General features: G+C 41.0%; 1 protein-coding gene across 3 annotated transcripts; it reads right to left on the bottom strand.

Annotated features, from left to right (window-relative positions):
• Positions 1-80657: 80657 nt before the first annotated feature.
• Positions 80658-142382, bottom strand: CCSER2 (coiled-coil serine rich protein 2). 3 transcript variants are annotated; one of them, XM_063133105.1, is made up of 11 exons: positions 142314-142382; positions 129480-130946; positions 127215-127420; positions 119733-119823; positions 117410-117569; positions 115766-115955; positions 112739-112822; positions 109292-109378; positions 107511-107609; positions 102170-102254; positions 85975-86154 (listed from the first exon to the last, which is right to left on the bottom strand). In XM_063133105.1, the coding sequence occupies exons 2-11, from the start codon at positions 130894-130896 to the stop codon at positions 86060-86062; spliced, it is 2514 nt and encodes an 837-aa protein (XP_062989175.1). In that variant the 5' UTR covers positions 130897-130946; positions 142314-142382; the 3' UTR covers positions 85975-86059. The 3 variants fall into 3 exon arrangements, with proteins under 3 accessions (XP_062989172.1, XP_062989173.1, XP_062989175.1); XM_063133102.1 differs by lacking the exon at positions 102170-102254 and having other exon boundaries at positions 80658-86154; XM_063133103.1 differs by lacking the exon at positions 102170-102254 and having other exon boundaries at positions 80658-86154; positions 127215-127417.
• Between the last annotated feature and the right edge of the window lie 1797 nt (positions 142383-144179).

The following is a 144179-nucleotide window of genomic DNA, read 5'->3' as shown; positions in this document are numbered from 1 at the left end:
CACACCCAAATTTGCCCACCCACCTCTTTTTTTATGGGGGATCCATAGCAAATGGCAGTCATTTTGAATCAGAAATCAATGCCATACTTTTTACTGAAGGTGCAGCATGGAATCCAGCAGTGTTAACTTCAGACAGAAAACCCCTAACAAAAGATGTCTATGTAGGAAACCTCTTGGAAAAACTGACATGGAGGGCATAACTATTCCTAATGGTTCTATGGTGTAGGACAGATGGCAAGTTAAGTCTGGGCTTGTCCTAGACTAGAGATCTTCAACTGGTCCCAGCCCTACCTCAGGCTCCCAACCTGCAGCATGGGACCCACTTTTCCAATTTCACCATGGCCCAACATGGTGGCAACAGCTTTGCCGTGACCCATCAGGACTGATCTTGCAACCCACTTTTGGGTTGTGTCCCACCCGTTGAAGACCTCTGTCCTTCTCTCTCAAGGATGAAACAAAAAGCAACAAATAGTATCTACATGTAACCCTGCCCCTTAAAAATGGAGTCAGTTTGGCCCATTCAAATACAGACTTACAGATGATTATATGTAGCTCTTATAACTCAACATGTTATGTTTCTAAGCCTCAATGACAGGCTGTGATAAATTCTTAATTAGGTGGTGTTGGCTGCTCCATGATGGATAATAAGCAGGTATAGTGTCCAAGTGTTCTTCAGGTAGATGTAAATGCTGGAGAAATCACACTTTCCTAGACAGGATAATTAGAGACAGTGGGTTTTTCTTCCCACCAACGCACATTTGCAACCAGCCCAATGAAATCACACAAAACTTTCTCCTTCTTTTTGAGGTTGTTCTCAAAACAATCTCTGAATATTTTAGTGGTTCTGTCTGTCAATGGGAGCTACTGACAAAAAAACAGATGATTAAAAAAAATGTTTTCACTTTTACATCCTTATCTCTGACGCCATTTAAGATGACCCAAGCAATGATTTGCACACAAGGGGTTAGGGAGGGATACAGATGTAATGCAGACTGGTGGAGGCTGGTGGCTCTGATTCCGGTGGGGCAGTGAATCCACATCAGTAAATCAATTCTGGGCTTCAGTCAGAACCATCCACTACCTTAAAGGAGCTATCAAAGGTGCTGAAGCTATTTTGGAAATCGGGTTCCACACTTTGGAGAGCTCCTTTAGAGTTCTGGGTGGTTCTGAGTGAAACCCAGAATAGGTTTCCATCACACATACACACACACACACACACACACACACACACACACACATATCAAAATTGTCCTTGTCAATTTCATCCTGCCCTTCTGAGCTTTCCTTGCTAGAGAACAGCTTCCCCCCCCCTTTTTTTAAAAGTTTGGTTTACCTACTCCCAAAATAAGCTGACCCACTCCAAAAGATCCTTCTCCTGCATCTGCTGGCTGTTTTTGGCTTCCCATGAAGTTCAATCATGGGAGAGTCAGAGAAGACAAAACTGCTTCTTCACACAGCGCATAGTTGCTGGAGGAGTAGGAGGACTGTGTGATATATATGCTGCTGCTGACAGGTATGTAAGAGGAGTTGATGAGAGAGAGATTTGGAATTGAGATAGGAAGGGTCTGTGTGTTTTGTTGTTTTGGTGGATTTATGTGTAGGAAGGAGAATAGTGTTAGTTTAGAAGGGGTAGAGTAGGCAGGAGTACTTATAAAGTTACATTTGAAACGTTGAAGTGAAATTACCATTTGAAACAGTTACGCATTGTACTTTGAAACCGTTACACTTGTGAACTGAAAGAAACCATTAAGCTTTTGAACCTGCAGTAATGTCTTGTTAATGAATTACATTCATTTCCACCTGGTGTGGTCATTGGAGTACCTGGGGAATGGTATAGGTTGATCTATGGTGGCAGCGGAAGGGAGAAGTTTGGGGCGAGGGTGCAGATCTGTATAGCTGTGGGGCCTAAGCAGAAGTAGGCGCTCCACAGGGACAGCTTTAGCATCCCAAATCCTTGACAAAGGCATCTAAGCTGGGTCCTTTGGGTTCCAGAAAGAATAAGAGTGATCCAGAGGACTCCCAGTGCACAGTAGCCCTTTTGGAGTATTTCCCCCCCATGATTGTAATTGCCTGAAGCTGCCAAAAAACAAAAAAAACAAGAACAAACATGTCACCAGAAAAGAGGACGAAGGAGAACAGAGTTTAAATTTCCACATGCTAATTTATAAGTGTAGTTGCACATTTAGAAATAATAATAATAATAATAATAATAATAATAATTGTTTAAATAGAATTACAGCACATGTCACCATAGTGTGGAAGAGTGTGATCAGGTGACCTGCCTGCTGTCCAGGTGCTGTTGATGGGCAACGTCAAGGCCCAGCTCTGCCTTCTTTTTCTTTAAACTGGACACCTTCAAATAGGGAACAGTTCCCTGGCCACCCTTCAAACAGAGGACTGTCTTCTGCTAAAGACTACACATGGCCACCCTCACCAAAGTCTCAGGAAAAAAATCTTCCCTAGTTCTCCTGAGCTCCTCTTTTAAAAACTGGAAATGTCAAGGATTGAACCTGGGAGTTTCCGCATGTACAGCATGTTCTCTATGAGCAGTCTCTATGAAAAGGAAATTAGGCCAAAAGTAGCGCAGGGCGACTCACTGAGCTTCCTGGCTGTGCAGAAATTTGAAATCAGGCCTCCTTGGTTCAAGTCCAATACTCTATCCATTAGGCCAGTGGTCTTCAATTGGTGAGTCAGGAGCCAAATGTGGGTCATGAGATCAATCCAGTTGGGTTGGGGTAAAGCTGTTGCTGCTATGTTGAGTAACTGTGAAATTGTGAAATAGGTCCTACATTGCAGGTTGGGAGTCCAAAGTGGGTTGCAGGTCTGGATCAGTTGAAGACCATTGCACAAGGCCACACAAGGCTAGCAATCCAAAGCATACTTTCCAGGAGGGAGTACCATTGGATGCAATGGGATTTACTTCTGGGTAAATTTGCATGGAATTATGCTGTTGTGTATGCTTGACTGCTACCCAACAGTTGTCCATCCCTGCCAAAAATAAATAAATAAATAACAATAATATCAGTCTCCAGTGCTTTATACCTGCAAGGGATCCTGTGCCCTGGAATTATAAATGGATTCTGTGCCCTGGAATTTCTCGCCACTTGAGGATCTCGGCCACTTGAAACAGTGTTATAAACAATGGGTAACAAAACAAATAAAAGGGAAGTGAGAAAGCAGAGGATGTAAGCACAAACCACAAGCAGAATTAAATAATTCTTCAGATCTGCCATGATCGGCTCTTTGAAATTCGGATGCCATCCCCAAAAGTCACCATTTCCATTCAAAGCACTCTCCCAGATAACTAATAACTCTCACCGATGCAGATATTTAAATGATTTAAATGTTTGTGGAAATGATCTTATGAAAGCAGGAGAAGATATAATCCCTACTCGTGCATCGCGTTAAAATCCTGAGGAATCCCCCCCAAGAACTTTAGTCTCCAAACTACTGATGCAGTCAAGCACAGGGTGTAAACTGATTTACAAGAGAATGTGGCTTCTCTGGTAGGAATGCAAAAATGTTGCCATAGTCATAGCCACAATAGCAGATGGACCCATGGCTCTTTCTCTGAACTGCAGGACAAATGACTGGAATCAAAATAAGGCTTTATTCATGTTTCATTTGATGTGTAGAGACAAAGAAATAGCAATTAGATAGCACATTTCATGGGGCAGGAACAAGGCAGTCTCAATCTCTCTCTCTCTTCTTGCTGTTGTTGTTCCTTAAATTTCTCAAAGCACCATGTACTCTGAAGAGTAACAATAAAGACTGGATGCATTAAAGATTAAACTCTGATCATTATAGTCTGTCTAACCCCATAGACCAGGGTATCCAACATGGTGCCCATGGGTACCCAGGTGCCCATGAAAGAGTCCCCAATGTGGTGCCCCTGCAAAAAAATTAATTTCCTTCCATTTTTTTTAAATATACGTGCATGGATTTGTATACAGCAATGAATACAAATGAAATGCTTACAACTTTCTAGAAATTATACATAGGCTTGTGTGATGGGGTGGTCTCTACTGCCTTGAAGGAGGCAGTGGTGCAGCCACACCTGAAAAAACCTTCCCTTGATCCAGAGAACTATGCTAATTATCGTCCAGTTGCAAACACCCCGTTTTTGAGTAAGGTGCTTGAGAGAGTAGTGGCATCTCAACTGCAGCTGCTCTTGGATGAAACTGATTATCTGGATACTTTCCAGTCTGGATTCAGGCCCGATATTGGGATGGAATTGGCCTTGGTCACTCTGATGGATGACCTTCTTCGAGAGAGAGACAGGGGGAGTGCAACCCTGTTACTTCTTCTCAATCTCTCAGCGGCTTTTGATACCATTGACCATGGTATCCTCCTGGGCCACCTTTGTGAGTTGGAAGTTGGAAGCACTGTTTACAGTGATTTGACTCCTACTTGCAGGGTAGGTTCCAGAGAACAGCACTGGGTGACTTCAGCTTCATGGCAGCTGAACTGTGGAGTACCACAGGGCACCATCCTGTCCCCAGTGTTATTTAATATCTATATGAAGCCATTGGGAGCAGTCATCAAGAGATTTGGGGCAAGGTGTCACCAGTATGCTGATGACACCAAGTTCTATTTATCTGTGACATCAGAATTGGGAGAGGCCGTGCACATTCTGAACCATTTTCCATGTTTTTCTGGGTTGGGGAAAGTGCGGTATTTTTTCTCCACACAGGATAAAACCGCCCTTCCATCCCCGTGTATTGCCATCCTCACCCTATGTCACAAAACGTCCCTTCTTGGGGCGTGTGCATTGAAGGTCGGTCTTGCTGACAAAAGAGGAGTGAGGGGGCAGTTCTTTACCAGTCCATAGAACCACTCAACCAGGAAGAGATATGGAGGGAGGGAGGATCCATGAAGGCCCTGCGCAGAAGGAAGCATCATCTCACATCTGAAAGCAGAAACAGCGCCTAGCTGATGAAAGCTAAATTGCTAAACAACAAAACCAGAGGGGGGGATGCACCCACAACCATCACAATGTCATCAACCACAAGAACCAATGAACTGGAGGGGGAAGGAGAAGGTGACAAGGTGGGGTGGATGCAATAGTGGAAGAGCAAACAAGTGAAAAGAGATTTTGGCAATACAATGGCAATACCAGAAGGCACGTGAAAGTGACTAGCACTTGACACGCTAATGAAACAGAGGTGAAAACCACGGATCATACTTAGGGGGGGGAAGTAGGTGTGATGGACCCCTTAGTGTATGTAATCATAAAATTGGTTCTGTCTCTTTTAAAAATAGTCACCTAACTGTAACGCACTGCAGAATGTCACCAATTCATTTACTCAAATGTTAGGAAGACTATGTTTACTTCCCAAAACAATGCTTTTTTCCTTTTCTTTCGCCCTTCCTAGGGCTTTTTGAATGACTTAATAAAGGGATTGCATGGTTCTGCATGTTGTAGGTAACTTTTGCTATATAAAATGAGATTATTATTCTTAGCAAGGGAATAAGAAAAGACTATATATAACAATTTGCTATTTGCTTTCTGTAGTGTTTGTTAAAGCACACATTTGTTGGGAAGAACACAAATGGTTAATCATTCCCCCGCACCACTGAATCTTACCTGTAATATTTGCAAGAGGAGGGCTGGCTGCGAAGTGCCACTTAGTTAAGCAGTCCAGGCACATTTTCTTCGAGAACCATAACAATTTTAATGTTCCTGGCAAACAAAGACACAATTACCCTTGCAGTCATTGAAAGTGTTGATGTGCACCAAGGGGGGAAAAATAATACTGAAGGGAAAGCAGCCAGTTCAACACTTCTGCTTTAGAAATTATCTTAACGCGCACACAGCCTCAATGAACAAACTTATCAATCCAGTTGCTTTCGGGTTCCTTATTTTTATTTAAAGACTACATTTAACTCTTTTTAAACAAGGAGGCTGCTATGAGCAAGTACAGACTGTCAGATAAACTACTTCCAAAGAGAAATTTAAAACTCGTGCATAAGGACGGTGGCATGTATGAAATATAATGGATATATTTCATATAGGCAGGGATAGGCAACTTCCTGGGACGTGGGGGCCAATTTTCCCCCACCCCATGGAACCTACCAGGAGGCGCATCCAACCTCCACTGTGTCTCTGAATTCGCTGCCAAAGTTCGAAACTTTGGAGAAATGATAATTCCCCTTTAAGACAAAGTGTGTGGGATGGGTGGGGGTGATTTTTAAAATAAAGTGAGGATTCTTCACACGCCTTGTTTTAAAAAGTAATCAGCATTCCACCACCCCCTTCCCCTGCCACACTGACAAATTTTGGTGGCACATTCAGTGGCGGGTCAGTAGAAGCCTGTGGGGATGTGGGCACATGCAGCCCGTGGTCAGGGTGTGGCTACCCCGCTACAGGGTCATCTGTTGTGGTGAAGTATCACATTCCTCTGGTAGCCAACGAGACTGGTCTGACCAAGGGCACCGTCTTCTGTCAGATAACCACTACTGAGGTCAAGAAAGCTAGTAAACACCAGGTTCTATTCCCATAAAACACTTTTATTTTGCTTGTAAATTCCATTCTAGCACCACCCTGACTTGTTAGTTTCCTTGGGGCTCCAGCCCTGTGTTTTTGAAAACTGGCAGCCTTAGTGGTAGCTGTAAGACACCACTCCCTCCCCAAGGGAAGGGCCATTGCTCAATGGTAAAAGCATCTGCTTTGCATGGTGAAGATCCCATGTTCAATCTCCACCACCTCCAGGTGGTGCTGGGAAAGGGGCCTGCCTGAATTCCTGGAGAGCAGCAGTGTGGAAAATACTGAGCTACACGGAGCAGTGGTTTGACTCAGTATAAGCTGCTGAAGTTCTCCAAATTCTGTCTCACAGCGCATTCCGACTTGTTTCCCAGCTTTGTTTTCTTCTTCTTTCGACTGTATTTTTGTGCACATTTTTCCAAATCTACCCATTAGTTGTGCACATCTATGAAATGTATGCATTCTTCTCCCATATAATGAAGTGCATTTGAGTGCATTTGTATGCATTTTTCAACAGTACACATTGTTTTCATGTACATTTTTCAAATGTATGCAGGCTGTCGATCGCTTCTTCCTTTTGTCCATGAATCACATTTGCAAGCTCAGAAATGTTCGAATGCAGATTGTGCCCAAGTCTATGTTTGGTCTGGAAGGTGCAACATAGGTAAAATCCTGATCAAAACCAAATTGAAATAAATTTCTCATACATCCCTACTCCAGCCATTGAGAATCAAGCCTGTTCCTCTATGAATAGCCCCTGCTCTTTATCTGCGTAACTCACTCATGGTTCTGTGTCTTGGTCAAACTGGCCCCGTTCAGAAGACACCTTAGACCACAGCTTTAATCACAGTGGTTAAGCCAGAAAGATGGGCTGTGTTCAGAAGACACCTTAAACCATGGCTTTAACCACGGTGAATAAAGCCTTATTCACCATGGTAAAAGTCATGGTTAAGGTGTCTTCTGAACACAGCCCATCTTTCTGGCTTTACCACCATGGTTAAAGCCATGGTTTAAGGTGTCTTCCGAATGGGGCCAATAAGTCTTTCATTCTTCATAAAATCCTAAGTCTTAGTTACTGACAGTAAAAATATCTTCATAGACATGCATTCACACACACACCAAATATATGTAGAATAGATTTTTGGTATTTGACCCCACCCATTTGCTTTCAGCCCTGCCTCCTTTTGCCTCTTGCTCCACCCACCACTGGAATGCAGCCCACAAGTGCCGCTCTGCAAAGGAATTTGGCCCTTAGCCTGAAAGAGGTTGGACACCCCTGCTCTAGGGTGCCATGGAATCTTGATATCTAGATATATAGTATAGATGTATATATATAGATGTAGAGTTGGATCCAGATTGGCCGAAATGGGTTTCCCTGCCCTTTCAACCACATGTTTTGATTACACACATACACTGCTGGGTGCTTGCAGTAGATTAATTCTATTACGTTTCTCTTGATTTCAGTCATGCTACAGCCACGGAAGTTTTGCCATTAATTTCAAAGGCCACTAAACCCGCCTCTTGATGAGCGCATTGCTGGGGGTTTCTTACTTCAGAGAACTGGATTGTCAGTACAATTAAAACAAGAAGAACGAAAGAAGAATACTAAAGCATTTTTACTTGAGGTAGAGCCAGGAGTGGACTGACAAGTAATTACAAAGCCTTTGCAAATAAGATATCAAAGGGAGAGGTAGATCAATTATTTTGTCTCTCTGTATCCCAATTTGAACCTAGTTCTGTTTCTGGAGGACACACAGACACAAATTAAGCTTGGCAGGACTTTGATCGTAGGTGAAATGAGAACAAGTAGCACATCTGAATGCCTACAGGATCCATTTGGCTTGCTTCTAATTGTTGCAAAGATACTTCTAACATTCTCTTACTAGGAAAATGGAATCAAAACCAAAGAGTAATTAGGAACTATTTTTCATGCAAAAACTGCTTACATTGCCAGGGGGGGAGGGAGAGAAAAAATCAAGGAAGGACACCCAAGATGCACTTCTGAAGGCACTGTAAATCTGAACTAGCTCTTATTTGTCAAATATGGAAAGTGACTAGTGAGTTTTTATTTTTCAATGGACGGTTCTCCAGGAAGAGGGTCTAGCTAAACACATCAATAGATTTCTATCTACAGAATATGTGCAGAATACTCCAGATATAGGGCTCCATCACATCAGCATTTATCCTACATGCCTGGTTTGCCATTTTGCAGCACGGTACTCATATGATGTTGTGCCTATCCTACAGTCACCCCACCTCTTCCCCTCAATTTTCTGTGTTTTCCTAGAGCAAGGAAAGTCTGGTTTATTTCCTCCTTGCATGATTAAACCACCCTTCTGGCCCTGTGTTTTGCCGTCCCCATGCTATGTTCTTTGTTGGGTGTGTGTGCTTTGAAGGGAGGTCTTGCTGATGAAAGAGGAGGGTAGGGTGGTTCTCCTCCTCCAACACACCATGTCAAATGAACAGGCTTGTGCTGACTCAGTTGAACAGACTTTTGCTGCTCCAACTCCATTCTCATTGTCTGCAGAAACACAATGTTAAATAGGTAAAATGCTGGACAAAAAAGCCAAAGTGAGGAGGGAAGGCACCTGTCCATCCCATTGTCCATCAATGACAAGAATCAATGAACTGGAAGGGGAGGGGGCGGGGTGGAGTGGGAGAGCAAACAAGCAAAAGATTTCACTGGTACAGTGGTGATACCACAAACACACATGAAAGGGCCCATTAGTTTGACACGCTAATGAAATGGAGGTGGAAATCACAAAGGCAAACCAGGGGGATAAAATAGGTGTGATGGAGCCCTATATAGTCATGTAGGATTGGGGTGGCAGTCAATTGACTGATCAGTACAGAATGAGGTCACCCAAGTGTTGGTCGGTGTGAGGTGATTCAATCACATAACTCCTACACTGCATCAACTGCACTGGTTAGCAGGGTTTCTGAAACCAATGTAATGTGCTGGTTTTTTTTACCTTTAAAGCATTAAACACAGTTTGGGATGAAAATACTTGAAGGACTGCCATCACCCATAGCCCCTCATCCACATTTTAAGATCAGCAAGAGATGCCCTTCTCATTTGCCAACCTATGAGAGCAATTAGATGGACAAAAGCAGTGAGAAGGCCTTCTCCGTGATCCCATATCTCTGGAATAAGTTGTCACTTGAAAACAAATTATTTTATTCTGGCCTTCTCCTTATCTGATTGCTTTTATTGCTGTTTTTATTGTTGTTTTGGGTGGTTATTTTTACTGCTGTTTTAATTAATTGTATTCTTAGTGTTTTTATCATTTTAATATCATACCGAATTTATTATGTCTTTCATTGTTGCACACAACCTTGGGAGGGCTTCTGCCCTAAAAGGCGGCAAGAAGAAGAAGAAGAAGAAGAAGAAGAAGAAGAAGAAGAAGAAGAAGAAGAAGAAGAAGAAGAAGAAGAAGAAATTTCACTGTGTATTATTTCACTATGACTAAATATTTTATAGAGCCAAGCTTGTTTCTTGTGTAAGCAGTGGCCTACCCTTTCATTGCATCATGATGCTACCATAGCAAAGGTGGGATTGAGGCATTGTTTTGCACACACGTGCAAATGTATGTACACATCCCATCACAGTTCAGAGAATGGTTCAAATCTCACCTCTGCCATGAACTCAGGTGGACATAAGCCAGTCATTCTCTGTCTCAGCCATCTATATCTTCAATTTGGATATATTTACATGAAATACCTTATTAGGATGGAGTGAACTCCTCCTAAGCTATGATGACAGTTTGTCTCTTATACTTGTTGTGCATCTAACATTTGTTTAATTTCAGCTGTCGGTGTCTCCCTCTTGTTCAGAAATAAAAACAAAACAAAAGCCACTGTTCTGTCTCTGAAATATCATTCACCGACATGCCTGCCCTGAACATTTGCGTTCCTTTGATAATGAAACGGATCGCGACTGTTTAGAATTCAGTCACTTCCTAAGCAGTCCAGAGAGTTTCATTTGTAATTAGCCTAAGTATCTTTTCTCTCATGTCCTTATGAGAAAAAATGTTTTGTTTTGCACCAGCTGGAGGTGTCTTTTGATGCAGATAAGGGCATGTGTGCCCATCTGAGACCACTAGGCAGCATTCTGTGTTACTCAGAAATAAGTCCTACTGTGTTTAACACCCTTGTAAATGTATTTAGGGTTGAGGCCTAAATCTAGACATGCAGCACAAACAAAAATATCCCCCTAGGCCATCACCCTGACCTTGAACTTAAATTTATACTAGCCACAAGTTCCATGCACAGTTCCTAAGCTTGAGGAACTGTTAGGTAAATAGGCAAATCAAAAAGATCACACTATTCCATTTCTAGTCTCTTGACGGGAATGTTAAACCTTGCTCCTTCCCTGGCTACATAAGAGATAACCACTTCAGTCCCCATATGGAAGAGGTGCCTTTGTATAGTCTGAGGAACTGTAATAGTCTCCGCTCAATTGTGGCTTAATGAATTCATGATAGAGAATATCTGTGTCTCTAGTTTCACACGGTCCTTTCATTGGAGTATCAGTTCTTTGATGCTACTCTTCTCCCACAGCATACACTTTGCTGAGTGCCTGCTGCTCTCTTGAAAGATTACTACAAAACTCATTACACTAAAGAGGTCAAACCTGTTCATCTAGGTGACACACAGGGAATCCAGTGCTCAGGCAGGGGCGAACCCTGGATGATCCCAGGATAAACCTTAGGTCTAGCTGTGGCCTAAGTATTGTTCTGAAAGAAATGTCCAACCATTACTGGGAAAGAAATCTGAAACACCACAAGTTTTGCTGGCAGATGTTTCTAGTAACTGGGTGCATTGCATGCCACGGAATCAACGTATCCTGTCTCAACTGGGCAAAGCCCTTCAACTTTGGCTTAAATCAATAAATGCAAAACACAACCTTGGAGGTGTTATAACACAAAGGAGCTGAGGGCAGTGGGGAGAAACCCCTAGCAGCTGCAATCCTTACCCTAAATCAGGGGTGCGGAACCTGTGGCCTTCCATCATGCCAATGGTAAGTGAATATGGGAGTTGAAGTCCAACAGCATCTGGCCCACACATTGCAAACCTGCCAGATGTACATGGGCTGTGTCCGTAAGCTGGAGCCTTGAAAATGCACAAGGGCAACCTGCACGTGCTCCCCTCTTTAGATAAGCAATGCAATGTGGAGACAGATGAAGCTGGGAAAGCATGACAACATGATGGTTAAGCGTTTTGAGCGAGACATTATGGCTTAGTGTGTCGTGTGGACCATCCCTAACCATGGCTTAAACATGCTCAATAATCACTTTCTGCAAAAGGGTTAGCAACCTAACCATGGCTTAGTGTGCTGTCTGAACAAACCATGTGTGAAATGGGTTTTGTGGTCTCCCATTAATTTAAACCTTGGTAAATGCCTTTCTCTGTGTTGTGACATACCCTAGATAAATTGCATTTTTTAAGACACTTAAAAAAAAAAAGCATGATCTCTGTTGGTTCTGGGAATTCAGTATGCTGCAATTATGTAACCCAAACACACAGCAGAATTAATCTGCTTATTCCATGGATCTCTTCCTTTTTTTCTCAGGGCAGTAGGCCAGGAAAAATGGGGGGGGGGGGGTTAGTCTGTACCTTCTCCATGGATTCCTTTTTTTCTCTCTTCAGAGATTTAGGACAGGAGTGGAGCGTGGGGAGAATTTACTCACAGTGCAAGCCTATCAATTAATCTGTACCATATTCAATGCTTGTTATTTCTTTTATTCCATATTACAAAGGCAATGGATTGCAATAAAAAACAATAACACCCAGCTTCATAAGGAGATTCACCTTCAAAAACTTCATCTTTTGGATCTTTTCGCATGCACTGGGTTTCCTAGGTGTACAGGGCCCAGGTGTCTCAGTTTGCTTTTTCCTTACACTAAGGCCTTTGCTAGACCTACCTGATAATCTGGTGGTGAGGAGGGGAGAGCCCACGATGCAACTATCGCAGGCTCTCGATGTAGTCTACACCTCAGGCGCGATGAGGTCAAGAAAGGATCCCGTCGCATCTGCCATTTTTTTTTGTCTTAAAGGGGCCATGGGCACAAATGCTCGTGCACTCAGGTAAGTGGTTTTTTAAAAAAATTAATGGCCTTCTCCACTCCCCCCACCCTAGCCCTGATGGGCGCAGTGCTGCACCCTGTCCACCACTTTTCCCGGCTACTCACAAGTAATTGCGGTAGCCAGGAAAAGCAGCGGAACGGTCTACACACTCGGGCTCAGCCCAAGGCCGCAGGAAATACTGGGCCAAAAGTGGTGCCCAATACCCCGGGGCAAGGGAGGGTTGACCCCTGCCTGAGGCCAGGATCCCCTGTGCGTCATCTGGACGCACAGGGGCGATCCCGGGTATCAGCCTGGGCTAACCCATCGTCTAGCTAAGGCCTAAGAGTCTACCTTCGTGGTTCTGCCTGCACTGGTTCAAAAGTAACTGTTTTCTAAAGAAAGTGTTCTGTCTGTTTAATTTATACGTCAAGGAAATGCTTGTGTAGTGACTCAACCTTTCTTGAAAGTTACAGTAATTTTAATTTGGCTAATACATGCTATATTTAAAAACAAAAAAATCCCTAAATTTATCAATATAGGACTTATTTCAGAATATATGGATAGGATGGCAGTTTTAGTGTAAGATACACCATTATTTTTCTTTCAGACATCTTAACATGTGAGATACAGCTCGCCCACCTAGAAATATACTTTGCCTGTTCTGTGCCCCTCCCCTGATCTTTTTTTTCCTGGTGCACTTGGGGCAATGTGAAGTTTCCCAAGTCCTCCGGTTGCTTGTGCAGGAGTAGATTCTATATCCAACACAGGCAGGATATGAGCCAACCCTTCAAGGCGACATTTGAAGTTTGACAATTCCACACATACACACAAAATGAATCATTATGTCAAACTGAAGGCATCGTAGCACTTCTTGCTGACTTTTGTAACAGTGTTAGACCTACTCATTTGCTCCACCCTGATGTGCAAATTGACCATTATTATGTGTGACCTTATTTTTCTCATGTGAACTGGAACTGAACCAGTTGGTTCATGTGGTGCTAAACATTTATTGACCTCAATGGGAGACAGGCTGGAACAACTTCAGTTGCAGCTGAACCTGAACTGGAACCACAAGAAATGTAATGCATTTGACTCCTTTCTATATCCTACAATTTCTTTTTCCCTGTAAACAGGGCCTTTCTTTGTAGTGATGATGAGCAATGAAAATTTGTCAGTATGTTGATTCTGGTTGAAAACACTGCTCTCAGTGATAATGAACTCCCTCATTATCTACCTGCCAATAGAGTACTTTATGTTCAGCTCATATTATTCGCACCCTAGACTCAAAGCCATAACAGAACCCTAAGCCCCCAGAAAATGTGCTAAAAGGAAGGTTATTGGTTATGTCCACTTTTCTTTTAAGTGCGGATTCTCCATAAAAATGTTTGTTCCCAATTTTCTTTCGCTAACCACCCCACCCTAGTTCCAAGACCTGATTTCTTAGGCACCGATCCTAGGCGCACTTTCCAAGGAGGCAGATGCATTGAACTTGGTGGGGTTTGTTTCTGAGTAGACAGGTAGCACTGTTAGGACAAAATCCAACTGAAGACCTACTTAGAGTTGACTTATTGAAATAAATGGAACTTAAGATAGTCATGACTAATTTAAATCCTGCTCATTTCAATAGGTTTACTCTAAGTAGGTCTTAAGTTGGATTTTGCCCTTCGTGTGCTACCTGGACAAAAAAGAAAGGGGGTGTTCATGTTAATCTACTTCTGCAATAAAACATATTTCTCTCATCTCCTAATAGTGTTTGAGGACTGGGGGCCCTGTATGCATATTTATCTTTTGCCTTACATGTGATCATGTATGTTTGTCTATGTTTTTAATGCATCTGTAATAACCTTTACAACCTAAGCTGTTAACATTATCATTGGGGTTTTAACCAGCAGCTCATCCCTCTCCTAGATTTTTATTGAGCCAATCACTGCACGGCAGATCTGGAGATTACAGGAATACATGCACAGTTACTCACATGGTGTTGCAAGACAGGAAATTTAGCAGAACATTTTGGCAGCAGAGAGCCATAAAAATAAAGATGACTTTTAAGCCCAAGATGGTTCCTCTGGTCATTTACCTGTATGAATTTCTTCACTTCTCACATTATTATACCAATTTCCCAACCACCTGGCTGAACTTTTCCTGCTATGACTCCTCAAACAGCTATTCTTGCAGAGTTCTAGCCATGGCATATGCCTTCACCCATCCTAGTGTGTGTCAATCACAGTCTGGGTTAACAATGTTTAAGCAAAGCAAATACTGAACACACAGCTGGTGCCAAGGTTAGACATATCTGGACAGAGATAGCCTAGCTACAGTTATCCATGCTCTGATAAACTCTCATCTCAATTACTGCAATGCGTTATACGTGGGGCTGCCTTTGAAAATGGTCCAGACACTTTAGCTGGTACAAAAGAGGGCAGCACATTTGTTAATAGGGACTGGCAAATGAGACCACATCACGCCAGTCCTTCTTCAGTTTCACTGGCTGCCAGTCCAGGTCCGTCCCAACTGAAAGTGCTGATATTGACATTCAAAGCCTTAAACAGCTTGGAGCCAGGTTATTTGAAGGAATGCCTCCTCCCATATGTACCTGCCTGGACCCTAAGATCATACTCAAGGGTCCTTCTCCATGAGCCCCTGCCAAAGGAAGTAAGGCAGGGGGCTACCAGGAGGATGGCCTTCTCTGCTGTGGCACCCCAGCTGTGGAATGAGCTCCCTAGAGGGGTTCACCTGGCACCTATATTATACTCTTTTTGATGCCAGGTGAAGTCTTCTAACTTTGCTGTTTTAAATCTGTATTAATCTCTGCACCACTGCTCGGTTTTATCCTGGTTGTGCTTTTATTTATACTTTGGTTTGTTTTATACTTTGAATTGTCTTCATGGTTTTAATTTTTGTGAACCACCCAGAGAGCTTCGGCTATTGGGCAGTATAGAAATGCAATAAATTAATAAAATAGTTGGGCACCTGTCAAGGCCCCCCACCCCTCACCAGGGGCCCATTGACAAGTTTCCCCCCCCCGGACGTGCTCCTCCTCTTCACCCTTGCCACCTGCCTCTCACTCTGGCCCAGACAATGGGGGGGTAAAGAGTAGGAGCAGTAGATGCCACTGCCTACTTGCTCACTGGCACTGAACACTATCCCAAAAATAGAGTTGGCATCATGGAGAGCTCCTTTAGAGTACTGGCTGGTTGATTGTATGGTCTTATGTTTTATTTTTCATATAACTTTACATTTATTTACAGCTACACAGAGAATTTTACATTAGGGGGTGCCACGTACCTGTAAATCAATAAAATAAAATAAAATATGGACAGGTCTATGTGTTGCATTAGTTGGTGTGTTAATGTAATTTAGTGCCAATGTGCATTAGTACAAAGCCCATCCTCCCAAAATTGGAAAACCAATCCCTGGTCTGCTGCAAAATCCACAGGTTGGAGTTATAGAAATCCAGACTCCTTTGAATCTAGAGTGACCATATTTGGGAAGCCAAGAAAAAAGATACCCAGGGGATGCACTTTCCAGGACCCCTGGAAAGCACATCATGCCCCGCCACCCTTATTGGCAGCTGCCATTAGCATGGCGGTTGTGAATGACATGCTTTCCAGAGGCTCCAGAATGCATGTTTTCCCCTCCTCCACTTCATTCGGGGCAATTGGAGAGGAAGAGGGAAAAACATGTCATTCCTGCCTCACCCCAATACTCCAATAGGGGCCTCTGGAAAGCAAGCCATTCCCACCCCCACCCCCACCCCCACACTAAAGGCAATCTTAAAGGGGAAAGTGTGTTATTCCAGGACATTATAGAAAATTACAGAAAATCCCCCCTGACACCCAGGATAGAACAAAAACCAGGACAGATCCGGGAAAATCCTGACAGCTGGTCACCCTATTTGAATTGATTGCATATTTCTCCTCTCTCTCACTGTCAATAACTAAATCATAGGAGAGGCATTTAAACCTTTTAAAATGGGGGAGCACAAAAGTGGGGAAAACAGCAATTGATCAGCACTCAGGAAAAGGGGGGTGGTATCAGAGAAGGGCTCAGGGATGTCTGGGGAATTCAGGAAGGCAGAATTTAAACCCCAGGCATGGTAGATTTGGGCCTGAGACTCAAGATCCCTGACCTAGGCTCATAGACTTCTGACAATGGTCACTTAGTTTGTAGATGCAACCAGTGACTCACCAGAGGGCTGCCCTTCCTAAATGGCACTTGTGTCAGCTAATGAAGCTGCCATTTTCATCAGATGCAGTGGGACAGGAGCTGTTGGCAAATTGACCTTGATCTAAATGTGGCCGCATATGAATAAATAATACAACTGACTTGCTTTTACACATGTGACCCACCCATCAACCCCAGGAATAACTTTTTTCTCTTGTATCAGTTGATCTCACTCCATTAATTCATTGCCACATTAGGTTCAAAAGTATCAAAACAGACTTCCAAGGTTGAGTGTAAGGTTTCTTGGAAGCCCCAGGAAGCATCACCAAATAGAAGTATAGAAACAGTGGTAGAAATAAATCTGCTTAGCCTGGGAAAAAAGAACACCCAACTCAACAAGGCAGTTAGCAAAGAAATCTATAAAAGACCAGCAGTGCATAAGAATAAGCAGTTAAAGGAACTGTTGTGTTTGTTCTTATAACCTATATCTTCTGTCTGAAGTCCAGGTCTTTTAGGCCTGGAACATTCATTATTTTGTAAATGTCAGGTTTAGAGAATGTATTAACTTTCCACTGAATAATGGCAACAAAGAGCTAAAATGTTCTACACGAAGCAAGAATGTGGCTATATTTCCTGATTCATGTGCCACATGGGTGATTTCCTCCAGTCATGGAAGGCTTAGAGGACACACCACTAGTCAAGATGTTGACAAAAACTTTATTGTCTCTCTCTGACAAGCACAGAAGAGCGACAAAGTATTCCTGACTCCATCCAGGTACAAGTAAGTCCAGTGCCTTCTAGTGACTGAATTCTACAATGACCCTATCTATAGCACACACCCTCCCCTTTTGTTTAAAGAAACAACAATTATATCAGCACTGCTGAAAAAAACTGATAGTTCAGGTATTTAGACATTCATCTCTAAATCTTGAAGGCTTCCAAGTAACTCAACCTGAGCGAATAACGATCTGAGGTGTCGCATCAGTGCCAGGTTTACAAAATAGCTCAGCTAGTTTCGGTAGATGAACGTGGGTTTCAGATATTTGTGGGTTTAAAACTGGGGTGGGAAACCTGCATCCTTTTGCCTGGTTTCATGTGGCTGGGGAAATGGGATGGCAAAGAGGGAAGGAGAGAGAGAGCAATACGACCCTGCAAACTCTTCCCATTTTTACCTCTGAACCTGCCCATCATTGGCTGCGGCCCCCAACTGACATTTCCCATGGGCCAAAGGTCCTGATAGAAAATAGGTTCTCCACTTCTGGCACCAAACCTGACTTCTGACCCCATGTCATGGAAAGCTTAGAGGAGGACACACCAATTAGGAAACTAGACAAAAATGTTATTGTCTCCCAAAGATCAGTTATAGGAAACTCCTGACTCCACTCAAATACAACTAAGTTCAGTGTAAAATCTCTACTCAACCATGAAACTCAGGCCACTATCTCTCAGCCTAACCTATTTTACTGGATTCTTGTGCAGATAAAACTGTGGGGTGAGGGAACCTGTACACTAACCTGAGCTCCTTGGAGGAAGGGTAACATTCAAATGTGATACCCCTCCTAGTAGTCTAACGATCACTATGGTCTCTCAGTGCTTATTACTTTGAGCCAGTTGGATTGTGTTTTATGGTGTTTGGCCAATATGACTGGGATATTGGACACTCCTTTCAGAGCTTGTATTCTTTGGGTTTGCAGACACACAATGGCTGTAGCAACTCTGGAGGATAGTGACATTGTGGTTAATGGGCTGTTCTGGATTCAAGTGAAAATGGCAGGATAAATGTACTGAAAGGGAAAGTTATTCTACTTGGAGCAGATAAGGGCTTCATGATTTAAGCACTCCCCAGAAGGCTGACTGCTGAGATCTTGGAATTGCCTCTTTGGAAATAATGCTGCTAGAAGTTCCGAATTACAATCTTTCTGAAATCTGGCCATTTTAAAAAAAATAATAAGATGACAAATCCCATTTTATTCTTTATGATGAAATAATGGTTACAACTTCTCCTTCCCACCCTGATCTGATGCTACTGGACTGTGTTCTAGCTTTATGATTTCTTCCATCGTGTTTATCTCTTACTCACAAAGCAATTACAGCCAGCCTAAAAACACTGCCTGTATCAGAATCTAATATTTATAGCATTTATATCCTAACATTTCCCCTTAACAACCACTGAACTAGCTCTCTACCCTTTGCTTGACAAAATTGCATACATCATACATGGGGTGGATCCCAGAGGCCCTATCCATGGTGTCTTGAGCCAACTTCCTTGGGATTTCTTGTTTATTATGGATCTTTTCATCTCCTCTCCATCACCCACCGTGATTTGAACATTTCTCATTTTGCAATTTGCATAGGAAAGACTGCATAAAGCCAAGTCAATGAAAAATATGTATTGTTTTCTCCAGATAATTTCACACTTATGGGTCTGAAAGAGGGACATCTGCTCTGCATATTGATGCTGGTCTACAAGGAAAGGACCTCTGTCAGTTGTAAATGAAATGAGCAAATGCTTCACAACCAGGCCAAGGAGCAGGTGCTGGAGGAATGGGCAATAGTGCAAATAGCTGCTTCCTATATATATATATGGTACTGATGGGCAGCACTCCAACATCAGTTCATTTGTTTAAATAAAACAGTTCAAATGAAAGAGCTCTGTTACTATCTCTTGAATTCCCTGGGCCATTTGAGATCACACATTCCAGAGAGACAGAATGGGTGAGACCTATTCCCATCTAATAATCTAACGAGGACATTTTCTATATTGAGAAAGCCATGTTGGCCAATGCTAGCTGAAGATGATGAGTGTGGAACTCCAACAAAACTGGAGCCACCAGGAAACTCTGGGGTATGCAAAGACTTTAAAGCAAGGCTGGAGCTGAAGGCTGGGAAGTGCTGCTTCTGGGGGAGAAATGCTGGACCATCAAGGGTGAGCTATTCCACCTGCTCCCCTCCCCACCCCCTAGAGACATAAAAGCAAGGCTGGAGCTGAAGGCTTTTTTTTCCTTACCTGGTTTGTTTTGCTGTACATGTGTATTTAGTATATTTTGAATATTATTGTGATATTGTTGATTTGTACATTGTTAAATATTGTTGTAGTTTTTAATTTTTGTAAACCGCCCAGAGAGCTTCGGCTATTGGGCGGTATAAAAAATGCAATAAATGAAATGAAATGAAATTCCCAATCCTTGTTAAGCAAGTTCTACAGCACAGGTTTGCCAGCTGTGTTCTGGGGAATATGGGATCTTGTCAGCATTGCTCACCAAGAAGATCAATCATGTTGTTCAAGCTTCCTCAAAAGACAGCTTGCCCTCAACTACCAATCTTCCTGCACTGGAGATGAGTGTTGACAGTATTGTAAGGTGTATTCAAAGTTCACGGAGACTGAGGCCACAGCTAGACCTAAGGTTTATCCCAGGATTGTCCTGGGGTCAAACCTGTTCATCTAAGTGCCACACAGGGCATCCAGTGCTCAGGCAGGGACGAACCCAGGATGATCCTGGGACAAACCTTAGATCTAGCTACAGCCTGAATTCCACACTACACAGGAAGCATGTGCACCCTAGAATATGCTCCAGAGTCCTCTGCAATGTACTAGATTTCTATAGCAGGAACGCTGAGGTTCCTAGGCAAATAAATCATTCCAGAAAGGTCAAAACTGTTTAACAGTATCAACAGTACTGGTGTGGTCTCAGTAACCAAGAATGAGAGAACTCCATCAAGTAAATTTTGTTGATGTAACACCTCACTGCCACTCAAACGAGGGAAAGACTGAAAGAGGCAAATATTCTGAGAGAGAATGCTATCATGTCTCCCCTATCAGATTGAGGGGAGACATGATAACACTCTTTGAATACTTAAAAGGTTGTCACACAGAGGAGGGCCAGGATCTCTTCTCGATCCTCCCAGAGTGCAGGACAGGGAATAATGGGCTCAAGTTACAGGAAGCTAGATTCTGGCTGGACATCAGGAAAAACTTCCTGACTGTTAGAGCAGTATGACAATGGAATCAGTTACCTAGGGAGGTTGTGGGCTCTCCCACACTACAGGCCTTCAAGAGGCAGCTGGACAACCATCTGTCAGGGATGCTTTGAGGTGGATTCAAGCCCCCCTCCCCCCTGCCCCCTTACCTGGCTCCACCACCATTGCTGCACAGACTGTAGTGGCAGCGGAGCCAGGTAAGCCCCCCTCCCCTTACCTACATCTGTCGCGGTCCAGCTTGTCCACTATATAGCCAGGAAAAAACATCTCCCCCTCTTGTCAAAATCCTTGTCAGTTTCATCCCATTCACGCCTTACTTCATTTAGCGCAGGAGAGGCATAGTCTGTACTTTTCAAAGAATGTGTCAATTCCCCACATACACACTTCGCTTGGGAAATGCTGCCACAGTTACTGCAAATTGGAACCATGGGAGCGGGGGTGGAGGCTCTATCTGTGTTAAAAGCACTTGCTTGAGACTCAGGCAAGCATGCAATGGAAGCAGGGTGCCAGCTCAACACTTCAAAACCTGAGGATCAGGTTGCTAAGTGGTTAATCTGGTCCCCTTCTCCTGACCTGTCAGTGGGTAATTTGCACATGCTTAGACAATGACAGCTCAGAAAAAGGGGACCAGATCACCCGTTAAGCAACCTGATCCCCATGGTTAAAAATGTTGACTTATCACTTAGGGTATTCTGTTTCCATTGCACATTTGCTCAAGTCACAAGCAAGTGCTTTTAACACAAATTTGGGCACATTTCGAGACAAAAAAACCCAAATTGTGCAAATTGTGATTTGTGTAAAGGGCGGGACCTAGTAAAAAAAAAAAAAAAGCACAACTTGCAGCTACTTTTAAAAAATCGATATCCACGTCTAAGCTCAACTTGCTACCAAGCAATTTCATGCCTGCAGAGAGAGCTGGAGTGAAATCTGCAGGGCTGCTCCAGGGGGGAAAAACACAGACACACACATCGAGCTTCACCTCACAATTGGAATTCTCCAACATCTTTAGTAGTGTATATTAGGGCTGTGCACAGCCACCCCCCCTCCAAACCACTTCATGGCCCAATCTGGAACTTTCGGATCGGGCCGATCTGCTTCGGGTCGATCCAACCCTCCCCTGCTCCGCTCCGCTCTGCAGAGCAAGATCCATAGGGGCGGATCAAGATTTTGCCCCCCTTCCCTACTTACTTGACTCCATGGTGGATGGCGGAGGCAGGTAAGTGGGGAAGTGGGGGCAAAATGGGGGCCGAATAAGCCCCCCTCCCCACCCCCACTTACCTACCTCTGTCGCGGTCCAGCACTGGCTTCAACTGAGGGCCAGGCCTCAAAACGGAAGAGCAGGCCATGGCCTGCTCTTCCAGCTTGAGGCCTGGGTCTCAGTTGAAGCCAGCGTCAGACTGCAACGGAGGCAGGTAAGCCCCCCTTCCCCTTGCCCCCTTAACTGGCTTCACCGCCATCACCGCACGGACTGCAGTGCTGGCACCAAGTGAGCCCCCCTCACCCCCTTACCTGCGTTCGGAGCTCTGGATGGAGGCGAACTGCTTCACCTCAATCCGCAGCTCCCCCAACCCAATTCGGATCCGCCTTTGGCAGAGGTGGATCGGGTTGCTCTGCTCCAGATTCGCGATCCGAATCGGAGTGGAGCACAGCCCTAGTGTATATATGAACTTGGGTTCTAGCCCTTAAATTGTGGAGAACCTATTTATTTATTTATTATTTATTAATTACATTTCTATATCACCCAATAGCTAGAGCTTTCTGGGTGATTCACAAAAATTAAAAACATTCAAAGTATAAAACAACAGTATAAAACCATAATATAAGATACAATATAAAAGCTCAACCAGATAAAAACAGCAGCAATGCAAAATTACAAATTTAAAACACCAAGTTAAAAATTATTTACACTCTGTTAAAATGCTGGGAGAATAAAAAGGTCTTCACCTGGCATCTAAAAGCATATAATGTAGGTGCCAAGCGAACCTCCTTAGGGAGCTCATTCCACAGCCGGGGTGCCACAGCAGAGAAGGCCCTCCTCCTGGTAGCCACCTGCCTCACCTCCTTTGGCAGGGGTCATGGAGAAGGACCCCTGAGGATGACCTTAGGGTCCGGGCAGGTACATACGGGAGGAAGCATTCCTTCAGATACCGTATGCAGGCATAATAAACACATTTCCAGAATGTGATGAATGTAGTCACACACTATGGTATTTTACCATAGTTATGGTATTTTATAGCATCATCCCCCAATTTTGTGCTCTCCAGATGTTTTGGTCTAAAATGCCCATCATGACCAAGAATGCTGTAGTCCAAAACATATGGAGGGCACCAAGTTGGGGAAGCTGGTTTTGTAGATCCACATTCCATACTCCAGTTCCCACCAGATACTGGATGTACAAGGACCCAGGATGTACAATGACCCAGGAAACACTGAACTAAAAAGGGAGTTAAGAAAAAGCTGGAGATTAAGGCCTCATCTACACCAAGCTGGATATTGCACTATAAAAGTGGTATGAAAGTGATATATAAAAGGCAGGAGCCACACCAAGCAGGATATAGTGGTATGAAAGAGGTATATTGGTATGTGTCAATGGGGCCCAAAGCAGTAGTGTGGCTCCTGCCTTTTATATACTGCTTTCATACCACTTTTATAGTGCAATATCCAGCTTGGTGTAGATGAGGCCTAAGAGAATGGTTACAGGAATAAAGAGGTTAATACAACTCACACACTAAAGTCATTTCTCAATAGACAAACTTCCAAAGAGACACAGCAGAAAGAATGCAAAGCACATTCCTCTATGCGCATTTGAGAAACATGATAAAGCAGCATCCCTGTGATAATATCAGACCTATGAGGGTTCACTCAAACCCTCAAGGAAGCTGAAGACAAAGAACAGAGAATTTGGAAATGATGTTGTTTTCAATGCTGGATTCCAGGGAGGTTTGACTTCCACTAAGGGATATTTCTGATCTTTTTTTTTTTTTTTTTTTTAAGAATTGGCATTCTACAAGTTTTCTTGTGAGCTCATGCGGTCTTATGGAAAGAATGAATAGACCTAATTATGGGGGAAAGGAGATGTGAGTTACCTGAAGAGTCCCCTCTCTGCCATTGTAGAAACTTAATTCCTTGCCAAGTTCCCTTTTTCTTTTGCTGTGAAACGAGAGTTTTAACAAGCCCCAATGAATAGCGATTGTTCAATTCACAGCACTGCCCCAGATGATCATCACTCTACAAGACAGCAGAGAGCATCTCAGCAACTTCTTCGGCCAATTATGCAGTCATTTTTATGCAGTTCTAACAGAGCACCAAAAGCCATTATCCTTGGCTGAAACATTACAAGCTCCAGTGAGTGAGTTTAGCTCTGAAAAAGAGAGGAAGCAACTGGGGGAAAGGTGGGGGGGGGGAGAGAACGGGAAATTAATAACTGAAGTCCGTCAATTTTGAAAGGGCTATCTTATCAGAAAGATCTTCTGAAATGTGTTGATGCATAATGAACAGGTGAGGGGGGAATGCAGGGAATTGGACGGATAATAAGTGCTTTAAAAATTAAATGTTAAAGAGCTTGGCTTGCAGCTGGTACCCAAGAAAATGCCAGCATGATATTTCTAATGGGAAAGTCTCAGCAGATTAACAGTAATTAAAACTGAGCTAAATCCTCCCTCTCTCTCATTCTCCACATATTTATCCAGTGAATAATGTACCTTCCACACTTACTAAGTCCCAACACAATGCAGAATCACATGCCTTTGTGTTCCTCTTGCTTTGTCATTGATTCCTCTACACATCTTCATGAATTTTATTGATATGGAGCCAGAATTAATATATAAAGAATACCTCTATTTTCAATATGAATGGCAAAGGTTTGCAACAAGGGGGGTGGGATGGGTTGGAAGTTGGAACTAGGATCTGCCCTCTGTTAATGTAAAAACTACACTCCCAGAAAGTCCCTCTGCCTGATTTTCAGGGGTTCCCCTCCTTCTCCCCCTAAACGCAGCTCACCTCTATTCATCAGGGTCCCCTGACCTTCTGTGTAGCATTTTCAGGGGGTTGGATTGGATACCGTAGGGAGAGGAGGCAGCAAAGTCCATTTCCACCAGCCCAGTTGCACATGTCTGGATCCAACCTAATGTATTTAGCATGTCAGCTATCCAATAAGATTTCTCTCATTCTAACATTACAAGAGGGGTATGGGATGTGTTATGAGTGGCACCTGGCAGAATCTTGCAGGTCATGCCAAATTTATGGCCAGATCAGATGTTTATTGGCTTTTTTTTCAGCCCACCATCCTTGTCAGAATGTGGTCCTACTGGTCAGGCCAAGAAAATGACTGGTTGAAACCCTTCATCCATCCTGGACAAAGACAACTGGAAATGTATGATTGCCTTATATAACCAAGACAACCAAGATTAATAATGAACCAGAGGACACATATAACTGTACAAGGTATTTGCTCTACACTATTCCAGCAGCTAAACTGACTTTAACAAGATTTTTTTTTAACTCGGAGGTAAAAAAAATAGCACCCAAAATAAGTGAATTTGACATTGTATGGTTTGATTATCAAGGTCTATGGTTCTCTCATATCCTTAGGTAAAAAGAATGTCTGTAGTTATTAGGAACTGCTCCAAGCATGCTCTCAGCCAGATCATTATGGTACTTTCACATGCCTCACCCAGAATTTGAACATCTGGAGGGCATAGCATGCCCATGTTTATGCAGGTAGAGTAAAGGGTTTTGCTATAGTTCATCTGTCTCAGATCTCCATGCAAATAAGGCTGCTTTCCCACGGTGCTACATGGCTTCATTGAATTTTGACAGCACCACTGATGTCTCTCCCATGAATGCCCATGAAAGGAAAGAACACCTGCATAGTAAAGGTATTTGCAGTCAAAGAAGCTGACATCCACAGATAAATTGAGGTCACAATTCTGTCCTTCCGTGATAACATTTTTGCCCTTTCCACATAACACTTTCCATGATTCTGGATTTACTAAACAGAGAGAAATATGGGCTGGGGTGGGGTGGGGGTGAATGTCATATGGCCCCCATTATAAAAGTGTGCATTTGTGGAAGGAGGCCCTTTCTGTTGCAGAGACACTGCAGGAAGGGGATTGTCCCACACAGCAGTTAATGGACATTAGGGGTATGCATCACTTCAGTACCAAATCCCAAATCTGAAGCAAATCAAGGTGCTTTGGGTCACCTTGGACCAAATCCAAGGCAGGTCCAAAGTACCTCTTAGTAGGGATGTGCTTCGCTTCCAATCGGACCGGAGAAGCAGGAGCAGAGTGGGGGGCCTCGCCTGCCCTTAAGGTGGAGGCGAAGAGGATTGGGGGCCGGTGGAGCGTGGCGAAGAGGATCGAGGTGAAGGCGGATCCTTCGCCTCGATCCGGAGCTCCGCCGGAAAGATAAGTGGGGTTTACCGGGCCCTGCCGCTGTCGCTGTCGCCCATGCGGCGACAGTGGCAGGGCACGGTAACCCCCCCTCGCCCTCCTCTCCCTTTCCTGCCTCTGTCCGCGGTCCGTCGCCATCTTCAATTGAGCCCGCGGTTCAAACAGGAAGTCTGGGCCGCTTGCAGCCCAGACATCCTGGTTGAACCGCAGGCTCAATTGAAGACGGCGATGGACCACGGACGGAGGCAGATAAGCCCCCCCTCTCCCTTGGTCCCTTACCGGGCCCTGCCGCCGTCGCCGCACGGGCGGCGGCGGCGGCAGGGCCCGGTAACCCCCCCCCCCGCCCTCCTCTCCCTTACCTGGCTCCATCGGCGGTCCGTCGGCGTCTACAATTGAGCCCGCAGTTCAACCAGGAAGTCTGGGCCGCTTGCGGCCCAGACTTCCTGTTTGAACCACGGGCTCAATTGAAGATGGCGACGGACCACGGACAGAGGCAGGTAAGGCCCCCCTCTCCCTTGGTCCCTTACCGGGCTCTGCCGCCGTCGCTGCACGGGCGGCGATGGTGGCAGGGCCCGGTAAACCCCCCACCCTCCTCTCCCGGCCTTACCTGGCGCCACTCCTCTCCACTGCGGAGCTCCAATTTGGAGCCGGAGCTCCGCTGCGAAGGGGAGCGGAGTATAGGCGGAGCGGGCCAATCCGAAATTTTCGGATCGGCCCGCGGGGCGGAGCGGGGGGTCCGTGCACACCCCTACCTCGTAGCACTCTGAAGTGTCTTGGTACACTCCAAGGTGCCTCAGTGCACTTCAGAGTTTGGTTTTTAAACCCAGGCAACCTGTATGGAAATGTATCCCATAGCTGCCTACCATCATGCCTCAATGGCCTAATCTACACCAGCCAGTTATCCCAGAATTGGCTCGAGATCGTTCCTGTGTGTCCAAATGACACACAGCTGATCCCGGGGTCAACCAGGGATGAGCTCTCAGTTGTCCCGGGATAACTGGGACTGGGGTTTTCCTGAATTTTTCCACAGTCCCAGGACAACCTCGAGGTTTGTGGGTGGGGTGGTGCTCGCTCTCAGGGTCGTCCCTCTTCCCCGCGAGTAGCAGGGCTCACCAAATGGGCATGGAGCTCTGAGGGGGGAATCTGTGCCCATTGGGGGTAAGGGGGGGAGCATTTTCATCATCCCTGGGATGGCTCTCAGTGGTTTTGAGCACTGAGTTTCCAGGGTCTTTTTAAAAAAACACACACACACACACACACACACACACAACTTACTTTTGGTGCAGGATTGCACCTGCAGAATTGCGCAATGTCTCCTTTTTTAAAAAAAAAAACACACTGAAATGTCCCTCTTCATTTCTGGGATGACGTACTGATGTTTGGACCCTGGGGAATGTTCCCAAAGCTGGAAAGACCGAGATCCTCCTCCCCCTCCCCATCCCGGATGGTCTGCAGGTGTAGATTAAGCCTATATACTTTGAGTGATTTGCTTGAGAAACAGCAAATCTTACTTGTGTCTTGCACAAAAAACAGTGTACCCACCTATCTAGAATTTGGCAGGTTCAATTATCTCCACAGGGGCTCTAAGGCTGTATCATGAAAATTAGAAAAGTTATGGGCATTTCTATTTTCCAGTGCAAGACAATGGGAAAATGTAAAATCCAAATAATTCCAACATCCGAATTTCGCTTCAGATCCAAATCCGAAACAGGTCAGATTGGGTCTGAATCTGTCCAAAGTGACTTGGGGCCAGTCCTGTACCTCTGAACTGGCCTCAGAGGCAAATCGGGGGGCGGTCCAGGCACAGCCCTAATGGATGCCTGGTTAAGCTGTGACAAGGGTGGTAGGCAGGTTTTGGCCCAGTTACAAATTGCAGTGCCTCACTTTTCCCAATAGGATGAATGACTGCGCCAGTTACTCTGATCTATAGAACTCAATGGGAACCATTGCGAAGCTAACCTGCCCCTGCCCAACTGCATGATGTGTTGTGTCTTGATCACAGTAGGGCATGATGACACTGTGGGAAGTGGCTTTTATACATGTAGACTAGCACAGTTCTCACCATTGCACCATGTGGGATGTGGGTTGAAGAAAAGTGTTTATACTCAAGGACCTTACAACATCAAATATATACTGTGCTCTCTGGTCACCTACATTCCACCATCCCTGGGGAGATATTTCCAGGCATCAACAATGCCACTCACCAGGAGGGAGTGTCCCTTGCCAAGAAGGACTCAGGGCAAGGCAGCCATTTAGACAAGAATAGAAAGAGCAGGGATTTCTCCTGCTGCTTCCGCCAGCCCCCTTGCCTTAGTGGAAGTGAGGCAAACCCCACCTCTCCCTTCAGCTCTCCACGCTTGGCTAGAGGGGTCAAGGGTGAGGCAGAGGTCTCCTTTCCCTTGCAGGATTCTTTGAAGTAGGCCGGAAGCAGCTGGAAAAACACCCGATTTCGGTCCTTCTCCAAAGCTTTCTGCCAGACCTGCCTCTTCCACCCGCCCTTTGGGGCTGAAGGAAGAGGCAAAGATGTTTCTGGTTTGCAGAAAAGTTTGAAGAAGATCAGAAATAGCAGGCAACACTCCTGTGTTTTCTGTCTTTCTGCAAAGCTGTCTGCAGGCTCTGCCCATAAACAGGTGATAACCTTGGATGTGCCAACCGCCCGAGAAAGTTTGATCACCTTATTGGACTTCTTTTAGCTTCCCTTCAAATCTCTACAAGTGTTTCAGGTTTGACTAGAATCTTCAGGCGACATTTGGTGACAACTCTAGTGTGAAACAACTCTGATTTTTGCTGATGTTCTGTGTATGAGATAACTATGCGAGCACTGCAGTGGAAATTTCAGCACACACGAATATCTCTAAGCAGAGACTGGAATGACAATGGAAAATGATCAAAGTTAATCCACTTCTTAGAAATAATGCACACACGCAGTGTGAAATGGCATAAGTTTAATCCCCTTTGTTTCAAAGGGTTATTAGAAATAAATTCTTACATTTCTCAGCCTCTGTCATCATTTGAATCCATTGCTATGTGATTCTGATTCATCCTTTCTCTGTGCGAACAAATGTTTTATATAGATTGCACTATCTTCCACTTTCTGTGCTCATCACAATCCATTTACACATTTGAGATGGCTTCATTTCTATTAACCACGACCGAAAACTGGCCTGGCTGCAATGCCATGATCTCTGGAAGAGCATCCCACAGGGTTTTTTGGGATCTTCACTTCTGAGCGCAGAGAGCGAGACAGATGTCCACCCATGGAAGAGGAGATCCGGCCTAGAAAGCCTCCTCCATGAGGCTAAAGAAAGATGAGCAGCCGGTGCTTTTCTTACATTGGAACTCCAACATCAGAGAGCACAAAAAGGAAATGTTCCAGGGGCATTCTTGGATGGTGACCATTAGGGAGACCGTATGAAAAGGAGGACAGGGCTCCTGTATCTTTAACAGTTGCATAGAAAAGAGAATTTCAGCAGCTGTCAGTTCTATATATGCAGCACCTGGTGAAATTCCCTCTTCCTCACAACAGTTAAAGCTGCAGGAGCCCTGTCCTCTTCTGTAATATTGTCTCTACTTGTTTTGCTACTGCAGAATTAATTTTGGGTGCAAAAAGCATTCTTCACAATATAGGGCTCACTTGGGGCTTTCAAGAATCTGATCACCTCATCACTAGGGCACCAGATTTAGTGTTCCTTCAAGTAAACATAAATTTTCCACATCTCTGCTGGAACACTTTCCCAGAATACCAATGCTGTCCCACTTCTCTTCTGTTAAGTCCTTCCACAAAATCCACCATTTCTGTGAAGACTGTAGCCTAATCTCTTAAACCTTCATCCACAACTGAAAGCTAATGTAAGATGGAGCGCATGCTGTTGTATTATTCATCCTTTTTTTATGCTTCCCACCCCCTTCCTCCCCTCCCCTCCCCTCCCAAATCCTTTGATTGTCTCTTTCACTGTCAAAATTTAGATCATTAAATTCACTGAGGCAGGAAACTGTCTCTTTGTATTGTTATTCTGCAAATCATAACAGCAGCAAGAAGCCGTAGCGCAAGCCTTCCTCAACCTGTTCCCCACCAGGTGTGTTGGACTACAACTCCCATAATTCCCAGCCAGCATGTTCTGGAAGTTACATTTGGAGGGCACCAGGCTGGGCAAAACTGCTCTGTCATCTTTCCTAATTAGGAGAGAGGATACTCCATAACAAAACTGGCCCTTGTTGACGCCAGTTCTAAGCCTCGTAGGTGAGCATAAGGGGGATTTTCATTTGGATCACAGCTGGAGAGGGGCAAGTTAAACCTGCCCTCCTTCTCTGCTGTGATCCCAATGAAAAATCAGCATCACCACCCCATGGCTATTATTAAATTAAGAAAAAAATGTAATGTAGTTCCTAACTACGGATTTAGCATCACTTGTAGTTTGACCCTCAATGTGATGGCCATATGTCCATCAGGACTAAGAGGAATGAGAAGCTGGGCAGATGTGATGACTATGTGCTTGCTAAAACACCAATATTTTGACACCCTAGTCCACTTTGTCATCTCCAGTCAGAACTCTTGCAACCAAGCTAAAGCCCATCCTTTCAGCATCTCTGGTGGTTGCTTGTCAAGATGGCTTTATTGATGTAACAAACATCAGTAGTGTGCGGCAGGGAGTAGAGGGTGTAATTTACACTTATGTACTCATCCAAGAATGTCTCCATGCTTTGCAAATACTAATTGATGGGGGAGGTGTAAGTTTCCTGCAGGATGTTATCCTCCTGCAAAGATATGGAGCTTTAAAAACCAGGATAAGTAAGAAGGTTGGCTCTCCATACAGGTTCCTCTCGCCTTCAGTGACCGTGCCGCCCTAGCTTCCCCTTGATGTGGTGGAGAACCTGTGAGGTTGTTATAATTTCATAGGCGCTCGCCCAGTCGAGTGTCCTTACAGAAAGAGCAATTATATATACACTTGAAGCAGCAAGCAGCAAAATAATTAAATGAGTAATTACATTCCCCCTTTTACGCTGTCACACAATTAAACTTAATTAAACATTCTCTATACTTCGCTAATCTTATACAAACAGCAGAAGGTAAAGTAGGTGTGGTGAGAGAAGAAAAGGGCATTTGGTAAAAGAGTCGAAATAAAAACTTCTTATCATGTGTATAATGAAGGGGGGTGGGGGAGTTGTATAGATCTCAACATTTCAAGTGCCCTGCCTCTAGTAAAGATTGCACAGCTAGGCTCCATCCTAGGGGAACCAAAATAATAAAGTTAGATAAAGACAAATCTGGAGGTGGGGTATGCTACTGTCCAGAAGCTGAATGCATATTTCATATAATAATATTTAGCACTTATCATAGAACTGTGGAGGGAAGAGACCACAGGGACCATCATGTGCAGAAAACCCAGTTAAACCATCCATGAGAGGTGGCTGTCCAGCTTCTTTTGAAAAACCTTCAGAGCTGGAGAACCCACAACTTCCATAGATCTTACCATCAGGAACTTTTCCCCTTATATTTGATTGAAATCTGGGTAGCTGTTACCGATTTGAGTCCTAATTTCTGTGGCAATGGAAAACAGTAGTTGACCATCTTCCCTTTTATGTACCTGAACACTGCTAACACGTCTCCCCTCAGTCTTATACCCCTCTGCAGGGTAGACCAATATTATGTCTTTGTTGTAGATAAGGTAAGGTGATTGAGGCTGAGGGGAAAGTGGATTCTTAGCCCATCTGGTGAGTTTTGTGGCTGAAGTATGGTTTTGAGCTAGGCTCACTGGTTGCGTTCTTACTTACTAACAATATATTGTTTCTACACTGCCGCTGAGCGTTCCTGGTTGCTGTCAATAATGACATGGAGAGGAGTGACGCAGTAGGGGTGGGTCTACTCTACAAGATGTCTCAGTATGACTGAATGGCTCATCTTATGGAACAGCTGTCATGTGGAGAGGTTGTGAACCGCCCAGAGAGCTTCGGCTATTGGGCGGTATAAAAATGTAATAAATAAATAAATAAATAAATAATTTCAATCCACCCCGCATGGCACCAATATAGTGATGAGTGGCCCAACTGCAAAGGCCCAGGCCTCTTCATTCAGTTAGAACTACTGAGTTGCAGCCTACGGAGATGCAATCGAGAGACGGTCCTCTCTTTTGTTATTAAAATAAATGATCATGGTTAGCCCAAGGATGTCAAATATTGATTTGTCCATGAATGCTACTGCTGTTCAGATAGAATATGAAACACACAGAAAATGAAGAATATTAAAAATTATATTTGTATGTTTTAATCTTGTAAACTGCCTTGAGTCCCAGTATTGTGGAAAAAGGCGGGATATAATAATAATAATAATAATAATAATAATAATAATAATAATAATTTACCCCAGGACTGAAGATGAAAGAATAACTATTATTGCTGGTCTATATGAGCCTAATGGTGAAAATCAAAATGCACAGGGATGAGTTCTTCCATCCCAGGTTACTTGGTTGTATGTATTGCTGCATTGTCAGGAAGTTTTTATCACACATCTGGTGCAGAATTGCAGTAAAATGTGTGGCATAAATACTTCTCTTTACGGGCTCTATGCAACTAAAAACATGTTGCATACCTGAACAGGCTGCATACCTGAACTCTCAGGTACCACTGCCACCTGGCTATTAGGATTCTGCTCCAGATTGTATGCAGTCACTCCAGATATTGTTGCTGTTTTATTTGTACATACTGTACAGCACCAAGTACATTGTTGGTGCTATATAAATAAATATTAATAATAATTAATAAAGCATCACACACAGTCACCTTCCTAATACCAGTTTTGGCACACCCAAGATTCTCTCTCTCCCTCTCTCTCTCTCTCTTCCAAAACTTGCTGGCACTTCATTTGAATTCAAATGACCTTCTGCTAGGGTGACCATATGAAAAGAAGGACAGGGCTCCTGTACCTTTAACAGTTGCATAGAAAAGGGAATTTCAGCAGGTGTCATTTGTATATATGTAGAACCTGGTGAAATTCCCTCTTCATCACAACAGTTAAAGCTGCAGGAGCTATACTAGAGTGACCATTTTAAAAGAGGGCAGGGCAACTGCAGCTTTAACTGTTGTGATGAAGAGGGAAATTCACCAGGTTCTCCATGCATACAAATGATACCTGCAGAAATTTCCTTTTCAATGCAACTGTTAAAGATACAGGAGCGCTGTCCCCCTTTTCATATGGTCACCCTACCTTCTGCCATCAACTGCTCCCCTGGGAAGGGTTCAAGGAGACTGGAGGTGGTGGCAAGTGAGGAAGACAGCAGGACCTGCTCCAGCTGAACTATCCTCTCCGCTGACTTCTACTGCCAGTTGCCTTGTTGGAAGGATTCTGATTACTTTTAAAGATATTAATATTGTTTATTGTGATTTTATGAACATATGTTGGTGTTATTTGTAAGCCCCTTAGAAGGATTTGTATCCTGAAAGGCTGGATATAAATAATGATGATAAATAAAATCGTAACTATAGAATATTTATAATGGATTGTATGCCCATAGCATTCAGCAGATCTTGACAGACAGAAGTGATTTGTGATTTTGGAATCAGGAACATAAGAGGAAAGAACACTGAAAATGACTGGTTGCATCTTCATATGCCTCAGAACAGCTGATGTTGACTTCTAGGCACAAATGAAAAGCTATTATGGTGGAGCTGAGCTTTTCAATAATTATTGAGTGAATGTGTGTCCAGTTTGGGGCAAATATAAGTTTAACCAAGTCCCTGAAGTACTAGAATCAATTCATAAGCATTCACAAGCTCTGTGCACCCTCATGCCTTCCATATAATTTGCAAATTGGGCTGAACCAACACAGCTCGTGTTTTTCATTTTAAAAAAAAATCTGGCTGTGCCAAAAATCATACAAAAGACTCCCTTTTTTTGACAACATTTGGCACACCTGGCAAACATTGTTTTTATTAATCTCAGGATGTTTAATTCATTGTTCTGAGCAAACGAGAACTCAAAGCGGGGAACAATATGAAAAGCAAAACAAAAAAGGTAAATTGAATTGGATATACAAGGAGAAATGCAAAATTGAATCACCAGGATGATCATAACAGCAGAGAGAACAATACAAACCACATTAAACTCCATCACACTTGGTGGTTAAAAGCCTGTTTAGAAGGAATAGCTTTAATAGTCGTCTGAATAGGCCAAGCTCTTGAATCTGGCGGATCTGAAACAGTCATGAATTTCATAAATGCACGGCGGCAAGACAATGCTCTATTATTTGTTGGAGGAAATCTAGCCCATGAAGGAGGCAGCACCTGCAACAGAGATCATTACTAGCTTGGCATCCACAAAAGGTTTCTCTGAAAAGTTCCATGCTGTAGATTGCATAGGATCGTTACAGTTAGAGAGAAAGTGGATACAGCTGTACATGTGCTAAGCAAAAAGGCACAGTACTAAATGCTTTGGATATTTATTCTGAATCAAAGATATGCCTTATGTGTGCTGCATGAATTCACCATGAAGTCCGCCTGCACAGGCAGAATGAAAGGGACTTTCATTGGAAAACTTACCAATAGATTATGCCCCTTATTTCTAAGCCACTGATTTAGTTCATGTATATAATACAGGAAGCCTTGCTAGAAAATGCAGGATTTGATTTGTTGTACAAACTGGGGTCATTAACCAATTCGCCGCAACAACTGTGCAAAACCAGGTTTTCTCTACATAACATGCAGCTTTTCTTCCTTATGCTGTTTTCTCTCTCTCTCCAGCTTTTATCATCATTTTATTTATGTGCTAATTAGCTCTTGAAAGACATGCTTGGGAAGGTTCTTCTTTAATTAAAAATGCATCTAAAGACAGAAGAATCTACATCCAGAATGTTATCCTTCATGCTTTTCTTCTCTCCTTCTCAATTTATGCATGCATAAAAAACTACTGTAGAGCAATATGGGCATCATTGTGTAACTGCAAGAGCTATTATGTATCATTTGCATTATTTGCAGCTTTGCTCTAGTTTGGTGATCATACTTTTAATATATTTAATTGATATGCCACCAAAAAAAAAAAAAACAGACAAAGATCAGATCCCAAACCATGGTTGGTGACATGACAATGGTTCTGTTCTTTGTTGGATTAGAGTCAATCTCTCTCCCCCATTTGTCCCCACACATTCAGTGAACATGTAGCAGGAGATGTATTCCTGTGCATGTTAGTGTAGACCTCCATAAACTGGGTACATTTAGCCTTGAGGAGGAAAGACTGAGGGAAGACATGATAGCAGTCTTCAAGTACTTGAAAGGTTGTCAAACAGAAGAGGGCCAGGATCTCTTCTTGATCATCCCAGAGTGCAGGACAGGGAATAATGGGATCAAGTTACAGGAAGCCAGATTCCAGCTGGACATCAGGAAAAACTTCCTGACTGTTAGAGCAGTATGACAATGGACCCAGTTACCTAGGGAGGTTGTGGGCTCTCCCACACTAGATACAGCTGGGCAGCCATCTGTCAGGGATGCTTTAGAGTGAATTCCTGCATTGAGAAGGGTGTTGGACTTGATGGCCTTATAGGCCCCTTCCAACACTACTATTCTATGATTCTGTGATTCTATAACAGCTCTTCCCCTTGCATGTTCAGCAAAGGACTGAAAGGGCAGCTGATGTACATGCAGCCATACATGTGCAGGCTCAACCATGCAATTGAGAACTCCCAAAGTCCACATGCGTACATGAGGGGCCCATGCGCTTACAGCTATGCACCACCATAGGCTCAGCCTTTATAATGGGCTGCATGACGAATTCCATTTCAGAGAAGGTCTTGGGAGCCACATTCCCATGGTGGGCAGAGCTGAAGGCAGACAGGCTAGGGCCAAAAATAACATCATGTTTTAACTTAAAGCTCATACTGCCAATAACTAAGCCTTGGGAGAGGCATTTCAAACTGTTAGAATGGGGGGAAGAACTGTACAAGCATTGGAAATCAGCACATTAATGGTGGTTGGGGAAAAGCGGAGGGGCAGCAAGGCGCTAGACTGGGACATGCTTTGTTTAATGTCTAGGCTGAAGTCATGGCATACATTCAGGTCTACAGTTCTGCCTGCCTGCTTGCCTTTACAGCTCTAGAATCATAGAATGGTAGGGATGCCTATTCTTATGGTTTTGCTGAATGCAGGGGCATTGAAGGCAAGATAGGGTGACCATATGTCCAGTTTGGCCCGGACATGTCCGGAAACAGGAAGGCAAACTGGGTCAGGGGGAAATCCCGTTTTCTTCAATATTGTCTGGGGAAAAGCACGTTAGCCCTCCCTGGCTTCCATCCGTGCCTCTCCTTGGTCGATGTTGACCAAGGAGAGGCCCGACTGGAAGCTGGAGAGAGCCTTAAAGTGTGTGTTTCCACATTCCAAATGCATGCTTTAGGCCCACCCACACTTCCATCCAGGCCTCTCCTTGGTCAACGTTATGACATCAACCAAGGACAGGCCCGGATGGAAGCCGGGGAGGGCCTTAAAGCATGTGTTGCCAAGTTTCAGAAATGCGTGCTTTAAGACCCACCCACACCAAGAAGAGGCCCAGATGGAAGAGCAGCAGCAGCTGCCGCCCGCCCAACAACCAGCCACCAGCCGCCCAGCCCAACAGCAGCCCAACAGCCATCCATGGATGTGCATGGATGGAAAAATGTAGCTACTTATTTCAAGACCAATAGCTCTGTCTTGCACTAGACAAATAGGAGGACTTTTCCTTTTCATTATAGAGGAGTTGTTGTGCTGTGGGTTGGTTTGAGGAGAGATGGTTTTATGGTTGATGATGCATAATGGTTGTTGAATTGAGCCCAGAAAGGGGCTTTTATGGGGAAGCTTTCATGGGGAACATGTTTTTGTAACTTAAAACAGATCAACAAATGTTTAGCAATTATATTCTGTACCGGGTATCAGAATGCTAGAAGGATGGTGAGAGAAATGTACTTTTTGTATTCTGTGTACTTTATGGAGCATCTGAGCATCTTATTATCCACAATGAAATTTAAATTCCAGGGGCATGAACCATTGAAAGACATAGCTGTGCATTCTTCATCCATGTTTTTCTTGGAGCTGCTGCACATCCCCCATTGCCATGAATGGAGACTGCATCAAAGGAGTTCCAAATCTGGCCCTACTAGTATTTGGGTTCTAGTTTTGTGCTGCTTGTTTAAATAAATGCAGTAGATAAATCCATGCACTGTGCCTGCCTTAACTGCCAGCTTGTAATTGAAAAATATTTGTGTGGAAAAATTTATTAACTTTTCTGAATTAAAAATATTTTTAAAGTAACCCAAATAAAATATTTTGCCTGTTTTTATGCCATGAGAATACTCCACTCAGTCCCCTCTGTATGGAAGGGCGTGGGTGGGATGTAGGCTGAGACACAGAGCAGTTCACATTGGAAGGAGGTGGTCTGGGATTGGATAAACCCCTTTGCTTCTTATGCTGCCTTCAGCCTTGGAAGCAGTTTTAGTTATTTTTCATTTACAGTGTTTCTAGATGGATGTCCTTCTAGAAAGATTCAGGCCATAGCTAGACCTAAAGTTTATCCCTGGATTGTCCAGGGGTCAAACCTGTTCATCTAGGTGACACACAGGGGATCTAGTGCTCAGGCAGAGGTGAACCCTGGATGATCCCAGGATAAACCTTAGGTCTAGCTGTGGCCACAGTGTAGGATTGTTGTTGTTTTAAAATAAAACTGGATGTTGATGTATAGCATATGCCTTTGCATCTTTTACAGCTACTCAATGTTCCTACACAGCTTTTCAGACAAGGGACTAACTTTGGGTCATTTCACTTGCATGTTGTCATGTAAAATATCCTTGAGTCTTGAATCTAATCTTCTTCTGAAAGAAATCATGCTTAAAATCTCTATACTATGTTGTCGCAGTCTTGTTGTTAGTGAGCTTGTATGCCAGCTGAGCAAGAAGCCTCTTCAATATAATTGTTCTTCTGTTAGATTAATGGGAGAGGTGATGAAAATCTCAATAAATCTGAAATAAGCGTAGTCTTTGAGATGCACTTAAAAGGAACTTGTCTGTGAATTTAGCTAATTGCTCTGAAAGTGGTTTTATTTTAGTGTGTTGAACATAGTAATACACTTGATAGGAATCCTTTTGTGTTCAATACAACTGAACTTTAAAATTAAGAATTAGAGTATGTCCAGGTTCTTTTTGCCTGGGACTAGTTGTTATATCTTTTTTCATACTTGAAATCTATGTAAAAGGAAATTAAGAGGTGTGTGCTGGCAGCGATTGATTTATTCAAAAATATTAGAAGGAAAAGGAAGATGCCACCAGCGTGCTTTTGGCTCATTGGTGTATGGGATGTAGCAACCTCTGGTAGTCATGATATTTGTACATTAGAGAAACATCCTTATTCTATTATTTGTTTCAGTTTTGAAAGGGAGATAATGGCCCAAATCCAATTGCTACTCCTAATTCAAGTAGACACAGTGAATCAATGGGAACTTGGTAAATCCACACTTATCTAAGTTACATTGCTTCAATGTGTCTGCTCTGGTGGGGATTAGCAATTGGACTGGTGATCTGACCTGTTTCTATAATAGCCAGAGGTGCAAAATGAGATACTGCTGGACCCAGAGTTCAACCCACTGAGAATCTGAGCTTTTCTTAAAAAAAAAAAAAAAAGATTCTAGCATTTATGGCTGCAAAGATGTTATTGGAAGTGTGTCAAAATGCCTGATGAAATCTCAGCATTTGATTTCTTTAATGGTGATGAAACCACTTGTTTTTTAAGAGACATGTTTGAAAAATAAACATAGCAAGTGGTGATGCCACAGTCCTAGTGGACTAAGTATTTTGAGAGCTCCAAAAGCATTGACTTCCATTCAGAACTGCTGCAGATTACACCATACTTTTTTGTGGTTCCCTCCGACAATGCCAATGTGGACCGTGTTTTCTCGTTGATGCAAATGCAGTGGAAAAAAGAAAGGACACCCAATCCCTTTTAAGAAAAATAAGATCCACTGAAAAATAATCTTGGGCACAATGGGAGGAAGAGTCTTAAAATTTGTACAGCAATGAAAAATAAATGTTAATTTATGATACATTGAATGTCTCACTTGTTCTTTATTTCAGTGATTTAACATTAATGTATTATGTAGAATAGTTTGTCTTAATTGTGAGGCGTTGTTGTGTTTCTCAGAACCTCCCTCCTTCTTGGGAGACAATAATGAGGCCTGCTAAGTAATCCACAAAGTTTTATTCAAGCAATAAACATCTCTTCCCACCTGAAGAAAGTCTAATCTCTAGGAACTTTCCCCTAGGCAAAACTATGCAAACTACATGAGACAATTGTCCTTTCAAGAAGAATGGAAAGCCTTTTCCCAAGATGCGTTAACTTCAGAGAGACTAGTTCTGAGGCAGCTTCTGAAGGGATGTGAGCCAGGCTGGCTTTCTCTCGCCTTCCTTTCGCTCCGCCTGTTTTAGTCTGCGGCGTACTCTGGGATCAGCTAACCTGTCCATGCTCTCTCCTTCACCTTTTTCCAACCTAGGGGGAGCAGGGCTAGACATGACAGGTGTAGAATTAGACATGTAACCAAGGCCACATCCCCTTGGGGGGCGGTCATGTCAAGATGGTCCCACCTTGGTAGCTGGGCATGTTGGGGTTGTGTTGAAATGGCATTCCTCCTCACAAGAAAGGAGTACCTCCAAAAAGAGTCCCTACCCAATGGTTTTTGAGGTGAGCCAGTTTGCCCACCACTTGAATTAGAACTGAATAAACCTTGTTTACTTAGTAAATGATCAGTTTGGTTGACTCTTGACTCAGTATCATCCTTCAAAGAGAACAGGCAGAAAGGAGGAAAGAATTAAAAAGAAGGTGCAATCATTGCTAACCCTCAGTGCTATTGATAAAATTATAGATTTTCACTTACAGCCTGGCTGGGCCGTAAGTGTTCAACTCATCATTGGATGCTAAAGTACACATATAAAATAGGTGCTGCCGATGAAGGTATGTATCCGTCTTCCTGATGCCTGAAGCTAGAGTAATACTCAAATGGATACAATCCTCTGCTTACAGATATCAATAGCAGAACTCCCTTTGATTTTAACAAGGTAGACGTGCAGTCAAGTAAGACAGCTTATTGACGTATATTATTAAAAAGCCTGTGGCACTGTTAGGAGGCTAGGTGAACTGTTCATAACTTTTAGAAGAATTAGTTGTATCATTAATATGCACTGAATACCACATTTGTGTGGCCCCATTTGCAAATGATGCATCCAAGCTCAATAGGAGGGAAATGATGATAAAAGCAATAATCTTTTCTTCCGCTTGCTGAATTGCTTTGCTGACATAGTAAACTGAGTGGGGAGGGACGTTTAGACCTGGGGAATCGGTGGCCGTCCACATGGGAGAAAGTCTCCTCACATCTCCCTTTCCTCTAGGAGCCATATAGAAGAAGAGCACACTCCCCTCACCATTCAGATCTATTTGCCCCTTACACCAGCCCTCCTCAAAGTGGGGCCCTCCAGATGTTTTGAACTTCAACTCCCATCAACCCCATTCAGCAAAATGGGTGGGAGAGAAACAAACTAAAAATAGGGAACACAAACGTTTCTTTACTCATCTGCAAGTCAATTCATGGTTAAACCAACTAACCATGGTTCACATAAACCTTGGCTTAGCTTTATATTTGAACACAGCTATAGACAAATTCCTCTTATCATAATGAGCAGGTGTATGGCTGAGGCCACAGACCAACTGATTTCTTTTTCAGCTTTCTAATCCTCCAAAGTTGAGCTCTACGAATGAAAAGTCCAGCTAATATCTTTGACCACAGAGATCTTTCCTCTGCATCCAGAGGCCTTGACTATCTACAGAAATATATTGAGCAACGATGTGAAGAGGTAGGGTGACCATATGGAAAGGAGGACAGGGTTCCTGTTTCTTTAACAGTTGTATTAAAAAGGGAATTTCAGCAGGTGTCATTTGTATGCATGCAGCATCTAGTGAAGTTCCCTCTTCATCACAACAGTTAAAGCTGTGGGAGCCCTGCCTTCTTTTGTGTCTGGTCACTCTAGTATAGCTCCTGCAGCTTTAACTGTTGTGATGAAGAGGGAATTTCACCAAGTGCTGCATGCATACAGATGACACCTGCTAAAATTCCTTTTTCTATGCAACTGTTAAAGATACAGGAGCCCTGTCCTCCTTTCCATATGGTCAACCTATGAAAAGGGAAGTTATGAAGGAAGCCACTTAGGCAAATGGACACCAGGATGTGAGAACTAACGTGTGTGTGTGTGTGCCAATTCATATAAAGAAACTCACTCTCAAGGGGCTGAAAAATCAAATCACAAGCATGACCAGAAAGCCTTCAAAACTCTTAACTGAATACATTTGTCATAAGCATTAAATCAGCTAAAACATAATTGCATTTAAAGTGTGGAAGTGAACTGAGGATGAAGGAGCTAATTATTCTCCTTTGTTTATTTTATAATGAGGTGTTTGTTTTGTTAATAAGAAAGACCCAGAGGCGGCATCTTTCTGTATTTCCAATTTGGACACTACATAGGAGTTCAAGGGTGCTTGCCTACTTGACATGCTCTCTGAACTGAGAATCTATGCTCATGCCCTCCGATGTCAGTGGATTGCATGTGGCATCCATGCAGAGTGTTCAGAATATCGTTGGGGGAATTTCAGTGTTGTTGTCGTCTGAGTCCATTGGCTCATATGTGTTCATATTCCTCTGTTAATTTTATTTATTTATTTTTAAATCAAAGCAACTAATACAAGTACTATAAAATACAATTTATCTCAGCTGATACTTGACCAGATCTCTGGGTTTGGCTCACAGCCTATCAATTCAAAGCCCCGCATTTGGACTTCTGGGCCAACTGTAGACTTTGGAGCAGTTGCACACAGCTGCTGACTGTCGAAGAAGACTATAATGGGCTTGTCAGGGGTGGACAAGTCATTGCTTTCCAAATATTTTAGCCTGCAGCTCCCATCAGCCCTAGCCAACATAGCCAATGGTAAGAGATGATGGGGATTGTATTCCAAAACATCAGGAGGGCCACAAGTTGCATATTCCTTGGCAAGATGAATAAACTCCAAATGGCACTGTCTTCTGTTCTTATCCATACAAGGCCAGTGTGGTGTAGTGGCTAAAGTGTTGGACTGGGAGTTGGGAGATCTGGGTTCTAGTCCCCACTCAGCCATGGAAACCTGCTGGGTGACTTTGGGCCAGTCACAGACTCTCAGGCCAAACTACTTCACAGGGCTGTTGTTCTGAGGATAAAAGGGAGAGGATGAGAAGGATTATGTACGCCACCTTGGGTTCCTTGGAGGAAAAAAGGTGGGACATAAATGTAATAAATAAATAAATACAAGCAACAATGACAGGTCCTTAAAAGATGCTACATGCAAATGGCTTGTAGGGTCAGGTGAATCTTGCTATTGGACCTTTAACTTATATGGTTGATTGAACCTCCTTTAATGCTGGACCGAAACAAAAAGGTACCATATGAAGGTCATTGGTTCCTTATGACTGGCTGTGGGCCTTGCTAGACCTACCTGATAATCCTTGTGGGAGGAGGGGCTAGGCCGCGCTAGAAGTAGTGCGGCCTGTAGGCCCCATCCACATGTAAGACATGACGGGGCCGAGGGAAGCCCCGTCGCATCCGCCATTTTTTTCCTTAAAGGGGCCGCGTGCGCAGGAGCGCACCACTGGAAAAGGTAGGGTTTTTTTAAAAAAAATAGGGACCCCTGCCCCCGATTAACCACCCACGACTTCCCCTTGCCTCCAATCCCTCCCTGTCCCCACCTGCTGTGTCCTCTGCTGCCACCGCTGATGTCCCCAGCCACCCTGTCCCGCTGCCGCCACTGCCGCCACTGTCCCCAAACGGCTTTTCCTGTTGTCGCCATGTCCAAGCGGTGATGCCTGCTCAGCAGGCATCACAGGCCGGACATGGCGACAGGGATCACCATGTCCTGCAGGCCGGACATGGTGACAACAGGAAAAGCCGGCTGGGGACAGTGGCAGCAGCAGCGGCAGCGGGACAGGGCGGCTGGGGACATCGGCGGTGGCAGCAGAGGACACAGCAGGTGGGGACAGGGAGGGATCAGAGGCCAGGGGAGGTCGTGGGGGGGAATCGGGTGAAGGGGTTCAGGAGCGCTGCAGCCCGTCCGCCGCTTTTCCCAGCTACTCACGCAGTAGCCGGGAAAAGCGGCGGAACGGTCCACACGTCCGCGGTCCCGGCCTCAGCCCAACCTGAGGCCCAGACCACGGGAAGAACCACGCTACAAGCGGTTTCTGTTAGCGCGGTGCCAGGGCAGCTTGAGCCCTGGCTGAGGTCAGGATCCCCTGTGTGTCATCTGGATGCACAGGGCCTCGCACAGGCCTCGCACCGCGCTAACCCGTGGTCTAGCAACAGCCTGTGTCAAAGCAGACAAGGCATAACAAGCTGAAGGAGCATCAAAATCTGATCTTTGCCTATAGTTATTAACTGAATCATCCACCAGTGCTATCAAAAGTGTCTCTTTGCATAAAGGCACTGTCGGTAGTTATTACAATAGTGGCACACATCTCTCACAGTGTGTGACTGTAGCTAGGGAAATTCATCAGAATGAGCTGGTAGGGAGGGAGTAAATCTCCATATTAAAAGGATGGCTAAAAACACATTTTCTCTTTTCTTTTTAATTTGGTAGAAATTGTCCCAGGCAACAACCCCTCTCAGCTAATACCAGATTGAGGCTCTTAATGATCAGTCCTCTTCCATCCTGCAATCTCTTTAAAAACGTTCTGTTGCTTTCCCAGAAGCTCTAGGTGGCTTACAAGCAAACAATTAATGCACAATAAGAAGCAATTCCACAAAACCAAAACAAGTACACATCACCTGAGTAGCAATCATGTTCTTGGACAAGTTGCTTGTCTCTCAGACTCACCAGTTTGCCTTCTGTGAAATGAGTGTTTTGTGACAGGCCATGCCCACCATGGCAGCCATTTTATGAATGGGCACAACCCCATAGCGTGATGGTGTCCACACATTCTAAATGTGCCCCTGGGACCAAAAAGCTTGGGACGTCCTATAGTCACGCCCTGTGCCTTCTTTTAAAGTGCATTTGAGACAACTGGTTGACACAAAAATGAACTGAATAGGTATTTCTTTATCTAATTCCACTATAAGACAATATGGGTTATAGAACTAGCAACCATAGAGGGCTGCATAGGAGGAAGAAAGAGAAGGGTCCTAAGTTGTAATCCATGTATGGTTTGCAATTTATCTAGCCTAGAAACACAGATGTCACCATATACTTTTTTGGCAGGAGCCCTGTGGCTTTAGAACTACGTACATGTGAGGAAGAAATTCAACAAATAAATCTTTCCACATTACTGCATCTCCAACCTAGGACAAGTTTCACATGTCGGATTTTTCTGCTGACATATTACTATGACTTGTCTAATGCTGAAATACTACAGTGAGCATTCATGAGTTTTCTCTAGAAACGACAACACAGAAAATTGCAGCAAGTCGCAAGATGATTAGGTTTGTACAGATGAAGCATCTCTTGTTGTTGAAACCGCCATGGCAGCAGCAGCACATCTAAGGCTGAGTGAGTGGCCATTTTCCATCATCATTACCATAGAGCCTTCCTCACCCACCCTGCCTTCCACTTGAAAGAGCCAGAACTTATAAATTGTGCAGATGCCTGGAGGAGGAACATGTTCAGACCCTTCCTAAGCTACCAGTGCCTTTAACAACAATCTTATTATGTTTACTATATATTCATTTCCACTTACTGTCACTCACCTTGGAAGCCTGCTGTCTGGCGTGATATAAATATTTTCAATTCATTGATTAAAAAAATGTACCCACCTCTCCTTATAACGCTATCACTCGTCTGATTACAGCAATCTCAGCTTTTAAGAAGGGGAGAGATGATAGAGGGGGAGAAAATTATGCACGGTGGAGGCATTTTTCTCCCTCTCTCAAAATACTAGAACCCGGGATCATCCCATGAAGCTGATTAGTGGGAGCTTCAGGAGAAATAAAAGGAAGTACTTCTTCGCGCAGTGCATAGTTAAATTATGGAATTCACTACCACAAGTGAATGGAATTCACTGTCAGGGATGCTTTAGGGTGGATTCCTGCATTGAGCAGGGGGTTGGACTTGATGGCCTTGTAGGCCCCTTCCAACTCTGCTGTTCTATGATTCTATAAGATGTAGTGATGGCCACCAATTTGGATGGCTTCAAAAGGGGGGTGGATAAATTCCTGGAGGAGAAGACTATCAGTGGCTACTACCCCTGGTGGTTATGTGCTACCTCCAGTATCTGAGGCAGTAAGCCTGTGTGCACCAGTTGCTAGGAAATATGAGTGGGAGGGTGCTGTTGCATCATGTCCTGCTTTGTTGGTCCCTAGTCGACAGTTGGTTGGGCACTGTGTGAATAGAGTGCTGGACTAGATGGACCCTCAGTCTGATCCAGCATGGCTCTTCTTATGTTCTTAAGTATATGCCTGGAACGTGTGTGGCTAACAGGCTGTCAGAGATTACCCATATATCCCCCTAGGATAATCCTGAAAGAGCACAACCTGATATTTCTTTGCCTCGACATTTTAAGGCTGTCAAATTTGGGATTTAGCAGCAAGACTTCCATTACAGCCAGCAGGAGCTGAGCAGTTAAGAAGCCCTTGTGAGAAGTTTTGGAAGCAACTCCCTAATGTTCCTGTTTCTCTGTCCAAACACAGCCATTATCTGTCAATATTGAAGAGGAGTGAGAAAAAACTCAATAGCAAACCTTGGCTCTCTTAGTAGATAGCAGCTCCAGTATGGGCACAGTGGGATAATTTGGATTCCCTCATCTTCATGCTTGGTTAAGAAGTTTCGATTCTTTCCCAAGCTGGTGTAGAGAGATAGGCCTCCCAGAACTGGACAAGGCTCCTGACCTACCCCAAGGCCTCATTCCCCTTTTGCCTCACAGGGCTGCCCTTCAAATGACCAATGGATTTGTTCTTTTCCACTTTTCGCCCCAGTGCACTGTGCCGTTCTACACTCACTCTCCCGGTGAACCAGCCTATTTAGCTATCAGTGGGTACTTTCAGAACTGTTCCTCCTGCCAATAAAACAAGCAGAAGGGAAACAGAGGCCTTAACTGGAGTTCAAAGCTCAATCCTTGAACCTTTTTTTAGTAATAATGCAAACAATTAACATCAACACTGCATTCTTAAGAGTTCAAAGTGCTTCGTATACATTATCTGGTTGTCATCCATTCAACAAGCTTGTAAAGATGGGTCAGTAAAGGTGGGTCAGTAGTACTTTAATATAAACATATGAAGCTCAGAATGCTTTTAAACATGTTCAGAGGGGCCATTGTTTCTGTCAGAGATTTTGGGGCTTGAACTAGGAACTTCATCTGCCTAGCCTAGCCAGAGGTGCTTGAGCCTCCAGGGTCTTCTGTTTAATTCACCCAAGAAATAGGACAAGCAGAAGAAGGGTCTGAACTCCAAAGCCAATCCACATATTGGAGTCCACACAGAAGTACAACGAAATATTGTTTAAGGTTGCAATCCTAGGCATGCTTACGTGGAATTCAATGGAAATTACTTCCAAGTAAGTAGGCTTACATAGGATTTCTCTGCTCATCGTATTCACAACTCTATCCGGCCCCAAAAGGAAAGAAAACGCTTTCCTTACCTCTACCGTAGGTGCTCCTACTTCCTCTTCTATCTGTGTGTGTGTGTGTGTGTGTGTGTGTGTGTGTGTGTGTGTGTGTGTGTAGAATGCTATAATGTGTGTGTAGAGTGCTATAAATACTGGAATGTAACAATTTCTCAGTGGCATCATTAGGAATATCCATAAAAATGAACGAACAAAAGAAATTATGATCCTTTGGAACAAAGAATAATATTTTGGTTTTGGTTTTCAACTTGTGCCTGTGGTGTGTGTGTTTTTTCTTATTTCATAAACTGCTGTGAGTTATTATCACTGATAAAGAAAAGTGGGGCATAAACATTAACAGGAATAAATTCCAGAGAAAACAGCTAGTGTGGGAGCAACCAAAACCTGATCTGAAAAATGTCTTCAGTCCCGTTATTAAATCCACTTAGATCATTGTTTTTGTTATTGGGCAGGCTAAAAATATAATAAATAAACAAGCTGAAATGTACAAGCAACAAGCAGTTTCAATAGATACAATGGTTGCTTAATTTAAATCAGGGATGGGCAGCTTGTGGCTCTCCAGATGTTTTTGCCTATAATAGCCAGCAGCCCAAGTCAACATAGCCAAACAGAATATCTGGAGGTGCACAACATTTCCACCCCATTTTAAACAATGAGTTTTGCTGGGCAGACCTGGATTCCTAAACCCCCTAGGATTCCTAAACTCCCTAAACTCCAGATGTGTAGGAGGTGGGATAAGTCTCCTCAATGGAGCAGAGAGAACAGACTGGACACACTGAACTACATACTTTATTTCATATTTGAGGAGTGCAACAGGGCGTTGGTTGCTCCCAAGTTCTCCCATATCACAGAGCCTGAGGAGCCTTGGTGACAGTCCCCCTGAGTTGAAGGTACTGCTGCTGCTGAATGCCAGATCGATGAATGGGAACACAACAGCCATCCAGGATTTAATCCTAGATGAGCGTGCCAACCTGGACTGTATCACGGAGACTGGACCTCTCCTAGCTCTGCCCACCTGGGTTGTCTGTGTTGCAGCAGGCAAGTTCTGGGGTGGGAGGATCTCTTCTCGATCCTCCCAGAGTGCAGGACACGGAATAATGGGCTCAAGTTGCAGGAAGCCAGATTCTAGTTAGACATCAGGGAAAAAAATCCTGACTGTTAGAGCAGTATGACAATGAAACCAGTTACCTAGGGAGGTTGTGGGCTCTCCCACACTAGAGGCCTTCAAGAGGCAGCTGGACAACCATCTGTCAGGTATGCTTTAAGGTGGATTCCTGCATTGAGAAGGGGGTTGGACTCAATGGCCTTATAAGCCCCTTCCAACTCTATTCTATGATTCTATCTCCCTGTCTTGGTGCCCAATCCCGCAGTCTTGAAGTGTAAATGTGTTTATCGGAATGCCCCACTGCTCAATAGTCTCCCTTCCTGAGCGAGTCGGGATGGTCTCAGGGTCGGTGCTGAAATCTCCTTGGCTTGTTGTGCTCTCCTTGTCTAGAGTGGTTCAGGACTTCATGCCCCCCTTGGCAACCATGGACCTGTTCCAATTAGTATCTGGCTCAACTTATTCCACAGGGAACACTTTAGATTTGGTTTTCTGCCTAGGGTGGGATGATGGTCACATAGGGGATGAGAAACTTTCTATGGCTCCATTGTCATGATTTCACTACCTGGTGGTGTTTAGATTTGCTGGGGCCTGGAGCCTCTGCAGGGTTGGGAAAGGGATGCTATTAAAATAATCTACCCCCAGGAGACATGGATTTTCTGATAGCTTTTGGGGATTTTCCTGTCACCTTAGCAGGCAAGTCTGTCAAAGCCCTGGTTGACCTCTGGATTGGTGAAATGACCTGGGTGTTTGACACAATCATTCATCCTCTTCCATGGAGTGGAGCCAAAACAACAAGAGTGATGTTGGTGGAAAACTCAGAATGAGTCTGATTGAACATGGGCTACAGCTCATGATAAAGCCTCCTCTGTGAAGGTGAGGGAAGTAAAGAAACTACCACCATTTTCTGCCACCATTGTGTGTGCACAGCCACCCAGCAGAGCTTTTTCAGGTGGTCATGTTATAAATATTGTGGAATACGAACCAATTGAGCCCAATAAAAAGCATCCGGATGCAGTTTCAAAAAGAAGGTTTATTTTCCACTTCGGGTACCAAAAATCTCCTTTCCCATTGCCAATGTAGAGGAAAAGGGCCTGGAGCAGAAGTTTACTTTTCATTTTATACAGAGGGAAACATTGTACACATACAATTGGTTGCTAGCTCAAATCGTCACAACTGATTCTCCTCCCTGATTTCCTGACATGCCCAGATGGGAAGAGACCCCGTTGACCTTGCAAAACTCCATTATCACTTGATTCCCTTAGCAATGAATCCTGGGACCTTCCTGCCACGTATTCCATTGTTTTTAACTAATCCCTGTCCACCACTCCCTCCCGGGTTCCCCCCCCCTCTCGCAGTGTCCCCTGGGACATTCCTGTCCCACCTTGCCTACGTGGCAGAAACTTTCCCGCTTCACCTTCCTTCCATCCAATCAGTATTCACTGTCCCTTCCCAAATTCCCACCGGAGCATGTGGAAAGGAAGGTGAAGAAGAAGCCCCCAGCCCTCAAGATGGCACCTGACATTCCTTTCGATGGGAGAGCTTCCCACCTCTTATTTCTCTCCCTGGTTTCCCGTCGAGCTGTGGGGAAAGGAAAAGAGGGGGGTGTGTGTATGTTAGCTGTGCAAGCAAGCGCCTGGCAATTTAACCAGTGGCTAGGGCTTGTCCTTTACACTTGAGTAAGTGACCTTACCCAAATAGGTAAATAGGGCATTCCTTCCTTACCTGGGTTTATTCTGCATGGTATTTTGGGGTGGGGAAGGAGGGTTTTGGAGAGAAGAAGAGAAGGGGAGAGATAGACGAAGGGAGAAGTGGGAAATCAGTCATTTTCCCCTAACAGTCAGAGGCCTATTATACTCTTGCCCACAAGAAGAAAATGTGGATTACTCAATAGCCCATTGTGACTAATAGCCCATTGTGACTAATAGCCCATTGTGACTAATTTGTGCAACATTTTGCAGATAAAATTGATCATATCTGTGCTGACTTGAATGCCATAGTTGATACAGGTCTGGTGGATGTAACTTTTGCTTCTGCTTGTCCAGTTACAATAGCTACTTTTCAATTTTGTACAGCTTGAGAATATGGACAAGATTCTTGGAGAGGAGAGGCCTCTCTGTGTGCAGGACCCTTGCCCTTCCTGGATTATGAAAGCAGCCAGGGGTGGAAGGGAATAACTGAGTGTTTGAGCGTATGGTGACTTCTCAGCTCCAGGGATTTCTGGATGAAGAGGATTATCTAGATCCATTTTAATCAGACCTGGCAATGGGACAAAGGCTGCTTTGGTCACCTTGGCGGACAATCTACACCAGGAACTGGACGGGGGAAGAGATAGGACTGGGCCTGCTTGGTGTCTGCTCCCCAGCTTTAGAACTCCTTGCCAAGAGGGGCTAGGACAAAGACCTTTATATCCCAGCAGGCCTTTGGCATGTAAGCAGGTCCGTTGGGTTGGATGCTGTTTTATTGTTATTGCTGTGTTTTTATTGTGTTTTAATGCATTGCTTTATCCTTTATTATTATCTTTAACCAAGGCCATGTCTATACGATGCCACTTTGCCTCCCCATTCCTCCGAAACTCTACAGCATAGTTACATGGCAGGAAGTCACTGGAACCTCATGTTTTTCGCTGCAGCCTCATATTTTTCCCTGGTGGGGGGTGGGGGATTGAATCAGATTTAGTGTGGGGTATGGGGAGGGCACGGGTGTTTCTGAAACCTTTGCCCCATTTTGAATCCAGAGCAGAAGCATGCTGTGGCTTTCAGGATGTGTGGGATGCTTCGAAGCAATTGAAAAAATTGCAGTAAAATGACACTGCAAAAGAAGTGCATGTTTACGGCGGGGGGAGGGGGAAGCATGACGTGGCTGCAAGTTGACAGTGCCGTCATTTAAACAATGCAGTGCCATTGCGCAGCCACGATGGAGTATACAGGGCATATAGAAAACCTCTAGTTTTATTTATGGTTATAAGCTGCATTGCCATTCTTCTTGAAAGAAAGGCATGGTACAAATCAAATGAATAATAAAAAAAAACCTGCCAAGACTGAACTTTTTCTCAAAATTAAGGTCTCATTATACTCCTAATTTACATACTGCAACTCTGCCTATTGACTCCTTAGTCACATGTTCACAGACGGCAGGAGAAACGGCCTTTTGTGTATGTGTGTTTTTCTCCACAGAACTTCCATCAAAGCAAAATCTCTAGCTAGAGACAGACTTGAAAGTCAACTCCTGGAGTGACCTTGAATGTCTTGACTCTTCTCATTAAGCAGCTCAGCTCAGCAAGGGCAGATCGACTGCGGCTGGCACAGTGGCCCTTCTTGTAATATCCAATTACAACCGCTTCTTTTTCAGTCTTGCAAACTACTAGTAGCGAGCAAGGGGTGGAAGGGTGCCACTCTGCTAAATCTGGCACCCAGGCAGAGACATGATTATCTCCCTGCCGATTGATTCTTCTGCCATAATGAAGTGGCAGGGCCTGAAATGTCCAACTCAAGTTTCTACCAATTACAAGAGGCTTACTTTGACATATTTACACTAGTTACAGATGTGACAGCATGATAAACTTGGAACAACCATCTGGACAGAGTCTATCCAGTGAGCTTAGGTCCACGCGTACCTACACACACACACACACACGTTCCATCTGCATGAAAACCTACGAGCAGCAGACATGTAGAGGCCAGAGTCTGAATTCATGCCACAGTGCTAACAGGATATAAGACCTTTCTCTTTTCACTTACACCATCTGCACCAGTCATTTTGGTCATAATTTGTACAGTTCCATGCCAGGGTTTTTTTTTTTTCCCAAGTGAAGGTTAATACCTCTTGAAGCTCATAGTAACCTTCATCTGATGTCCCTTAGGTTAGTGTGGAGTAACACTAAGGGCCTGTTCAGAAGACACCTTAAACCATGGTTTTAACCGTGGTGGTTAAGCCAGAAAGCCAGGCCATGTTCAGAAGATACCTTAAACCATAGCTTTAACCATGGTTAATAAGGCTTTTTTTTTTTTGGCTTTATTCACTGTTGTTAAAGCCATAGTTTAAGGTGTCTTCTGAACACAGCCTGGCTTTCTGGCTTAACCACTATGGGTAAAGCCATGGTTTAAGATGTCTTCTGAACGGAGCCAATCTCTTGCAGTGTCTCTCATCCTAGCCATCGTCCCTGCTGTTCCTCCCACTGTCCAAATTTTCACCATAACTATTCCATCCTATGCATTCTCAAGGTTTGAGTAGATGCTATGTACCTTATAGGACATCTCGTCTATGCTGTTATCGTGCATGTGAAAGCAACTTTTTCTTCTGTGTATCAAGCATGAATGGAAAGAGTCACTTTTGGTAGGGTGACTCCTACCAGGGAGTCCTTCCAGGGAGCTTGGCTAGGAAGTGGTGAAGTACCTCACAAGTCACGTGCCTGAAATGGGAGGAGAAGGTTGCAGCGGTGGAGTGCCTACTTTGGTGGCAGCAGCAGCAGCATTAACCGAGCTGCCCCCTCCTTCGTCTCCTATGCAAAGGGAACTTGCTCCTGTTGGCACCTCCTCTTCCTGCTGCTGGGAAAGGAAGTGGCCCAGACTTGTAACCTCCACCTATCTCAGGAAAGCAACTGCAAGACTCTTCATTCCACCAAAAGGAAGAGATGGTGGCTGTAGCATGGCAAGTTTTTGATTAGCTGCTGTCCTACATATGAAGCTTAAAAAGTCGTCTCAACTGTACTTTGAGCTTCTTTTCACGTACATCTGTCTTGATCTCTTCCTCAATTCTACCCACTTTAATACATCTTCCATCCGTCCTGACTTGGCACCCCTGCTATTTTACTTCTAATAATTCCTGACAAACCTACTCACACAATCTCACCCCATCGCATGCCCACACAATACTGTCCTCCCAAGGATGTTGCTCCTGCTGCTTTTGGTTTTATTTTGCCATCTGTTGTTTTAATTGTTGACATTTTGGTGGCTTCATTGCAGTATTGTATATTTGCTAGCCACACTGTGAATTACTATGATTAAAAGGACAGGATATAGATATGTTCAAAAAATGAATGAATGAACACAATAACCTCTTCCTTGCCTACTGTAACTACCATTCAGCACTTCTCTGGTCTGGCAAGAGATTTGATCCAGCCACTGACAAAAAGCTCCATCACACTGGGGGTTAACACGCTCCCTACCTTGCTTCTCCACCCGTGTTTTTCTTCCTCAGTTACTTCCTCTTTTCAAAAGTACCCAATGAGCATGAGGCCCATTGAGTCTGCTGTACTAATGGCACACACAGCAGGAGAGAGCAGCAATTCTGCGTTTAAAAATACATCGGACTTAACCGGGGGATGGGGGTGTTGTCATGAAAGGAAGGCCAGAAGGCGTGGAAGGCGGCAGGAGGCAGACAATGTCATGCGAGGGACCTGAGCAAACTCTGTGAATGCCCAGTAATGAGCGTGCAATAAAATCCTCATTGAATAAAAACGTCCCTGGAAGCAGCCCTGTGGACAGGATTGGAAAATGGGTACTCACACTCCAACCCCAGAGCTGTGCTTCACCCCCTAGGATTTGGGGGGATTATCTTTTAATTTGTGACATGACAGACAATGAAAGCCTCCATTTAAAGGATGATAGTTTGTTTTAGGAACAGGAGCAAGTTAAGAATAGGCCCCTCTGAAAAATTCGGTGAATAAAGCAGGGCGAGTGCAGAACAAAAGGCTCATTTAGAAGAGCTCCCCAAAATCTACTCATTCAAGACTTTCCCTGAGGGTGTTTTTTTTTCTTTTTTCTTGATCTCAATCACCTCATAATTATTTAAGTGATGCTGAGAAAAACAGCCCATGAATAACATGGCTCTTGAGGAGTTAAGTATTAGAACATTGGATAATACACTGGAGTAAGGGCGTCATCAGATGAGTGTTTTATCGCATGCTCGTTAATGCCCACTCACGGTTTTTCATGGGTCCTTTTGACAATGACGTCCACCTCCTGTGCATCTTCCACCCATCACAAAAAAAGACCTGGAAAATCCGACTTTCTTTGGCTGTAGAGAAATGTTCCGCCATTGTGTGAAGGAGAAGCAATGGGATAAAAATGCACACCGCATGGGCCACATGGCATTGTTTACTTCCTCTTTCTTCTCTGTGTAAAGAAAAAGGAAGTATTGTGGGACAGATGTGGGGGGGGGGGGGGAAGCAACAGTAAGGAAATGCAATTTTCCCCCTGTCTGATGATGCTATAAGACTCCACTCCCTGGACTTTCCTTTACTCAGTTTTTAGTTTCAGTTGTGTTCTCTACCCAGCCAGCAATAAAGAAGCATGTTTGTTTGCCTGAAGGAAGAATTTGTTTATTCAGCAGTTATTAGGATAAGAAGAATTCCAATTGTTTTCCAAAATTAGTTTCCACTTAGTTAGTTCTTTGTATGGCAACCAATTAATAAGTTTTCCCTTGATTGTTCAACAGGAAGGAAAATCTAAAGTTCAGAAACAAGACTAGAAGAAGGGACTCTCAAGGAGGAGTTAATGAACACACCCTGCAATATTTATTTTTATCTGCTCCTTCCCTGAACTTGTAGTATGGACAAGTTTGTTTTCCAGGTGGAATCTAAAACTGAGATACCTAAGGAAAAAGGAAAGGAACCTCTCGCGCAAGCACTTGAGTCATTGCTGACTCCTAGGAGGATGCCTGCTTTTGCTGACGTTTTCTTGGCAGACTTTGTAACGGGGTGGTTTACCATTGCCTTCCCCAGTTGCAATAACCTTTCCCCCAGCTATCTGGGTACTCATTTTACCAACCTTGGAAGGGTGGAAGGCTGAGTCGACCGCCTGAGAACCAGCTTCCGCTGGGATTGAACTCAGGCCATGGGGAGAGTTTCGACTGCAGTAACTGCCGCTTACCACTCTAAGCCACACGAGGCTTAGTGAAAATCTAAACTAGCATCATAATCAAGCTCAGGAGTTCACTGGCCCTCACATCCTCACTAGAAATGTGGCTACCCACCAAACAAGGAAGGCTGGCTACAGGGCTGATTCGGAGTGGCAGCCCATTAAAGATAGTGCCTCTAAATGTTCTGTGGAGAGATTGTCCTTAGGCCTATTGAAGAGACTAGCAACATGAAACTTTGCAAAGCCTGTATAGTGGGGATCCCCCGACCTTTTTGACCTGCAGGCACATTTGGGAATTTGAGAGACTCCTATGAGCACCACAAAGTGACTCCCATGGTGGATGTGGATATTCACAAAATGACTGCCCGGAGGTATGTGAAGGAGCGAAATAGCAAAGTTAGAGGCTGGGAGGGAGAAACAGAAAAGCAAAGGGATAGAAGGGAGAGAAAGTGCAAGGCCAGAGGCTAGAAAAGGAGAGAATGAAGAAGGCTTGGGACCAGGACAGGAGGGAGACAGTGAGGAAAGGAGTTGGAGGGCGAGAAACAGCAGGCTAGTGGTTGGGAGTGGGGAGAGAAAGGGAGCAAAGGGGAAAGGGCGGGAGATGGGATGGAGCCAAAATGCAACTCTCTCCTTCTCTGCCTGCCCACCAACAGCTGACCTGCAGCAGGTACACATAGGAGAACCTGCTGCCCTACAGTTTTTCAAGGTTTTTATTACAAATACATTTTTGAAGAGGGCAAGGAGTAGACAGCTTCATGGGTTCCATTGGCAGCCCTTGCAGGTTTCATGACATCCTGGGGTGTCACACTAGAGAACCCTGCTATATTACTAAATTTGAGAGGAAATGAATAATCCTAATGTACCTTCACCAGCCCTCCTCGTTAATTATGCATCCTTTTGATTACCACATGAACATAATGAAAACCAACAGCTACCGCAAAATGTAATTAACAGGTTTCTCTCGAGTGGAGACACCAGCTTGTCTCAGCCAAAAAAAGTGACTTCTACAAAAGGTGTCCCTCATTACAGAAGATGCTCCCTAATATGGGTGCAATACCCTATAAGCCTCAGTCCAATAAAGCAATACATAGAAAAGGCTGTGAACAGATAAAAGGAAGCACATCTTCACACTGCACATAGTTGAACTATGGAATTAGCTACAACAAGTTGGTGATGGCCACAACAAGTTGGTGATGGCCACCAACTTGGATGGCTTTAAAAGGGAATTGGACAAATTCCTGGAGGATAAGGCTATCAATGCCTCTGGTATCAGAGGCAGTATGCCTATGTGCACCAGTTGCTGGGAAACATGGACAGGAAGGTGCTGATTCAGTTCCTGTTTGTGGCTTCCTGGTCAACAGCTGGTTGGCCACTGTGTGAACAGAATGTTGGACTAGATGGACCCTTGGTCTGATCCAGAATGGCTCTTCTTATGTTTTTGTGGGCAAGACATTCTATTTTGCTGAAGGGAATTGGGTGATTTAACCTCAGCAGGATACAATCTCAGAAAACACATTTATAATTAATTTAAGGTGATAAATTATCTGTCAGTCTAATTAATTTCAGCTTCTTTCTTCAAGTCCCACAGATTCCTCACACACAGGCAGCTAGATGCACCTCAAGAATAACCCTTCTTGTTAAATGCTTATGAGTAACAAGGGCCACATGGCATTGTTTACTAGTTTAGAAAATCATAAATGGAAGAAATACCTTTTATAATTATTGATGTGTTTAAGAATGCATATACTGTGCTTTCAATGATGAAGTTCATAGGGTGCTTAGCAAGCATTAAAAATTACAATAACATAAAACAATCAATAAGTTATAAGCCAGCAAACGCAACCAGCATTTAAACAGTTAAAAGCCTGAAAAGGGCCAAGGAGAACAATCTATTTTGTAAGCGCAACAAACTGGCCCAAGCTAGGCCGCTGAATCAATAGCTGCAAAAACCATATTGTTCAGAATCTTAGTTTTGCATATTAGTAATGTGAAATGTAGCAATACACAGAGGCTACATTGCAAGAAATGTCCCCCTCTCTTCTTATCTCCATTTTGTTGCATATTTTAAAAGAAAAATAATAATAAAAATTGGCATCTCTATGTATCAGGCCAGCCAGTCCCTGACTATGAGGTGTTTTATAAATAAATAAAGGATGCTGTGGACAGCTGAATCAGCCCCAGTAGGCCCTGACATGCCCATGTCAGCCCAGGTGTTGATGCCAGGTCTGTTTGCCACTATCTTTGGGTGGTAACTGGAGCACACACACCCCGGGATGTAGGGTTGGACTTTGGCCCAGAGGGCCAGCCCTAGCTGCACCACTGAGTTCTGTGTTCGCCAAAGACAACCAAATCCTTGTTGATAGTGTTACTGTTAGCCCTCAAACCTGAGGGCTGGACAGGCCGCTCTTTCAGTGTATACTTTGCCAATAAACACACCGGGTTGGAGAATGCAAGTTAAAGTTTATTAGTAAATGTTGCAACATTGGAGCTCCAGCGGGAAATGCAAATTAAGAGCTCCCCGAACAAAGGGATCCTCTGGAATATATAGGCTCTGGTTACATCACTTGTTAGTAACATAATTGGTCAGTGCTCTTATCTTTAATGGACTTTACTGGTCCGTGCTCTGTTAACAAACTAGGTTACATTGCCAATACAAGGTAAGGTGCATACAATTCATACATCACAGCTTACATTCGACACTGATTGGCTGAAAGTTTTTCCTTTGTCTAAGATGCACCTAGAATCCACCATGAAGGAATGCTGGGGGCAGTTCTTAACCTTTCACCTGGAGCATAGACTAATCTCACAGAATGAAATTCCCTTTTACACACATCAAATCCCCCCTTCAAGGTATATATGTTTTTTTTACAAAACAGACTTATATCCCTTGACCATATTTTGCATCTCTAGGAATTTCTTCGCGTCTTCTTTGTTCTTCTGAATTGGGTCCTGGGTAGCTGGTATTGCAAGCAATACACGGTTAGATGAGGTTTAAAGACACTACAACAGATAGGCACACATTGTACTCCACAACAGATCATAAGAAAGATACATATAAAAGCTATAAGGAAGACAAAAAGTTGCTTTAACCATGAGAAATTAGGAAGCCAAGAGGTGAGCCATGAGAAATCAAGTCCTTGATCTTGTGTAATGTGTGACACAATATCGTGTAATTTCCGCACCTTTGACTCTATCAACTGTGAATTGTCAGACAAATTAAAACAACACATCCCTTCGAATTCTTCACACCCATGGTTGTGTCTTAGCAACAAATAATCGATGGCTGCTCGATTTTGCAGGGTTGCAGCTCTTAACCTTTGTATGTCTGCACTTAGAGCTGCAATGGCTTGTGATGTGTAGTTCAGACTTTTTGCCAGGGCACAGGCTACTTTATTTAACTGCATGCTGTTGGCTACAGCCAAGCCTGGGACGCCCACCAGTGACACGGCCAGAGATACTGTTTCTGCTTTACTCAGTAAATCTATGTTGCTGTCACATGACTCATCCAAAACCACACCCCGCTTTTGGCGATGGAATGGTGTGGTTGGTTGGGGGCGAAGCTGAGGCTTGTTTGGTAGCCATATAGTGAGTCTGCCTATTGTGCAAGGTCCCCCCTTTCAAACAGAAGTGAGATGTATTCACTATCTGCTGAGCAATGTGTACCCACACATTTTGGTGTGATTCAAATTTCTTCATCAGTCCACTTTGTCCAGTTACAGACCACTTTGACAACCATTCTCCCACTCCCATTAGGCAGAGGAGAACAGTTACTTTCTACATCATTATTGCTTTTTGAACAAGAACTTTAGTCCCTCTATTGGTTCAACTGTCCAATGTTGTCCTGTTTTTGTGCCAGCTTCCGGAGTGGCACTCTTACCCTCTTTTCCTCTGGGCTGAGTGTCTGGAACTGCTTTTATTCTAGTATAATAAATCTATGCTTTTACTCCCTGGACCTTTTTGCTGCATGTGTGGTGAGGATCACTAAGTAAGGCCCTCTCCACTTAGGCTGTAGATGCTCGTCTCTCCATGTTTGGATCAGGACCTCATCTCTAATCTGGAACTTATGGACTGGAGTGTCCAACAGCAAGGGAAGTCACTTGTGGAGATATCTGTGGAGAGAAAACAACACAGCCGAGAGAGAGTGCAAATAACTTTTGACCCACACTACCCTCTTTACATTCATTTGACTCCCATGCACTACCACTGGACTCTGAGGATAGGGTTTTCTATACATTTAATTCAAATGGGCTAACTCCCAATTTAGCTCTAGGGGCAATGTGAACTCTAAATAAAGCAAGGGGTAAAGCTTCTGGCTATTTTAAGTAAGTCTCTTGACAGATTTTTTGCTAACTGTCTTTTCAAGGCTTCTGTCCATCTGGTTAAAGTATCTACAAATACCAACAGGTATTTCAAGTGTCTTTTCTTGGGGACTCCGGAGAAAGTCCACTTGCCACGATTTCATCAGCTAAGAGTCTAGGTCTCCCTGCCCTGGGAGGGGGCTTTGGAGAAACTTTGGGATTGTTAGTACAACAGACAGGCCATCTTCTGTACTATCTGATCGGCAATCTTCTGCATCTTGGGTCTCACTATGACTCTCAGGAGACCTTGGGCCATGGCATCTGCTCTCAGGTGGGTGCTCTGATGGTATTCTTGGATTCACAGGTCTGAGAATTAGCTTTGGCACCAACAGATGTTCTTCTTGGTTAGATCTACTATCTATCTTTCTTTTCCACGGCTCTCAGCTTCTCTGCAAGCTGATTTTCTTTGGTTGTATACTCTGGTGGTTCTTCTGGTAACTTCACTTGGGGCACAAGGGCCAACACTGGGACTTCTTTGGTTCTTCTTTGGGCTGCTTTCTTGCCGCTGCGTCAGCTCTCCGGTTCCCTTTGGTGACCTCACTGTCATCCTTCTGGTGGGCTTTACAATGCACCACTGCTACTTGAGTTGGTTTGGTGACAGCTTCAAGCAAGTTCAAGATTTCTGTCCCATGCTTCACAGGGCTTTTGCTGGCATCTGCTAACTGTAGAGCTCTGGTAAGAGCTATAGGTTCTGCTTTATGTGTAGAGGTGTTGGGAGGCAGAGATTTTGCTTCTATTGTGTCCCACAAAGTGACCACTGCATATCCCGATTTCTGGATTCCATTTTCCATGAAGCTGCTCCCATCAGTATAAAACTCTACATCTGCATTGGGCAGCGGGGCATCTTTGAGATCAGGCCTGCTGGCATAAACACTTTTAATGATCTGGATGCAATCATGTTGCAATCTTTCTTCTTGCTCCACGAGTAGCTGGATTCAGGGTGTTAAGTGGAGATTGGCATTCATGAAGCAGTCTATACAACAGAAACTGCTTTACAATAGCTTTCAGTTCTACTTTGACTGGGGTGGCCCAGCAATCTCTCGATGTAGGTCTTTGTCCCAGCCAGTTGGGTTTTAGAAGGGCTAGGGGCTTTGTTGTGTTCTCACTCGCTGTCTTGCAGCTTCTCTTTGAGTTCCTGCTGGGACTCTTCAAAGGCTTCTTCCAAGCTGGTGATTTGGCACAGCTCTTCTGCTGGCTTTAACTGTAAATGCATCTGGGCTTTCTAAACTTCTTTTGCTGAAACTTTTTCTTAGCATCAACATAATGGCTTTTTCTGCCTGCAGATGGCGCGCTCTCGTTCTCTTCTTTCTCTCTGGTTTTTTTCTTTTCTTACATTTACTCCATTCTTCTCTCTTTCTGCTACTTGGCTACTTCTTCACTCTCTCATCTTCTACCAAAGCGCTCAGCAAGGCTTGAACATCTGGCCTGGGGCTCATAGTTAAGGCTTGCTTCAAGGGCTTAGCACAGCATCTTTTTCTTTGTCTTTTCTTCTTCTCTCTGGCCACAGGGTGGGCTTTCTCTAACTTCTCTTCTCACAGGGTGGGGGGATGTCTTCCCCCCCTTCCTTTCTTCTACACGTTCTGCTATTCTCACATCCTCTTTCTCTTTCTACAATTGCTGCTGCTGGCAATGACTCCTGTCTCTGCACACGTTTATCTTCTTTTCTCTCTTTTGCTTACTCACGATTTGAAAACACTTTGTATGCAACTTCAATTGACTGGCTAACGTTCATCACTTGCGTGCCTTTTGTCTTCACTTCGCACTCTGGGCGCTGGGGGGGTGTAAGTTTTCCTCTGCTTTCGGTGATTCATTGCCTATTGTCTAATTGCTCTTCTAACCCATCCTCTTGGTTAGAGGCACCTGAAGAGGAATCCAGTAAGTGATTTGACCACCTCTTCTCCCTGCCTCTGTGGTGCTGCATGGTTCACATCAAGCACCTGAGCTGCACATTGAGGGGTGTGTGTGTGTGTGTGTGTCTGCATCACAGGAGCCAAAGGGGGCACCTAGAATACCACATTTCCCCCCTCCTAAGCTGAGGCAAACCTCGTCACCAAAATACCATCACACACGCTATGCAAAACCATCACTTTCCCTCCCCCACACAAGCCACAAGGCATTTGAGCTGATTCATCACGAAACAAAGACATGAAAACACTTACATACACCATTTCATTCCAATTTTTCTTCAAATACAATTTTAACAGAGTGGACAGAGGGACCCTCGATTGGGCAGTTCCTATTATTTTTTCCGACAGGAGGGCAGTGTTGCTCAGCTTTCAGATTTCCTTCTCTGAATTCAGGTACTCTACCTTAGCGTCTACGCTATCTCCTGTTTAAACGCTTTGATTCTTCCTTAATCAACAAAAGGAGAACAGGGAGGCCTTTCCTCTACTTTTCCGTTCTACCTAAGCGTATGTTCTACAGTGAGATCTGTTTACCACTGCCCCTTCACTTTTCCCTTGGGCCCTTTTTAATCCAGAAATAAAAGGAACTTACCCATTTCAGAAGATCTCTCTCTCTCTGTCTGTCTCTCTCCCATCAGATTTTAGCTTGCTTCTCCAAGCATACACCTTTGAACTCCTCCCCCCAGCTCCCAGAACGCTGGACAGGAGGAATGTGACCCCAGAAAAGTGTTCTGGTGCGCGCTCGTCATTTTTCCTCATCTCCAAGACAACAGGAGCCGTTGGGAGGAAAACCAAGGTTAGGCCTTCTGAGCAGCTTCTCCTGCCTGGCTCGCCAATTTGTTAGCCCTCAAACCTGAGGGCTGGACAGGCCGCTCCTTCAGTGTATACTTTGCCAATAAACACACCGGGTTGGAGAATGCAAGTTAAAGTTTATTAGTAAATGTTGCAACATTGGAGCTCCAGCGGGAAATGCAAATTAAGAGCTCCCCGAACAAAGGGATCCTCTGGAATATATAGGCTCTGGTTACATCACTTGTTAGTAACATAATTGGTCAGTGCTCTTATCTTTAATGGACTTTACTGGTCCGTGCTCTGTTAACAAACTAGGTTACATTGCCAATACAAGGTAAGGTGCATACAATTCATACATCACAGCTTACATTCGACACTGATTGGCTGAAAGTTTTTCCTTTGTCTAAGATGCACCTAGAATCCACCATGAAGGAATGCTGGGGGCAGTTCTTAACCTTTCACCTGGAGCATAGACTAATCTCACAGAATGAAATTCCCTTTTACACACATCATTACTATTATAGAACATTTTCTCCAACGGTGGGAAAAGTTCAATTTGGTGTCTTTCTCCAAAGGAAATGCAGTTTCACCTGTAAAAATGCTTCTGCAGTTCCCTGCTGTGAATGATCAGCTAGCAGAAACCTGACACACAATCAAAGGGCCTATACATTAGGAAGCAAATTATGTTATTTCAGTACTTTTTGTACGTTATATCATTTCTCTGAGCATTCTAGAATGGTGTGGCTTTGCCACACGGCATCCCTGAGAAATAGGGTAGGCAGAGAGACAGTGGCTTGCCAAGGCCAGAGAGTGAGCCTCTTGACTGAGCATGGCTTTAAAACTGGGTTTCCCACATCTAGACCACCCCACACAACAATCCCTGGCTCTTGATCAAATGCAGCCCTTTCACATGGAGCATCCACTTTGATATGAATTACAAAAGGAGCCATAGAACTATGACTCTAGTTGCTCCTTTAAGCTGCGTCATTTCTTCCAGAAGGAGAGAAACAAAACAGATAGTCTGCAGTAGGGTGATTCACTTATGAATCACCAAAAAAAGAAAGAGGAAATGCATCAGCAAAGAGGACAAAAGAGCATGCTAATTTTCATAAAATGTGCATATGCTAATATACAAACTTAGCAATAATTATATTTTAAATAGAGTACATATCACCATAATGTGGAAGACGGTGACCTTTGTACCTTGCTTAGTCTGCTGTCCAGATGCTGTTGATGGGCAATTTCAACTCCAGCTCTTCCTTCTGATGGCTCTTTATCTTTTCCCCAGATTTGGACTTGGCAGCCCTTCAAACAGGGATGCCTTTAAAACAGGAAAGTCTTTGGACAGCTCTTCAAAGAGAGGACTGCCTTCTGAAAAAGAGAGTGCATGGCCCTGCTGGTCTGAAGGGGTTGCCACCCCTAAGCTGAAGAACAAGAGAAATGCCTTGGTGTGTTCCTAATCCAGGATTCTGTTCCTAATATCAGCCAGCTGGATATCTTTGGAAGCCCACAAAAATGGCTTGAACATGATGGCCCTGTCCTGTCCTGTGCCTCAGTATTTGGTGCTCAGATAGGATTCAGCTTCCATCTGCAGGACTATACCTTCGTATTTGTCCTTCTTGAAGGTACAGGGTGCGTGGCAGAGAAGATTAGTTATGCATGAGAGCAAGGCTAATGCACGGCTCAGAGGCCTAGCTGGGAGGATGCTAAATTCACTTGACCAGAGTGGCAATATGTCAAAACGCTTGCAAACTAACCCCAGAGAAATGATCCCACTCCACATAGGTCACTTAATTCCAAGTGTCCATAACCCCTACTTAACCGATGATGAAGAGAGCCATATAGAAATAACTGCAGGCTTCTCCAAAATGCTAACTAGCAGATTAATGCATTTATAGCCCCCGCCATTATAGTAAAGGGAAAATGAAATCCTTTTTTTAATAGGGTAGTTAAAGGACTACAGATAGAGCAGTTGAAAGGTGTTTGTGTAATAAAACGGGCCTTTTGCTAGCAACTAGTGACCCAATTCCTTCATTAAGTTCAAAATCAACTGTTTCAGAATGACAAATATCAGAGCTGGGTCCTGCAGGTTCCTCAAGCTCCAGCTGATATGTCGAAAGTGTACAATCTCTCTTCGCTTCAGTTTCCTGTCAGTCAATTTCCCCACCCCCTTCACATACTTTATGTAATCTCAGACATACATGAGATCATGAATAATGGTCTCTTCAACATAGGCCGTAGCTAGACCTAAGGTTTATCCCAGGATTGTCCTGGGGTCAAACCTGTTCATCTAAGTGCCACACAGGGCATCCAGTGCTCAGGCAGGGACGAACCCGGGATGATCCTGGGATAAACTTTAGGTCTAGCTACAGCCATAGTCTGTGAGACACAACCAGATTCAGTTGTATTGCTGCGCCTTATGCTGTTCAGCAAACACACAAGTCACATGTGCATGTACTTTACCACACATTTTATTTCACCTGTACCTGATATGTGTAAAACTGTCCTTACTACTTGACTATACAGATGGCCATGCTGCCTTGTAGTGAGAAAACTTACCCCACACAATAGTTTGGTTATCTGAGTACAAAGAGGCATTTGCCAAATGGTAGGTTTATTTAGTTATCCAGTTTATATCTGCCTTTCCATCAAGAAAATGCTATGCTGTGCATCTATACTTTATATTTAAGTATCTTATATTTAAGTGCAGAAATAATTCAACTCTCATCTTTAATGGTACCCAAAGTTCTGATTTTAATTAACAATGTAATTTTGCATTGCAGTGGGCAGATGACACTATCTATCACTAGTAAGAAAACGTAGAGTTCGTCTGTATTTTTGTGAAACTGTGTGACATTGTTTTTAACAATGTATATTCAGTTTTATGTATTTTTATATTTACTGTTGCTCCCCGCCTCGATCAGAATGGAGAGGCGGGTAAGAAATAAATTTACTGTTATTATTTATTATTAGCACCACTTCGTTTTGCAGCAGCAGAAAATATATCGGTAGCCTGACCGTTATTTTGTATCCCCCACAACGTCCCAGACTTTATACCATTTTAGGGTATTGTGCCAGGAGGAGGGGGGGGGAAGGGGAGAGATGGCAGACGATATTAGGATAATATTCTACAAAATAGTTCTACTTTTCTGGTGAGGAGGTGGAAAAGAAAATTCTCAGACATTTTCTTAGTAAAACCTCTTCTAAAATTGTTGCTTATCTATTGGGCCTCCAAGATTAGTTTCCTAGATAGAATTGATAGTTTATATCAGTGTATGAGTGGATTTGGCATGCACATCACTTTACACTTACGCTAAAAGCTCCATCACACCGGGGGTTAACACGTTCCCTACCTTCGCTTCTCCACCCGTGTTTTCATTCCTCAGTTACTTCTTTTCAAAAGAGGAAGTCATTGAGTCCGCTGTTCTAATGGCGCTGCTTCTCCTGCACACAGCAGGAGAGAGCAGCGATTCCACGTTTTAAAAAAATCGGACTTAACGAGGGGTTTTTTAGTCGCACGAGGAAGGCCAGAAGGGGCGCGGGAGGCAGACAATGTCATGTGAGGGACCTAAGAAAACTCCATGAGTGCCCAGTAATGAGTGTGCAATAAAACGCTCATCAGATGGAGCTTTAAATCTCACCTGCCATTTTAGGTGCCCACACCCTGTGGGGAAACACAAGTGGGGTTGCCCTCAAATACTTTTTTTTTTAAAAAAAAAACACCCAAAGGCCACAGATGTTCCCCAGCTGGAGACAGATCCATCAGCTAGGAGAGTGAAATAGAATCTCCATCTTCAGGGCCAATAATACCTTTCAATAGCAGGTACTGCTGGGACGCACAACAAGGGAATTGCCTCTTCCTTCATGCTCTGCTTTTGACCTTCCTGGAAGCATCTGATAGAAATAAAATGCTGCTCTACTACCACAATTCTATGCATGCTTACTTAGAAGTAAGTCACACTATGTTTACTGTGGGGCTTACTTCAAGGTTACCATACATAGGATTGTGCTGTAGATGGAGCTTTGGCCTGATCCCACAGGGAGATTTCAATGATGGAGTGAATGGCCTCAGGGTACAAATGAGACAGCAACTCCACTTTGACTTCTGGACAGTAATTAATTATTATTAATAATAATAATAATAATAATAATAATAATAATAATAATAATAAATTTATTTCTTATCTGCCCCTCCATTTTGATCGAGGCAGGGAACAACAGTAAATATAAAATCCATAAAACTGAATTAAAAACATAATATACATTGTTAAAACATCCTAAAAACATCCTAAAATTCCCCTGGATAGGCCTGCTGTAAGAGATCAGTCTTGATAGCTTTTTTGAATGCTAATAGACTGTCAAGTTGACGAGTCTCCTAGGGCAGGCCATTCTACAGTCTGGGAACAGCAGAAGAGAAAGTCTTCTGGGTAATACCTGTCAGCCTAACTTTGACTGACTGAAGCAGATTCTTCCCAGAAAACCTGAGTGTGTGGGGCAGCTTGCAAGGGAGAAGGTGATCCCACAGGTATTGGCTGCCACTTGTTTTAAATAGGAATATGGCCTCCTGCCCACATATTGTAAGGGATGGACATCCAAAGCAGCATTGCTTGACAACTACAATAGATAGCTGCTGTGTTCCAGCTGGGTGGATTTAAGTCTCCAAAGGTGCTGATGAGATTATTCACATTTTATTGAAGTGGATTAAAGGCAACCCATGGAGATGAGAGCCTTTTATCAAAGCTGCAGAGCAGTGGAGATGAGAAAAGTAACTGAAAATAAATTCTGACAATGTTTGTTCTGTTTGTCTAAGAAATAACCCAAACCCCCAAAGCACAGAAAAATTAATTATTACCATACCTTTGATGGAAAGAAGACGGAAGCCGTGGGCTTCAGATGGCAAGCAAACACCTCTGAGGAGAAGGAACACAGCGGAAAAGCGATTTCTGTGGTTTCACTGGTAAGAGGTTAATTCAATGTCAATTTACCTAATGCTGATGAAAGGCAGGTGTCAACCGGAGTTATGATGATAAAAAGCACGCCAATACTTACAATACCCCAGGGTCACTGCGCAAAGGGGTAATTTACAGGCAACCAACAAGTTACGAACTATAATCAGACTGAAATGTGAGCCTCAAAAATCACTGGGAAATATGGCGAGTATACAAAAAGGATTTACTTCCGAGTATTTCCCCAATATCACCAGTGATAATGTTGCGGAATTTTCCGGGAAACTTAAAAGATAAGTTGGGGGAAAGTTTAATAGAGAGGAAAGGAATGAAGTTAAAAGATTGGCTAGGAAAGATGAGAACTCGAGAAGAATTCATGGAGAGATTAAAAGAGAGAAACTTAACGTGGTTAAATTATTTCCAATTAGAACAATGGACGAAGAAATGGATAATGGATAATGGAGAGCGTAGAGTGACTACGAAATCTGAGGAGCTGATCTTAAAAAAAGAAATTGAGAAAGGGGAAAATAAATTAATAAAAGGGTTAACGAGTGAAATATATAGAATATTAGTTGAAAAGGGGGAGACAGAAAGTACTGGCAAGATGGTTTGGGAAACTGACTTGAAGGAACAAATAGGACAACAGAGCTGGGAAGGAATATGGAAACAAAGAGTGTTGAGAAGTATGACTGTGAGGATAAAAGAAAATTATTATAAGATTATATGGAGATGGTATCTAACCCCGGTGAGATTAAATAAAATAAATAAGTTGAACTCAGCAAATTGCTGGAGAGGTTGTCAAAAAAAAAAAAAAAAAAAAAAGGAACGTATTTACATATGTGGTGGGAATGCGAATTTGTACAAAAATTGTGGGAAATTTTAGGAATGGAGATTGAAGAGATACCTATAGTAGCATTGTTATCATTATATGGAGAATTAAATTGTAGCAAAGAGACAAAAGAATTGATAATGAATTTGTTAACAGCAGCAAGGTTAATGATATCTAGGAACTGGAAGGTTCAAGGGGATTATCATATAGAAGATTGGTATAAAGAAATATGGGATATTGCTATTAATGACAAATTAACATGTAATATAAAAGTTAGACGAGGAATGATAAAAACGAATGATTTTGAGGGAATATGGAAACAGTTCCTAGAATTTGTATTATCTAAGGGGAGTGGGAAAGCACCTCCAGAAGAAACAATGAGATTTTGGAAACAGGAATAAGATCCCGTGGTGGGGGGGTGCACTTTTATTTATTTATTTATTTTTATTTATTTAGAGTATTTTTATCCCACACCTCAGCCAAAAGGCTCTCGGAGCGGCTTACAATGTATCAATAAAAAAGACAGTCCCTACCCTCAGGCTTACATTCTAAAAAAAAAGACATGACACACAAGGAAAAGTGTATGGGGAGGGAAGAGGGAAGTAAAATCATACTTTTATGTTAGGTATGATTATGTTAATAGAATAAGCTAGAATATGTGTTATCAAATGTTATCTAACAATTTATGTATTATGTATTATTGTATTGATGTATGTTGAAGTATTAAATTTAAAAAATTTTAAAAAAAGAAAAGAAATGTGAGTCTCGGGAAACACAATGGCACCAAGCAAGTGTGAACTGATGGGAAAAAGAGTTGGGAGTACATAATTGATCTAGAAATAGTTTTCTGAAACAGAAAATTGAATATACGCTCAATAGTTAATTGTACGGTAAACAAGCGGTTCATCATCATCATCATCATCAAAATGGTTGTCACGATGTATGGGATGTGCGTAGAGGGAAGTCTTGGATATTAGGAATATAGGAAACTGCCTTATACCAAATCAGGGAATTGGTCCATCTAGGTCAGTATTGTCTTCTCTACATAGAGTGGCCGCAGTTGTCTAGGGTTTCAGGTGAGGGTTCTTCCCAGCCCTACCTGAAAATGCCAGGGATTGAACCTGAGACAGTTAGCATGCAAAGCAGATGGCTCTGCTACTGGCCAATGTCCAAAATGCACACTGCATACTCAAAAGGATTCCTGTGGATGAAGACCAGGCCACTGCTAGCAGAGTAACTGGGGGTAGAGAGGGCTCACTAGAGCCAGAAGATGTCTTTCCAGCCTCTCCACAACTGGAAATGATGGTCCTGAGAATGCTCTAATATTTGAGGTTAAGGAATATTAAACACAGCACTAACTTGAGCTTGTTTTCTTCCATAAAAATATGTTCTTCCAATAAACTCTAAAAATATATGCTTGAAATTATTCTTTCTACATGGAGTATTAGGTAATGGCCAACCACCATAGTACCCTTGTTAGGAATTAAGGATTCTCTGTACCTTAATAGAAAGAGGTTTCTGACACAATACTTTCAGTGGCATTCTCTGTCAAAATCCCAATAGCCCAATTCTGTTGCCACTGTGCAAGGCAGAGGGCAAAAGGGTGATTGTCCTGATTCATGGTGATCTACTGGCACAACAAAACGCCCATGTCAGAACAGTACAACTGCACTGTGCACAACAGCTCATGGGTATTACTGTACAGTGAAAGGCCTTGCATGAGTCAGATGTGGAGGGCAGAATAAGATATTGTTTTAGTATATCATTTTAGTCATTGTAAGTGATCTGAATAAAAGTCAGAATTCAGGACGTACACATCGTAACATGAGAGAGACATGGAAAAGGCACACAGTTATCCATCCCTCTAGGTCATTCTCTGTTTAAATATGGGTTGTTAATTCAGAGTTAATATATCTGATCATAAAAAAAGAGCTGAAACGCTTGGAGAGGAATTGCCCCCTTGAGTTTGGATTTCCTCATAAAGATGTATCCTTGATGGCTCTGAAAATGGAGCAATATGTTGTCCAGTCCACAGTTGAGAACTTAGGAAAGATACCAAAAACCTATTGAAAATCTATCATAAACTAACCCAGTCAAGGGACTTCCTAGGCGCAACATCTGCTGATATCAAGGCCACTGGATTAATTAAACCAAGGAAGTTATATTTGTCCTAATTTTGAATAGCTGTTGAAACTCAGCAAAAGCTTTCAGGGAGAAAATACTAAATGGTTAAAAGAAGGCAGCCTAGTTCTTGTTTTATAGTATGTATGTAAATAACAACATTTTTGACCTGTCATATAAATCCCCCAGCTCCCAGTGCTGAAATCCATCTTTTCATTTTCCCTGTAGTTCAACTCAGCGGGTTGTGGTAGTAATCTTGAAGATCCACCAAAAAAGATCAGGAGTTACGGCATGTGCCTGAGGCAGAAACAAACATTTGGTCATATTCAGACTTGCATATTTCAGAAAACCTGCCGCACATTTATGCGACACTAAGAATGGTGTCCTAGTTTGGGAAAAGAATAGCTGTTAGGAATGTAGAATAAAGAGGATTGATTAGTATTTTTTTGCAAGACTGTCAGCACTTTTCTAAAGAAGTGCAAAGTTGGGCAGCTTCAAGTGGAAATGCTTAGATTGGTATTTATCAAATGTATTATACAGGGTGGAATTATTGATTGCATTTGGTTCTATGCAAAACATAAATAAAAGGGGCTTATGAAGTTTGAAGTCTCAAAAAGACTGGCGGTGCAGTCACATCACACCACCCCCATATGGGCTGGAAATGCCCAAAGCACACAGCAAACCTTTACTTTCAAGAGGTGGCAGTACTCTTGGGATGTTTCCAGACCTCGTGTTTTTGGCTGATTGGCATTCTGACTCAAGCTGTTCCTCACCTGTAAATTTCATGTACGAGCAGGGGAAGAAGGTGTCTTAAACCAGGGGCCTGATCCACTCCAAACAGGTTCGAGGATATCAATGTGATACATGTCCACTTGTGTGAAAGGATGATACGATATGCAGTTTAGTGATGGAAAGTAGATGCAGACAATAAGATAAGCTTACATATACACTCATCAGCTCGGAAGTCGTAGCTGCTCCGGCTCCCTTGAAGCAGCAGGAGTTACCAGGGCAGGTTTTTTGGAGCAGGTGGTCCACCTTCCTCATCTCAGATGAGACCAAAGAATAAGCCAGTGTGTTTCGATTTTATGGGTGTCTCTCCTAAGTCCCAGAAATCGTCCGAAGCCACAGCCACATCCCTCTCTTCACCAAGGAGAAAAAGGAGGACTTTAACATCTTGGCAGGAAAGAGAGTTTCTCACAGCAAAGACGAATAGTCTTATCAGAAGGAAAGTATGAAATGTATGGGACAACCGCTGAGCGCTATTTGCTTGGTGTTAGTAGCAAGAAGCACTAACCTTCATTATATTTGTGTACAGCTATATGAATCAACTCTAACTTCAGAAGAGTTGCCAAGTACTCTACTAAATAACTATGCGCATATGCTATTAGACACAGTATACGGCTCTGTGAAAAGTTCGCACGTAACTCCTTGCTATTCACTTCCATGAAAATCCACTACAGAAGGTGGATCTTCACTCTGACTGCTGCTGGTCCATTCCATAGGGAATAGCAGAATTAGCATGGTGTGTGTGTGTGTGTGGGGGGGGAATACTATTGTGCTTAAACATACATGGTACCTCAAATTTTCCACAACAGGAGGTGCCTCTTAAACAAATTACTTTTTTTCCTGTATAATTTTTTATTATTTCAAAACACAACTAACTTACAAACACACAATACAAAAGAGAAAAAAAACATACAGAAAGATAAAACACACACACAAAGCACATAGAAAACTTACAAAGTTAAGACGGACTTCCGATTTCCTCCACAGCAAAAATAAGTGACCATATCTTCTCTTACTCTATAATTACAAAAATCAAAATTCCCCTCTTTCTTTTATCTTAAAGTTTTCTTCTTAATTGTTGAATCCACAGAAAAACAAATCATTTTTTTCTAGTCCCTGCAAAAAGTCTATAAGTGGTTTCCATTCAGTTAAATACATAGATGTTGACTTTTCTCTAATTATTGACGTATGTTTTGCCAACTCCACCATCTTCAGTAGCCATTCATCCGTTGCAGGCAATATCGAGCCTTTCCATTTTTGTGCATATAATAATCTCGCTGCCATTATCATATATAACAATAGAGTCCCATAGTTTCTTTTCATCTTATCGTCCATTAAGACCAAAAGGAAGTATTCCAGCTTTCAGACTGGAACAGATGACTCCCTGTAACTGTCCAGAAGTAGCCATGCACATATGCTTATGATCCCCTGGGCTCTGTTACGTATGGATCCCTGCACTGCTGTCAACAACTCAACAACTCCTCTTCTTCCTCTCAGGCTACATTGGTCATCATAGTAGACGGGTGTGGAGTGTGAAGGAGAATAATGAACAGAAGGAACAAAAAGTTGCCATTAAGCTGAAGCCATATTATTGGAACCACAATTGATGAGGTGATCAGTAAAATAAGGGTTCCGTGATGTTAAGTGGAAATTGGGGGGGGGGGGGAGTCCTTCTAACATTAATAAAATCAAAAGGATTCTACCAACCTTCCTGAAAATTGTGCATGCCAGAAAGAAATGTCTATTTTACATAACCTGACAATTTCAGGAAGATCGGTTAATACATATTAGGGATGGTGGGTTGGGTTTGTTACTTTTTGTGAGGGCCTGCAAGGGTTCGAACCAAGAATCTCGCTGCCTGCAGCTGGTATACTGTGGCCCTTCCAAACACAGAAGGGGTGTACAACATTGCCCCCTATCCTTAAAGATGGATAGCGTGCCATCACTTGCCTTTAACTGACTCAGAAATAAAGTTATTTCAGACAATATCAGCAGTAATTTGGTTTATTTTCCAAGCCAGTAAGAGGGTTGGAAAACAAAACATCTCCTCACCAGCCTCCACTCCACCAAACACTCTCCTTCCCTTCCCCTTAAAGCTTTTATCTGGCTGAATGGTGGTAGCAGGGGCAGCAGCAGCAAACATAGGGAGAGAGAAGGAACTTTTTCCTGCCCCCCCTCCCCCGGCCACCTAAATTCCTGATGCACTGGTAACCACAGCATGTTGGACATATGGGAGATGGAGTTCTCCTGAGGGCCATTGCAATTGCAGTCACCTTCAAGAGCACTCTAGCTCCCATGGGTCACCTGCCACACTGACATCAGTGAGTCAGGGGACCAGGATGCCACAGGGATGAGGGAAAGCAATGCCCAGTTCAGATAGGGCTTGAAGGAGGATGGGGTGCTTTGGGGATTGGGGGAGCTGGGATTTCTTCTCAGGCTGATATTTTTATCCAAGCTGGAGAAGAATTGTATGCCCACCTCTAATTTAAGGCAGGTTCTAAGACACACACACACACCCGCGTGCGCATAGTTCATTTCTTAGCTGTCGTGGGAGGAATTTGCCAGCATCCCTACCTGTGATTGTCAGGCAGCATAAAGCCTCTGGATTGTGCATGCCTGGTAAATATATATAACCTGCTCAACTGAGCAATACCATCTGCCTATTATACTTCAGGGTCCATCTCAAGCTTTCAACAAGTTACCTCACAAAGTGTGGTTGGAGAACAAATGCTCCAATCGGATTTGGTATGGCATCTTTAATCCAAGGCAGGGTCTACACTACTGCTTTATAACGGTATCAAAGTGCACTGACAACTGTTGGGGCCCATGACACATTCCATATACCGTTTTCAAACTGCTTTCAAAGTGTTATATCCTGATTGGTGCAGATCTGGCCTGATAGTTTTTTGTTTTTTGAGTAAGACTTTATTGAATGAAAAAAGGATATCCAACAAATTTCACCATAAGATCAAAATTGCAGAAAAACTAAACATAAATGGCTTTAACAACTCAGAGAGTAACACACTCAATATGTATGTTACACAAACAGATATAAATTCTGGGATTAGCATACTACCAATTAATGTAAAATTGGATACAACTATCCAATCATCAATCTGGCATTACAAAAAGAAGAGAAAACAAATCCTATCTACCATCATTTCATGGGTATATTTTCAAATATTTCATTCTGTTTTTATTCACTTCCTTCGTCTGGCTGAGAACTGCAGCTGAACTGCCTTGGAGCTGCATATGGCACATAATCTGTCCTTTGAAAATGGCTGGTCGTATCTAAGACTACAGCGTGGAAAATTTCTGCTTTGATTTTTCCTAACCACTGAAAAAGCCCATCTAATGTAATTTGTATGTACTTGGAGGAAAATGTGCTCCATTGTTTGTTTTAAATGCCTGCTGGGGAGAATTGGACCCTCTGATCCAGAAGTCCCAATCCCAAATCACAAAAATGTGGTTACTCACTGATTCCTACATCATGGGTTAGATCCTGACGTCAAATTTATTCCTTAGTAAGTGTGTTTATGATTGCATCCTATGTTAGTTGCACGTGAGTCCCATTGACTTCAGTAAGAAGACATAATTAACTTGTCCCATTGATTTCAATGGAACCTAAATACAACTCAGTTAGCCAGAGTTCCAACCCTTGGTGTCTGCCCTGAGTTGTGTGAACAGCTGATAGGAGTACTCAGCTGTTATAGGGAAGGAGGATATGACTCAGTTGTAGTGTGTAAGCTTCATGAAGAAGGTTGCAGGTCTGATTCCCCAAATGTCTGGGTAGCAGGAGTGGCCAGAGACTTTGGATGGCTATTGTTGGTCAGAGCAGACAAGAGTGATCCGACTCTGTTTGAAGGCAACTTTGTATGCTAGACATAATAGCAACTTCCATGAGCAGCACACACCGAGACACACAAAAACAATTGCACACAAGTATAGACAGTTGGGTTATCCTCACACAGCCCTGTGAGGAAGGTTAGGCTGAAAGGGTGCGCTTGGCCTGAGATCAACTAGAGGGGCTCATGGCTAAATTGCTATTTGAACCCAAGTCTATCAGCCATAGTCAAACAGTCTAACCACTATTACATTCTAAGTGCCTCTCTGCAACTTTTGTGGTTTGTGTTCTTACTTCCATTCTTCTTTGGGTTTGAGGGTTTATTCAGAGGCACATGCCACCATGGCTAGGCTTGCACGATAGTGGGGCGAAAGAACCCATCGTTGGTTCTTTCCCTGCCCCAAGCATGCCGGTCGCATGATCGTGATTAACGTAATTACCTGCGATACAGGACGGGTTTGCCATGTCGTGAAAACCCAGCACACGGTGTGGCAGGGATAACTTCATACCTGCAAGTCATAGGGTGGATATGAAGCCATCTGCATTGCATCTTGGGTAATTATATCAATTGAAATTGTGTGACCCAGTGGGTTCTTTCGTCCCCACGATTGTGCGAACCCAGCCAATGTGTTGTGTTGAGCTCCTGCACAATTTTGTTTAGCACCATGCCACTTCGCTAGGGGAAACCCTCCTTTGTGATATGGTAGATTTTTATGTATACTGAATGAGTGTGGTCGTCCCTCCCCCCCCCCCTGCCCTATCAGAAAGCATTAACATGCAACCCCACACTTGTAGCCTGAAGTCACACAGTCCTGGAAGCTCTTTATCATTCAGTTCATCTTGAATGTATGAATGGGCCCTTAAGCCCTATTCAAAGTGAGGAACAAAACCTTCCACCCCACAGTATTCAGCCTTCTCCTCACTTCTCCTCTCCCCATAGCTATGAATTATAAATGCAACCAGCTGGAAGCATAAGAGGTCTATGAATAATATAAATTACTAAACATTCTGTTTCTAATTACACACACATACATTTCACCCAGGTTATCAATCACTTTCTATTCCCCTCCACCCACCAGAATAATGACAGTTCTTTTCAGCTGAAAAGTATTAGCTGAATTAATTTGCTGCTGCTCAAGAGGGTGGAGAGAAGTCAGGAGTGAGTTTAAGTGTTTAATTTGTGTACTACCCATCACTGAGAACAGGACAGATGTGAGGAGTAGACTGCAGCAACTGCATTTGTCAAAGACCCAGGTATTGCGCCAGGGAGCTGTTTTTGATACACGCAGGAGTTTCACTTACCTTCTTAGAATTCGCATTTCCCCATCAGCTTGTATCACAGTGCCCTCTGCTGCACAGTGGCCAAAGCAAAACTCTCTCTCTCTCTCTCTCTCTCTCTCTCTCTCTCTCTCTCTCTCTCTCTCTCTCTCTCTCTCTCTCTCTCTCTCATCTCTTAGTTTGGGTAAAAAAAAAAAAAACTGGTGAAATTGGAAGGAACAGGCCTGCACACCAAGTGGATGTATTTCAGAACGTGAAAGAATGAAGCACTGTAGCATATTTACCGGAAACGTGGTAAAACTCAGGTGGTGGTATTTACTCCACTCATTGTCATGCCCAGAATCTGTGTGTGTGAAATAGCCATCCATAATCTCTCTCTCTCTCTCTCTCTCTCTCTCTCTCTCTCGCATCTCACACACACACACCATGTGAAATGCTGAAAGGAACTAGATCGTAAGTGCTTTCTTATGTAACTTCCAGGTTCTCAGGCAGTGGGTATTTGATGTTCTCCTTTGTAGTAATGTGTAAGCAACCACACTAGTTGAGTGACAGAGGGGTGAGGCCTACTTTGATCATTAGGTCGATCTTTCCCCCACCCCATTTGGACTGTTAAGAGATTTTTAGGACTAGTTCAAAAATTGCATTCCGCCCCTCTTGCTTTGGTAAAACACAGCCAGGAAACAGGAAGCAATTGGCTAAAGTATTTCTAATTAAGAGTCTGTTTTACTCAATAGTTGTCCAGCTACTTGGACATTTTGAGGTTATCTCAAAGGTTACCCCTTTGGACCATTCTTCTGAAAATGATAGATAACCTTGAGGTTCCCCTAAGTAAGAAACCTACAATGTTTCAGGATAGGTGCAGTGATTCATGTGAAAGGGGAGTCCTTAAATTGAGGGGGGGGATTCCCTTCCCCTTCCCTTCCCTCTGGTTTTGTGGGTGTTTTATATTGGCATGCATCACAGAGCTGCAAGGTTTCAGAAGGATAGGTGCAGGGGTGAAGAAACTATGATTGAAAACTAGTTTATGGATTTTTTTTTTCATACTGAAGCCTGGTTTTGTTGTGAGAATGGCTTTCTGCCCTTACACAAAGCAGTGATTGGAGTCCCCGTGTTAGGAACTGTGAGGTATCTGATGATGAGGAGTCTGGGGAGGAAGAGCCGCAGGCTGGACCCAGTACCAGCATGGCTGGGCAGCAGCCAGCAGAGGCTCCCTCCAGCTCAGCCTTAGAGGAAGAGCAGACAAACATCTTACCGGTGCCATCGTTCAAACAACAAAGGGCGGAGAAGGAGGTGTTACGCAGATCCAAGCGTATTGCTACTAAACGCCAGATAAACATGGAACAGCTGTGATTCTGGGCTTGGGTATTTAAGTAACAGTGTGCAGGCCAGGATCTTGTCAGACTTAATCTGGTTTGCCTGAGAAAGCTCTGGACCTTGAAACCTTGGCCTTGTCGTGTTTCTGCTACACTGGTTGGACTACGGACTTCTTGGACTCTGTGACTCTCTCCTGCCCTTTGGAACTCAGACTGGCTTTGTGGACTTTCGTGACCCTCTCTCCCGGACCCTTTATGACAACTGGATGGATTTATGGACTGGCTTTGACTTCGGCGTAAGCACAGAAAGACTGTTCTGTTTCTTTGTGTTTTGAACTGTGTGAGAAATACAAATTAAGTGTTATCTCTTCATTTGGTGTGTTTGCTGGTACCTGGCAGTCTTCCCAGTCTGGGCACACAGCCCATGTAGATAAGTTAAAAAGTGGCTGGTTGCAAAGCCGCTTCCTCAGGACACCCCGGTAAAAAGTGCCCTAATTAAAAAATGAACCTGTCAGTCACTCAAACAAACTCCTACCCACTGCTCATAATTGCCATTTAGAGGAAACTAAACCAAGACACTATTTGCAGAAATAAAATCTGCACCTCTCCAAAACGCAAATCAATATTGAAGCCTTGTTCAGGAGCAGCTTTGGTTCTGTTGGCTTTGGAGGGAAGGCCGTTTTGCCTCGGGAAGAAATGGGATTGAAGTGGCACAATTCTGCTCCGTCTTTGGCTGATTCCAATGTGCATCCCTAGTTCTTATAAACAGTCTTGCACATTTGTTAACAAATGAAAGCCTGAAATAATGTGCAAGGGTCGTACACCAAGTTGCTATGATACAGAACTTATTTACAGTAGCATTTATCAGGAATTCTACAAAACTGGGCCCATCCTAAATCGCTTTCTTTCTTTTTTACATCCCTTGGAATCTCTGGAACAGGAAAATGAGGCAGGTCAGTGTCATGGTTAAAAATGTCCACTTTTGCAGTACAAGTTACAAGTAGGAAACTAGAAAGCAGAATGTATAGGACAGGGAGCAGACACCCCCTACTTTATAAGCAGCAGTGTTTTCTCTTGCTTTCCCATCAAAGACTCATAAATGCTCAAATGATCTGCACCCAGAAAGTAGTATTAGAAAATGCCAGATGCTCATACACCTCTGCTTTTGGAAGCACCATCATCCATATTTTCGTTACTTGGGCAACTGATACTTGCAATGCACTTTTACACTCAAGGCTCTTAAGAAGCTTTAAATACTTGCCTATTTGGAAGGTAGGTTGGAGATAGGAAAAATGTGTAATAATGTGTAAGTTGCAATGGCTGTCGGTTAGTTTTCAGGTCATTGATACCTCTCATGGCCTGTGATCTCAAAGAACACTTCTTTGGTGTATGAGACACACATATTGGGGGGTGGGGGCATTCAAATTGGGGGGTAGGACATAGGTTAAAATGTTTGCTTGGAAGATCAGGTTAATAGCAGGAAATAACCAGAATGAGCCCTGAGAGGAGGTATGTGCTTCCTTTGCCGATGTTTAGAAAATGAAAGATCCTTTTTTAAAGGAAGCTTTTGGAATATGAATTGCCATTTAAGGCATACTTGCTGCCATAGTTTGAACAGGACTTGTTGCTGTTTAGATTGGGGTGGTGGTGGTTAGAATTACTATATTCTTAAATTATGATTGTAAGCCATGTTCAAACTGTGGGGAAAGTGAGGCAGACATGTTTCAAATGAAATGAGGCCCAGAGATAGGTCATTATCTGCTGAATGGAGACAGCTCTCTCCCTACCCACAGCTCCATGGAGAACAGTCATCCATTCTTACATTCATTGCCCTCTTCCCTCAGCCTTTCCGTATTTGTTTTTTGCTCAGTACTTTATATATATCTCCCCATAGCCGAAGCCCTCTGGCCGTTTTACAAAGGTTAATTTGGCCCATTAAGAGCCGGTACATTTCCCCATGCCTGCTACATCCAAATGCAGAGGCAACATCACAATGCAAAATGGCCTGAGACTACAAGATGGTGAACATGGTTTAGAACGTTAATTTAATTCAAGCCATCCTGTTTATTATTTCTTTTAGGAAATAAGGTCTACGTGATAGCTATGTGCACTTAGGCCTATGAGTCAGCAATCATTGATCCTTACCCAAGCATGTAATTTGTTTGAGGTAAGGGCACTGTGGAGTTAAGAAATGATTTTAATCATCTCAGTAGTGGTGTGTATCTGTTTGGCAGTGAGCATGAAGAAAGATGCTATCCACATCACAAAGGACCTCAAGGCTGCATTCACAGCAGCCATACTACATTCCTTGCTGCTGTTTACAGGGGGAAGAGACATTTCACCTGAAATTATATTGGATTTCTGATCTCCTAATGTTTTCAAGTGCCAAAGGCTGATATGACCTAGATTCACTCCAATCAGGTTTCAGGCCTGGTTATGGGATGCAAACAGCCTTGGTCATCCTTGTTGATGACTTACACCAGAGAATGGGTAGGGAGAGTGCAACCCTGTTGGTTTTCCTAGATCTTTCAGCGGCTTTCACTACCATCGTTCATGGTATCCCTCTGGATCATTCTCTGGATTGGGCTTGGATGGCACTGCTTTAAAGTGGTTCTGGTCCTTTCTGGAGGAACGGTCTCAGAAGGTGGTGCTGGGGACTTGTGTTCCACCCCATGGCCATTAATCTCTGGGGTGCAGCAAAGTTCTGTCTTGTCCCCTGTGCTTTTTAACATCTATATGAAACTGCTGGGGGAAGTCATCAGGAGGTTTGGGCTGAAATGCCATCAGTATGTGGATGACATTCAGCTTTAATTCTTGTTTCCATCTGCACATCTGAGGGAGGCTGTGGAACCCTTGAACCAGTGTCTGGAGGCGCTTTTGCGATGGATGAAGGTGAACAAGCTGAAACTTAATCCAGACAGAATGGAGGTGCTGTGGATGGGGTAACCAACTATTTCAGATGGAGGTTTATAACTGGTATGCATCCTGGGAGTCTTCCTGGACTCTGAGTTAACTGTGGAAGCCTAGGTGGCTGCAATGTCCAGGAGTGTATCCATGCACTAGTCATGTCCAGGCTGGACTAATGTAATGGCTGTACTTGGGGCTGCCTTTGAAGACAGTTCAGAAACTTCTGCTGGTGCAAGATGCAGTCGCCCATGTTATTAGTGGAGGCGTGGCAATTTGATCACATCTGAGCCCAATTCAAAGTGCTGTTTTTGACCTTTAAAGCCCGAAAAAGTTTGGCATCAAGTTACTTGAAGAACTGCCTTCACCCATATCAGCCTGCCTGCACTTTAAAATCAGAAAGAGGCAATTCTCATTTGCCCACCTGTGACAGCAATTAGGTGGGTGATCACATGGAAGAGGGCCTTCTCTGCCGTGGCCCCACACTTTTAGAACGAATTCCCACCAGAGATCCACCATGTGCCACCCTTGCAGGCTTTTATGAAGGCCTTGAAAACATATTATTTTATTTTGGTCTTCTTGTGATGAGTATTGTTGTTGCTTTTGCCATTGTTGTTGCTGGTTGTTTTTAATTGTTGCTTTATTGTGTTTATGTTTTTATTGTTTAATATTTTAACTGTTTCGTTAATGTTATTGTTGTAAGCCATCTTGCAAAGGCTTCTACCCTGAAAGGCGGCCAAGAAATGTTTAAAATAAAATAAAAATGACAGTTTGCAGATTTCCACTGACAACACTAGGCGGCAGAATAATTTTAAAATTAAGGCCAAGAATAGCCAGAGTTTGTTCAGCAATCAAACACATGCAGACAATGACAGCTAAAACACAACGGCACTCAGAATTATGAATTTTATTCACTAAAGCAACACTGAGGAAAGTCTTTACATACAAGTTTTTAAATCTTTACAAGCCAGTTCGAATATACAGTATTTACTTTGATTTTTCTTTAAACGAAATACTATGTAGTAAGGGTACTTTTGCAGCTAGTACTGAAATTTAAGACAAATACTAACACTGCAGTTAATATTAATTTACCGTGGTGCTTTTGACATTTATGTAGGCAGTGAGCAGCTTTACCAAAACAGTGATCAGAACATCTTTGAATATTTCTAGAGCATGGTTGTAGAAGAGTCTAAAACCAGGTCTACGACCATGATCATGTTTCAACAGGGCATAATCCAAGGCTAAGCATTTAATTCCCACTTATTTTCATTGAGAGCTGAGCACAAGCTTATCTCTCCTATTGAAATCAATGGGCCTTACAAGTACTTAACTTTGCCTGGATTGTGTCTGTAGCATTCAGAGAACACTGCAACCAGATGAGACAGACAAAATGGAAACCTCATTCCAGAATCAATATCCATTTTAATGGTATGAGAATGCATCTCCACCAAAAAGCAAAGTTATTGTGCGTGGGGGGGGGGGGGGAATAATTACATTTCATCCCCAAGCATGCTAATCTACCAGTATATGAAAGACTTCATGAATGTATATGGAGTGACATGCAAGGGATAAAATAACCACAAGTGCTATTCAAGTTACCTAAGCTGCATTAAGACAAAAATCAGCATTTGAGACCAAAATTGATTTATGTGCAATCTACTTGAGATTCACTATAGCTGGATTTGGAGTACGTATCACATATTTGTCGATGAACCTTTTGAAGGATTTGATGCTCATTGATTACAAAAATGATTCACTCAACCATGGGTGTGGGTGGGTGTAGTATTGCACATAGGTTTGTTAACGCTTCAAAAAAATCAAATCTAAACTTATAAACTTGAAGAACAAATCTCTTCAAAATATAGAGGGCAGCATCGAATCTGAGATGAGCACCAACGTTAATGATGTAAGGGCCCAGCATTTTTCAGCTTCAGTTCTAGCAAGTATGTCTTCATGGGTATTTCTTTCAGCACAAATCACTCCCAGATTTTCAGCAACACTATGCACCTTCTGACGTTAAATAAGTGGAAGCTCACTGGGACAAACTGTTGAAGGACAAGGTCTTGTAGTCATGCATGCTACAGTACCATGAAATGTTTAGAAATAATGAAGAGCTAGTGGCTAGAGACATTTTCTAAGCTGCATTGTCCATGGTAAGCTTCCATTATTTAAAACAAAAAAACCCAAACCCTAATACTCAGTACTTAGTGAAAACTCAGTATTCACTAACTCAGCCACAGGCATTTAGATTAAGTGTAGGCACAACTCCAAGCATTACAGCTCATAGTTTAAAGTGCAAATTAGTTTTGTTTCACATCCACATCTATTGTTAAAAGATCAATATCTTCACTATAAACTTTTGAGGAGTACTTTAATACTTTAGAAATTATTGCATAATGTAGTAGAATCCAAAAGGATAAAATGTACAAGTTAAAAAAACTAAATACGAACATATTCCCAATTGTTTAATATATGCATTTAAAATTATTCTCTGTACTGATACTAATCACGTTTCTTCACTTTAAGTAAGTATCGATGTTACTTGAAGCATATACTTACAACTACTGGAGTCTCAGTGTAGGCCTGGCATTCCACAAAGCACTTTCTACAAACTCTAATGAGCCTTCAGTCACCTCTCACTGTCTAAAAAAAAGAGCTTTATCTCATACTCTGGACTTCCTAAACATACGTTAGATCTTTCTTTGATGTAGTCACACTCAGGGAAATTTCACATGCCCAATGCAAAGAGATAAATCCATGATGGTGAAAGCCATCTCCTAGCTCGACTTTCTCTATCAGATATTCCACCTGATCTATGACAACTTATTCTGGTTATGTGCTAGTCACCTCAACCAAAGACCCTAAATTTTGTGTGTAGTAGCACACCCAATTTAGGCTACCCATCTCAACCTTACATGTAGCCAACCTGCTGTCTTCAACTTTGCTTCTTAATTGCCAGTCTTACAATTTAAAAAACTAGGATGTGCAATGCTAAAATTATCTTTGGAAAATAGTTTTTTTTTTTATCAGCTACTGTACTTTACTAAACTTAATGTAAGTAACAGAACTGTGACTGTCTGCAGTGCTTTATTCTCATTAAGTGCCCTAAGTAATACAGTGTAATAATGATTTTAGTAATATGAACTTTAAAAGGTAAATGCTTGAATGTTTTCTAATTTATACCTTAAAAATCAATATATGTATAGCCTTTAAAATGGATGCAAGGGTCTTTACTCTAAAAGGCGCTCTGCAATTACTTGCACCGAGGAAGTGGCAACTTCTTCCCAGGTGAACACCTTGTCAGACGTTTCAAACTGCCCTGTGACATACAAGTACATCGTGGTGGACTGGTGATTTTTCTCTTTCTTTGTTTAGGACGTCTCTGCAAAGACTGTAAGTGATGAAACAATGAGAGTAAATGTGAAACATGGTTTAACTGAACCAACTCTGAAAATTCATTTACCAGTCTCTTCTCATAAGGACAAGAAGGCGAACCATGAACAACTTTTTCAGAAGCATTTCAATATTGGAAAGCAATTGAGAGCCAACTGTGTGACAATATGGGATCCTTTTATATTCAATGTTCAAAGAGTAAGCCCTAACTGCATCTTCTTGACTCCAACCAGAATCAACCAAAGTTTGTTAAAACGAATTGCTGTTCTGCTTTAAGTACTGCAATGATTCTATCGCAACTGTATGGACTGAATATAAAAGCAGATGTGTTTAGTCAGCCTTTAATAAACAGTGCAATGTAATAATATGGTTTGTAGCCCATCCCCATCCAACGGTTTGAATGAGTAATGCCACAACAGATAACCGTTTTACATTTAGTCCTCATATCACTCCTATGCCTGGTCACTATAAGGCAACTGGTTTAAAACGTCTATGCCACTTCAGGATACTTCATGGGGAAATATTCCACATTGCAAGTTTTAAAAGTGACACATACATAGTTCACCTAAGAGGATGCTCTTGGTCAGTCTTACAACTGATACATTAGGTCTTGGAGAGTTTCTTCAACATCCCTGCTGAGTGAGGCAGTTATGCTTGGTTTAAGGAAAGCCAAAAGCTAGAAGTCCTCTGACTTTCATTTTGAAATGCATTTTCTTGCAAGTTGCTTGCTTGATCTAATATTCAACATAGAGCTCAAACCCGCTGTGATGGTGTACTCACGTCTGTTTTATTTAACACTACAAAAGGCAGTATTTGAAAATGCCATCTAAAATAGTTCTTTGGTTGGTGTTGGAGTAAGACTTAGAAGCAGTTAAACTGATATCCATGTTTAGTTTTGTGGGTTGCGATGTTTTACATTGAACATTTCACTGCATATTTAAATTGTGGGTATATCTCTATACTTTATGGTGCCATAAAAATCTGACTACAACCATCTTTATACAGGATATATTGGAGAGTTTTTCTTATTTACCAGTCACTTTCCACTTATCATTCATTACAAAAGCAGTATTAATCCCTGAAATCCCAGTACCAGTTCTGTTCTTATGACTCCAAACCATTTCCCAAAATGTGTGCGTTTTTAAAAATAGGGCTTTTTTTAAAAAAAAACAAAAACAAAAAAAACAAGCTTTTATTATGAAAAATTATTAAATTATTTTCAATCCCTACATTTATGGCAAAGTTTTGTGCAAACATTTCAAGTTAGCTTCTCGCAATAGCAACGGAAATCAATAAATAATGTTACAACTGTTAAACCCTAAAATGAAAGATGTGTTATAAAAATCCTCAGCAAGGGAGTCCCAGACATATTATTGTCGGAGTCACATTACATACACATTTCACGACAGCCTGCATGACAATGGGTTTTGGACATGTATCCAACACTGGTTTTCAATTATACCACAATACCCATGGAACACAAAAGCATTCTACAGGCTATCTACAGTGCACGGAAAGATTAATGTTTAAATATAGTTAAGATCCATTTCACCCTGTGAAATTTTGTTTGCCACTTGTGAACAGTGAATATAGATCCAAAAAGCTAATACAGCAATTTGGGGTCTGTCTGGCCAAAAAAATGAAACCTCAAACGATCACCAAATACACATCTTTTAGAAAGTTTTGGGTTGAGTATTATAAATAGGAGCATTTTGCATAGGCCTCTGAGATGCAGAGTCAGAATTATGGCTGAGGATGAAGACAAATAAGACCAGCTCTGTATAATATATCACTTATAATTAATAAGTCAGAACCAAAAGTGTAGCCTTAGCCACCTATTATTTAGTGGTCCAAACTAATAGGGGTAGGATTTCCAGAAAGCTGCCTGTCCAACTCTGTCATATGGTGTAGAGTTCTGGCAAACAGCAGTCATTGCAAACTTTAGTATTAAGCCAAGCTATCTTTAAAGGGTCTTATGGATAATGCAATCAGTCAATATCACAGAATTTTGCAAATTGGAAGGAATGATACACATTTCTAAATGGCACAAAATTAAGAGAGATTACAATAGTTAGATGCCAGAAGAAATGCAGCATTCAATGCTTGTATGCTTTTGATGAGGAATCCTGAATGAGACAAGAAGGGATGAGGGTAAGCAGCTTCACAATACCAGACACTGAAATATGCATAAGCAAGTCATACTTTCAATTTGTCTTTGGTTTAGGGAGGCGGGAATGCCGATTAGAAGTCACACCGTCACCAGAACGAATGCTTGAATCTTGGTTCTGCAGGTTTGCCTTTGCTTGTGTTAGTTGTCTTGAGTGGTTTGTCTGTGACGAGGTGTTCTGATGTTCAGGAGGTATCATGATTTTCGGATTTGTCATTTGCTTGGGCCTAAACAAAATGGTTGGAGGACGAAGTTTAGAGGTTCTCTGGCTCTTACTATTCAGATCAGACTGACTGGATGCTGACTGCAGTTGTGCTGGGCTGCTTGGTGGTAGCAGTTCAGGCTCCTTTGAAGAAGAGCCATTTGGAGATGCTGCTGCAACAGTTACTAGATGAGGCACTAAAACACTCTGTTTTGGGGGCTTTATAGCTCTTGAAGTCTTTGGGGGTGAAGCCTGGTTTGTTTGCGAGTAACTATTTTTTAGAACTAATTTGGTCTGCACTTCTTGCAAGTTTAGTTGAGTAGATGATTGGGTAGAAGAGGGATGAGTCTGTAGTGTATTAGATTTTCTACCAGTCAATTCTTTAGGTTTTTCTCTAACTTTTACATTCTTGATGGAATGTGAATTCTCCTCCAACTTCTTTACATTTAACCGTGTATTTAAAGTGCTTGGTTCACTTAGGCTATTGGTGCAGGAGCCATTTGCAGCATTCTGATGTTCATGGCCATCATTTTTCTGTTGGTCTTGACTCGGATTTTCACTGTGGGCCACGATGTGTGATATTTTTATTAATTTTCCCTGGCCGAGGTCTGTGAAACGGGGAAGGTGGCTGGAAGGCTGTAGTACTTGAGGCTACAGGAGAGAAAGTTACATGTTAACAGATTAGGGGAATAAACAGTTAAAATGTAAACGGTGCTTAGAAATTCAGGTTTTGCATCAACAGTTTATGTTTGAAAGACAGGTGAAACAATACATTCCGGGCATGTGCAGGAACAACAAAGGAATAAAATTTAGCAATCTCAAATGAATTGTGCAACACAGACACATTTATTGACTCAACTGTAGCAGAAAAAAATAAGCTTGTCAAACAATTTCGGCACAATAGTATAACTTTTAAAGGAACATTAATATCTGAGAATTGGTAACTTTAGACACAAGCAAAGTTAACAACACACGAATGTGCATGGGAAATTACTTCTAATATTTTCCATTAAGTACTCATATACTAAAACTATTAATAATATTCTTAATATTTGAGGATGTAAGAAATTTACTACACAAATTTGAGTTGGAATACTTTGTAATGCATTTCAAAGACTTACTTTTCTTCAGAAGTCAAGAAGGATGGAAGACTTAACTGAATTAGGGTAAACTTATAGTCAATGAGTTCAAATAGATTTTTTAAATAAAGACACTGCATAACATGCATATAGAATATATATCCTGGAATCAGAAGTTTTATACTGTGGCCACCACCTCCCAGAAAACACAATAAATATAGAGCCCATAATTCAGTGGAAGAAAATGCACTTTATGTGCAAAATGTTCCACATTCAACTCACTTTAAAGTGATTACAGGTGTTCCTGAGGAAGACCTCTGCTTGAGACCAGATTGGGGAAGAACTGCCAATTAGAGTAGACCAGCATTCCCCAACCTGGTGCCCTCCACATGTTTTAGACTATAGCTCCCATTTCCCCTGACCACTGGCTATGCTAGCTGGGGCTAATGGGAGTTCTAGTCAAAAACAGTTGTAGTTACCCCTGGAGTAGACAGTGCTGGGCAAGATAAGGCAATTTATTATGTTCACTGCATTTTATGTAAAGGTTCATCTCATATTATCAATGGAATTACTGGCACTCATTCTCTTTTTTATCTATCCTACTAAAAGGCCTCGGTTAGTGCTTCAAGAAATGTGAACATGCCCACAAAATTACTTTTGACTTTGAAATATCTAAAGACTGCATCGTTTATAGTATCCCTCCCCTCCAGAGATCAACACAGTGCATATTAAACATATTAACAAACTCCAAGGTTTCTACATTAGTACTTAGATTGGGTTATATCCAGAGCTAGTCAACGAGGCATGTTAAATCATAAGTTTAGCTATTCCATTACAGTGGGCATTATGACAATATATTGGGCAGATATACCACTGCATATAATTAGGATGAGTTGCTGGAATTGATGATGATGACGATGATGATGATGATTTGTATCCCACCTTTTGCCCAATGTTGGACCTCAAGGCGCTGTTACAAAGGCGGCGTTAAATTCCCAATTTAAAGGAACTTATTTATTGCTATGTACAGATTGACCCCAGATGCGTAGATGCAATATTTGGGGACTTACTACTGTTGTAGATGGGTGACGGTAGTCACTTTGTGTGGGAAAACTACAAGTGCTTGGAGAGAGAATACACAAACACACTGTTTCCCAGAAAATTTGGTTTTCAAATACATATAAAAAGTGGCCATAAATGCAGTAATATCAAGGGCAGTAGGGAAGACTAATGTGGGTACAATGCACAGCACATGCATGGATAACTGCTTATATGAGACTCCAAATGAAAAGGACACCCTTAGAGTGTGAGGAAAAAAGGTGACCCAGCAGGTATCCAGCCCATTCTCTATATCAGGGGTGGGCAACATGTAGCTCCTGCCATCACCAAAATTTGTAAACAAACCAACCCTACTTTTAAAAATAAAACAAAATGGCAGGGTCTCTTTTTTTACACTTTTAGTGCTCCACAGCTACTACGTAACACCCAAAAAGTCAACATTAGCTTGAAAACAAGCAAATTTTGATGCTTTTGACACCCCATAGTTACTCTTTTTTTTTTTTTTATAATAATTTTTATTCATTTTCAACACTATATAAACATAGATAAACATTTCCAAAATATAACTGAAACTAACACAATAAGAAAAAAAATACATCAAATATCTGCTGCATACATATTGAATAATTGTTGAGTACAAATATCAAAAATTATTACATATGCCTTATCACATTACAACATCTTCATTCTTAACATAAATGTGCACCCCCCACCTCGGGATCATTCTTGAGTCCAAAATCTAATCATTTCTTCTGCTGGTGGTTTCCCACTTCCCTTAGTAAACACAAACACTAGGAACTGTTTCCAGATTCCTTCGAACTCATTTATTTTAGTTACGCCTTTTCTCCACTTAATATTGCATGTCAGTTTATCATTAATGGCTATGTCCCATACTTCTTTGTACCATTCTTCAATAGAATATTCCCCTTGAATCTTCCAGTTCCTAGCTATCATCAATCGTGCTGCAACCAACAAACTCGATATCAGCTCTATAGTTCCTTTTCCACACTTTATATCTTCAAATAGTGACAGCAATGCTATTTTTGGTGTTTGTTCTATTTTCATTCCCACTATTTCTTCAATTTCTGAAAACACCATCTTCCATAATCTTTGTACATATTTGCATTGCCACCACATATGTAAATACGTTCCTTTTTCCCCACATCCTCTCCAACAATTTGCTGAATGTTGATCACTTATCTTATTCAATCTAACCGGGGTTAGGTACCACCTCCATAAAATTTTAAAATAATTCTCCTTTATTCTTACTGATAAACTTCTCAACACTCTTTGTTTCCATAGTCCCTCCCAGCTCTGTCGCCCTATTTGTATCTTCAAATCTGATTCCCAAATCATTTTCTCTGTATTCTCTCTAAACTCCTTCTCTAACAATATTTTATATATTTCACTCATTAATCCTTTTGAAACTATACTACTTCCTTTTCCTTTCTCCTTACTTACTACTAATTCTTCAAACCTCGTCATCTTTCTGCACATTCTATTATCTTTAATCCACTTTTTATTCCATTGTTCTAATTGACCATATTCTAGCCAAGATAGCTTCTTCTCCTTTAACAAATTTTCCATATCTTCTCTTGTTTTAATATCTCTTACCCAATCCTTTAATTTTATTTTATTTTTCTCTTTTAATATTTTACATAATCTACCCTTTAGATCCTCTGGGAAATTCTTTAACATTATTATCGGTGCTAAGGGAGAGTTGCTCGGAAGCAGCTTCCCTTTAAATTTACTCCAAATTTCCCATTGAGTCCTCAGGAGTGGATTATCTATACTTCCAACCCACTTTCTTCCTCCATCTTTAAAAAAAACATTCTCCAGATTCATCTCTACCTTACTTATGATTTTTTCTTCCATCCAATATAAATCTCCTACTCCCATAATTGCTTCTACAACATGTCTTAATCTATTTGCTACGTAGTATAATTTTATGTTTGGGAGACCCATTCCCCCCTTTTTTTGGCTTAGGTACCAATTATTTTTATTCACTCTTGCTCTCTTTTCTCCATTACAATATTTATTAATAATATTTTGCCAACTTTTTATCTCGGTTTCTGATATTTTTATAGGTAACATCCTAAATACAAAATTAATTTTAGCTAATATCTTCATTTTTATCAAAGCTATTCTCCGAAACCAAGATAAATTTAATCTTTTATATTTTTCCAATTTCTCTAGTACCTCCTTCTTTAACCTCGTTAAATTTTCCCTTTCTAAATTCTCTAGATTTTTTGTAATTTTAATTCCCAAATATTTAATCTCGTTCTTAACTTTCAATTCCATTCCCTTAAATTCCCAATCCTTTTCTTCCTTCTTAGTATAGTTAAACAACATCATCTCTGATTTAGACCAATTTATTTTTAACCCTGTAATTTCCTCAAATTCCCTCAACTGATATTTAATTCTTTCTAATTTTCTTAATGGATTCTTAATGGTCAATAAAGTATCATCCGCAAACATGTTTAGCTTTATTTCCCTTACCTCTCCAATTCCTTCTAGTTCTTTATCCTCCCTTAGTGCCTTCGCCAAAACTTCCATAACCATTACAAAAAGGACCGGCGAGAGCGGACATCCTTGTCTTGTTCCTCTGGCTAGTCGTATCTTTTCAGTAAGTCCGTCATTTACCACCACTACCGCCGTATTTTGGGAATATAGCTGTTCTATTACATTTTTAAATTTATTTCCAAATCCCAATTTATCTATAATACTCTTTAGTGCCTGCCAGCTCACACAATCAAAAGCTTTAAAAATATCTAATGCCATAATACCTGCCTTAATATTTGCTTTTTTTATTACATTTATTACATTTAAAACTCTACCCACTAAATTATGCATATGTCTTCCTACCACAAACCCACATTGATCTGCTCCTATATATTCTGCCAAAAATTTATTTAGTCGTTTGGCCATAATAGATGTAAAAATTTTAGCATCCTGATTTATTAAAGAAATAGGTCTATAAGAATCGGGATTAGTCAAATCTTTATCTGGTTTTGGGATCAGAATTATCACTGAATGTTCCCATGATTCGGGTATCTTCTCTCCTGATAATATCCTATTATAAAGTTCCATTAATTTTGGAACTAAACAATCTTTGAAGACCTTATAATATTCTGGACCCAAACCATCTGCTCCTGGTGATTTACCCACTTTTAACTTATCAATAACCTCTTCAACTTCTCTTTGAGTTATTACTGACTCCATTAACTCCTTATATTCTGATTTTATTTCCTTCTTTATAAACCTTCCAATATACTCCTCCACCTTTTCTTGTTGAATTTCTTTACCCTTGTACAATTCCTGATAAAATTCCTGAAAAATTTTTATTTTAGCTTTCATTGCATGACAATAATTCCCTCGGCTATCTTTCAACGTTTCTATCCCATTCCTCCCTTTTTCTTTTTGTGTGAGCTTGGCAAGCAACCTCGAGTTCTTATCACTGTTTTCAAAATATTCCCTTTTCATATACATTAAATTCTTTTGAATCTCTTCTATATTTAAATTTTCTAATTGTTTCTTCTTAGCTTGTATTTCCACTAATTTATATTTATCTTTACTTCGCCAATATCTTTCCTCCAAGTTTTTAATTTCTATCTCTAACTTTTCCTGTTCTGCACGTTGTTGTCTTTTTAAACTACATGTTTCTCTAATACAGATTCCTCTTGCTACAGCCTTCATGGTGTCCCAAATGACTGACCCAGCTGTTCCTCCTTTTTCATTAATTTCCCATGACTCCGACAGTTCCTTCCGAATTTTATCTACTATTTTATTGTATTTCAATATCTTTGTGTTCAACTTCCATCTATATGCCTCTTTATAATCTTTCTTAACTGTAAATTCTAAACTTAACAAGGCATGATCAGTTACTTTTATTACCCCCATTTCCATTTTACAAATCCTCGTTGCAAAGTCTTTTGAAACAAATATATGATCTATCCTGGAGTATGTATGATGAACTGGGGAAAAGTATGAGAATCCAGGCCTATTCCCGTTAAGTAAGCGCCACGAATCTAAATAATCATTTTCTTTTACTAATTTATTCAATATAGTCATATTGTTCCTCTTTTCAGCATTAGTGGGATTTGACCTGTCTCTTTTATTATCCATAACCATATTAAAATCCCCAGCTAATATAACATACCCCTCCTTAAATTCTTCTATTTCTTTAAACAACTTTATAAAAAACTCTCTATGCCTCTCATTTGGGGCATAAACATTAATCAAAGTATAGACCTTTCCCTCAATTTTACCTTTTAACATAAGATATCTACCCTTATCATCCTTTTTTACCTCTTCTAATGTAAACCCACTTTTTTTTGAAATCAGAGTGGCCACTCCATTTTTTTTTGATGTCCCTAATGACTTTTCATAATAGGCTAGCCACTTTAATTTTATCATATTCGAATTCTCGGAGCCTTGGTGTGTCTCTTGGATCATTATAATATCTGATCCCTCTTTATTAATCATTTGTTCTATTCTCTTCCTTTTCACGACTGCCCCTAAACCTTTAACATTGAGTGTTGATACCTTTATCTTTTTATCCATAATCACCCTTTTGAAATCTCTTCCGATCCCTTGTGCTCAGCAGTTCAAACTTGCTTACATAAAAACACAAACTCCATACATAAAACCCCCACCCTCCTACCCCAATCCCTCCTCCCCTACCTTCCCCCCCTCCCCACCCCCCCACTCTAATCCCCCCCCCATATCCCCGTGAGTCTAGTACTCCAGCCATCTACTTTAAAGGGGGAGGGGGGAGGCAGTGCTGTGCCTGGCCGGCAGGTTTCTATATTAGCATTTTTATTTGCAATTATCTCCAAACATAATTAACAATTCTCTTACTCTCCAGATGTCCCAGCCTCATTCCCTCCCCCACCCACTCCAGCCCCATCTGCTTCCCCATCCAGACCCAGCCTCTTCAGCAAATCTTTACCTTGATCCAATGAGGTTACTCTATGTTCCCTCCTCCCATATGTAAATCTTAAAAAAACCGGGTAACCCCATGCATAAGGAATTTTAATCTTCATTAATGTTTCCGTTATTGGTTTAAGACTACATCTCCAATCTAATGTACGTTGAGAAAGATCATTGTAAATTTGCACTGGTTTGCCTTTATATTATATCTGATTCTTAAATCTCAATTCTTTCATAATTTGCTCTTTTTTATAATAATTACCAAATTTCACCAAAATGTCTCTTGCCCCTTTGTGGTTTTGCCCCCCCACACGATGGTCTCGATCCGGATCCAATCCGTTTATTGATATATCAGGCATCAGCTCCTTGAACCAGTTCATGATGATTTCTCTAAGATCTTCTCCCTGCGACTCCTTTAGCTGCTTTTCAAAAATTAGATCTACTAGATTAATCTTCCAAGGCAATCGATCACAGTACTCATTCTTTAAATTGTATATTAGTTGATTTCTCAAAAGCCTCTTATTTCTTCTGGTCCAAATCCGCTTTAGCCTCTATCTTTTTCATCTTATCCGAATTTTCCGCCTTTTTATCCGCTAAATACACAATTGATGTCTAAATTCACTCATATGCTGATCCATTTTTTTAAAATATGACAATGTTATTTTCAGCTATAATGGGCCTGATCTCCATCAACGAGGGAGGGTTACTACCACTTTCTCCTCCTTCAGTCATATTTTTTTCTTTATTTGGTATTGTATCCAAAGGGACTGGGTCTTTATCTTCCTCCTCTTGCTCAACTCCAGGGGCTGTCCTTTCCAGTAGGGAGAGGTATGCCAAATTATGATTTGAAAGTTCCTTTTTTTATGATTTGAAGGTTTCTTTTTTTTTTTTTCTTCTTTTTTTTCTTTTTTTTTTTTCTTTTTCTTTTTTTGTATATTGTTACTCTGAGCATCATTTTTAAATGTTATTTTTGGGAGGCACCATAAGGGAGGGGGAGATCTGGCCCACAAGGTGGCCCAGGGGGTGAAAATGGCCCGCAGACCTCCTGAACTTGCCCACCAATTAATTGCTTGGTGAGGGTGGTGGGGGTAGAAAAAAGGCCAACTAAGGCTGCAGACTACTTCTTGCACACTTGGAATGATGCCAAAAGCAGCATCCTCAATTCCCAAGGGAGTTCTCCCTCTGTATCAATTCAGGCCAGCAATCATATGACAATCACTGCAGAGGACTTTTTAAAAACATCCTGCTGCCTTCATAACCCTCTCTGGATGAATCCTCTCAAGGATTTTAGCTGGCCACCTGGGAGAAGAAGAAAAAAGGCCTGCCCAAGCAACTTGAGAACCACTGGCAGTTGGGAATGCCTCTAGGGAAGTATCCATATTCTGTATATGTAACTAAGGGAACCTTCCTGGACAATGAACATTTCAAGCCTCTTGAAACTGTCCATAAAGACTCATGATTATGTGAAATATAAGCATTTGTAAATGTTACTAGATTGGGGCACATGGAGACCAATGAAAAATCCCTCTTGCAAAATTAGAGCAACAGATGATGTTTATGATGTGATCCTGTTATGGCTGCAGGCTATGTCATGTACACACACTCACCCTCCCTCTAGTCATACAAATGACTCTATATTTCACCAATCTCTCCAACTCTTTCTGCATGGGTCAAGTGAGAAGGGGAGCTGTGTGTGTGTGTGAGAGAGAGGGGGGAATTGGTATGTCTACTTTGGGCTCTGGCTAGACCAAATGCAGCATGTCACCTCTGGAAGGTTTCCCAGGTGGCGATCTGGCCCCAGGCCGAAAAAGGTTCCCTACTCCTTCTTTTGCATAATAGAAATCCAGCTACAAGCAGGTCATCATTATCAAAAGTGCTCTATTGGCACAAAATACTGTAATATTCTAACTTTTTATAGCTAGCAAGAATAGAGAAATATTCTAGGAACAGCTGACATTTTTAACATATAAATATTCTCTGACCCAATTTACACACACAAAGATGCATTTTATACAATAATATCCATTGTTGGAGTTTTCAAGTATTATTAATTATCATCATCATCATCATCATCATCATCACTATAATATAAAGAAATGCAGCAAATGTATACCCTAATAACAATAACTCAAGGAAATGCAAAAATACTAGCATACAAAAAGATGCAAGATGCATTTCTGCACCTCAGGGTGCTGCCAACTTCATGAGAAGAGCATACAGGGCCTTCACTACTTGTGAATTCTGCTTGCCTTTTTCTGGTATCCTTTGACCTAGAGTTTGGAGATATATGAAGCAAGTATCCTGTGTCGGCTGTCCTTTTGACCAGGCCCCTCTCTTGTGATCAGCCCTTTCATATGTCCCTTCAAACAGCTGTGACACACCCTGCTGCAGACTGGGAAACATGCAGCTTATTGTGCTGCCCACTGAAGGATAAATAGGTCAGAAGGAGCTGCAATCCAATGCATGCTTACTTGGGACTAAACTCTTTAAACAGAATGGCTCTTAGTTCTGAGTAAACCTGCACAGGATTTCTGTATAAGTATGAACCTAACATTACTTAGAAGTATTATTTTCTGATCCAAGGGCAGCTACACAGCATGCATACACAACTGCTGCATGTACAACCAAGGTGTTGACCACAGCAATATGGACAGAATTTCATATATGCATACTATCTTAACAAGCCTGTGTACGTCATCTAAACTGCTGCAGGAAGCAAGAAAGAAACACCAAAGTATAAGCAGTATTGCATATACTGCATTTAAATTTTTTAAAGACATTTCAGTATCTTAGGACTTGGAGAAAAAGAAAACAATGCCCCCACCCCAAAAGAAAAGACAACCAAAGGATTCTTCAATCCTGTTATCTTTTGCCCTACCTCGATATTGAGCAGGGGGTTCCACTCGATGGCCTTATAGGCCCCTTCCAACTCTACTATTCTAGGATTCTATGATATCACCAGACACTTGGGGGGGTGGAAGGGGAGGAGCATTGGATCAGGAAGGCAAATGTTTCTACTAAGATCTTTCCACCACTACCACAGGCTGCCTTGTTAGCACAGTAATGGTGGCTGGATACATTAGTAATGACAGACAGCGAGCATTGTATAGAGCCATCAGTTGAAACAAGGTGGGGACCCACTTCCTAATATTTGCCAGATGTAATCTTTGCTACATAGAACTGCTCATTAATTGCTATACCCACACTGAATGAAAATGAAAATGAAATTTAAGTATTATAGGATTTACCGAATTTTGAAACCCTGATCATTACTCAGAATCAGCACTACTCACAAACAGAATTAGTGTTATACATGGGTGACATGGTTTTGCTTCCATCTGACTGTGGAACTTTGCATTGATAGATCAGATAACACAGCTGAATGTCAATTATACGAAAACTATGCCACTCTTCAGAGGGGACTACTTATTGGCCATCTGGTAAAGCCTCAAAAGCATTAAAAAGTGCTTGGTTTTGCCAGATGCAAAGGAGGAAACATTATTTCCCCAGCTTTCAAAGTATATGCAGCAGGTCCTTCCCTAATTGTCATATAGGACTGAGATTATAGGACTAATAGGACTGAGACTGAAGGAACAACAACAGAACAGTTGGAAATTCCACAGCATAAATTCCTAAAATTAAATTCTTAATAAATTCTGTACTAGCAGCTTGTATTAGGGAAGAATTAGGATTTATGCCTGCACACAGTTCTTACTATGTCACTTATGTATTATTACAAGCTTGTTAAAATGGATGACATTACCTTATTAGGAAGTTGCTTATGGAAGGAAAAGCAGCAACAAATCCATATGTAATTTGATCTCAATGCCAAATTTCAAGATCAAAATCTAAAGAAGCATGACTGGGCTGGGCCAAACGAGGGGGGACGGACATCAGACCCCTTATCAAAGCTAAATTAAGAGAAGCTTTCTCTAACTGATAGTAACCATCTGTGCTTCAATATTATTCACCATATCTTATTATCCTTAAAAAGGAAATACACATTTTAAAGGTATTTATATAATTTTGTAACTTTTGCCCTGCATTTCTCACATTGGCCCAGTTTGGAGGCTAATATATTGGCTTAAGATAATATTAGGCCAACCACTTATCCCAAAGCCTTAAAGATAACACATAAATAAAATATAGACTGTCTAATTTCTTGCTACCTATGTTTTCCACCTATTGAGGATTCTGTGTGTTTTGGATAAGGTTGGAGACATCGCCAAGTAACAGCTGGGTGTTAATTAGGGTATCGACCATTCCCGCCCCCCCCCCAACAGTGCTATGGGCAATTCCAGGTATAACCTGAAACCATCATATCACCTGGTAGAGCCTAATGTGAATGTCCACAGCCTCTTCCCACATTTTATCTTAAGCCTCTGACCATGCAGACGACATGAATTCAACATCAAGTCAACTCTTTGTTTCTCCTCTCCCACTCCCATGAAGAAGAAATCTGGAGATCATGAAAGCTTGCACATATTTGTGACCACATCTACCTTCAGTTAAAACAAGAGAAATATGCTTACATATTTAGAATTGCAAGATTTGTTATCACGCAGAAACAGAAATTAAGATGTGCTTTCCATTGTCTGGACTACCTACTTGCACCTCGTTTTGTTTTGTTTTATTTTGAGTACAGTTGTATTAAATCCTCATTTTTTATTTACTTTCAATGATGATAATGTATTTCAGTAACATAACTAGTTAAACAATAACTCAATGACTGAGTGGCTATACTTGTATGGTTTGAAATATACTGAAAGTAGGGCTGAGATTAAATGGGGGAGTGGCATTTCACAAATACATTCACTTCCTGCATAAAGCATCGCACTTCTGGCATCCCTACAAAAAAATGCTGGAAAGGGATAGGGAGAGAGAACTTCCCCATTGCAGAGATAACTGGGCCAGGACTCTCTGGCCCTGTTCAGAAGACAGCTTAAAGCACATCTTTAACCATGGTGAATAAGGCAAAAAGCCTTATTCACCATGGTTAAAGCTGTGGTTTAAGCTGTCTTCTGATTGAGACCTCTATCTTGTCACAATGCACTTCAGTGGTGACAGTGAGGGCAAGAAAATGAACCACCACAGTGCAGCAAGTAAAGCAATAGACAGTTGCCTCTCCATAAAACTCGAGTGCAATGCACCTTTGTTTACCTTCAATGATACTGTCACATAGATTAATCTGATTGGATATGTAGTTCTGCAATGTCATATTAACTACATGTTTTCTGATTGGCTGGAATTACTCAAGAAAGAACAAAGCAGTCAATAAATGATGCAAAGTAGCAAAGGTAAACAGTGACTGAATAACTGCAAACAGCCTCCAAAAATTAAGATTAAGGGAGATTTCTCCAAGCACCACTTTCACCCTTAAGGTTTTCATGAGTAAACATCTGTCATCACTCTAATGGAAATGTATATATAATAGCTGATTATTAAACTGTTTTACGGAGTTTCCAATCAATGTAGTGCACATGAGGCCAGTATTGCTTGATGGTTAACAGAACAGGTTTCAAACCAAATAGGTCCCCAGCTCAAATCTCATTACTGTCATGAACTCATTGGGTATGTTAGGCAACCACTCTTATTCCCTCCCCGTTTGTAGCATGGACATAATACCAGCCTTCCTTACAGGGTTGTTATAAAAAAAATATAAACCTATGTAAAAAGCTTTGAGGCTTAGAATTAACAGTATAAACTTATTGTAATATAGCATACTTCTGTCATGAAACTGAGAAAGCCTGTTAACACAAAATATTAAAGACCTATTGTGTCTTTGGGAACACTGCCCACGTATAACATTGTAAGCATAGATATTTTTATAGCAAATATAGCTTTTAGGAATGATCTATTTTCAGATTTCTCTAGATGTGCTAGTTATAAAGAACCCAACATACCCTGCCACAATACAGCAGCATCCTGTGAAGACTGGTTCTACATGAGTTGTCGCTGGGTGCTCAACAACAAAAAATTAATGAAGAGAATTGCCACTTAAGACACACATTATTTCAAAGGTTTTGCAATTTCACACACAGCTTGATGCCATTCAATAGGATGTCAAAAAATATAGGCATGAAAATGTGGTGAGCTGCTCTCTTATCACAGGAAAGATGAAACATTGACCTTGATTTCATTAAGAAATACAAAGTAGCCTTTTTCTATTAACATTGTGAGGTATGAGAAAACAAGACAACTGCATGCACAACTCTGATATGCATGCACCATGCAGAGAGCAAACACAATAGTGAAGAAGTGGAAGGAGGAGATGGGAAGAAATCTGAAGTTGTACTGTACCACGCTTTATCATAGAAGTAATGGACTAACTCCTCAACTCCTTGCCAATAGCAAAATGGAAAGCAGAGACAAGAAAAAGACAAGGACAATGATGTCAGAGGACCAAGACACAACAATGAGCAATTGCCATGACCAAAGAGTGCCCTTGCTTACATGGCAGTGAATATGTACCTATCCACTCTAAGAACAGCTTCCATTCCAATGTATATGTATAGCCCTGAATTTTAAGAGGACAAATATATGGTAACTTTTCAAGGCGCTTAATTTCTACTCACCTTTACCAGGATCTCAGCATTTACATTACCTATGGTCATTTAAAGATGGATTCCACCCTCACTTAGCCTTTCAGTTTACTGCTTATTGAACATTTTTGACGGGCATTACTCTATAGTCTACCATCAATCATCTACATTAAAAATGGCGAGTGATATACTACACACCCATATCCTTTTTTGATTTTCCCTCCTCTAACCACTCAGGGTATTTCCATTACTCGTAATTTTCTAAAACCATAACTACTCTGCCTGGCCTCCAATTGTCAATCCCTAATTATGTCAGATTTGCTTTACTGCTTCCATTCAATCACAGACTCATGTGAACCATCACAGATGTCCTTTTCAAAACTGTTCACAGAATCTTCTAGGGTATTGTGCTGGAGTGTCTAAATTCTATCAAGTTACCCTGTCAAGTCTAGAGGGCCAGTGCAAGATGTTGCACAATATGAGGTGGGAGGACTCACCACCAATGCTTACTCCACCACCATCATCTACTAGCATTTTTTTTCTTGCTACTGCATTAACTGTAGGCAGTATTGCCCAATTTAAACTGGCATCACAAAGTGACAGCAGCACAAGGAGTGTCTAGGCCACTTTGCCCACAATGCACAGCCCTCAGAAAGGGGCAGGGGGCTGGTGCAATGGTAAGTTCCGCTGGCCACTTTGGTTGTGGAAAATGCTGCCGAAGCTAGCAGGAGCACTCTGTGATGGGCAGGTGTTGGCTGCCACTGCCCATTGCCATGGAAACATAGTTGTGGGAACGACCCTGCTGGAAGCTGATGGGGATTGGAGGTAGTGACCTGAGCCACATCTCACATCTTCATTTGTGAACCGCCCAGAGAGCTTCGGCTATTGGGCGGTATAAAAAATGTAATAAATAAATAAATAAATGGGAGGGCTGACTCTTGACATATAAGAGATAGAACATGGATTGCAATGGGCAGATTATTCTAGATATGGTGGTTTTTCTAAAAAAGAAAAGAAAAGTCAACTTTTAAGCAACTGAGTTTGAGTTAGCTTTGGTTGCATAAATGTTTGCCAGAGCCCCTAGACAAATCCCACCTCCTAATGGTACTGGGAAAAGCTGACAACATTCTTGAGAGCATAGCAAACCTATTCAAAATGGTCTATTCCTACATTCCAATTCAGGCCACATTGACAAAAGCGCTAACACACTTTGAAGGTCCTGTAAACACAGTCCACATACAAGGACTCTCATCAGGATTTGTCTAGATAATCAATATGACATATTTGGGGGGAACTACGTTGCATGTAGTAGGCACTTACATAGTTGTGTTTTCCACTGCTTTCATAGGATTTCACTGATTTTCTAGAAGCCTTAGCAACTTTCAGCTCACACTACAGAAAATTAGTCAACTGTCATATGTGGAAGGCATATTGTGAACTTAAGAATAATAATAATTTAAACTGATAGTCCAATCACCACATCCCCAGCTGCTAAAGCGCAAGCTTGCCCTTCAACAACTACTGAAACTAGCCTAAGTCAACTTCTCTTTGCCTGCTTCAAAAATCCTCTTATTACAAGTCCTAGCTGCCCAAGGCTGCACTAGTAGTAGGAGTTGTGGTCCTCTTCTGTATAGTCTAGGATGGCAACCAAGAGACTGATGGCACTCCCACCCACTTCACCCCTGCATGACTGACCCTGTAACATAGCAAGCAGGAGCTGTATGTGGCTAAGTCCAAACCAAAGAGCAAGTTGTGCCAGTCCTGCAATTGGCAATTCAACACTCCATAGAGCACAACACATGAGTAGGTTCTTATTCCATTCAAGTGAAAACAAAAAAAACTTATGTGAGTGCTGACTGGAAATAGATCACTAGGTCTATCTTCCAACTGCAGAATAAGTATTCAGTCTGTGTTAAGTTTCCTGTCAACTGCAAATAATGTCTCAAATTTTAACTAGCCATTTTGTTACCATCATTTTGATATTTTTGGAAGCACCACAAGTAAATTACAAAAAGGCAGCTTTCTCTCCCACATCCTGGCAACTTCTTATGGAAAATAAGCAGCGAAGTAGAGAATGCATCACCAATACTGCACTCATTTTCAGTATTTCTGAAGATCTTAAACCCTGCCCATATGGAATTCATTTAGTAGCATATGAAACACTGAAGGGAAGAAGGCCAATTCCTATACTACTATTCAACAAGTTCTCCTTTTTAAAGAACAGTTTAGAATACACCCTTGCTCTGTAAATCAGATTTCTGGAGCATGGATATTTTAAAACGCAATCTGCCATTAGCAAATATAAACATTTGCACAAATAAGGTCTTTGTTTTATATTTCCCTTACAATAATTTAAGTTAATGATTTACAATATACATAGACTTACCAGTTTTCTATTCTCTATTTCAGTACAGTACAAATCAGCAAAATTGTCTTTTCAATTGTGTATCAAAAACAACAATACAAAATACCCCATTTTAGTTCAAGCAGTTGCTAGTTAAATAAGTAATATTAATAAATCATGCATTGCTGGAAAAGCCACTTCTTCCTTAGTTTGTTATATATGTTTCTGAACACATTGCTGATGGGAGACACCTCTTAGAAAAACCATACAGCTGAAAGTAGCCTAATTTTCCAAAGAGAGCAATGTGTCACATACAGTTATCGAAGTATGACTTGCATGAACACATCTCCACAAATATTATGCAAATATATTTAGATGAGCGTACATGCCAATAACATGAATGAACACGACAGACACACACTTCAAAAAGCCATTGGGGGGGAGGGGGTAAACAAGCAAGGCATATGTTGCAGGACAGATGAAATAAAGCTTTCGGTTTGGTTTTAAGATCTGTTATGAAACTGTATTTCATAAAGCTGTAAGTTGCAGTTGTATAGTAAGTGAAGGAGGTGCTGAGGTTAGGCCACAGACTAGCACGTGTCTTATGTTTTGGCTTGGAAGAGCGGAATGCTACACAATGAACAGTGCGTGCAAAGGGGAAATTGCTACTGGAGCACAGTGAGGGATATGAGTGAGAAGTACAGACTCACTCTGTCTGCGTTGCGGTGGAACAGTCCGAGGGATGCCCTGGTATGAGCCCTGCCAGGGAGAGAAGGAAGGAGCAGAATACCCACCCTGTGCAGAGAAAGATGGGGGAGAAAGAATAATAAAAAAAGAGAACGGGGGAAACACAACACCAAAAAGCCACATTGTTCCTCTTTTTAATAAGAAATGCCTTTGAATCTAGCCATCTCAAATTATTAAAAAATAATCATTAGCAAAGCTATCCAAAAGCAACTCTCTTAATTTTGGTCATAGGGCCTATTTTCTAGTTCATATTATGTAGATCAATTTTGTAAAAAAAGAAAAATCCTCCTGGAAAATATTCAAAGGAAAAAATGGCTTTAGGTGTTAGTATTGTATTGGGGAAATATGTTTTGAAGTCAACCAAGACATTTTTTAATAGTTTCAGAGTACCTTATGAAAGTAAGTGGACTGAAAACAAACCAAGTTTTTCAAAGTAGCAGGGAAAGTTTCTTTATAGATTTATGCCTTTCAGACCAGGAAAGAGCAGAAGGGGGATCTAGTGGTCTATTGCCTGCATACCTCAAGATCTTTAGAAGGTGTTTAACTGGATCACATAAAACTAGGATAGCTGAAGCTCACATTAAACCCACAGAGCTGTTTCACATAACCTAATAATAACATATGCACAGAAGAATTTCACTTTCAGATCGTTTTGATCTTCAGTTGTCAAGAACTGCTACGTTCGTTAACCAGGTAAATCCTACTGTCTGAATGACAACAAATCATCCCAACCAGACTTTTGCTCAACAAGGCCAATGCCAATACAACTTTGAAGAAAATTATTTTCTTATAGGAGGAGGACCAGAAAAACCTTCAGAATTCTCCACAGACCTAAAACATGCTGGTGTTTAAAAAAAATAGGGGTGTGTGTGTTCCGTGTCTACATAGCCAATTTGATTAAAACTGCAGACATATTTGCAAATTTATTACAAATAGTTTTCACAACGTTAAAGGGAAACCAATCGAAGCCAAGATCATTTACATGAGGAAACAATGGGGCTATTTAATATTAATATTATTACATTAATAATAATTTTTAATAACGCCAATTAATCAAAGCTAACTAATCTTCCAGATAAACATAAAAAGGAGTTAATGTTGTTGGAGCAAGGATATCAAAAGAATCCAGTGAAGAAAACATTAACATGAGGAGGAGGCAGACAGGTAAATATTTTATTTAGTAGAGGTCATATATACCACCTTCTTCCAACATATCCTAGGGTAACTAACATAAAAAATGTACGATAAAATGCAGAAAATTAAATGAGGATAAAAAGAATCAATATTCTAATTAAGATGGCAAACCCACTCTAAAAGCCTTAAAAGTCCTTGGAGGATCAAAAGGGTTTCACCTGGCATCTAAAGGAAACCTGTTCCTGTTTATTCTGGTGGCAGCAGTTAGCAATAGAATAGCTAAGGCTGTATTCCCTAGCAGTGAGGTCTAACTGAGAACTGTATTAAAAACTTTGGCATAGACCCAAGTTTCAAAGTTATTTTTTTAAAACAGAAACATAGATGGGATAAGCCATATGGTGACAGGAGCGGGATGCAGGTTTTTTTTTTTCAGATGTGGGTTTTAGATTAGAACTACGTTAATTGACTGCTACAACATCTGCCCAGAACAGGCCCAGAAACACTGCAGAATAAAATCCTAACTGTCAAGAATGCACACTTTCTTCCATATCATGGTGACTTTACTCACATGTTGGGAAACTGAGCACCCCTAAATCTCTAGCAGTGAAACATACATTAGATCAATAATTTTAATAAGGAATGGAAGAAATAACTATGATGGGAGTTTTACAGAGAAGATTAAAAAACATTTCCCCAAAGGCTTTATTATTTCCATACATTACATATATCTAGTCTTTGTATAAATGTCTTCTTCTTACATAGTTTTTAGAAATCATTTCTGGAGAGTAAATGGTGGATAACCTTGTCTTAGGTTCTAAAAGAAAATATTTCATAATCCAAAGCTGATTTATTCTCCCAATTCTTTGGGAGGAAAAAAACAATCCTTGGGGGAAAAGGGGGGACTTTTCCCCCTAATTTTCTGTGTGTGTGTGTGTGTGTTTAAGGGCATTCACATCTCCGCTATTATATGAAGGTCTTTTTCATGCAGGCTCTGAGCAATAATCATCATGTGAAGGCCACTCTCCACCAATAAGAAAAAGACGTGTCTGGTTTGTATGTCTAAATGCTAATATTTAATTTAATTTAAAGGCTATTTAAACTGCCTTACAGGACAATGTCTTCTCTAGGTGGCTTACAAATATTTAACAAATAGAATCACAATTACAGTAATATAGTATAATTCAAAAACATAGTTTACATAGCATATATGGGGTGGGAAATGTTGCTTAGAAGAAAATGAAACCATATCTTCAAAACTTTCCTTGTAACTGCTATTCGTGCACATGTGCAGACAATGAATCCTGGGAAATTGTTTTTAAAAATCCATTTTTGTTCATCAGATAAAACTCAGCAGTCATCATAGGTCAATGAGGAACTGGTATTTGTTCATGTTTGAGTTAAGCATCTAATATGCCAAATCTATGTTACCACCATCTGCTATAGCAAAGCATTTATTTTGGGGTAAAATATTTGTGTAGCCTGATACTATGCATGTTTACTCAAAAGTATGTTCTAATAAGTTCAAATTAATGTACACATGACTGCAACTTTAGTCTAAACAGAAAGATTAGACATATTTTGCAAAATTGAACTTTAGACATGATGCAGGAAAAACCCAAAGACGTTTAAATAAAATTTGGCCCATGGATAATTGGGCGGGGGAAAGTGCAGGTAGGAAAAAATCTCAAAATGTGAAAACCCTTTTAAAAATGTTTTTAAAGGTTACGTTAGTTTCAATATCGATCAGGTTTAACAGTTTTAAAATGTATTTCCCTAGGCAACAACCTTATTGCAGTGGGGGTGTAAAAAGGAAGTTCACAAATGGAGTTAAATGTTTTCTTATCTCCTAAACCAGGAAGGTGCCCTACCTATTTGTGAGGACAGGACATTGCTGTGTTCCCCCCACCCCCTAATCTCACCACCAAGTGGAGGAAGGGAACTGAAAAAATATAGTAGTAGGTGGAGCCAGAAGTAGCACAGCACAGCTCAGCTCAGGGAAGCATATATGGAAGGGGATTGAAAATCATTGTGCCTGTCCTACAGGTGGCGCCACAAGCAAGCTCTGCAGGAGATTATTCATTCTTCGTCTTTTGCTTATTAATTTTTCTATTAAGCAAAACAATATACAAATACATTAAGAGTAACTTTCTACTACTATAAGTGATATGCATGTTTTAATAACTCAACATTGCTTTTAAAAACACATTTTTAATAACACAGCAGGTTTATTGGTTTTAAAAAAACACTATTGCTACAGAACCAAAGCTTAACACAGCACTATGTTTCCTTGCATCTAACACAAGGAGAGAGGTTCTCCAAAGGTCACCTAAATAAGGTCTATATGAACATATCTATTTGTACACTAATCACTGTTTCAAATGAAAATAAGAACAGAATGAAATTATAGGGCACTACAGAATATACTGATGCTCAATTAGATTTCCTTCAAAATAATATTCAAAAGAAGATTAAAGTCAAGACAGAACATCTGGGTTTAAACATTTCATGTGTTTTCAAAAAGTAGGTAACAGTACCATCATATAGCACTGTGCAATCTGTTTTCTAGCAAAGATATCCAAAAACATATGTGTACAAGATGATTAGCAGCTAAGATTCTAAGAAATAACTCTGTAATTTTTTCATGTTGGATAGAAAGTTTTAAGATCTCAATTCTGAATGCACGGTTTAAGTTATTTGTCTGAAAGCATCTTTATCCAAATCATATACTGAATTGTGAAAGGTGGCTTAGAATCCCCTGCACCAAACAAATAGAGCTAGTTTCTAGCCCACAAAGAGATTGGGGGGAAAATCAATGCAGTATCCACTAACAGCTGTTATACTAAGCGGGGCAGGAGAGGCTACATGCTTACTAAAGGGAAGTTTCTTGGATTCCACCAGAATAATAGCCTATACAGTACTACTATACTAGTCCATAGTAGAAGACAATGCTATTTTAGGACAAACTTTTCAGAGTGTTTTTGCTTCGAGTCTACTGAATTGTTGAACAAGTGGCTGTACTGGACAGACAAAGAGGGCTACATGCCTGACTATGCCAAAGTCAGGCCTGCTGGGCCTCCTTCCCAAGCATACTACAAGTCTCCCAATGCCTGTGCGACTTGTGGCATTCATTCTGCAGGCTGGCTACCCAAGAACTACATACTGCACCGCTAGGCAATTCCATTAAAAATCAGTGGTCTGTACAGCTCATGATATTGTTGAAATGGCTATCAACTATTCTACATAGTCTATATTTGCATTTAAAAATTCTATTTACTACACAGATGGTGCTCAACTATCAATGCAGATACAGAATGAGATGTACAAGTTAGAGGAATCCTCCTCTTCACAAACATATACTTTTTAAAGGCACACCCTCAAATTGGTTGAGAGATTAATCCCATTTTTTCTCATTCAAGTTTGAACTACTGGGATTTATTTTCTGGACATCTGCTGGCCATCCAGTGTTATTCTGAAGCCTAATGGCATTGTTCTGTTAGGAAGTCTGCTTCAGTTTCTTGCCACATCTGTATTCCATTATTGCTGTACATTACGAATGCTGAAGACTGATAATGTTCTATCACCATCCATCCATCAAATTTGGAAATATTTCCAAAATGAAAATAATTCCAAAATTGGAAACTACTAGAGTTTGGCAATTTTTAAACAGCCAAAGTAAAAGAAATAAACTTGTATGAAAATAGGTTTCCTGAGAATGGGCAACCTGTTCTCATGAGATTTGAAAAGGATGAGTTAAATCTGAAAGGGTCAAAATTGTAATTTAGAACCCCACAAAAATTAATCTAGAGATAAGTCCAAACATTGGATTCTGGCATGCCTGCAGTTCTACAAAGTTCAATATGAACAAATCCATACTCAATTTTGACAGCATTCCTGAAAAGGAGACTACTTAGGAATCAGAAAGGACTGGATAGGAAGTTCTACTGAAAAAAACAGCTGTTAAAAATCTAAACAAAGAAGAGAGAAAACACACAAGAGCTTAGATATAGTGCAAAGAGTGTAACAAATGGTGAAGCATCTCTTAAAAGTTACACAGAATCGAAAAGTAGTGTTTGGAAAGAACCAAGTACTATGGCAAGATGAACTGAACAAATGGATCTGTACAAGCAGCAATCTTATACAAAGAGGACACATTTTTGATCAACTACTCACAGCACTTTTTCTCCAGGAGGTCTGCGTGTATTTGTCAGCAAATGTGCAAGTATCCACTTCAGATTTCTTGCTATCTCTGTTGCAGTTGCATCTAACAGACTTTATATATACAAAAAGGACAAAGGTTTGGGTGAAAATGGTTAACACATATATTTGTTGTCTGATATCGAGGCCATAAGGCTGGTCTTACAAAAGAGACATTAGAAGTACTTATTCTATATGCTGAACATGAGCAGCAGTACAAAAAGTCTGTAGTACTTACTTACGGTCTCCCAGAGTAAACCCTAGATTTGCATTTACAGATAGTTTGTACATTTAAATTTCTACATTTAAATTTCCAAAAATTCACAATTGCTTCAACTGTTTTCACATTTTAATTCTTATATCTCGATCCAAAATAGTTCCCCTGGATATGTTACAGTCATATTTTACATTTTACATAATTACAAACAATGTCAACTCTCTTTTAGAGTACAGATAGCCTATTCAAATCAAAGTCCATCACTTGCTACAAACATATAGTCAAAACAGAGTTTTATTAAGTGCACAATGACTGAACAATAAAATGCTAAAACAGCCCTGCCCAGCATGGTGCCCTCCAGATATTTTGGACTTCAACTCCCATCAAGCCTAGCTAGTATGGTCAATGAATGATCAGGAATGCTGGGAGTTGTAGCCTGAAACATCCAGAAGGCACCAGGTTAAGGAAAGCTATGCTAAATGGGTATTTATGTCAACTTTTTCATTTGATAATTGTGCATTCTAAAGTTAACATACATTATCCTTACACATTCAGAACATGTGAACATCACATCACCAACGGAAAGATACCATAAGCTGATCAAGGAGTGTCTGTGAGAGCTCTGATTCACATATACAGCTCCTATAGAAAGCTTTTCCATTCACATAAATATGGAGGACATCTTCATAGAAGCAAATGGAATGTCTTGGCACAATAAAGCTCCTGCAGTGTTTTGAATTAGGACTGTGCAAGCCTCGGCTTTGGCTATCTGAAGCCTCGTCAGCCATGTTATGGCGAAGCCACCATTTAATATACAGACCTAGTGGAGAAATAGCCTATGACTCTCAGCAATGCAATGCTTGGGAGGGAGGGACTTACCCGGGCCCAGTAATGGCAGGCACTCATGGCCTGGCTGTCGCTGCAGTCGCCTGCCCACCGGCACGTTTGCCAGCCCACGTGATCCAGCACAGGCAAGTCACTGGAAGGGGTGCTGCACATTCTGCAAGTGCCCCGCAGCTGCCTGCCTCCCTTGTGATCTGCCTACTTCTGGGAGCCCAGCCTTTACCAGAAGCGAGTGGCTCTCAGGGGAAGCAGGTGGCTGCGGGTCACTTATAGAATTTGCGGTTCCCCTTTCAGTGACTTGCCCGTCCTGGATCACGTGGGTGGCCGATTGTGCCAGTGCGCAGGCAATTGTGGCAGCGGCGAGGCCACGAGTGCCCCCTGTTCCTGGGCCCCAGTAAGTCCATCCCTCTGAGGTACTGCATGCTAGGAGTTGTAGGCTCTTTCCCCATTAGGGCTATGTTCTAAATGGTGACTTCGCCATAAAATGACTGCTGAGGCTTCAGATATCTGAATCTGAAGCTGAGGCTTGCAAAGTCCTATTTTGAATTGAGTTGAATTTCAATATGGCTTCACAACCCCACCCCAAAAGGTGCTCATCTTCCCCATGTATACCTGAAGTCCAAATCTAACCTATACAATAATTTCTATTAACTCCTCTTGAAAACATCACATTCTCTACAGAGCATAATATACTTACAAGCCGATGTTCTAGACGCTTGATTGTTTCATCTTTTTTCTTTAAATCTTCTTTAAGTTGTGTGATCTCACTTAGCAAATCATCAGTCTGGCATAAAATCAAAAAAGGCAGTATTAATGTATTACCAAAAAATATAGAAATAAGTCTAATTATCCGGGGGGGGGAGAGTTAGAGCTTTTAAACAAAATGATGAAATACATGTGAGTTAGGTACAAATTATTTTTAAATTATTAGTTTCCAGTCAAATATATTATAAGCACAAGCTGTAGGACACCTTAGGCTCACAGACTTCCCCTCCCCATCTGGCATAAATGCAAGATGGAAAGGTTTCACTTCTGTTTGAAATTAACCAAAGTTTAGAGTTACATCTGAAACCTAAACTGTGGTTTCTCTTAACTATGATTAGTGAAACCAAGCCAGATTTATTTACCCATGGTTTGAAGTTGGCTTGTTACCAATAACCAAAGATTTACTGTGGTCATAGACCAGTATAAATGCGAAATATTAAATCAACATTTCTCTGATCTTATTCCCAATATAAGAAGAGCCACGTTGGATCAGACCAGGTGTCGTGCTTCCCGTTCCCTGCGGCATTCACACGTGCTGGCAAACTGACACGGGACACTCAATCAGTGAGACTTCTTTTATTCAGGGAAATCTCATGGTGAAAAGCTTAATGTTTACACATGTCCAAAAACACTTAAAGCTGATTGATGGTCAGAAAGTTCTATGCTACAAGATAACATACAGTCAAAATGCCTTACCAACCTGGTTTCCCAGTTCCAAAAAGTTCCTAAACGGTTCCAAAAACGAGTTCCAAACCCGACCAAGGGAAGGGAAAAGTTTCCTGATACGCTTCTTCAGGCAATCTCAATGGGGAATTCTTGAAAGGCTTAACCAACCATCCCAAGTGAGCTAGAGCAAACATGGCCACACGTTGGGAACTCAGGGAACATAGCCAAAGCCTAAACAAGATCACGGGGTGGGTAAAAATCTCAGGCACAAGAACTCCCATGCACATACTTTAGCACCGGGAACTTCCTGACCCAAGCCTGGCAGAGGAGAAGTCCATCAGTCAAATCCCAGCCTGCTGCACATTGAAGTGACCCCAAACACACAATCCAGGGAAGAGAAAATCTCAGGCACAAGGAGTCCCATGCTTGTATTTCAGCCCAGGGAACTCCCCGCTACCTAAACCTGTCAGGGAAAAGTCTGTCAATCCCAGCCTGCCGAACGTTGAACTGACTTCAAACACACAATCCACAGCAAATGTGAGCTCAAGTCTGTGAAAAACTTCACAGTACTTTTCATGGTACAGTCCTTAGAAATCCAAAGTCCAAATAGAAGACAATCCATGTCCAGAGTGCTTTCAAAGTCCCAAATGGTGATGTATCCAAACAGCGAGGGATTTCAGGCCATGAATCGAAAGATGATCCTAGCAAAGGTTCCAGCTTATAAAGGGATTGCAGGCCTGTTCAAAACCATTTGACAGACAGGGGCTCCGGCCCATAACTCATGCCCGTGTCCAAACAGGGCGGCACTGCTCAGCCCACCAAGATCACGCTACAATCTGAGTGACTCCTTCAACAAGGCCCCACCACCTTTCTAAAAACACACTATCAGTTCCCAGAGAAGTCTAACAGCTTCAAGGCCAAGACACTCCTGTGAAAACTCTGACAGAGACAAGCTTACACAGACGTTCCAAACTAGTTCTCATTAAATCTACCTACAACCAGCAAGGCCCTAATACCTGACACCAGGAAACCCACAAGTAGAACACAGATGCAACAGCACCCTCCCACCCACGTTCCGCAGCAAATGGTGGACATAGGTACACTGCCTCTGATACATCTTTTTCTTTTCTTTCTTTCTTTTTGTGTGTGTGGCAAAAATGATAAGCTCAGAGATTCTCTTAAATTCTGCAATAATTTCAATCTGTTCTCTGCATAAAATGGACAGTATAACACATGTGTAACACACTTAACCTCTCTAATCACACAAGGACACAAATGTCCAGCCAAAGGAATACCTTCAAGTCTTTCTTGTAACCGTACAAAAAGTAAAATATCGAACCTTAACCAATGTTAGAGCACACTTACGTTTAAAAATATTAAAAACTTGTAAATATTTTGCCTCTTGAATCCCAAAATCAGGATCTACATCCATTGGCACAACAAACGTAGAGCAGAGCAAAGACTATACTTGGTTTTCTCTATTGGGCAGAAACAAATTGGTATGACAGTGGGAAATTATACAACATTTCCCTTGTCATGGTCACATCACTTCATACTGTGATTGACTTATAATGGCTGCTTCCTTTTGTAAGGATGGGGATCCAATAGTATGTTCTGCTCATGGAGGCTGATGAATTCCAGAAGGCTTTGGGAAGTTTTCCAACACTCCTGAGCTGCAAGTACTGAAGTAAGTGAGAAGACATCTTGAACACATGTGGGGGGAAATGCAGCATGAATAAAGGCAAACAATACTAAGAGCAAAAAAGTAGTCTATGCTGTGGCAGTGTTTGAGGTGAAGCAGCACTTTTACTCCTTCACCATCACATCCTCTCAATGCCATGCAGCAGAGCTTTTTCAAGTAGTTTGGGACTTTCTAGAGTCTATCCCTAGTGGTAATGCAGTGGAAACCTCAGTGGATTGCTGTGACATCTTTGCAAAACAATCTGACTGTAAAATCACTTGCATCCATCACGACTAGGACTTCACAATTGGTACAGGTCAATCTGTGGAGATGTCCAGACCACTGTCTGGTCCTATAATATTAGATAACTTTCAGTTTGTGCAGTCTAAGGACGTAAACAAGGTTCTTGGTAAGGTAGCCAATGATATCAATATAAACAATCCTGGTGTAAGAGACCTACAAGGTAACACTGGGCCAATTATTTGCCAAATCTATAATATAAATAATCATAAGTACATTGTACACAGTGCTACCTTCAGAAGTGGTTACTTTAGCTGATGCAAAATATGGTAGTCAGAGTGGCAGGATTGCCTGGCGGTAGGCCCAGTTATTTTAATTAGCATTGTCCTGATTCTGATATTATCAGATTGTCTCTATCATGTTCTTTTTTTTCTTTCTTGTACTGTATTATTTAACTTATATTGTATGTCTTTAGATAGGTCCTTTTAAAATTGTTTTTGTATAATGCCTATGTCATTTTAGGCACTTAATATTATATTAAGCAAAATAAAGAATTAAATCAAGCAGCTGAACCAAATTAGAAATGGTTATGGGCCAAGAGTATAAATATTCCCTTTGGAAAATACACCACATTCTATATATCTGCACATGTAAAGTATGTCCATTGTGGCTTAACTAGGTAAACCTGATTTCTTCAGTAATAAAACACAGGAATCATCTGTTACAGTGAAATATTCATTTTGGCTCTTTCATCTAAAAAGCCCTGCTCTGCAACAAGCACAGCTGGCTTACCTTAAATATTGGTTCAGGCTCCTGCAGTTCTGGGCTTGAAGGCAATGAGAGAGTGATGTTGTGGAGTGATACATTTTCATCATTCTGCAACAGAAAAGTTTCCCACTTATTTAATGAGAACATAAATTTTAACTTTGTGCTTGAACTAAAAATATTGCTGATTATTCTATTAGTCCTGACATTTTGTACAGCCCTTTGGAAACCTGTTAAATTTGGCTTTAGGTTAGTTTTCACTGAGATAGTGAATCTGTCTTTGGGCTGTATCACTTCACACAGCAGGAGGGACATTGAAAAGAAAGTGATGGAGATAAGAATTCTATTCTGATTTTCTCCTTGACATGCTAGTTTTCTATATGCAGGAAGGCTTTCTTTTTATAAAAGAGCATTCAATCATGTGAGTCCCCCATCACCACCTGCGATCTGAACTGTAGCACATACACAGGTTTACAACTCAATGACAACTAGGCCTGCTGTCTGAGAAAACTGAATAATGCAATTCAAATTATAATTATTTCTAATTCACCTGTTAATCTAATACCAAAATTATTTTATAAATTAACAATCACTTCTGATATATTAGAAAGGTTGTTTAAGTGAAGTTACCAAAAGTAGAAATACATACATATCTACTACACACACCAGAAAATGCTACATACACAGCTCCTTTGCCTGCTACAGCAACCAGGCATGCACACATTGACTCAGAAACTGACTAGCTAATTCACTGTTTGTGGGGGCTGGTTGACTTACATCACTTTCTTTCCCACCAAACTGCAGACAACTCTATTCAAATTTCCCTGTACCAGAGTTACATACATGCAGCTCTAACAGTTGTATGTTTGTAGGTTTGGATCAGGTCCATAATGCAAAGGGCCTGCAGGTGCAGGGAAAGGGCTTGTTCATCTCTCAGCTTATTCAGCAATGGTCTGATCATCCGAAGTAGCTCTCTGTGCTGAAGGTCCCACATTTAATCCCTGATATCTCCAGTTAAAAGGATCAATTAGCTGGTGATGGGGAAACCTCTGCTTGAAATCCTAGAGAGCCCCTGCTAGTCAGAGTAGACAAGACCGGGATAATCTATTGTGGCAAACAGCCTCAACCGGTTTATAACAGCTTCCTACGTTCTTCCTATGTTTTTAAATCAAAAATATTTCCATTGCAAGAGCACATAAATAGTCTTTTTAGAATTTATCAACAAAAAGGTACACTATAATTTTAAATCATAAGGTTTATAAAAGGGCTGAATTAAGGCAGGATTTTATTTCTGAAAAGACTGTTTGAAATATTCCCAGTAGTTTAAAACAACCTGTTTTCCCAATTTTACTTTTCATCCATATGGCCTATATTGAATTCTTCGGATATTGCCCAGAGTAGCTGAAAGAAACATAATCTCCTTAACCAAAGTCTACATAGCTGCATTTAGGGACAAAGAATGCTGAGCTGTCTTATTCAAATAGTCCTCATCATCAATGACATCACAAGACATTGTAATATGCAAAAATTCCTCTGCAAAATTCCTCTACAAAACCAGTGAGAGTTGTTTTTTTGGTTTTTTTACTTAATTAGAAATTTTGCTACCAATGGAGCACAATCAGTATTAGCAGCACAAATAAGATCTGATAGTTTAATTCACTTTCCCAAGAAAAAAAGAACTTTGAGCTTGAGAAACAGATGGTAAGAGTTACTCCCTCAATGCCTGGTGTTCCCAGCCACAGTTGTAATTCAAGAAAAAGGCTCAAGATGAAGCCTCCAAACAGGCTGCTTTCTGCTAAGAGCAGCCCCCACTAGCATGAGGGAAAACCAGATGGAGGGAGAGCAGCCTGGTTGTCCACTGCTGGGCAGTCAAAGAACATTAATGGAACTGAAAGCGGGACAAAGTACATATTAATTATGTCATGAAAATCCTTTCAGAATTTTAATATGTCATTTTATGTTACACATTTGGTTTTTTTGTTAACAAAAGTCTGCATTATCCTATGAACAAAACTGTTTAAACAGATCCTCTTTAACGGACCGTAACTTAAGGTCTTTTCTATTTCCTAATATTATGTAGAAGACAAGCAATTTCTACTTATATGAATATGGGAATTACATTTTAGCATTCCTCCACCATTATTTCATCTAAAATGCTGTTCACAAATTCACTGTTCCTCCCACAAAATGTGTGAAGAGGTAATCATGACCACTGCGGTGGTCATGCCAGTAAACTGCAAATGTTCAGCTGAACATGTGAGAAGTGCCCCGTGCATGTAGAGCTGTATGCATTCAGCTGACAGGGCTTCAAAGAGCTAGGACATTAAAATGGGTTTGGTTTCACACTCCACTAACACTGCAAATCAAATTTAAATTAGAAATAAATGATTGCTCTTTATTTTGGAAAAATCAACCCTAGGAATTTTAACTGATAAGAAATGTTTATTTTGTATTTATTTTAATATAGACTAGAATCCAAGGAGATCTCAGGGGGGGGTAGCTTTCCTTTCTGACAACAACCCCTTACACACTACACAGAATGCTGCACTTGAGAGTTGCTTGATCTTGGGTGGGGGCTGCTGCTGTAAGAAGAAAGGATAAAAAGCCCCGATACAGACACAGATGGCCCCTTTGGATCCAAGCCAAAAGTTGCTTGTTTGTTCAACTGACAAATAATTTTAGTACAGATATTGGCTTCAATTCCAACTACTCCAAGTGGCGTTCCACTTGCAGAACAGATCTCTCGTTCCAACTGCAGCTCCCAACACCCTTGAAAATTCAATTCTGAATGTCAGGTGACCCTCAGAAATAATATGGGATGTGACAAGGTGAGTTGCAGATGGGAGGAGAAAACTAGCAGACCTCATGGACCTCCCCCTGTATAAATAGAAGTACCTTTTCACTTACACTAGACATCTTTGGATCTATCATACAAGCCACTATTTAAACAAAAACACACAGCTTCAACTAATTTAGATATTCCTGTCATTTAGCATAAAACAAGAAATAGTGAGAACTGTCCCCATCCACCCTTACACTCTGTTTATAACTAACCTGATGAAGTATCCTTTTCATTTTTAATAACTGCGTTTTCACAGCTGTACAGTCTTGAACCATATGCCGTAGTGTCATTTCATCTAGCATCACAGTGTTTGCTGGCAAACTCCTCAGAGGCGGGTACAAGCCTGGTGCTCCATAGCCTTCAAGATGACCAACAGGAGGGGGGTCTAAATAGTTGCAGCTCCTGAAATAAGTTTTTGGAAAGTTAACCTGCAGTCCTCTGCCATGCTTTAACAAGAAGCATATTCTGCGAACTTGTGTATTTTAAGACATTCAAATATCTATTTAAATGTCTTAAGATAATCAAAGGAGGTTCTTCTACATACATCCTTGCCAAAGGAAGATAGTTATGCTGTGATAAGGGAGACAGCCTTCTCTGTACTGGCACCCCAACTTTCAAATGTTCCCCCCCCCCCCCCCCCCGGAGTTTGAAAGGTACCAACATTACTAGCATTTTGGCAACAGGTCAAACTTTTTAATTTGCCTTGACACTGTAGAGGTGGTTTATAGTTTTAGTCTATTCTGCTCTTTTCAGCTGCTCTTGTTTATTTTATGATGATGATGATGATGATGTATATCATGATTTTAGCATGATTAATTCATGCCTTGTTTACCACCCCAATATCTTCAGATGAAGAGTGATTTAAACGATGCTAAAAATAATAATCAATAATATCACTAGGGCTATCACCCAATTCTTAGTTCTTTAATCAATTATACACATTATTCAAAAAACATTTTTGAAGAAAAAATCATACTACTTTTAAATAGCGCATATATATGTCACAGAAGGTGCCATCTTAGAAGAAGGCATTTCCTCCTCCATGAGAGTGAAGGGAGAAGGTATTTTCTAAGATAAAATAACTGCTGATGGTAGGCACTAAAATAAAAAACAAAAAACTTTTCACTCTTTACACTTCAAGGTACAGGAGAAAAGGAATAGTTTACTCCACAAATTGCAGAGTTAAGATACTTTGATGTTGGTTCCAAGTATTTTTTTAAAAAAAGTTAGAAAATCATGACAGCCATAGAAAGAATTACCAAGCATATAAACAAATAGACAACATTAGCTAGCACCCAGGTGCACACACCCTAAATTTGAGGTTAACTCAAATTACAAGAACATTCCTGTGATAGTAACATCATACAAATACACCCCAGAAATGGTGCAACCACCTTTTCTAAAGAATAAAAAAGCCCTTACAGACCTAAAAGATTGCATTTTCTGTGCTAGATTAAGACTGCAATCCTATATCCATTTATCTGATTAACTGTGTACAAGGTCACACTGTTAAATTACCAAAATATTTGTGTGCATATTTTAAACACATTAGAACTATACAATGGATGGGAGGAGTTGAGAGCAGCAGACTAATATCTATTGTATTTACATGTTGCTTATGAGAAACTTTCTCTAAATAAGACTCCTGTCTCATCATCTCTTGTAACTCTTAGCACCCCCCTCTGTTGTCTTCCCACTAGTTGTCCAAATTTAGATTTTATGCTCCTTGGAGCAGAAACCGCTTTGCTTTGCTTATGCAAAGCACTGTGTTTCACGGATGGCACAAGATAAATAATTATCTAGAGTTTTCACCAAACGAAAAGACCTTGAATATTTTATTTCAATTAATACCTTACCTATTCAGATCATTTCTACTATGGGGATAGTGGTCAGTGTGCCCAAGATGATAATGGTCTTGGGTATTCCATCGTTGTGGTGCCCTCTTCCACAACCCTTCTTTCTGCTGTCTGATATTTCTGTCTGGACGCTCATAACGGTTCATATTTTCACAATCCACTACAAAAATAAAAGTATTTCAACAGTAGTCTATGAGGGAGAACAGTTATCACCCAGAAATCCAAAATAGCAGATTTACAATAAATACTGGAATTGATGCACAATGAATTAGATACTTTGATAGTGCTAATTTGGTAGGTTTTTAATTTTATAATATTGTGATGAGGTTTTAATTACTGTTGTGAATCACATCAAGAGCAAAAGGCAGCATACGAAAGTTTTGAATAAGTGTATAAACTGCATTAAATTTAAAGCAAGAGAAATTTCATACTAAACATCCTGAAACTAATTTGCTCCCACAATAGTTAAGTTGCTACTTTAATTAAGCAACCAGAATCTTCAAATCACATAAGATGAAGTGTAATCAAAACTCAAATTGATCTTCAGAAAAATTATATTATTTTTCATATAAGTAATAATTTCTTGGCTATCAGTATCTCAAGATTTAGGAGCAACGTTTAAAAGTGACACAAACAGCATTTTTAAGGCAAGAAGCTTTCTTTTTCAATATCCTTAGAACCATTAGACAGAATGTTAGTTTATTAATTACAGAGAAGTTTTAGAACATAGATTCCACCCTACAAGATGAAACCGAGACTTTAGAGCTCTGTCAGTATACATGAACGGCAACAGTTTGGTTTGCGAGAGCTGTATCGGGCAACCATTTGCAAACTGTTAACAGCAAAGCCAAAATATAAATTGCAGCCAGACAGGAAAAGTTTCAAGAAACCCTCTAGGGTTTCCACTTACCCAAACGCTTTCTCTTCACATTGTCAGGCTTTGACTATGAGAAGCTTTTCATAACTGAGCAATCTGTTTTTCTGCCGCCTACTCAGACAAACTTTTGCAGTACAAAACTGTAAACAGGCCTTCCTTCCTGCTCATTCCCTGCTTGCGTATTGTTGGGAAATGAGCCCAGTTTGACCCTGTGATTTAAAACTACTGTTCACTGAGTAACATACTTGTTGCACTAGAACGGCTGCTATAAATAGAGTGCAAGTTCCATCACAGACTCTAAAATGGAACAAGAAAAAAAAAGGCCTGAGAACTACTCCAACACTTGTTTGAGTCAATCTAGGTATAATTATTGATTTCTGTGCCCTGCAATAAGCGTTTAAATGTTTGATGCCATCCTATGAGCATCCTACAAGCTGTACTTTAACAAAAAATGAATCCCAAGACATCAGAAAGTATTTATAGAAAATACTTTTACACTCACTTGGCAAAGCCTTTTTTTTCTTGTTTACACAAAGGTATGTGACTATTTTAACAAAAAATCTCTGTTCCATTACATAGAATGCATTGCATAACACAACACATCAAGCCTTAAAAGTACTTAGAAAGCTGAATGCTCCCCTTGTGTTAACATGAAAGAGAACCATTATAAAATACTATACCAATACCATACCATACATCTTTATTGCGATCCACAGACCCATGAAAAAACAAGAATCAAACATGAAACATCCGACAGTTAGAGCTATTGCCAACTTTCATCTAATACACAGAGAGCTCTAATCCTGGCTGCCACTGTAAGAAATTTGGCAACAGCCAACTGACTGAGTCATATTTACAAGAGCTGTGAAGATCAGTATTGGTGATGTGGAACTGATAAAGCTAATTTTATGCATATTTAGTGGGAGTGCCCTCTGATTAACTATTCCTGGGGGGGGGGGAATTGTACATGCAATATTTGCAATTACACATATTTCTATACCCTCTGGTAATATTCTAGTAGATGACAATTCCCAGCTGTTTTTGTTTTGTTTGGATACTGTATATGAAACATCTAATGTATAATATACAAATATAAAAATGTATGTATTAATAAATAAAAAAGAAAGCTGAAACCTATGATTCTTAAGTAAGATTAACTGTTCTGGAAACAGATTAAACAGTTAAGCAAAGAAGCAGTTTAAAAGAGCACTTGTTCTAATTTGGTTGCTTCAGAACAATTATACAGTAGTATTAGTAGTAGCAGCATAAAGACACGAAGCTGAGCAGGGAGCCTGCTGCTGCTTCTGGTACCCCTAGGGGCATCCTAAGTTCAAGAGAAATGGCAGTGGTGGATGGTACAGGGAGAGGCAAAGAGGAGAGGGTAACCAGAGTACCAGTGGTGAGTTCAAAGGAATAACTGAAACGTATTCCGATTACTTCACTGACCATTATCACAGGGTGCATCTTCAGGTAAGTCGACATCCAACATAAGATCATCATCTTCAAGATCACATGAATCAAGGTTGTTCAAGATATCCTATATATATATATAAAAAGATCAGCTGCAAGATGTGGCACACTTAAGCATGATTCTCTAATTTAAAGTTATCTATGCACATTTAGAAATTAAGATATTATTGAAACTTCAACAACCCAGTACACTAAGCACCAGAGTGAAAAGATGTTACCAAATTCCAAGCCCCTCAAAACTGCCTATTAGGGTTCCGGGAGAGTGCTATGGCACAGCAAGCTCCACTTGCCTTCCTTAGGTAGCCTTCCTTAGATAGCTCTAGTTTATGGTGTGGAGTTTTCTGTATACAGGTAGATAGGTGTGGAATACTGTCAGTCCTGAACAGCTGCAGAGCTACTCATATAGAGAGGTACAGAAGACTAATCCCAATGGCTTCAGCAGATTTATCTACAGAAATCTAGCCCCAGGTATGTGAACAAGAATGTGTATTTTAAAAGAACTTCTCTTAACTTACTTTTAAAGTTAAAAGCAATTTCCCTGTTTATAAGCATATTTTAAACGGTTATAATTTTATTTATACATTGTATTAGTACATTTTAACAAGGAGACTATAACTAGGCTTAGTTTTAAAATGATCTGTTAGTAGAAGCAGTACAACTGTATCTGTCAAAAGAAACTAAATATTTCTGTATCTCAGTATCTTATTTATTTATTTAGAATATTTTTATCCCGCACCTCAGCCAAAAAGGCTCTCGGAGCGGCTTACAATTGATCAGTAAAGATGACAGCCCCTGCCTTCAGGTTTACATTCTAAAAAATACATGGCTCACAAGGAAAAGAGGACAGGGAGGGAAAATGGAGAAAATAAAAAGAAATTAAGGAGACTGTTCAGACTGGTGGGAAGGCCCTGCTCCATCCTCTCATCTCCCAATGGAGGGGCAGATCAACAATAAGAAACTCACCTGGCTCTGAGATTAACTTTCACCATCTCATTAAAATTAGTAACAGTGAAGGGTTCAAGAAGGAAATCGGTATAACACAATAAAGTTAGTATCATCTGAGTGATATAATCCCAGCTCCTATTTCCTTTGGTCATCCCACAATGTCAATTCTGTACTCAAATATGCGAAGGACCAGCAGATGAGGTTGCATGTTCCCCGCAGCCTTACAACTGTTATCCAAAACACATGACAAGACTACAGAAAAGAAAAACTTAGCTGATCGTCAAGGTGGTGGTACTCTCGCAAAAGAGTACCAATAAATTAATTTCAATATATAAAGCTGTCTTTGTGGTGCTGAGTTTTGAGTTGCAGAACCTACCTGTCAGTATTTCCTACCACTGATCACACAATTAATATAGTGTAGCAGCATCCATACCTTTAAGACTGAGAAAAAGAAGATGAATAGTAAAAATATTTCACAGCGAGGGGACCAGGGACAAGAGGCAGAGGCTGGACTTAAGCTTATTATTACAGCTACCATGACAACTATGTAGTAAGCCAGGGAGTCCTTCCAACCTAACCAACTTGCTATCCAATCAGGAAGCAGCAGCCAGTGACATTGCCATAACATCTCCAGTATCCCTGAAGCCAACTAAACAATCACATGGGCCAGTATGCTTGTTGTCATGGTGAAAAACAAATGCTACTATTAGCATTTGAAGCCGCCACCACCACCACCCCTCCAACTGATTCTGGAAAGAAAGAAAGAAAGAAAGAAAGAAAGAAAGAAAGAAAGAAACCAAGAGCAAAATATAAGAACAAAATTAGTTACTCTTCACTAGTTTGTAAGGTTTAAACATATATGTTGGTGCTAGCTCCAGTTTACTCATTTCTTGGGTTCTCATCTACTCTGATGTTTCCCACATTTCTTTTTATAGGCTCGCATGTGATCAGTGTGGCAGGGTGTGACCTCCACAGCCCTGTATTTTATTTTGTTGCCAAAGGAAATTCCTAAACTATAAGGGCAGGGGGGCGGGATAGTGTGCTTTAATAAGTTTGGAAATAAAATACAGACATGTTTCTTGCTGGTTAAGCAATTTTGGTCTGGAACAGCAGCAAATCAACACCTATTCATTTCAAAGAAGCTGACAGGGTACAAGCCTGGTGCTCCATAGCCTTCAAGATGACCAATAGGAGGGGGAAAGCCTGTCCGACAAGCAGAATTTAGATATTCCAGACGCTAAATGGAAGACCACAATCAAGTAACTTTCTAATGCCAAATCTAGTGGTGCATGTTTTCTAGAAAATTTTGAACTGGAAAATTTAGGATAACTTGCATGGGATAATTTGCATTAGAAAATTTCTAAAGCTTTAGGGCAGCCTTTCCCAACCTGATACCTTCCAGATGTTTTGAACTACAACTCTCAGAACTCATGACCATTGGTCATGCTGGCTGGGATTGATAGCAGTCGAAGTCCAAAGCATCTGGAGAATGCCAGGGTGGGAAAGGCTGCTCTGGAGAGTGGTCTAATTTTGCATGTTTACTTTACTTATATTTAAACAACAAAGCTAAAAAAATTCTTAGGTTAGTGTTTTGTCCCAATACACTACCTGTAGTAGACTTGAAATATTTGAGAGGGGGAAATTAAAGCACACTTAGAGCTCCATCAGACGAGTGTTTTATGGCACGCTCGTTGCTGGGCACTCATGGATTTTCACGGGTCCCTCTCACGACGTCTGCCTCCCGCCCTGCCCCTTCTAGCCTTCTTTGCACCACAATAAAACACCCCAGTAAGTCCAACTTATTTTTAAAGATGGAAGTTGCCACTATCTCCTGCTGTGTGCAGGAGAAGCAGCGCAATCCAACTAACTGGCTACATACATGTTTTTTACTTCTTCTTTTGAAAGAGGAAGTAATGAGGTACAAACACAAGGGCGGAGAAGCAATGGTAAGCAAACATGATTTTCTCCTGTGTGCTGACGCTCTTAATATGATTTAAATGTTATATAATGTAGATGTATTTACTGGAATACTTGTAAAAATTTAAAGATAATAACCACATGCTTTCCTTTCCTTGTTTACATTTAAGAAAACAAAACCAAAACACTAATAAATTTTAGCAACCCAAAGATATGCATGATATATTGACAATGACTTAAACTCACTTCAACTGACGTTGCTTATTAGTAACTCCTTATCACTTCTTATTAGTACCATTTCACACAGACATATACTGTAATTAATGGCATATATGTATTCTGTCTCATACTTGCTAGGAATAATCACAGGAAAAAAACATTAATTGCAACTCTAATTGCCAAGCTTGCCTAATATTGTATTTGCAGTTGGCATCCATTCAATACTAATCAACTTATGAAATGGTACAATTCCCACAGAAAAATAAAGCACTGAAAAAAGTTCCAACCTGCATCACTCATCTGTGTTAAATAGCCCTGAGTACGGACTCTTTCCTTGCTAGCAGGATTAGACCATGTTCTATCATGTCCAGTATTCTTTGCAAAAGTCCCAACGAGGCTGTAGGTGGTCCAACCAAAATTTCTCAACAGTCCCTGGACCAATTTTAAAAGTACTAGTCTCTTTGAATAGCTTTCAGGAGATCAGATGAATAAGCCTGGGGATACTATTTGCTTAATATTCTTACTGCTTAATATAGCAAAACAGTAATGTATTCATACAATTCTAGATACACTGAATTAGGAAGAGAACATTGAAAGTACAGGGCATCAGTAAAGCTAGAATGTTTTCTTCATTACAAGAGATCACACAGAGCACAAATTAAATGTTGTGCCTTTTACCAGCTTGTTCTTTCATTAGTTTTTGCTCATGCAAGCAAAACAACTCATTTCAAAATATGTAATAATCTACTATTAGAGAAAGTATTGTCATTTGCATTATGTGAAATCTTCACTATTTCTAAGTAAAAATAGAAAACTACAATAGTGAAATAAAATTGAAGAGGCAATTTGCTGTAAGTAATTAGAGCGAGATTTGCAGAGCAAACTTATCTAAGATTAAAGATGTAAATTCACTTAGTCTGTGTTTTCACTTCACAGGGAAAACACAGAGTAACATCACATTATCGAAATGCATGGTATAAAAATACTAAAAATAGATCCTTGAAGAGCTTACAATGGAAAGGGAGGATATAAGTGCTTTAAATAAAATCAAAATAAATATTTTCAAGGTATCATTGCAAGTAGATATCGCCTTAGAATAAATCCACATGTTATGCTTGGCAGTAAAATTCTCTATTTCAAGCAGTGTAATTCAACAGCTTTAGCTGAAGTACACAAATGACTTATGCTACCCAGCATATCTTATACCAGGGAAAGAGGACAGCATTGGCCACTATATCCCCACAAGTACAAACGCTTTTGGGAAAGAAGCTATGGAGAGGATTGTCCAACTTCCGTTCACTCTTAGCCTTACAAATGGATGCCATGTAGTTTAATCATCAGCCACTGACTTCTTGCCACCCTGTGACTGCTTCAACATCTAGCAGCAAGGTTTCTTATCCAAAAGAAGCACCTATGGCTTGGGCTGAGCAGTTGAAAATCTCAGTCTCAACAAAAAGTCACAGTGAAGAAACATTCCGAAGTATACAATCCTATACAGTGTATTACAGAAGCATGACATATGTAATTGTTTTAAATAAAGTAACTAGTCCTGAGTCTTACACAATAAATGATCCATATTATTTCATGGCAACATGTAAAATGACAAACTGACCAATGCTATTATGTCCGTCCTCTCAACACTAGAAACATTCACCTTTAAGTCAACCAAAATGTAAGCTCAGATAAAGTATATTATATTGGCAGACACAGAACCTGACTGTTTGCTACCACCATTTCCTAGAAGATATGCCAGCACTCCTCTTAACTTAAATGGTTGCCCATATCCTAAAAGAAGTTTCCATGTCTGTTACTTGTGTGGAAATAGCATCAATACTGTCACCAGATACAAAATGCAGCTGTATAACTTAAGTAGAACAAAACTGTGCTAATGATATTTCGCATCTAGTGAGACAGTTTTAACCAAGATTTAATGGAGAAAGATATACAGAGAATGGCAACTACTAGATGGCCAAGTATTTAGCACAGACCCTAGCTCTTACTATGCAAAGTTCAACAAAACATACAGTCAACAACTCTGCTACCCATAAAAAAAAAAGCTACAAATATTCTCAGTTTTATATTTTGACATCTAATTACATAAGAATACATAATTACATAAGAATAAAACAGGGCACAGGAAAGTAATCATCCTGACAAGACTTGAATATGCTTTAAGGTGGATTCCTGCATTGAGCAGGGGTTGGACTCATAGACCCCTTCCAACTATACTATTCTATGTTTCTATGAATATGTAAACTATGCTTCAGTGCTGCCATCTAGCTTTCATTCTTCATGTTACCAAAGAACTGCATGAAAATGTTCAACATGCACTCGTCAACTGGTTCTTCCCCCATCAATAACCCATCTCCCCACTAGATGGATAAATTTGTAGGATCTCTATCCTGAAAAAGTAGAGCTTCACGATACAAGCAACGTGACTGTCACATTCCCAGTCCTTCTGCAACAGCCAAGCAGACCATTCAATTGCCATCAGAGGCTCTTTTGAGGTAGTGCCTTCTGTAGCAGTTGTAACCACAGAAAGCAGATATCACCACTAAGAGGGAAATGCAGGAAGTAATTGGAAATTGTGCAACTTTTCACAGGGTTTGAGCAGTAATAAGAACAGAATCTGCTTTAGTATAAATATTAAGGGTTGTGCATACACTGCACTAAGAAAATTAAAATTCTATACCTAGGTAATCCTAACACAGCACCCTTTGAGCAAATCTGTATCTTGCTGGCTGGCAATAATGTATTTATTACTGCTCTGGTTGCAAAATTTGCCTTCGCTGTAAGTAAGTTGAGAGCTAGGCATTAAGTATCGTAATGGGGTGCTGGAGATTTTGCTCTTTTATATGTGCTCTAGTACCCCACTGGGGAGCTCTTAATTTATGTTAATGGGATTTTGCATTTTTATATTCTTGTATTTTTGTTTAGTATTTTTATTTTATTTTTAACTATATATTTTTATTCCATTTACTTTAACTCAACTTTTTGGGAGGTATTTCATTTTATTTATTTTTTCATATCGAAATTCTGCTTTTTAAAAAATATATAAAATTTTTATTATTTTTCCTTTTTAATAAACGGGAGGTATATTCAAAGATTATGCATAGCTACCTGAATCCTGTGCCCTATTGTTATTGGTGTTTTATCTGATATGCTTTTTTTTATAGTTATTTTATTGCTTTGGGGATTTTTGTTTGTTTTTACTCTTTTTTCTTCTTCTTTTTTTGGTGCTTTTTTGAGTTTTGTTAGCCATCATGGGGTCTAATGTTGGAAAAGAAAGGCAGGGTAGATTTTTCCCCCATAAGAGGAACTCTTGTGTGAACAACCTAAGGGTCTCCACATGCGGAGTCTTCTCACTGAAAGACTTCATTATTTGTCACAACTCTAGTTTCCTAACATCACAGAAACTGATATGTGGCCAGCAATGGCAGCCACTGAAGAGAAGCAATTCATTTCAAGCTTAGGTAGGCAGAAGGCACCAGAGATATTTTTTTGATAATTCATATTGGCTAAGCTTTTCACTTGTATGAACTCATTTGGCAAATTCCCCGGGGGTTGGAATCTAAGTATTGTTGTCCCTATTTTTATGAAGGGGAGAAAATCTTTACCAGCTAACTGTAAGAACATAAGAAGTGTCATGCTGGATCAGACCAAGGGTCCATCTAGTACTCTGTTCACACAGCATCCAATCAGCTGTTGACCAGGGACCAACAAAGCAGGACATGATGCAACAGCACCCTCCCAGCCATGTTCCCCAGGAACTGGTACACACAGGCTTTCTGCCTCGAATACTGGAGATAGCACACAACCATCAGGAATAGTAACCATTGATAGTCTTCTCCTCCAGGAATTTATCCAACTAAGCTTTGATTAATCTGCCCATGAAAAGTTGCAAACTTAATTCCAGTTATGGCTTGTTTACAATTCTACGGTTCAAACTGATTGGTAGGCTAGTCATGACTTAAATATATATATATCAATCACACCAAGGTATCTCAGATCAATTAATAGGTGCTTCGAAGTTGCAAACCAAAGCATGTTCCTACATCATTTTATGTAGGAACATGCTCATGGAATGCTTATTGAGCTCATGGCTCACATCTTAATGTAAAAATTGCAATACACTTTTTTAAAAAGGAAGCTTCTTTCACCTAGGAGTATTTTATTCATTTTTACAAAGTCATCGTGGTTTATAAGTCAAAATTACCTAGCATATTCTAGTCTCCCCTTCTGTCCTCGCTGCTCCCTTTTCTGTTGTATATTGTGACTTAGATTGTGAACCTTGTTGAAGGCTAATTGTTCTTGAATTATCTATGAAGCATTTAATTTATTTCAGATACTATACAAATATAAGCAAGCTATACATACTATACTGTTCATTTCAGAAGAATCGTAACTTCCACATGGATGGACACTCCCAATGGGCTCCAACCCTTCTTCATCCCACATATATGTACCATCGGAGCTATCAGATGGAGAAAGTTCAAAGGAAGAACCAGCTCTGTAGTCCATGTCAGAAGAAATCGCATTGTTCCCAGCAGAATGCTTTGCACTTTCACTCTTGTCATTAACTACTGAAATAAAAGCAAAAAAGAAAGAAAGTAAACACTATATACACACTCATTTAATTACTTCAACAGCTGCATGCTGACTTTCAGGGCTAACTCTCCCAAAGTGTCTCATGAGTCATACTAAAACAAACCTATTAAACAATTATTTAAAATTAATTGTAACAGTTACAGTCCATACTAAAATATTAGAACTTTAACATATTGACAGAGCATCAGTTTAAAACAAAAGAGAATACTATGTAAATATGTTATTTGCATGCTGCCAAATGTAGCTGTCAAGAGTAGATACTCTTTCTGTTCCAATCTTAATAGAAGCAGTGGGAAAGCTTTGTTAAACAGGTGGACTAGCAGTCAAACATATTCAAGTTCACAATACTTAAACTAAACTATATATTTCTTTCATGTTGATTAATATTTGGAATCTGAGAAAATGGTTTTATTAACTCAATCTAACCATATGAGACTAACAGAGTAACAAATACTGATTTGTAGTTCATGCACATTCCCCACTAGATCGAGCCTCATGCTGCACACATTTTACACGTCACAGTGGAATAAACAGAAATAAATTGTCTCCTCTCTGAAGTTTCACAAGCAACCAAAGAGAAGAAATAGGACTCTATCCTTGAATCTTCACCCGTGACATTGTTAGAGCAAAGTTGCCTTTTATCTACCCGTTACAGTTATATACTTCTTCTCTCAATACTTTCTAAGAAACTTTTAAAATGTGAGAGGCAAACATCAACCTATGGATATTAACTTTCAATCAGACTTACTTCCATGTATATATGGTTAAGTTCACAGCTCAAATCATAAACTGACATAAACTTTCTTTAAGAGCAAAACGATTTTACATAATGCTAAGAGAAATGGTTTAACTTTTTCAATTAAGACCTTGCAGAACAGATATAACTACTGTCTATCAGAGCTTCCTCTTCCATACATGCTAAACCATCACACACCTAAACCGCTGCATAAGTACTGGACACTAATCCAACATTAAGCACTAATAGGCCTGTTGGTTTCCATGGGTGTACGTTAAGCATGTGATTAACTCTCCCATCAAATTAATTGTGATTAATATTTGTTTGGCTAGACCTGCCTGTTATTTGAACATCGAATTTACATCAGCACATTTTCCACTAACAAAATGATGCTAAGAATCCAAACAGCAAGCTTTCAAAAGCAACCAATAGTGAAAAACATATGGTAGAACCTTTTGGCAATTACTTGGCTTGAGAATAGGTACAAATTAACTTTTCATTGGTTCCACTAGCTATTAAAAGTAGTATTGTAGAACTTGTTAATAATGAATTTGCAGGCTATCAGATATATTACATCAGACAAAAATGGAACTAGAAAGCCTTATCCAAGAAAATACCTGTTTTGCCCAATAAAATTGACTTAAACCAAACGCTACTCCTTAACGCATACACAAACTCAAATATAGTTTTGGAAAAGTCTGCTGTCTTCTCACACTGTTATTCAAAATCTAATGTCTAGGTCTTTAACAGTGCAATCCTATACATGTCTACTCAAAAGCAATTCCCACTGAGTTCAATGGGGCTTTCTCCTAGGAAATTGAGTATAGAATTGCACCCATGAAAGAGAGAATAGTCTCAAGGTGCTGAACAAGGAATTTTTTTTAGTAAAAAGCCCAATATGTTTTGGCCTCTTTTTTTTTGTTTTGTTATAGACCTTCTTCAAGGGGTTATAAAAACTTCTGAAGAGATCCTTGTAACAAAATATCTCCTGCTGTAATTCACTGGCGACTAGGAATTACAGCAGGAGACAGTTTGTCATAAGAGTCTCTGCAGACGTTTTATAACCCCTTGAAGAAGGTATACAACAAAAAAGAGGCCAAAACGTGTCGGACTTTTTACCAATAAAACCTTGTCCAGCATCCTAAGACTATTCTCTCCTTGTTGGGTTCAGCTTGGATGCTCACCTGCTTTTGTACCTCTTGCAGCCTAAGAAACACTATTAGCTAAGAAAAGAATGGTGGCAATGCTATAGAAGCTTATGCTCTTATCCTAAAAGGGGAAAAAACACATATATTTACCAGACTCACGTATATCCAGCCATTCATCAGAATTACAGTTGGGTGTTTCACTTTCTTTAAGAGACAGAAGCTGATCTAGAGAAATTCCATTTCCATGCTTCAACTCTTGGACAGAAACACCTTCTTCTTCAATTTTTAAAGTTCTGTTGGGATCTTCTAAATCTATAAAATCATCACTGAAGTCTTCACTCAGATCATTTTTCTCAGAAGAGGACAAGGAAGATATTGATATTTCATCCACATCACCATCCATTAAAATTTTACAGCCGCTTTCTACAAAATTATTATGTACAGCTTCACCATCTTCTGTTCTTTCACTGTTTTGTGTTCCTTTTGCATCGATACTTCCATTGATATTTGTTGAAATTGAGTGCTCCGCTATGCAGTGTTCAATATCTTTACTTATGTTGCCATCCACAGGGATCTTTCTACCCAAATGCTGGTTGCTAGGCTTTAATAATGAAGGTCGACCTGTTCTAAATCTCAGAGAAGGTGCATCTCCTGAGCCATTTGACAGTGGTTGTTTCTTCAAACCAGAGGGTGCCAAAGCAGCATATGATCTAGCAAACCCATACCTTAAAGGTTCGTTACCATTGGGCACATCCAATTGCCGTGCACTTCTTGACAACAGATTTGACCTCTGAGATGTTCTAATAGCAAGGTGTTGATTTTGATAAGGCCTTGTAAGATCTACAGCTCTATTAAAAGAGTGTGACCTGGTTAGAGATGCAGGCGGCAAGAGAGAACTTTGAATGGAATGTGAAAAGCTTTGTGACCTAACCATTGTTTCACAAGATTTATCATTGTCTGTTGACTTTGCAAGACTCTCCCCTGAGCTGCTCCTTGTGGCAGTAGAATTTCCTCTACTCCTCTGCAAGCCTAGTGTTGACCGGTTCCCACAAATTCCATTCAAGTGCGATTTTGGAGCATTAAGTCCAGAATATGAAGTCCTGCCTAACAATGAACTTTTGGTGAACTTAGCTGAACTAGAGAGTCCAGGCAAAGATGTTTGGTTTAATTCTTCTGTAGGGGACACAAACATGTTGCTTTGTTTTGCAAATTTTGAGAAGGAGCTATTTGAACCCACCCTGAGCACGTCTTTACCAACCACTCCTTCAGACTGAGAGCACTTTTCAGAATCAGTCAATCTTTCGTTGGAATTATGACTGGAGCTAGATTCACTACTAATTTGATCACCCAGTTGGTACTTATTTGATTTTCGCCAGTTAAAAGACAAGGAAGACATACGAATAGTGCCATTGTGCTTGCTGAATTTTTTGTCAATGCTCTGAGTATTCCCTGATAAATTAAGAGCTGTCCCATTTGGAACTGTCTGTAAGATAGTCCCAGCAGGTTTTGTTCCATACTTTGGCAACCTGGAAACCAAGGATGTCCTGATACGATTTTTCTCTTCCATGAGCTATAGTCCTTCCATGAGATGTAATAGCCCTATAACAGTCCTTGACTCTAGAGAAAAAGAAAGAGAAAAAAGTGACATTTTTAACAGCCCAAGCATTGTTATGAGTACAAATTAAATAAATTTAATGTGATGCCCACAGAAGTACAACTAGTTGTATAATAAAACAAGTAGAATACATTCACAATGGATAGAATATGCTTACACAGGAATATTTCAACAAGAGACTAACTAAATGCCAAATGTAACCTTATTGCAGTGAAGTTATGGGATGCAAGTTAGGGGAAGAGATGTAAGAACTTGATCACAATTATAATAGAATTAGTATATAAAAGCTGGTATAATATTTCATACCCAGGAGAAGACTTGTAAAATTATTCCCTTTAAGTAGAAGCAGGTTTCGCAGAAAGCATCAATATGCAACTTCTTCAGTAGTGATCCTATGGGCTGCATCCAGAACAAATCCTTGTTCTTACAGCCTGGAATCACTAAGCATTCAAAATGTCACCTCAAAATTATCCTTCACTTTCTTAGTACAAAATCCCAGTGTTCTTGCTGAATAAGCACAACTCCATGCTCAGGGGTTCTCACTGAAAAAGGCAGCTGCTCTCTCAAGAATATATAACGTTTTCAAAAAAAATCCACAGCAACATCTATAGTTTATCTACACAATATCGGAGTGATTAAGAACCCCTGCTGAAAGATAGAAACTTTCAAGACATGAATGTTACCAACATTGAGCAGATTCAGCTGTTCCACTGAAAGTGAACAAAATTATTCCAATGAATCCAAGCTCAGAGATACTTGATGTATGAATTGGAAAACTAAAGTATTACTTACTAATATTCTTATACAATATGAATTCCAAACACTGGAAAGGACTTGAAACTGTGTTGGCAATGTGAACTAATACACTGTCAATTCACATATTACTGTTCCCTTTATATTAACATGGAACTAATTCCCATGTCTACATAAAGCTAAGAAATGACTAATGTTCAGTAAGCATGTCTGGGGACTTTTCAAAGATGGCTTAGAATTGCAAAGCTGAGAGAATAAATGTGTGAGTACCCAACATAATGGAAATATTTAGCTCATAAATATTAAATTTATGTTATGTTATGATTATGCACAAGATTTTTTTGGTTTTTTTTAAATTCTGCTCTTCTATTTTAAAAAAAATATGTACACAGATGCACGTATTCTTGTGTTTGGTGACATACCAGGGACAGTAAGAAATACTCTCTGTGTGTGTGTGTGTATCAAGTGTAATATAATAAAGCCCAGGCTGCTCCTTGCTTAGCAAAATTTTGCCTGAAGCAAAATTTGAACTCTAAAGCAGCTGAAGAATATGTTATTTTACATTACTAATAAGTAGTATCTCCTTATTGCAATACGTTATCACTGATTTCATTTTATCAAAATTAGGAAAGACGTTTTTAACTAGAAATGAGTCATCCAAATTTCTATAAATTCTCATCATAAGCTCTTATAGCATGTACATGAATCAGCTGCAAAGGGAAAATACATTTCTAAAGAAAGGACATATGCATCAAATGTCCTTGTTGTACTGATAAACATCTTCCTTCTGCTACACAATAAAATTCTAAATATTATAGGTCATGGTTTACAAATAGCTTACAATAACAAGTGAACAATCAAATCAATATTTAGGCAATGTATATACTGTAGTTTCCAGCTAGTTATGACCTACATTTGTGCATGTGAAATGTAGGTCACATGAAAAAGTCATGTAATTTAATGAAGCCTTGCGAATAATTACTCAGTGTTCAGGCACCCCCTGCTCCACTCCACTTAGGAAGGCAGCACCTCCTCCCCCTCTAACGACACTAATGATATTATCAGTTACCCTATCCCTGTGGAATTATGCTGGGTTTTACAATATCAAGTAGCTGGGGTGAGGCCGAAATGCAGCATCTATACCAAGCATACGGGGAGCTGCCATAGTTCCAACGACAAAGCAGTCAGGGCTCATCAAGTGGCAGTTTTTACCTCCCTTAAGCAATCCATTGAGTGGCACATTCCAAGCACACTGTTGACCAAAGTAACAGCCTGGGAAGTCTGTCCCCTACCAACATAACCTGGCCATGTTTTGTATGTGTGTAATTCAGAGTCAAACAATCATGAAATCAAGTTTTAACACCCCTATCGTTCAAGAAATTATTCTTTATTGTACTTGTTTGGGTGGTACTGCTTGCATTGCTCAATCACTTCAATAAGAAGTCCTATTAACCAACAATTCAATCACTCACTAAAGACGCTCACAATAAGACATTTTTACAAAATGAGAAATGAAAGACCTGAGCTCAGATCTATTATATTTAATTAGTTCTGCAACCAATTCCACAGTGCATTACCTATATTGCAATAGCGATCTCAACTCTGTACTGATCATACACATTTTTCATAGGCTGCAGTCTGAAGTTCATTTGCTTGAATGGAAGTTTAACTAAAATCAAAGGGGCACTTCCGTGGTAATGTGTTTAGGATTATTGGATTTTTCCCCCCTTCATTTGAAATTTTACTGAGTATGTGTAAGAGTAGGGTTATAAGAGTCTGTTGGCATAGCATAGAGAAATAAACTTTTGGGGGCATAAAATGGGTTTAAATGGATGTACAAGTGATGGGGCAATGCTTTAACATTAAGGAGGCAATTAGGAGTACAAACACTGTATCAAGGTGTTTTGGTTTAGATAAGGCCTGATGAAATATGAGTTGATATTGCTCAAAGATCTTAGGTCATAAGAACTTGTGACTTGTACCAACTGTATGTATTCCTGTTAAAGGAAATAGGTGAAAGGTCCAGTGTGATGGAAAGGTGGAGTTGTGGTTTAGAAAATCCACATGTCCATAAAAACAGAGACGTAAATCAGACAGTTGACCACATGAAACGCAGAAATAATGTCCACCTTCGGAATAAATAAGTACCTCAGAAGGGATGGAACATTCTGGGGAGAAGATGACCTAAATTGATGATGTGGACCAATAGACTTAGATATTTTAGAATAAATTAATATTTATTAGGAGGGAGGTCTTTGTCTTTTGAGAAGGGTATTTAAGTCTGAACACAGAAGGGAAAGATGTATTTCCTTTCCCTCAGGCATGACATCCAAGATGTTGCTCTGAGCCTAGCATGGGAGCCTCAGTAACTCCTTGGCTTTACCTGGGAGAAATGGAAGTCCCTCTGTGGAGAAGTGCTCCTTTGCAGAGTCAGTATGAGTGATGTAGAATTTGTGGGTATACAGAGACTCTTCTTTAAAACCATCAAGACCTAAGCTGACTTTTCAGCACTGGCTTGAGCCTAGTTGCTAGGCCTAAGACCATGGTCTTTCTTGAGAAGGGGGAAGAGCCCAACACCGGTGTTATCATGGGGGGCAGGGTGTCTTAGCAAAGATCTTGTTCTCCAGAAATCTGCCAGACTTGTTGGGTATATTCTTTTAATTTGCTTTGCTGGATGGAGGTCCATGTATCTGCTTAACTTTCTTAAATTGTTTTAATAAATGTTTTAAAGCTGTAACAGTTTCATTATGTTTGTGAGTCTATGTGAAGTCAATCATTCTGGCACTTATTTCTAGAGGTTTCATCTACTATTGTGGGGAACAATCTTGAGGGGTATTGATGAAAGGTATTGCAGGAATCTCTACTTCCAGGCAGCCTATGTACCACTCAAGTAAAAGGTCATCAATAGTTTCCCCAATGACTCTTGTTATTCCCCCAACATTACACTTAAATAGCACTGTCAGAACACTTGGTCTCTTGCCCTCAACCCTGCTCAAGTCTGTTTTATTTCAGGTAAGTGAAATGAAAAATAAGAGGAAGGCATTTCTGGGCAATGAGACACATCATAGTTCCGAGACTACAGTATATTATACTCCGTGCTAATGTGCAATGGATTTATTTTTTTAATGGGAAGTATTAAACATAATTGTCCACTGGTGATTCCACAATAATTTGCTCACAAACAATTTTTATTATAAGATGAGGAGAACGTTCCAAAATTAGCAAAAGCTAATTGGTCTTTGACTGCTTGGACACAATCTGCAAGGCAACAGCAATACCATGAGTACTTTTGGGGAGAGAAAAAGATTAAAACTGAAAACACTAGAGACAAGCCAAGGTTTATAAGATCATTTTTAAAACTCTTATGTTGCAGATTGGACAAAAATGGACCCTGCATCTAGAGAAGTTGAATTGTACTGAGCTAAACTTAAATCACAGAAACACTATGGAGAAACAGAAACACGATAGAAGAGGCATTTCCAGTGATCAGTTATAACTTACTTACAATGTTAGGTTGTATATCCAACACAATGTACATAGATCACTAATAAGTTCTAAATTATAAACAATCAAGCAATCATTTACTTTATTTGTTTACTCCTTTTCCATATACAGAATGCTCAAAGTAGTTCACAACAAAGCACAATGAAAAAGCATAGTGTAAGCAGGAGCATACAGTAATCAAGACCCCGTGAAAACGAACATTTAAGTCTAGAAAGGATTGAACATGTGATGCATAAAGTGCATAGTGACAAGTGGGGTTTGGAAATGAATTAAGCATTTCTTCTTTGAGCTCTGAGAAATATATGGAAAAATGAACCAAAAGTAAGAATTTTCAGCCTTGCCTTTTCTATTCCTGTTAGCACCAGCCACCAGATGTTCACATGATGCAAAATGCTTTCCTATGCTTGCTATGGTCATTTTCCTGAATTTCCAATAAATTTAACTTCAGTCTGAGTCAGTTTAGTTTTGGAAATATTCCTCAAAGAATTCAATTCAAACTTGACTATTATCAGTGGATTGAAAGCCTCATAATGGTGTTACACAATAATTACAGACATTAAGCAATGCCTGTACCAATGATTCCTAGAAGAGAGGCTAATCTCGTATTAAAGCATGCTCAAAAATACTAGCTCCTACCTGGCATAACCTTGTTCTCAGTTTGAATGACTAATTGCTAATGCTAGGATTCAGTAGAGCACCTCAGGCATGTAAACATCCACTTGCCTGGCCACTGTAGTGAGTAACAACAATTGAGCAGACAGGGAAAGGTATACAGAGGAGAGGAATGTCCAGTTATAATTATTACAAATATGAATTAAAGAGAGCTTTAATGGACAAAGTTTAATAAAGGGTAAATTTTCAAAGGATACAAACAACTTTTACCCCTAAACATTATGGGTGCAATCCAGTCAAAATATAACACCTTTGACTTCAGTAGGCGAATGAATCAACAGCTGAATTCCTCTATCAACAGGATGTGAAACTACTTCACTTTGGGTAAATAATACCCTATCTTTATACAAGTTGGGACGCCCCCTCACCCAGCCCCACTGTTAGGCTAGGAATTACTAGTGGGTTTCAAACTTTCATTAACATTTTGCAAGACCAGAATAATGCTTAGCATCTGTAATTTTTTTACTCCCCTATCCAACTCCCCACTCTGCCATCATATCAAGGTATATTGAGTCCATATGACTCTGGTTGCTGTTTCCACCACCACCACCCAGGTTTGTTACTATTTCAAATTTGGGAGATGACACATACAAGCTTAGCAAACTATATGAAGGATTCAAGTGTAAAACAGCAGCCAAGAATCCAATAGTATGTATTTATGTTTGTATCAGAACTTTTCCAAAATTAACCTTGAACTGAGTGTTAATCACTGTTATATTAAAAAATGCCAATCAGTTACACTTTCTACTACCAGAAAACTTAGCTTCTAGATAGAAGCAGCCACTTCTGTCATTACATTTATTTATTGTATTTAGTTTAATCTGTCAATAAGTTTTATCAACTTTTAAGGTCCAGGACTGTGTTCCCCGCAATCCCATCATTACATTTGTTGTCTCTGTTCCCTGGTTTAATTTGTTTATTTGACACAACGGAGCAATACTGTAAGCTCTTCAGTTGTTTTGTTCTATTTTAGACCAACTGGATCTTAATTCCTACCTGATAAGGAATGCCACCAAAATAACTTGACCTGAAGCAGTGCAGAGCTGATTACTTTCAAAAAAAGTATATGTTCTATAGCAGTCAGACTTGCAGTTAACTTCACTTCAGAATCATCTTAACAGCATCCTTTGCTAATATTACTTGGGAAGCATCTATGTTTCTAAAGCAGGTGTCAACTATGTAGATACCTACTGTGGAGACCCTCTCCCCCATCACACACTCTTGGTACAGACTGCTTATATTTTAGAAAAATAATGGGGAAACCTCCTGCCTCTCCCCACAAAAATACCCTCATGGGGTTGTGTGCATGCCCACTTTCCTCATGCCACCAGATAATATCCCCAGCAGCACACAGGTATTAACTCAAGAAGTGCAGGGGATAAGGAGGGCAAATTGAGTTGGGACAGCTCACAACACAAGGAGTAGCCAAAGAAGACAATTCGGGCAAGTTTTTGCCTTGTCCTGAGAAAGGATCATGAGAGGAAGAGAAATGAGTTCCTCATAAATTTTCATAGATCTCATTTTGTATCCTATTTACCAGGTTCTTAGCACTCTCCTGTAGAAATATTTAATGTAACTGTTGAATCAGGTTTATAACATCACCAGTAGATCTACAAAATGAAGGAACTGAAAATTTGTGAATGCAGACAAAAGGGCGGGGGAAGAGGCAAAGTCTTCCTAAGTTGATGAAGCTTTAACAATAATCTCAAGAATAATTGAGTTGATGGTGGTGCTATAATCTCAGACATACAATCTTAATGCAGGTAACTATTTTACTGTAGAACACCAAGTTTAGATATTTATATCAGTGTGTATAATGTCATGCTACAACACACTATGCTAGAGTAGTAGTTATTCCGTTTTTAAATACTAATTTGCTAATGCAGAAAGTCATGTGAGCAGGCCCTTACAGTGCAATGCCTAATCATATACATGTTCCTTAGAAAGAAGTCCCACTATGTTCAATGGGATGTATTCCCAAGTAAATGTATGCAGGATCACAACCTTAAAGTGCAATCTTATACATGTTTACTTGGAAATAAGTTCCACTAAGTTCAATGGCAAGTGTGGAATTGCAGCCTTAGTCACTTCCCACAAGTTCCTACTGTTGTGACTTAAAAATAAATTGACAGTTTGATACCTCATATTTGTAACTTTACCAAGAACAAGAAACACCAGTTCCATTTAAATTAATGTAGTAGAGTTTACTTCAGAGCATTCACAGAGTGAAAATAACTCTAAATAAGAATTGGGGACATCACTTCCATTTTCTTTAATCCATCATCCAAATCCAGCATTTAAACTTATTTAAAATACTGGGCAGCACTAATGCGCTAAACATTTATAGTAAGTAGGTCATTTAATTTGTCTTCATTTCATCATACTGTATGGGGGAAAGGAAAGAATATTTAAATACTAATGCAGAAAATAAACCTTGAATTTCAAAGTTAAAATCCTAGAACCCAGAAAACGACAGTTCATAACGTTCATTTTAAATTGTTTATTAATGCACCATATTCTGTGAGAGCAGCTGTCATCAACTGCCAGGTGACTCTGCAGAACATCAGAAATGCTGCTTCTATAGGTTGGCATCTTTATGATCAAGCAGTCACAAGTCCATCTGCAGCTTTTTCTAACCCCACCCTCTTGAAGAGAAGAACCTGGAATAGAGACTATGACATCAACATCAAGGGACCAGGAAAAACTGCTGTATCTCTGATATAATGTACTTTTTAATTGTATGCTATGTTTAAAAGCCAATCTTGGATGAAAATTGGGGTGTTTTGTTGTTGGTTTTAAAAAAGAATTACTCAAAAATGTATATTTTATTATTAATTATTAAAACAGTTTAGGTGCCATCTTTCAGGATACAAGTCCTTCCAAGAAAGCTTAGAAATGACATTAAAAAGTCATCAAAATATATAACTCTTTTTTAAAAAAATCTCTTCATGATCCTTCCCACAGGATAAGTAGTGGTACATGGCCCTGTGGGAGAAGTAGATATTCCAGGAATCCATCCCATGGGACAGGTGTAGATCGTCCAAGGGGGAAAGGTTTAAGATCCGCCTCTCACAAATGAACCCAAGTTTTGACTAATTAAGATTATTGTATATTATATAAAAACACATGCCAATTTAGTTCTTTGGTTAATACCTATTATTATTATTATTATTATTATTATTATTATTATTTATATAGCACCATCAATGTACATGGTGCTGTACAGCGTAAAATATCCTACAAGGCATAACAGCTTGGATCTTACAATAAGTTAACTTAAGGAAGTTCACAGAAAAGTTTCCCACCTCTACTCCCCCACTGCAGCCTCTTGTGACCCACAAAAAGCCTCCACAGAGGCACCTGAACAATTTGGGATGGATGCAGGGCAAAGGAAACTTCCTTTCCATGAATTTTTGTAAGTTAACTTATTTTAGATTTCAAGTCTGGTTTTGGAGAATTCCACCCACTCCAGCAGCCTGCCCTACCCACTTTGTTTGGCTTTTGAGAGTTGCAGGTGGCCACAGGGGGAGGAGGGGATGGTAAACTTTCTTTTCGTAAAATTCCTTAACATAACTTACCTTGAGATCCAAGGGGAAAAAATTCCAAGAGAGATTACAACATTTAACAAGAAGCTTTAGGTTTCCCACAAATATTTTAAAAATTAACCATTTAAAAAAAAAAAAAAACACTCCAGAACACATGCTCAAGTTAAAACAATAAAGAAAAAGATCCCTTCATTACTTCATGGGAAAGCTATTATTATGGCTTAATCAAGCTTCTACATGTCTTGTCTATCCTGGTATTTGTTAAAAAGTGATGTTTAACAAAAATAAATTTAAACTCTGTAATTGTTTTTAGCAATTGTACAGTAATCAATATAACACAGCAACTGATTTTGCTTAGTAATTTACTGCATTTCTGATGTAGTGCTAAGAGTACCAACTTCGTAGCAGAAACCACACCCAGGCAAGCAGGATCTTTTCATCTCAGGAACAGGAAAGCCTTTAAAGAACTACAGCCAGATCAGTACAGAATCAGGCACTCTTAAACCTGCTGATTTCAGTGGGTTTTAGTGTACCTTGCACTGCAAAGGACTGGGCTGTTAATCTTGAAAAAATACTAATCATTAATTTATCGAAAAAGAGTACTAAGGACACCCATACCAGACAACTTTTCAAAAGATGCCCCTGAGCAATTGTCATGAGTCATACCAGAATGCATTTCCCAGAATTATTGAGATAAAAAGATCTACAATCGCCCCTCTAGTAAATGTGTGACATTACAAAAAGGCATTTTTCCTAAATATTTACACACACAAATTTCAGACAGAACCTTTCCAGCATACTATCATTTGATACATATTTGAACAAACATTTATTTTAACTGTTACTGCCAAATCACATCTATTTAGAATTAACTCAAACTATATTCTAAGAAGTTTTGTCTATAAAATGTTTATTTTTGCAGCTGAGACACCGAGCTGCAGTTAGTAAAAACATCTATAAAAATGTGCATTTACTAGATGCATTAAGTTTAAATCAAACCCTTGCTGTGAACTACTGTCAAATGGGAATGCAGAAGCTGTCGCTTAGAGTAAGAGTTCATTTGTGAAAGACCCACAGAATTCCCACTGAAGTCAATGCCTATCCAATGTGAGAGAGGTCTGAGAGATAATGCTCACTAGACTGCCCCAGCGAACCTTCTTCCTCTTCAAAGGCAATTGAGCATGAAGATTACGTTGCCCTCTATATCCCACTCTTTGACAACAGTTTGAGAATTCAGCCATAATGGCAAATCATAATTACTGCAAACTCTTTTTGTAAACTTGCTTAAAACGGTGGTTTGCAGTCTCACACAAACCATTCTTTGGACAAAGAAAACTATGGTTTGCCATATCATCTGAATGGAGCCTGTCTCTCCCACATGGACTGAATTGTATAAGGCCTACTCCTCTCCTCTCCCTACACCAGCTGGAAAGAAGCAGACGGGGCACAGCAGAGAGAAAGGTAAGAAAAAGAGAGCTAGTATATTAAAAAGGAAAGTATCCTCAGGACAGTAGCTGCAGTAAGAAAAGCATGATGACAAACATGTTGTCACCGCCGCATTTCAAACAAATTCTCAAATGAACAGAATGGTAAACTATTTAGAGAAAGTTAAGATATTGTTAGTTATTAGTTCTATAGCTCTTTCAGCTTGGAAAGTGCTTTACAACTGTTGTGTCATTTATCCTCACAACAGCTATGAGAAATTGGGCTCAGAAGTGGTGACTTGCCCAAAGTCAAAGAACTTCAAAGTCTGAAAAAGAAAGAAAGAAACTCAATATTACCTTCCCTGGGAGAGCAAACTTACAATGAGTCATTGTATGTTTAAAAAGCAATAAATCTAGCACCACTTTATCCAACATCCCATGAAGAGAAGCAACTATTTTAAGCAGTTCAAGCCCATGAAGAGATGCCATCTACCTTCAAAAGGATAGCGTAACTCAGACACCCCACTTCATACATACCACCCCCTACACTCCATAAAAGGAGTACACCTACCAAAACTTTCACCAGCACCAAACACCTCCAGAAGGCTACAAGCCAACCACCAGACCAAGGGGCCTACAGTCATGCCTTATGCATCAAAAACATGGCCTGTGCTGTTTAGTGGAATTTACTTCCAAGTAAGCACGCACAAGACTACAGGCAAAGGTATGGTCAGGGCTAAACCCAGCATCTGTTTTCAGTGCCCGGGACAAATCAAGGAACACATCCTAAGTATCCCTGAGCAGGTGGTACGTTTCCCTCATTCCAGGGTAACTACAGAGAACCCAAAGCTCAAGGTTTAGGGGTGGGGAAGGCTTCCTAGTCAGAAGGTGGCATTTACCAAACAGGCTTGAGCCCAGGCATCCTCTCTTCTTTCCTTTTCTGGTTTTTAATTGCTGCTTAGGAGGGCTGCCCCCCTAGCACACGGCCCCATCCATGATGCTAACGTAGCAGCGAGCGTCAAGGAAGCCTCCCTCCTGCTCTCCCCAAACCGCAACACAGTCATCTCTCCGGCCTGGGAAAGGGATGGCTGGCGAGCGGTCATGATGAGGATGATGCAGCACCACCTTCCTTCCTTCCTCCCCCCCTGCACAGGAGACCGAGTCACAGCGGCGCAGCCAATCACGCCCACCGAGGCACCACGAGATTTGGAGGTGGGGGGGGGGAGAGGGGAGCAGGGAAGAGAACGGGCCGGGGAGGCACCGGTTCTCCGCTGACAGACCACGGGCGGGGGAAAGCCGGTCAGTGCCACCTCCTAGCCCAGGAAACGCGCATTCACACGTTACGGGGAAGGAGGGGTGTCTCCTGCATTCACGAGGAAGGGGACCAGGGACCGCCCCTCTTCTTCGCCTCATGACTCGCTCTCGCTTTCCTGTTTCTCTCTCAGGAAGGAAAACCCCGCCTGACACTCACCACACGGGCAAGAGGGGGAGATGAAGCGCCTTGCAGGGGGTTCGCCTGAAGTTCTTGCGTCCTTCTCCCAGTCTCTCGGCTGGGATAAATGATGAAAGCCGGGCGGGGAGCTCGCTCGCTCGCTCGCTCGCTGGCGGCTGGCCCGTGTCCTCCGAAGAACCCGCCTCCCCTCTGACACACGCCCCGGAACTCGCAGCCGGTATCTGCCTCATCCGCCGTGGCTGCGCGAGGCTGACAGCTGACGCTGACGTAATGCGGGTAGCTCTGCGCACGCGTGCGGACGCCGCGCTTTGTCTGCCACCCCCTCCCTGCCTCCCTCCGTCGCCGTGCGCGCGCCCCCCGTTGACCTCTCCGTCGCGCGCTTCGCAGTTACTGGGCAGACAGAACGCGCGCTCTCGCTTTCGCCGCCGCGCTCAGCCCCGTTCTAACGTCCCAAAAGTCTCCCCCCGCCCCCACCGCCTGTTTTCTCACCTCGCCCACTCCCAACGTCTTTTCCCGCTAAAATTCAAACCGGCAGTGGTATATAGCAAATCTGTGGTTTACCCGAACAGCTGTGGTTTGAGGATTCCTAACAAAGAGTTTTGTGACACCTTAAAGCAGAGCTTTCCAAACTTTTCATGTTGGTGCCACACTTTTTAGACATGCATCATTTTGCGACACAATAATTCAGTTTTACTAGCAAATCGAAGGTTAAGCTAACCCCTTATAAGAGATAAGGACACATACATAAATTGTAATAACGAAATGTATGGGGACACAACATATCTCATGAAAACCTTTCATTTATATTTTTAAAAATATATGATTTGCAAGATAATAACATACATTTCCAAGACTTTTCACATTGAACCAATTTTGTTGAGCTGCGATCGAGCGGCGGTTGAGACGGTGTTCTATAAAAAAACTGGACCCATGGAATTTCTCGAATGCCTCACTTCAGGCGCAGATGCGTCACCGGAAGTGACGTGGAATCAGCTGTTTCGACCCGATTATGCACACTGCGCATGTGCAGTACCTGTATGATCCCTCGACCGTGGTATGCATACACGGATACGACAGAAGGGGAATAGTGCACCATACTAATCGGCACCTTTGCTGCGTAAAAATGCATGCAAGTTGGTATTGCTTATTTCACATAGACTCAGAGGTTTCTCGTTACGTTTGTGTGACACACCTACACACTGCAGCTGACACACTAACGTGTCGCGACACACAGTTTGTACAGCTCTGCCTTAAAGACTAACATTTTTTTCTGGTATAAGCTTTGGTGAACTGTTGTCCATGTGTGCGACTGCAAACCACAGTTTTAAGCAGGTTTACAAAGAGTTTGCAGTAACTATGGTTTACCAACAAGCCACACACACACAATATTGGCATGAGCCCCAAAGTCAGGGCTGGCCCCATCATTAGCCAGAGTGAATCACTTTCCTCAGGTAACAGATGCTTGAGGCAGCACATGCACCACCCCATCTCCTGAGCCCCCTAACCATTTCTATCTGTTGACTGCAAAGCTGTGTATTGTACATCAGTGGTCTTCAAGCAGTGGGCTGTGACCCAAAAGTTGGTCGCAAGATCAGTCTGGACTCCAGATGGGTCGCAGCAAAGCTGGTGCCACCATGTAGGGCAACACTGAAATTGTGAAAGTTGGTCCCAGATTTGCGAGTCTGAAGTGGGTCTCGGGTCTGGGCTAGTTGAAGACTACTATGCTACATGACTTAGACGAAATTGCTGGGAGACTCAGGGGTTGGCCGCTCGACAGTTGGAGTGTGCTTGGCAATGGAGCTAGTTCTTCTTCGTCGCACAGTCTATCTTGGCGATTTTCGAAAGGTAATTTTTTTTTCTTCTAAGCTAAATTGGATGCATGTG

The sequence above is a fragment of the Elgaria multicarinata genome, chromosome 8 (assembly GCF_023053635.1).
Source record: "Elgaria multicarinata webbii isolate HBS135686 ecotype San Diego chromosome 8, rElgMul1.1.pri, whole genome shotgun sequence".
Classification (NCBI taxonomy): Eukaryota; Metazoa; Chordata; class Lepidosauria; order Squamata; family Anguidae; genus Elgaria; species Elgaria multicarinata.
The sequence above is the reverse complement of the archived record's forward strand: the minus strand, read 5'-3'. Positions and strand labels throughout refer to the sequence as shown.

Coding starts and splice junctions, on each gene's coding strand:
- CCSER2 (XM_063133102.1), bottom strand. CDS start 130,896: ATGGAAGAGAAAAATCGTATCAGGACATCCTTGGTTTCCAGGTTGCCA. Junction 127,421..129,479: donor GCTGGATATACGTGAGTCTG/GTAAATATATGT, acceptor CTTTTATTTCAG/TAGTTAATGACAAGAGTGAA. Junction 112,823..115,765: donor TGAAAAGGATACTTCATCAG/GTTAGTTATAAA, acceptor TTTCTGTTGCAG/AATGATGAAAATGTATCACT.